General features: G+C 44.0%; 1 protein-coding gene across 3 annotated transcripts; it reads right to left on the bottom strand.

Moving 5' to 3' along the window:
- Positions 1-52,665: 52,665 nt before the first annotated feature.
- On the bottom strand, positions 52,666-115,173 carry GASK1A (golgi associated kinase 1A). Of its 3 annotated transcripts, XM_019497921.2 has the most exons (6): positions 114,626-115,173; positions 95,829-95,911; positions 77,807-79,273; positions 63,332-63,454; positions 59,229-59,332; positions 52,666-57,306 (listed from the first exon to the last, which is right to left on the bottom strand). In XM_019497921.2, the coding sequence occupies exons 3-6, from the start codon at positions 79,250-79,252 to the stop codon at positions 57,096-57,098; spliced, it is 1,884 nt and encodes a 627-aa protein (XP_019353466.1). In that variant the 5' UTR covers positions 79,253-79,273; positions 95,829-95,911; positions 114,626-115,173; the 3' UTR covers positions 52,666-57,095. The 3 variants fall into 3 exon arrangements, with proteins under 3 accessions (XP_019353466.1, XP_006278393.2, XP_019353467.1); XM_006278331.3 differs by lacking the exon at positions 95,829-95,911; XM_019497922.2 differs by lacking the exons at positions 63,332-63,454; positions 95,829-95,911 and having other exon boundaries at positions 114,626-115,172.
- Between the last annotated feature and the right edge of the window lie 7,626 nt (positions 115,174-122,799).

Here is a 122,799-nt window from a genome sequence, read left to right as displayed (position 1 = left end):
AAAGGAGGCCAAGATACCATATGAATTCATATCTTATGAATAACGTTTCCAATCTATTTTCTTATGACATAGAAATGTACATTGATTTCCCCACCATCCCATCTCATGAGGCTTTTTATTCCTTCTCTTTTTTTTTTATGGGTGCATGAAGCAATTTCTCTATTAAACATGTAAGATTACTTTATCCAAACAGAATGTTCTTCTGTGTATTTTCACAGTAGGTTACAGTGAAAGCTGATTGGATAATATTTTATCTTCCTTCCTCCCTGGGAAAATTTGGACTCTTCAGGGGGAGAAAAATTGAAAATTGAAATATTTAATCTGAAGGTATAAATAGTTCAGTGTGGAAATGCTGCCCTGGGATCTGTAGTTTGGATACCTCATACTCCTGTTCCTTTCCTTCTGCCCAACTGGACTACATGCGGGTAAGGGGAATCTGGAAGTCCCTGGTCGCAGTGTGCCATAGGAGATGCCAACTGGCAGAGGAGCCTGATCCATAGACAAGAATGGGGCTAGGGAGGCAACAACTACCATTCCCATGAAGCATTGCAGCAGCTTATCCAGATCAAAGTATTTTGATTTTGAGGCAAAATATTTCAGTTCTTGGATATTCCGGCTTTTTTTTTTCTTCCAACAAGAAATAAGCTGTTTTGAAATAAGCTATAATTTAGTTGAGGCCCAACTGTCCATTGAGAAACAGTTTGAATGGACAGTTTTGACCTGTCCTAGTTACTTGGCCTCATAAATACTAGTTGTTACTTACGTGATTTTTAAACTCCCTAAGCTTCTGCTTACCAAAAGCCTGTCCTTTAGGCCCTAGGCTGGCAAGGATCTGGTCACAAAGCTCCTTACTGGCTTTGTGGGGTTGCTATTTAAAATTGCATGACATAACACCCCACTGCTCCAAGCCTATACGGGGTGAGGCAGCCAGCGATGGGCTTAAGGAGATGTCCAAGGTGGTTCAGTGAATGGTTTAAAACAGACCAACTGACCAATGGATTGTGTGTGTTTGGTGGGCTGGGTGTTTGCATCCCAGCTGCATTGTGGGCCACTGCTCTCCTCCAATAGGAGAGTGAGAAGTAAAAGGCTTAGCTCCAGTAAACAGTGCCTGCCATAGGAGAGGATCAGTGGTGCCACACAGAGCAGGGAACAGGACACTGGGCTGAGCTGCTTGCTGCTGATCCTCTATACTATAGGCTGGATCTGGTCACTTGAGGGGCTGGATCCTTCTTGTGGGGGCTGTACATTAAGTACCATTGGTTTATATTATGGCCCATTCCCTAGATGTATCACTGCTTTACAAACTAATAAATTACTGCAGAGAAGCTCTAATTTAAACAGCTATTAATTCAGCAAAATCCTATGGCATATGTTATGCAAGAGGTCAGATTAAATGATGATCACAGTGGTCCCTTCTGGACTTCTGCTTTATGAATAATGGGGTTGTGCCATGATTCTCTAGGGGAATGTGCTACAAAATGTTATGATCGGCAATTGGCCATCCGCAAACATAGGCACCGAAGTAGGATTTTTGCCACTGGCCTCGCTCTGCTTCTACTGAAGTCAATGGGAGTTTCACCATTATCTTCCATGGGTACAGAGCTAGGGCAACACTGAGCGCTTCTGAAAATCCCACGTAAGAATTTACGGAAAAAAAGGAAAGTGACTGAGCAATCCATGGCATTTTCCTGAAGTGCCAGTGGGTCTTTAACTTCTACCCACATAGCAAGTTGAGTGAACATTGAGTTTGACACATCCATTGATATTCTGACCCTTTGCTAGAAGTCCTGCAAACTTTCAGATCTTGAGACTCACACAGCAATTCTAGCTGTGTCCTCAGACCAGTACCCAGACCAGTGCTAACTTGACTTTCCCCATATCATTAATTTGGGCCAGCCTGGACAACAACTGGGTAAAATAACAGTTGATTCTAGTTGTTGCACAGTTTGGTTTGGTTCCCAACTACCATTTAAGAGATCACGTTTGAGCACAAGTAAAAAAAGATACAAAAGGAGTAATGGACCACGTAAGTTCTTCAGACCAGATAAGCAGTGATCTGAAAAAACTCTGAGACCTCTAAGGGACAGAACTATCAAACAGTGATTTCATATAGCCTTTCTAAACTCCATGAGACATTCAACATCATGTGATCTATAGTTTCAAAACTAATTGATAGATTAAATGATTTCGCATGGCCATTGGGACTTGATTTTTCTATTCTGACCTGTTAGCATTTTTACGTTTGTTGGTGTAAATGCTTATCCAAGGTACTGTGACAACAGAGACTCAAGCCCAGAAAGAAACTATACCTGGTTGTAGAGCCACACTCACTGGGATTAATCAAACTGAAAAGTTTCAGGAACTTCCACCATTATGTCAACACAATGGTCTCCAAAACAGCAGACATTCAAGATGGGTGGTAATGAAGTATATTTTGTTACTCCAAAGCTGCATAATTTGCTATGGAACCCACCACTTGCTATAGAATCCTTTACCTTCTATTTAACTTGGTTGTCAATGGTTGTGAAAATCCTGAAAATGTCAACCAAGTATGACATCAATGCAAGATTACAAGGGATCTGGTTTTTCTGTTCACCATGGAAAAATACAGTAAAACACAGATTTTCTCCTTTAAAGGAGAAAAATGCAGGAAATGGTGGGTTTCCCTTTGCAGGCTGGCAAAGTTCCAGCCTGCAAAGGGGTGGGGGGAGTGGAAGGAGGGCGATCAGGCAGGGGGCACCGCATGTATGCAAACACACACGCATGCACGGACGAGGCTGTGAGGCTGCATGGAGAGCAGCTCCCACAGTTCCCTGCAGGTAAGTCTGTGTGAGGAGTGGGGGATTGAGGCCACATAGTGGGGGAGGGAGTTTGGGTAGGGTTGAGGCAGGGGGCTCTGCCCAACCAGATTGGGGCATGGGTCCTGGGACTTGGGGCCTGGGGCCAGAATGTGCAGATGCAGGGCCTGGGCAGGGAGCAGGGCAGAGCCGTGGGCAGCTTGTCCAGGGGGCGGTGGGAGGGGCTGGCTTCCTGAACAGTCCTGGGGGGAGTAATGGGAGGCATGTGCCCCCCCAGATTTGTGCATAGGGTGGGTACGGGCTGGCAACTCCAGGCTCCCCCCAGAGCCTCCCTGCTACCTTGTCCCCAGGGCCTCCATGGCCCAGGGGGCAGGACCTGTCACGGTAGCGCAGAGTGAGTGGGAAGGTTCGGTGCCACTGTTAGGAGCCCTGCACTGCCATGGCAAGGTACCCCCTGCCTGCCTGACAGCAGCAGGAGTTGTGATGCGGAGCTGTGTCTCTTGCTGCTGCCAGGCAGACAGGGGGCACCTTGACTTAATAGTATGGGGCTCCCTGACCTGACCTGCTCTGTCCTGCCACGCCGGGTCCCACTGGGCTGTGGAGGCCCTGGGGGGAGGGCAGCAGGATGGGGCGCCCTGAGCCCACAGCCACCAGTTCACATATGTCCCTGCCCCATGGGCTGCACTCCAGCCATGCCACCCATGGGGGAGGGGGAGCCAGGCTCTTTGCTCTGCTCTGGCTGCAGCAGCCACCACCTCCCATGGGTGGCAGTCAGGGCTTGGGTGCTGCTGGAGGGACAGGGGGCTGCAGATTCAGCAAGGCTGGGGGAGCGGAGGGGCAGGCAGCTGTGGGTCAGGAGTGAGGGGCATCAGCAGGGCTGGGAGGTTGTGGCTTAGGAGTGAGAGCCAGTGGCATGGGCAAGGCACCAGCATATCAGGGCTGCTCAGTGCCACGGAGCAGTTGTGGGAGGACAGCTGCAGCTGGACCCGCATCCTGGTGAGCAAAGGGAGCAGGGGGAGATCTGATTTTCCATGATAAAAAAACCCCAAATCAAATGCCAAAATGTATAGGTATTTAGAATTTACTTTGTGATCAAGGTACTGGCAGGCTTCCAACTTGCTTTAAAATTGTAAATATATCAATAAAACGTGTTCAACTGACACTTACATATATATATATTGTGATGTTTCATTTTTACCATGGAAAAACATGGATTTTGGGGGGGTTTAATCAGAAAATTTCTGGTGGGATTTTTTTATCATGGAATTTGCAGTTTTTAAACGGAGAAAACCAAGATCCCTGATGATTACCATTCTGTGCCCGCAGATATCTGAAACAATAGCTCTGAGAGGTACAAGTTGCCCTATTTATCTCAACTGGTTGTTACCATTTAAACTTATAGAAGAACATTTTAAATAGCTACGTTTAATGGTGCTGTGGTTATTCCACTCCTGGTAATTTTAGCAGAAACATTCAGCTCATGTACTTCTTCCACAGTCCAGTCTGACTTCCTAAATATACCAAAAACTTCCCATGGCTCCTAACAAGCTTTGAGCATAGCCAATGTTAACACATTTATGATGGGTTTTTTGATACTTTGTGTTTCCCTAAAAGCTTCTGCTGTTGGAAGCAAGAGATTAAACTGGAAGCAAGTGTTTAGCCCTCAGGATTGTAGAGAGAAGCTTGAAAACATTAAACAAGTGCGCCCTAAATTCTCACAAGCGGGAAGGCAAAGGTAAAGAATGCAAAATTTACTCCTGGGCTTAAAATCCTGAGGCACTAATGTAGTGTGGTTGAAGAGAATGGCAGAAATTGAGAGCCTGTAGAATTTAAGCCTCCAAGGAAAAAACGGAAAGAAAACTTTTAAAATTCTGAATACAGACTGAGGGTAAAATCATGGCTTCACTGAGGTTTGCCATTGGCTTCAGCAGAATTAGGATTTCAGTCAGAGACTATAGAAGGAACAAAAATCTCGCTATTTAGAGCCTGAAGGAGACACGATCACAATATTCCTTAGTCATCTTGGTGGAATTGGTATTGAAAATGGCAAGAAGAAATGTACAGTACCTCCCAGAGCCCCAAGTATGTACAGGCCTAGAAGGCCACATATCCTATGTACCTTTAATTCCTTTGTTGTGCATTGTTTTTACAAGAATTAAGAATGGGTCCTGCGACTTTGATTAGAATTGTTCAGATTGTCCAATATACCCGTATCTGTCAACCAGAGGAGTTTAAATGTGGTGAATTCCAGGTTACATTATCCTGGTGGTGAACTTTGGAACTTTACCTTGCTCATTTTAGTTTCATCTCTTTATTAACACTGCAGTTTAAATTTTAGATTTCCTTGGAGATTGTTTATCTTCCAAGACTGTGTGCTTATCATCAACTCTAAAACCTAATAAAAGTAGGTTTTGACACAATAGCATTTTTCTAGACCTGCTCCATTTATTCAGCTTGAAGCACTCCGTTATGTTACCCTGGGTATGTTCTCATGGAGCATCGAAAAACTGGGTGATATATTCAGCTGCTCTGCTAGAAATAAACTGCTCTCATTGTAGCCAGTCAAAGATTAGGAGATGAGTAGATAGGGATTTACATGTAATTTGAGGTTATTACTCTTGAAAGCTATTTTATAACACAGTTTGAAATAAGCTAGTTAGGGTTGCCATATATAAAGTTAAAATTTCAAAGGACAAAAGATTCATCCACTATACTATACTATACTATACTATACTATACTATACTATACTATACTATACTATACTATACCTATCTCAGTACAGATTAATGTTGTCTAAGGCTGGAACTGGGAAGGGGAACAAACATTGATTATTTTCATCAGGTGTCTCTTATGTGGGACACTTTCTATTGTGTGTCCCTAGGCTCCTTAATCCTTGAACCATGAGCTATTTTCTACTTGGTTAACTCTGAAAATAAGATCCATGTGACAGCTCCAGCTGGTCCCAAGCCATAGTAATTAATGCCACGTCTTTCCTATTTCTCTCTAGGTTTCAGACTTGTGCTTAGGCATTTGCCAACACTCATTAGCTTGCTCACTGGAATCATCAAGCCAAGAGAACAAGAGCAGGTCGCAAGCAGTCTTACCTCCTACATAAAAAGGGCTGAGGGAAGGCTAAGTAATTAGAGAAATAAAGGCCAGGAAAGGTAGGATGGGAAAGGGATTTTGAAGAGTGAAGTTTTTAGGAAGCCTTTAGGAAAAGGCTGGCATCCTTTTCAAAAACTGGACTCTCTAGTGGTGTTCACCATTTTCTATATTTTAGATCGGCAGCATCCAACTTTCTGAACCACGTGGGTCTGATGAGTGGCATGGGGTTAGTCTGTGGGCCAGATCCCACACAGGGTTGGTCCATGGAGTCGGCCTGTGGATGTGATCCAGTGTGCTGGCCCAACCTTATGTGCTCACATCCAGCCACATGCCACCCCAACCCTGCTTGCCGGCCCGACTCCATTCACCTGGACCCAGCCATGTGCCAGCCCAACTGTGTGCATCAACCCAACCACGTACCAATGCAGTCTGGCCCACAGGGCCACGTCATCTGGCACACAGGGCCTGTGTGACTCCCCATGGATCCAGAAATTTGGCAGCAGAGTGACAACTGTCACCTCCACTGCCAATGTCTCCAGTACGTTTCTGGCCTTATGGAGAGGCCTGTAGGCTGAATGACATGATTGAACAGGCTGGATCTGGCCCGAGGACCAGCAGTTAAGCACCCCTGTTTTAGATGCCTCTAGAAACAGGCAAGAAGTTTGAAAATTAATGGTGCCAGTGTGGTTTCTTAATTTCTGATTGCATAAGGAGTAAAAGATACGAACAAAGCTAAAAGGGCAATGCGTACAGCTTGAGCATGGAGGTGACTTAACTCTAAGTATACGGCTCAAAAAAAATCTAATAATTGTGAATTCACAGGGTACTGTCTAGCCACAGCATTCTCACTGCTAGGCAAAATGACGTATAGCACATGTGTAGATGAAATGGGGGCCTTAAATTGAAGTGGTGGGATTTAAAAAACACCACTTCAATTTAGGGCTGATTAAACCCCTGTGTCATGCACACACCCTTCTGACTTACCTGCTTCTCCAGCTGGTGGGTGGAGCAGTCCTTGGGCTGTGAGAGGGGGCTGGTGCTTCCCTCCATGGCAGCTACGGCCCCCCCCAGGCGGCACCTGCCCACAGGCACCTGGCTCACTCGGTCCCAGCAGACACCACAGCCGCAGAGAGAAGCACCGGGCCCCTGGGCAGCTCAGGCAGGCAGGCAGGCTTCAAGGTGGGGGGGGGTGGAAAGATCAGGCTCGCCGCTCTTCTTGAGTGGAGCTGCTTTCCTGGGCTGCTGCCAGGCTTCCTGCAGAGCCGTGGAGCTGCACAGAGCCCTGTGCTTCGCTCTGTGGCTGTAGGGGCAGCAAACTAAAAATCCTTCAAGGCATTTTAGTTTGCTGAGCCCCATGTCATTTAAGGTACATTATGCTGCCGAATTTCCTACAGCAGTTGGAATTAATGTGCAATGCACTGCCAACGCGTGCAAACACCAACACCATTAAAGTGGTACAAAAGTATTTAGCTTACTTTAAAGTGTTGTGCACACATGCCTCTCATTTTGTCTACACAAGGCTATAAATTCTGTGCTAAGTGAGTAAAAAAAATGCTTCCAACTTTGTTTTGCTTCCACTTTATTTGACACTTGCTATAAGCACTGAACATCATATAAACCCCTTTTGAGGAAAGGAGACCAAAGCTTGTCTAGAAGGGCTATGACAGGGTTTGGATAGGGTGATTTGGTGCACTGAAGGAAATACTGTTTGCCAGATATGCAAGCGGCTATATTCAGTGGGATTAAGAGGCAGAGTGCAGTGCAACAAATTCCAATGTCTGTGATGGCAGCTTCACAGCCTTTTCTAAATGCCTGGTCAGAAAAAACAGAACAGCTTGGGCTGTGGGCTGTGAATAATAACCAAGGTGTCTTTCAGGGGTAATTCATTCTTTCTTAGGCTTCACTGTCCATCATTTATCAGTTAGTCTTCCACTTGAAGAAATGGTACTGTGCCCTCTTCCCATATATAGAAACTGTAGAATCTTCTGTCATCTCTGTTGCTTTTGTACAGGAACTATATATTCTTCTAATCCACTATCAGTAATTCTCAGTTCCTTTCTCTTTTCACTTGGGAGAACAGGTTTACTGGTACTAAATCACCAACTCAATCTTTAATCATGCCAAAAAGGAAAATGGCTGATAAGAGTGGGACTTATTATAGACTGTACACAGCATCTGACATTTATTGGCAACAAGACTAGGCTGCTATAAAATGTAGAGGAAATGAGACAAATTACTTCAGCATTTAGTCTGTCCCCCATTGAATTGGGAAGATCTAACATGCTTGTCACTAACACTTACATAAAGCAGGGTGTTGTCAGGGGAAGTCAGACATGCAAAGCCAAATTCTAGGGAATTACCTAAACCCCACCCCATTTTGCAGCCTAGATAGGAAATGTTTACTGTAGTTGGAAAACTCAAGTCTTCTCTCATGCCAACTAACTTGTAGAGGCAGAAGCATGTCACACCAGTTTCAGCTGACTTCAGATGGGGGATTTTTTTATTGTTTCCACTCATTATTTTGAAAATGTACTCCAAGTTTTGAAAGGGGAAAAAAGTATCCATCTGCTACAAGAATGCTGGTGGATTAATTCCCCTGACTCTTGAGAGATGTTTTAATTTTATATACCATGTTACTATGGTCAAAGAGGAGGCACTTGGAGACATTGCTCACTCCCATCTCAAGGGGCCCTATGGTAAGTAGCAAAGGGTATTTGCCAAAGGATTACCATTTGTGCACATTTTTATATGCAGTGTATAAAGGAGTATGGAATAGAGATCCAGGTTTTACATCTGCATCACTAGAACATAAATGAAATTTCTCTAGACAATTTCTCTAGGCATCTGTAGTTGACAACAGCTTTATTATGCTGCTACTACAGATAAAAGGTTTGATCTTCAACTATATATTATTTTCTAACACATTCAAATTCCTCATTTGCTACCAAATACTAGAAATTCACACATTTTATTGACAATGGGAGCATCAAAATGTGGGATATAGAAGTAGTATTATAATGCTTCCTCTTATTCATAAGGTCAATATGTGAATTTAAACTATAAGACTATATTGCAAAGTTTCAAAATGATGATGAGACATGTATTGAGAATTGTATTAGCTGAACTTTTACATTTATATATTATTGACATACATTCTATTTTCAGTAAGGTATATTAGAGTTGTATTCATTACTATCTTCCAGTATAAGATCACAGTGAAGCGTTTAATCACAAGCTACAAGCTGTCACTACATCTGGTGAATACTGCCAAAAAAATATGTAAATAATAAAAACTATGAGCTCTTGAGATGATATTCCCAAACCCTTTTGTCTCTGCAAATATTCATATCAGCAAAAAATTTCTTTCAAGAACATTTATAGAAAGTCCTTTGAAAAATGTTGGTTGTGCTTCCACCTCAGAGGTGTTTGTATGGCCATCTTGGAGGTTGTACATAGATTTGGGAGTTATAACCAAACAGCAGACACATTTCTTTGCAAATTAAGCAACCAGTCAACACGCGTGAGTAGCAAATTACAAGTAGTAGAAACGACTGTCAACCTGAATAGCTCCCATGCTAAAATATGTTCAGATAACTTGTCAAATAATTTTGAATAACAACCCAATTTATATTAAAAAATCTGGGTTTTCTCATGGATTATTCACAAATAAAAATAAGTTTTATACTGGAAAGAGTTTACCATGCTCTGATTATCACATTAATCTAGTACTTTTTACCACTGTGAAAGCAATATACAAACTGTTTTGTATATATTCCGTATATAAAAAGATGGGCTGAATCCAAAGAGAAAAGTATGAAGGAAGTGGAACTGTTTTAAAGATGAAAGGTGTTAGATAGGTAAATAATTAAGCATTAAGAAAAGATACAATACAGACTTTAAAAAAATTACAGTAGGGATTTTCTCCAAGCAATTAATCCCAATTGGAGGCATAATGTGCAGCTCAGAACTGTTTTCCTACCTATCTCCCGTTTCATGTGTTGAAATGTTGTTTCCATGCTTCTGCTGTGGGATTGTATATTTAATATGTCTTTCCAGGGATATCTAACTTTTGTCCATCAGCAGGATTTAATTAATACATTCTTATTCTTTGCAGATGGAATCTGTAAGGCATGTTAATAAGGCTGCAAAAACTGTAAAATGTAAAGGATTTCATTTAAACGTTACTGAAGAAATTCATCCTTGGTATAATTCAGTTGGCTTCAGTAAAGTTATACCAAGGATGACTTTGGCTCACTCTTTCTTATTCTTGGTGATGTCCATTTCTGTTGACTTCAGTAAAGTTATACCATAGATGAATTTAGCCTATTATCCTCACCTAAAAACCATCAATGCTTTTAAAAAAAGACAAGGAATATACCTCTAATGCGGAAGCTCTCACCATTTCCATCTTAAGAAATCCAGGCAATTCAAGAGGGAGAGCTCTCATAATTTTTTAAGAAGGCAGCTAATTTTAGTCTCTTGGGCCACAGCAGGATGAACGCCAACACAAGGGGCGCATCCAGACGTGCCCGCACCTGCTTCTTGCTGCATCTCAAAGCAGTTTGAGATGCAGCAAGAGGCATGTTGGGAACAAAATAACATTCCCCGCACTGCATATTTGCATTGCAGGTTCAAAATTTGATACCTGGATATCCAGGTATCAACCCTACCCCTCACCCTAGAAAAAAGCAGGGCAGGGCACAGTCCAGGACTATACCCTGAGGCAACCAGAGGCTTGGGTCCTCTAAAGAGATGCTCTGGTAGCCAGCCAGAGCATCTCTATGCCTGCCCCTTACCCCAGTGCTGCAGCATGCTGCCTGCCTGTGCAGGGCAAACAGTGATGCAGGCTGCAGTGATCTGGACCTGGGCCCTGTTCCAGGTATATGGCGGGGGGGGGACAGACACTGGAGGTGGGGGTGGGCTTGAGGATGCAGGGGACAGTGGTGGGGGCAGCTTGGGAGGAATTGGTCCCCTGCCTGCTCACCCCTTGCACAGCCCCTTCCCCCCCCCGCCCCAATGACCCACAGCCTGGCATCCAGTGCTGGATGTGCCAAATCGTGCAGGCCCAGCCCAGCTTGGTGCAGCACCGTGCACCTTTGGGCAGCTCTGGGCTGCTCGGGCTGTGACTCTGTGCCCCACTCCATTCACTGGGACCACCTGGCATAACGGGCCGAGTCCTGCATGCACAGAACTTTCCTAGCTCAATGGCACATGGGACCCATGCATGCAGGGTGGGGTAGCAAAGGCTGGGGCCAGCAACTCTGCTGGCCCCAGCAGCCTTACCTGGGGTCCTGGGGACCTTGGAGAGCTGTGGCCTCAGTGCATCTGCAGCTGGGAGCTAGGCTCCAGTTTTGCATGGTGTGCATTACTGCCACATGCATTGTTCTGCTTTTCTTGGTGTGGTTTTTGACCCTACCAGATGGGTTTGCGGTACCACATACCACATGTCCGCACTTGTCTGGATGCGGCCTTGGGGTTACCAATGCCCTCTAAAACATTTGGTCTCCTTATATGTAACTTTAACCAAGGAAGTAGAGGCCCAGTATGGGGAGTACAGATGTAGTTCCTTCTCTCCAAATTTAAATGTTAGATTTGGGCTAGAAGCAGCTGGTGCATTTATCCCTGGACAAGTTATGCCTGTTTTTGTCCCAGAATAGAAATGTCTCGTGATTAGCATGTACATACAACACCCTTCTAATCAGGGTATAGTGCAGTGGTGGGCAAAATGCGGCTCGGGGGCCGGATGCAGCCCGCCAAGCCATTCTATCCAGCCCACGGGGCCCCTAAAAAATTTAGAAAATTAATATTTATCTGCCCTGGGCTGCCTGTCATGCAGGCCTCGATGGCTTGCCAAAACTCAGTAAGCGGCCCTCTGCCCAAAATAATTCCCCGCCCCTGGTATAGTGAGTGACTGAATGAACAATGGCTTTTTGCTATTGATTCAAAGATGCAGTGCTGGGATAAGCACTCAGACACACTTAGTAATGTCCCAGGATAAACTTTTAACACTTCTTATCTCAGGACCCTTTTTAGGATTTATCCCAGGACAACACACATGGACTTCTGAATGATTGCACTTTATCCTGGGATAAAATAGTTTATCCTGAGCACGGTTTGTAGTGTATCTGGTACAAGGCTTAGCATTATTTCAACTACATTTACCTGGATTAAGATCAGAGTCTCATGGCCATAATACTGAATGCTTCATAATTAAAACTGGACAGGAAACAATTCTCCTGTTCTGCAGAACTTGCTGAGATTCCAAAACTTCTCATCTCTGGAAACAATGGAGACCTACCCCAAGCTAGCCAACAGCCTGGTGTTTAGACCCCTTGCTTCAAATGTAGGGGCTGAGTTTTAAGTTAAGTTCCTGCTCTGAATGTAGCCACTTAGCTACACTGTTAGCTATTGGCTGTTCTAGGATCTCTTTGTTTTGATTTTGAATTCCATCCTGGGTAAGAGAAACTGCTCCTCAAGAAAATTTTGTCAAAACTAGTGTGAATTAGTAATAAAAAAACTGTTTAATCAGAAAACTCCTAACCAGGTCTAGTATAATCATGGAATGACTGTCAAATGCTGCTAAAATCACATATATAGTAGGGCTCTGCAAAGCAAAGTGCAGGGCCTGGGGCAATTGCCCCAATTTGCACCTCCTAGAGACGGCTCTGGGCAGGGGAGAGCCAGGGCTGCACTCTGAGCGGCTCCTCAGCCCCATGTGGCTCAGCCTGATGGGGAGCACAGCCCTGGCTCTCCCCATCTCCTGCCGCTGGGCTGTGCTCCGTGGGGCTGGCAAAGCCGGTCGGAGCAGAGCACCAGCTCTGCCTGTCTCCCACCGCCGGGCTGTGCTGCAGTTGGCTCCACCAGTCCCATGGAGCTCGGCCTGGCGGCGGAAGGCTGGTAGAGCTGGCGTTGCACCACACCTCCTGCCACTGGGTTGAGTTCCCCGGGGCTTTGAGCCACTGGGAGCTGGGCCCGCTGGCAGGAGGCACTTCCCCCCACTGGGCTCAGATCCCAAGCGCTGTGTCCCAGGTGGCAGGAGCAGTGTCCTGTCATCTGGCTGGCAGATCAGGAGCCTGCCTGCAAATTTCATCAGAATCAGGCAAGAAATGATAAAGTTATAGACTGTTTCGTGCTTCCCCATTATAGCCTCTGGACGAAACATTGAAACAGCTTCAAAAGAGCGAAACTGTTTTGACGAAACAGAACGGAACAGTGCTTTCGAAACAAAATGAAACTCGAAATGAAACACTGTTCCATCAAAACGTCGAAGCAGAACGCTGCTGTTTTGCACAGCCCTAATACATAGGACCAACAAAAGCCTGTGATATTAAATGGAGTTGACAGTTACCAGAGGTGCACACCCAGTCACACTTGCTCATGTTCTGATCCTTTCATGAACAGTGGTGCCAGGGCTTTAAATTTGGAAGGGCTAGAATTTATACCCTGATTCTTTATACCCTGAGCATTTTTGTGAGTTTACATAATGTCCAAGCATGACATTTATTTAACAACTAACATAAGAAATTGTAAAAACTATAAAAATGACTCTACATTAAAAAGTATGCACAAAATAACTGGAGGGAGGAGAAGATATCACAGCACAAAAAAATGAACATTATCTGGTAAGAAAACATCCGCTCTGCACAAGTTAATGAGTTAAATCACATTCATGACACTAGTATTCTAGGCAGACTGCACTCAGACTCTGATAGTACCTGTAAATCTCAGGCACTGGCCAAGCCTATCTTACAATTATGGAAAAATATAATTTTCCTGTATTGTGTGTCTTTACATATATTTCTTCAACAAAGCAAATCACTTTGACACTAATTGTCTGCTAGCTGCTTCAGCCTTGGAGCATCATTTGATAATGGTGGCATTAAGTGGAGATCATTTAAGTTGGTGACCTCAAGGGCAGAATTCTGTTTCACTTCACACCTACAAATAGCAGTTTTTCAGCCACAAAAAAAAGATGTTTTTACACTTAAGTGCAGTTTGTTAGTCTATTATCCATGCAGTATGGATGCATGAGTATCCAAACAGCTACTGTGTGGATACCCTAGCTGAGCAGGTGTGTGTCTATGTATGTGCATCCCTTAAGTGTAAGTTCCTAAAGAAATCAGGAGGAAGAGGGAGGATCTTCCCACATTTTAACTCCAGTAGCTGAGTGGTTGCAGCACTTGCCCAGGAAGCAACAGACCCAGGTCCTGGGCCCCTCCTTCAAAAACAGTTTCTCTATGTTTCTCTGACTTCTGAGCATAGTGTTCAGGTTAGACATTATCCAGTTCTATTTCTACTTTTTGGGGGAAAAGACATATCTGATTGAGCCTCTTTTGACTAGAGGAACAGCAGCTGAGAGAGATAAACGTGTAGTATTCTCTTCATAAAGTTTTGCTTAGCATTGGCTCACTAGATTTCAGACATGTTTAGGGAGTGTGGTTGGTATCATCACGGAATTGGACCCTGTCCCTCATGACTGATAACATTTTGAAAATACCATTGGGTCTGTGGCAGGCCAATAGGGGGCGCTCCTGCATTGAGACACCCACCTTATTGTGCCCAACCACCTTCCAGGCTCCGAGTGCCTCCCTGGGGGCACCTCAGGTCTGGCCGACCCCCTTCCTGGAGCACACCCGCTAGCCTGGGGGTTCCACTGCCACCACCCAGGGCTCTGGACTAATTCTGGCTCTGCGCACCCTGGGAAACACAGGCCTAGTAGCCCTCGAGGGTACTTGATTCACTTCAAGAAGTTGGGATGCTTCCCTCAATCAGAAGCACAAGCAGTAGTCTCCCTTAGTCAGCCGAACCAAGGGGACCCCCAAGGCATAATCTAGACTTACTCCCAATAAGTCTTCCACGCTAGGTACAAAGGAGAACTTTATTGGTTACGGAGGGTAGGATTAGAATAGGCTCCAGGGTAGAGCAATATCAGAGAAATCCCATAGAGCAAACTCCTGTGGCTGGGTAGCCTTTGATCATGCATCTGAGTTACTGCAAGCTAAATATCTAGTTAGATCTCTGGTAGCTTACTCACAAGTATCCAGAGGCAGTTGGAGATGCCCTCTGGAGGCAGGCAGTTCCTCGATCATGAGTTTTGAAAGACAGAGCAAGTTTCAGATGGTACAGCTCTTCTCTGTCTCTGAGTCTCCCTCATGGCTGCTGCCCCCTCCTCCCGGGCAGTCCTTAACTTATCCCTTGTGACCTCATTTACCTGGTCCAATGGAGGCCAGCACCTGTTGGCTCTCAGCCAACCAATTTGAAATACACCACTAGTTGCCGGGCAGACTGGCAGTCTCTAGCCCACCAGGGAGGAAGCCCCTCACCCAGGTATGTGATACTAGTCACATAGGCAGAGGGAGCAGGTTTCCCCACTCCCTCAGGAATGTATCCAGCTCAGGTTACCTAAAGAGATAGGGTAAAGGTGTGTCTCCTCTGCTGGGCCCATCCTAATCAAATTGTCACAGAGCAGAGTTTTTGGGAAGAAACAAAGGTGGCCTTCTGCCACAGGATCTACTGTGGGAAGAGAGCATCATCCCTCAGGTAGCCACTGACAAAGTGCCAGCATTAGTCACATGAGCATTTGTTAGATCTTGGCTAACAATTGTCCCTGGATTGTCCCTTGATGCTGCCAATCTTGCCAATAACTGTAAGTGTCTCCACTCTTCTTTTTATTAAGAAAAGCTATTAGGAAGATTCTGACAAAGCTGCTCTGGAATCCTCAGATTTCCCTGAATTTGGTTCTACATGAAATGCACTTTAGTCTTATGGACCTTATAGTGATGGATGAAGGCAGGAGTCTATGGTATTTCCTGGCAGAAGCCTTTGATACCAATGACCCATAAGGTAACATTGGTACCTGGACATGGGCAGGGACAGCTGGATATGTGCTTTGTTCTTTTTTTTTATCGATAGGTAATCTATCTCAAGGATTCCATATATGGGGTAATAGAAATATCTATTCTAGGATATCCCTTACTCAGTGTTTTTGTGTATCTGCCCCAAGAGATAAATGAGGTGATTTGGGCTGTGTGGCAAGACACTGAGCTGTTAATAATGCATGCCCTATTGTGCTTCAGCATTGAATCTGAATGATGTGGTGGTTTGACTTTCCTAGTGCCTAGTAGAGGCCATAAACTGCAGAATGAAATACAAAGATCAGTCACTAAGGCCTTTATGGAGGCCTATTGAGCAGGGATAATGGAGGCATTTTGTTGTGGGAAGGGTTAATGACTGTTGAAAGAGCCAGTTATTGTCACTGAGAAGACTTCAGCTTCATTTATATACCTAGAGAGTTGTGACAGACACATGAAAAATCCAATCAATAATTAGTTTAATCATATAGGTAATAACTCTTTACAGTGATCTAATTCACTTCTCAGTGAATGCAGTGTCCACCTTTCCTTAATGCTAGGTCTTTTCTTCCTTTATCTCTGATCTCCCCATTTGGATGGAAACATTTTTAGTTATATTATCTTTTGCTTTCAAAGGCTAAATCTGCACTTCAGCCAAGCCAAAGGTGCCCATTACAACACCATTACATTCTGCTAAACAGACAGGGTCTCACTGTATCACTGTTGCTATGTTAGAAGACCGAGTAGTATTGTAGCTGTTTCCCTGTTACTGGGATATGGTTAATGAGTTAGATCTTAGCCCAGTAACAATTGTTAATCATATTATAGCAGGAATATGGTTATGTAAATAGGGCCCATGAGAAACCTTGGAGGTCCTGAATTTGTAACTGCTTTTCAGGCACTATTATGTCCATTATTCAAATGTAGCTGGTGACTGTAATCAGCAACCACAGTTTCAAAGTGAGTTTGATACAAATTCAACCTGAGTTAACGTTAATATTTTCTGACAACCATAACTGTAAATGTCCAGCTTTTTTGCATATGGCCATTACATGCTGTCACAGTGACTTCGTTTTTTAGAACCTAAGCTAAATTAAGTCTTTAACTTGTGAATATACATGGAGACAGATAAAGATGTCTGTCAAGTATATCCAGAGGATAACTTGTCAAAAATCTGATGGGAAGAAGGAATTTTGCTTCTATTTTCAGATACCTAATTGTTGCTTTTAAATTTGCCACAGCATCTTAAAAAATGTGGATAAATTAAAACCATACTTTTAGTGAAGCCCCATAGATGAAAGCATGTATAGTGTTCTTTGTGCTGGCTGGAGAGCATGTAATTGTTTTCTAAATGCATCCCTCAATACATACAGCCTCAAAGGCTCACATCACAAATTTTAGATTAGTCACTGAGCTATTTTAAAACTTGGACAGGGCCATAGTCACTAACACATTTTAAGGAACACCTCCCTGCCTTCTACAAGTTTGTGCTTTTGAAACAATTCTTGTGAAGTGGAAGGGGAGGGAGGACTTTTTCTTTAAGTGATTCTGTGTAAAATGAGTTCTGTTACAAACCATATTCCCTTTGTGCCCTCTACCCCATCTAGTTAATTAAAGCCTGGCCCAGCTACAATTGTTACTGCACTGCAGAGGTGTGGGAATAGAGATTTCATGCAAAATTAATGATAACTTTTCTCCTCTCTTAAGCAGACGAGAGTAGACAGTTTCTCCAGCAGAACAAAAGATGCTAATATGATGCACCTTTGCTTAATATACCAGTTATGGCATGTAAAAACTCCTGTGTCACCATATTAAAAAATTTAATGGATTGAATTAAAAAAAAATCACTAGCATTGAAATCTTATCCCCAATGCAAATGCTCTGTCTGCTGTTTTCTTGTTCTCTGGAGTTTGGGATATGATGAGGTGGGAGGACTTTTAAATGGGAAACTCTTGTGTTAAGAGCTGCTTTTGCAATTTTATGATAATCAATGTATAAAAATGAATTTCTTTTGACTTTCATGGAAATGAATCAGTTGACTGCAGCCTAGCTACTGAGAATAATTCTGTATGACAAATCATTCTACATACCAAGTGACAGAAGAAAAAGACTGTTGGAAAGAAACACAGCTTCCAGGAGGTAACTTGTCCATCAGCTGCATTTTACATGATTCAAAAGTTGAGCATGCAAAATTGCAACCACAGGTTTTATAGGTGTGGTTAAAAACCAGAAGAAGGCCACAGGATGCATCTATATGAGATGCTTATTACTCAGGCAAGCTTCTGAATGCCAGCCAACATGGCTTTGTGACTGGCAGGTCTTGCCTGACCAACCTCATCTCCTTCTACGACTAGGTAACATAGGCTCTGGACAAGGGAGATGATGTGGACGTCATTTATCTGGACTTCAAGAAGGCCTTTAACCTAGTTCCCCATGATGTCCTCATGGTTAAGCTGGGGAACTGTGGCGTTGATCATCATATGGTCCAATGGCTAGGCAACTGGCTACAGGGTCAGACTCAAAGAGTATTAGTTGAAGAGAGCAAATCAATGTGATGCAGGGTACCAGTGGAGTCCCTCAAGGGCTCAGTACTTGGGCCAGTACTCTTTAACATTTTAATCAATGATCTAGATTCAGGAGTCAGATGTGAGCTGGCCAAGTTCATGGATGATACCAGATTATGGGGGAGGGCTGTCACACTGCAGGCTGGGAATACAGACTGAGTTAGATGCACTCTCAAGGTGGGCTGACCAAAACCAGATGGCCTTCAATGCAGAGAAGTGCAAGGTGCCGCACCTCGGTAGGAAGAACCTCCAGCATACTTACAGGCTCAGCAGTGCTATGCTCGCTAGCACCATGACCGAAAGGGACTTGGGGGTCTTGACCACAAGATGAATATGAGCCACCAATATGACATGGTGGTGGGCAAAGCTAACCAAACTCTGGTGTGCATCCACCAGTGCATCTCAAGCAAAACCAGGGAAGTCATCCTCCTGCTTTGCTCGCCCCTGGTGAGACCGCAGCTGGAGTACTGTGTCCAGTATTGGGGCCCCCCACTTCAGGAAAGATGTGGAGAATCTTGAGAGAGTCCAGAAGAGAGCCACTCCTATGATCCAAGGGCTGGAGGGAAGGCCATACAAGGAGACGCTGAGGGACTTGGGACTCTACAGTCTGGAGAAGAGAAGGCTCAGGAGGGACTTGATGGCAGCCTACAACTTCATAAGAGGGGTACATCAGGACCTGGGAGAACATCTGTTCACCAGAGCGCCGCAAGGGATAACAAGGTCTAATGGCCATAAACTTCAGGAAGGCCAATTTAGACTGGATATAAGAAAAAAGTTCTTTATGGTGTGTGTGTCCAGGGGTCTGTGTGTCTGGGGTCTGGAACAAACAGGTGGTGCAAGCACCTACTCTGGACTTCTCCAAAAAACAGCTGGATTTTTTTCTTGCTGGGGTCACTTAATCCCAGCTGATTTCCCGCCTATGGCGAGGGGGCTGGACCCAATGATCTCATGAGGTCCCTTCCATCCCCTAATGTCTATGAAATCTATGAAATCAGACTATTACAGTGTCATGGCAAAACCATCCTATTAGACTAATGCACAGTAGTATTAGTCTACTGCTCATCAACCATCATGAAAAAAGCATGTGATTGCACTAATTCACAGTAGGGCAGCCTACTGTGCATTTATTTAGCACTTCCTTTTGCAAGTACTAAATTTAATGTGCAGTAAGCACTGCACATTAATGAACATGTGGACACGCTCACAGAGTCATGAGTTAAGAAAGCTGTGTATCTCTCTGAAGGCAAATATTATCCTCAGTCTAGATGAGCTCCATCTTTTTAATGCAACAATGTGATTTAACTGTATTTTTTCCACAGAAGCAAGCAGCCAAGGAGCAACAAGGGGATGATTTTATCTTAATCATTGATCCTTTATGCAGAAAGACAGTAACACTAGTGACAGTTTTTCTAGGGATTGTAAATGTGGGATAAAACTCTTTCACCATGCCTTAAACCACTATGGACAAGTTAATATTACAGGAACACATTGCTGCTTTTGCCTGCCCTAAGGACTGTGGAGTGCTTCTTGGTAATGAGTGAGACGAGATCATTTGCTGTACTCCATGTCTGGCCACTGATGTGCTAGCCATATCATTGAACACAACTTAGTAGAACATATAACAATCAGTGAACAAATATATTGAGGGCCCTAATACTCAGCTGTTGTAAATCAGCATATCCCACAGGAGTTTTGCTGATTTATATCAGCTGAGGAGGTGGCCTGTTGTCTCTTAGTAACTTGAATAATTCAAATGAATGTCATTTTGGAAGCACTTGCCAAGCATTCAGGTTTTTTGGCTCAGACCTGAGAAGTGAATATTGAAAACTTCAGAGAGCCCAGTGTTTGTCCAGATTTTGGAGACCTTCTTCTCAGGTTAGCACCATCCTCACTCTCAGGACCCTATTACTGTAGTATCTTGAGCACCTGATAGCACTCATCTACATCATGAATATGTTAAAGGCTATCTCCTCTACATGTTTTGGATTAGAGGAGTGGGATACAGAGAGACTGCAAACCAGATTTTAAGTTTTATACGCTTGAACTTGCAGACAAACTCATAGTAGGATTGTCCAAAGCACCCAGGTGCTGTTGATATTAATGAGAGGCAAAAAGGCAATTTGGAAAATCCTACTCAGCCCCTATCTGTATCTTTAAACACCTAAACACTTTAAATAATCTGCTGCTAAGTGACTTGCTCATACAAAAAACAGTGTCAGAAGAAGAAATTGAATCTTGGTTTCTTGATTACCAGGCAGGAATCCTAACTGCTAGACCTTCTCTCTTCCCATTATAGAATAAATAAGTCTAACTCTTGTAGACAGGCTCCTGATGATTAAAATCTGACTTATAATAACTGATGGAAAGGTAACCATATACATTGAGCATTTTGTTCTGAATGCAGTGGCCCCCATGGAATGAGAGCAGCAAAACTGAGGATTATAGCTGAGGAAGGACATGGAAATTAGCCATATCACTCAGCCAGCATGTGTCATCATCATATAGATTTCTAGCATTGGAATTACTCACCCCTATAATTACCAGTGATCCTTTTGACTGATTAATAGCTGTGTTGACAGCTCAGAAGGGAGCTCCGTTCAACTAGACAGTTAACCAGAGCAACAATCTAAGGAGCTAGTCACATAAGAATTATGGCAGGGTAGCCTGTAGTTCAAAGTAGCATCTGTGAAGTAGCAGCCAGCTCCACAGCTCCCAGGCTCAGTCTCTGCTTACAAGAGGAAGTTGAAGACATACTGGAAGCAGGAGGAGGAAGACACTTCTATTTGACAGTCGCAGGAAAAGTGCCTTGCACACATCACCTACTAGGTTTTGGAGCACAGCAGGGGTTATCACTGAGTTTCAGTGAGGCTGGACAAACTTGCTGAGCGGAGTTATTGTTTTGTATAGGCCTATGACAGTTTTTTGATATAATCAGGTATTTCATAGCAGCACTCACATGACTCCTAGGAGAATATTGCTCACATTGGGTAGATAGCATTGGTTGCCCTTTAAACTCCTGGTAATGCCTAGATATCCTGGTTTTTTTGAGGATTTTCCCAATTTGGAAGGAATTCCAGGTCTCGTCACTCACTCTTACTGCCCAGAAGAGGCAAATCAGCACATCTGGGCACTGCACCTGGCAGATGTCCTCTGGCTGGCAGTGACACAATCTTCTCTCTGAACAGCTGAGGCACAGAGGTGAAGGCAGGGCCAGATTTCAGTAGAAACCATTCTTTCTGCAGTGCTCAGGGCAGAGAGTGCTGGCAGGGAGATCTTTGCACCTTTCCTATCCCAACATGTTGATCTTCAAGAGAAGCAAAGGAAAGGAGGTATGGAAGGAACAGAGGACCTGAAAAAGGGGAAAGATGAGGAAAGAGCTTAAGGGCAGAGAGATGAGACAGATGGAAGAAAAGAGGAAAGAGAGCTGAAGAGGTAGACATTATAGAAATTGCCATAGAAGAGCAGGGTAGTAGTTCATCTAGTCCAGAGATATAACAAGTGGTTTTGCATCCCAGGTAGTGGCAGCAGCTGAGGGTATGCAGCTGGGGCACTGCCAGCAGTGGCTAGGCCAGCGGCAATGGTGGCTGCTAATCTTGTATTCCCTCTAATTCAGCACCTGTCCTGGGGCTGTTGCCTATTCGCCCACCCCTAGTTAGGCTACTGTTCTCTCATTCTTCTGATGACTACCTTCAAAGGAAGGCGCAAGACACCTCTTCCCCTTTGTGCAGGCTTGTGTACTGAGCTGCTGCACTCTGTGCTAAACTATGAACTGTTATTTGTGTCAGCCTTCCTCACCTTGCGTGGAGCTTCAACACTTGCTGGAGAACAGCCTCTGAGTTCTAACATCAATATGCTAACAGAGTCCAAAGATAGCACTAGGGGTGGGAGGTATAGGAAAATGAAGACTGGAACTGCCTAGTTGCTTTAAAAGAAGAGGATATGACAGAAAAACAAATACATTTAGGTCACATTGTAGGCATAAAAAAAGACAATCAATGCCAACAGCATAAAAAATATCTTGTAAAGCATATGAGACTTTAAAGGAAAAGCTGTGAAAGCTGCAACTGGTCTTGGAGCAGAAAATCGCTGACCTCTCCCTTCCCAACAACACTGAGGCTGAAAGGCAAGGGAAATAAAAAAAGCAAAGCAGAATTTCTTGCTTTCCTTCTGTGTAATCAGCAGTGTAGATGTTTCCTTGACAGAAAAATACATGTTGTTTGTGCTTTGCATATCTTGATGCACTCATCGAGCTGTGATCCCTCATAAAATGTCTATGATCAGACAGAGCAGAGGCTATCTGAATTCATGTTATTTGTCACACTGGGTTTCCTTTGCTACTTTAAGAAAACACGCAGCGTGACTGACTCTAGAGGAATATTGTTTCATCTAATGAATTTGAAGTGCTGATCTATTTTCTTACTATGAATCTTTTGTAAACTTATCAGCCATTTCTTCCCAGCTGCCCTTTCTTTCTCTTCTCTTCACCTTCAGAATGCCACTAAAAATGTAAAGATATGCATGGAAGTCCCTGCTGTCTCTGTTGTATGACTGCAGCACATTACACAATGTAATGAATGCATACAGATATCCTGGTCATCAGCACCAGTCAAAGTTACATTTTTCAGCATGAACGCCCTGATAGGGCAAAGTACTGAGGTCCATGCCTAACCGTTTGGGCAGCTGGGACTAGCCTCCCAAAGATACAATTCATATGCTTAAAGTTAGATCTGTGCATAAGTGCTGATTTGGCCACATAGCACTGGTGTCTATAAATGGCTGCCTCTGTCATCAGAAGTTCAGGCAGCAGATAGCAGTCGCCAATGCCAAGCTGCCAGACTGTGTTCATACGTGTACACTTGGCAGCTCCAATAAAGCAGCCATAAACAGGTTCCAGCAGCTGGCCAAAGGCATGAAAGCATCTTCACGTGCTTTCAGTTCACTGCTGGGTGGTGGCAAATGCCTTATTCCACTTGGCAGAGGAGGAACAACCCTGCCAACAGAGTGGAGGGTAAGGTTTAGGTTAGGTTAGGTTAGAGCTTGTGATGTGCCACTGCTTCTGCTGAGAATGAATCTTCATTCTGGTAGATAGTGGGCTCTTCTACACATATGCTTTAATGCCCATTAGCCTATTTTAGTGCGCATTAAAGTGTCACAAAAAACATGCACTTTCGCTAATGTGCATTAAAATAGGCTAATGCACCTTTTTCTAGTACCTCACAATGGAGGTACTAAATTTAATGCTCATTAGTAAAAGCACATTAATGACACACCCAACAGACACACCCAGTCACTGGCTGCTGTAATAACGGGAATCTGACCCCCACAAACATGGACATAAAGCCAACAGAGCAGACAGTGGTGAGTTGTCTGTACATGGCTCTTAGTGAATCCATAGAATGTCTCAGTTGCAGCATGTGACCTTGATTTATCTCTGGTCCCTGTTCTTGCTCCTCATTGCTTTGCCTCTGCTCTCTGCAGCTGAATTTTGGCTTGCTCCTATAACTATGACACTCAGCTCTGGACTGACTCTGAGGTCCTGACCGTGGTTCGACTCATAGCTTCCTGATTCTGGATTCTTGATCTTGGTTTATCCCTGACCACAACTTTGACATCCAGATCCTGGATTGACCACTGTCTCTAGACCTTGTATGTGACCCTGTCCTGACTCCTGACTCTGGACTCAGGTTCCTGATTCCAGACATAATTACTGGACCTGACAACCCACAGCCTGGTTATGACAAGGAAATCCTTGGCTAGGAGAAACTAGGGGTCTGCTAGAGGCTATCTCTTCACAGTCAAGAAAGGTCACGTTAACCTTCTCCATAGAATCACAGTGGAAACAAGGGATGGGTTGTTTTACCTCAGTGTAGCTAACTGAGATCAGTGTTATACTCCCAACCTGTAGTTTATCTGGATTAGCTACATGGAAGTAAAAACTACAGAGCTTCATTTTCACAAGGATTTTGCACTCTTAGCATATCTACACTGCAGTCATTGAGTCCAGTCACTGAGTGGCTGCAGCATAGTGATCAGTGATTCTCAACCAGGATGCTGTGGTGCCCTGGGGTACCTTGTAATCCTTTCAAGGGTGCCATGAGGTGCCACACAACGTTAGCACTGTTGGGTGTGCAAACATGATTCAAAAGATGAACCCAGAGATTTGAAATAGGAATCCATAGTGTTAAAAACACTCTGACCTGTTGTAGTCTTTCTGAGCTCTTTGCAATAGGAGAATTGCCCTGGGTAGGAGGAACGGTGCCCAGACCAGCCCACCTCCACCTCCAGCTGCTGGCCATGTGCAGGTGGAGTGGCACCTGCTCCAGTCTACCTGCCTTGCTCCTGTACAGCAGCAGAGGTGCCTGCCCACCCGCCTGCCTGGCACACCATGCTGGCCCTCCTCCCTTCCAGACTGCACCCCGCACTCCTGGCTACCTGCCTCTGCCTCTGCCTGCAGCAAACAACTGATGGTGGGGAGGGGATGAGGGATGCCAAAATACAAGTTCACCCACAGCGCCATTTTCCCTAAGGCCAGCAGCTTTCTGATATTTTAATCCTGCCTTTATTGAAACAGAAAATGGAACAAAAGACTTATTCAAGTTCAGTTCAGTCAGAAAAATAGAGCTCCCGGGTGGTAATGGTTTATTTTTGGAGCTTAGGTGAGATTTAAGTGATGCATATACCTATTTCTATTTCGCTGTACAAAGACAAATTCCATTCACCATCCTGTGTTCACTGTAAAATGATGTCAATTTAAAATGTGGCCTGGAGGAATTGTTAACTAGCACCATGTTAAATGACTTAGCAGCCCTGTAGATATCATATCTACAGGGCTGTATGCCAAAATACAAGTTCACCCACAGCGCCATTTTCCCTAAGGCCAGCAGCTCTGCAGTGAAAACACAGCCTTCTTACTGTCTAAGGACAGTTAGAGCAAAACCCAATTCCAAGTGATAAGTATGGCTTTATTATTGTAATATGTTCTTTTTAACATATCTGTTCATGTGTTAAACAGTAGGGCTGCTTTTGGTACTATGTTCTTTCTCCCTGTGTGGGGGGGTTTTCAAGTCCTTTCAAATAAAAGTAAAGCAGCAAAACTTTCTGATATTTTAATCCTGCCTTTATTGAAACAGAAAATGGAACAAAAGACTTATTCAAGTTCAGTTCAGTCAGAAAAATAGAGCTCCCAGGTGGTAATGGTTTATTTTTGGAGCTTAGGTGAGATTTAAGTGATGCATATGCCTATTTCTATTTCGCTGTACAAAGACAAATTCCATTCACCATCCTGTGTTCACTGTAAAATGATGTCAATTTAAAATGTGGCCTGGAGGAATTGTTAACTAGCACCATGTTAAATGACTTAGCAGCCCTGTAGATATCATATCAAACGGCAAATACTACAAGAATGATAGACTTATAACAAGGTGATCTAATGTTAAAAATAACTCAATCCATCTGTGCATAAAGTAACATGTAACATCATACTGGCTGACATGGTCTAACATGACCTAGTTGGCTAGGAAAGATAAGCCTCATGGGAGGAAGCTCCACCTTACCCTTTGTAGCTGGAGAAAACAAGGTGTATCTATGGCGGGGAATGGGGAAGGGAATGGATCTGTTGCCTCTAGAGAGAGCAGTGGGTCACCAGTGGCCTTCTGCCAAGCATCTCTGCTGTAACCAAGCCTGGAGCTACGTACCACATACAGCAACTTCTTATTTGCAATTTCTTATTGTGTAACTGTTGGTTTAGTAGAGTCAATTTTAAGCCCAGCTGGAGGTAATGACTAATGTTTCTCTTTAAGACCTAACAATGCAGTATGTTGTCTCTTTCAGCTGCTGGGAACCATATTCCCTGAAGCCTTTACATTTGTTTGCTCAGGAACGTTTGCTTTTTATTAGATTTTGACATAAATAATAGAGCCAGTGATTCACAGCAAGAGATTTTCTTAAAGCTGCCTACCAAGAATTAAAACAAAAGCAAAGCTGTTAAGCAGAGAGGAAGGAGCTATACCTTTAAGAAGGTGTGTTGTGGGTGACATATTCCCATCCAAACACGTTTCTTTTTCAGCAAGTGATGACTCACAACTGCCCGTCTCAGATCTATAGATGGGAAAAGCAGATGTCGGTATGACTTATCCTCTGAGTCTGCAATAGAGACAAGACCCCAACATCTTGCCTAAAAATGTTTTCAGCAGCAGCGTTAAAAAATAGTAGCTCTCACCTTTGATGGTGCTAATATATTTCTCCTGCCTTTCAACTCCATATTGACACTTTCTTATGTTGTATTAGTAATGACTTTGTAATGATTTCTGTCTATTAGAACTATGCAACACACTATATACATATGTCTGAGCTATTTCTTCTACACATCAACCCAGACAGATATGGTTAGATCATTTGCCAGCATTTTTACATGCTAAGCTTTCCTGAATGGCTAGTGTGGATTCTTTCCTTTCAGTCCCACAGCTCAGGCATCAGCGCTGCTATGAAATTAACTGTGAGTTGGAAAAAGCCTGCTGAGTATTGGCATCAAAAAGGTCCATAAAGCTTTCCATTTGGGGTTTATATTTCCTTGAATCAGTACAGCCAAAGCACCATTTTTCTAGAGTTCTCTATAGAAATAAATCTCTTTTTTGCTTTCTGTCATTCCTCCAAACCACTTTTTGTGCTTTTCTCTTAGCAGCATCAATGAAGAATTAGTATCTCTTAGGGCATTTATACATGTCCTCTGGGGGGGCACTTTAATTAGAGCGGCTCAGAGAGCTCTAATTCAAGTGCCTGGAGCATCTCATGTATGAGTGTCCCCACGCTGAAAAATGGCAGGAGGACACTTTAACTAAAGTTCGTTGAGCAAGCTTTAGTTAAACCACCCCTGCCACCATTTTTCAGCGCTGATACATTAGATGTTGGAATCTGTTTGAGCATGGTAATTACTGTGCTCCAGCAGATTTGATTACCTGAGTCTGCTCTGACGCATTGTAATTACAGCATGGTGGAGCAGCCTTGCTGCACGTGTAGGTGCCCTCTGAGAACACGGCTGACCATGAGGGTACAAATTTGGAATTCCTGGTGTGTGATTTCCCAACTGTATAATTCATCTGTCTTTTGCAAGGAACCAGCTTTCCAGATCTATGTCTGCAGAGAGAATCCCTTTTTTTGATCTTCACAGTTAGTCAGAACTCTGTCCCCACTTCTAAAGCAACTTTGTCTTAATCTGCAAATAGCATCCAAACTTTAAGATTCTGACCTGTTCCTAAGGGTGAATAGCCCATTGATATTTGTGAGTTACATGCATCTAGAGAAGAACAGGCAACTGGGTCAGTTTCTGGTAGGAAAGTGTCACCCTTAGCTTTTATATCGTGTGTTCTTTTTGCATCTTAAGAGTAAATTTAGGGCTTGTAAAAGGTGCTGCCTTGACAGGAGACTGAAGGTCTTTTCATCACAGAAGAGAAAAGGCTTCACATAAGAATAAGGACTCTGCAAGCTTCCGCTCCATCTCCCACCAACTTGCTACAGCCTGGAAAGAACGGGTCAAAGGCTGTAGTGCAGGCCAAATATCATGACCATTTATTCCTTAGCCTCTCAGATGGGACTGTGAGGAGGATGAAGAGCAAAGCTAACTATGATGGCTTCTTGTGAACTGGAAACCTGTCCACTAAGAACTAGACTGGGGTCACCAAACCCTGCAATATATTGACCTCTAAGTATTGTCCTGGTTTGGTTTGGTCTGGTCTGGACTAGCAGTGTAGAAGTAACTGGTTCTATAAATCACCGAAGACTTCTAGTCTCTCGACTATTTGTGTCTAAAAGCATACAGTCCCACTTGAGTAATGGCCCTAATGCATCTACTGATACGTGGCCAGGATGAATGGTGTGGGGGGAGAGAGAAGAGAGTTGATGCTACAAAGACATTTTGGAGCTTATCTTGCCCCCACACCCCTTCCATGGGGCACTGAGCCCCAAAAGCAGAGGAGCTGGTTTGTTTCCTTTTCTTGGTAGTATAGCCAGAACTCTCTTCTCTCAACCTAGTCACTTGAACATTGGGGAAAAAAAAACAGAACTGTAAACTTAATGAATTAAAAATAAATGTTTGAAGTAGATTTGTCTAAATTTGTTGCACATCTCATTTTACAGCCTGTTGGTAGCTAACTAGCTAGCTAGAGCTCTGATCACAAAGAAGTTCAGCTTTATAGAAGAATAGTCTTTTCAGATATTTTTCCCAACTGTCACCTTTATATTTAAAACAGTGGAGACAGTAACTAGTTTCAGGAAAGGTTGAGGAGAGAAAATCATGATCCGATTTTGTACATAAACTGCACTGTGGCTTAGTCTGCTTCCTTTAATCTGAGATATTTATGATGCAGCCTGAGCTGTCAATTAAAATTGAACACCTGCATAAATACAGTGACATTTTCAGTGAAGGTGGTGCCATTGCATTCATTATATTAATTTTCTAGTGCATCCATAAAAAAAACTCACTTTCTACTAAAATTTGGCCAAAAATATAAAAAGAAAAAGAACTTCTCCAAAAAGCTGGACTGGAATTTGTGATTTTATTGGTTTATAATTCAGCTGTCAACATTTTCCCAGACAACACTGCAGACGGGAAAGAATGTAACAGTGATGTAATGTTTACATGTCATCAAGGAAATCAGTTTCTGCAAAGTAAATGAGAAGCCTCAAAGTGCTCTCAAACAAATGATCAGTGAGATGAATGCACAGATTGCCCCTAATTCAACCTCCCAGCATCACCAGGGTCAGATTATGGCATGGACAAATAGATTGAGACTCAGAGACCTGGTTCTCTGAAGCTTATTTTTCTGAGAATTTCGTGACTCTTCCTGAGGCAGGAGCAGTTCAGGGTGCCCTGTGATACTGGAAAATCCAGGCTGAATGAATTATCCCTGTTGCTGCTCTGGGCTCGCTATGATAGAGTAATATCTAACTCTATAAATTGTCCAACCAAAGCTACTGGGACAACTCAGGATGAGTTAGAGCACTGGTTCTAAACCATTTTGGGGCCAGGACCCACTTGTAAACATTGATGGCCAGTCCTGACCCACCGCCCCTCACATCTGACCCACTTCCCCCAGTGTGTGGGGTAGGGGGTGGGTGTGTGGGTTGGGGGAGAAGTGTGTGTGGGGCATGGGGCCCCAAGAAACCCCTTGCAGGCTGGAACTGTGCCAGCCTGCAAGGGAAAAGTTGCTGTTTCCCACATTTTTCTCCTTTAAAGGAGAATCCGTTTTTAAAGTTTGTTTGCGACCTTTTCATATATTCATGCAACCCACTTTTGGGTCATGACCTACAGGTTGAGAAACACTGAATTAAAGAATCACAAGCTGGCTTTAAACTGTTGTAGTGCTGGAATATGTGTCATTGAGTTGATGTAACTGCACTGAACATATAAGTCTGCATGGTTTGGATCCTTACAATTTGACCTGGGACTATTGGAATCAACATGAACAGCTTTCTATAGACATTCTATATTTATATTTTTAAATGCCCATTTCCTCTCCTATTTTGACTCATGGTTCTTAGAATTGTCAGTAGCTATCATTTTGGTTATATATGTAGTATTGACTTGTTCCTCTCATATTAATCAGTACCAATACATTATTGCTTTTTTACATCTGCTTCTCACATGACCCTTAGGATCCTGCTGAACCTGGAAGTGCATGCAGAGTTATGTTGCTTTCCACCCCTAGTGGATTCAGCTGCTCTGCCCATCTCTTGCAGTGAGGAGTGGCAGAGGCCCATGTGGAGGGCAGACTGGAATCAGCTTCTGCAGTTGCTGTGAGTATGCCCTTCTGATTGTTATCACGTTAGTCGTTGCTCTATTACATGGCAAATCCCTGTCAAAGAAATCTGGTCCAGGAATTCCAGTGTCTGTGGCCTAGAAATGCCCTGCTGCATCATGCGCAGAAGTGCCCAGTATATTGCAGATAAGATGGATGATAATGACCATATGTCATGTGGGTTCACTCCTTTGAATGTTTGCTTTTTCCTGCTCAGCGTTTAGCAAATGGCTGAAATGGGAAGACCTTGCCACAAAGGCCTGCTCTTCTCTTGTATTCGCAATTTGTAACTATACTTCTTTTATTCTGAGCATATTCTTTTTTACTTGATTGTTCTGTTTTCTGACTTCAGTTTATGGTTTCTTATCTCTTGTCTCATTTTCCTTGAACATAGTTCTGTGAGACATGACCTGGCTGCTTTTAGTTGCAAGGCACTGTTCACACAGCTTTACTGTGTCATCTTTGTGTAACCATACCACCAAGATCATCTGATAGGAGCACACTCCAAATCCCCCACTCTCTGATCCCCTGACAAAACTGGCCTTACTTTTTAAAACATAATTTAGTATTTTTGGCATGCTTGCCACACTGCTTGATATAAAAGGCTATGAAGGGCAGACAGTGTCAACTGGAGGAGCAAGAGGTGAAGAAGAATGAAGGTGTCCATGGGGGTACAGAGGGAGATTTCAAATGCCAAGGAGCAGAGAGGTGCTGGTGTTTTTATTAGATAAAGGGTATCTTGGAAACAGAGAGAGAAAAGGAAACTAGAGTGACATTTCAAGATCTGGTATCATCTATCAGGGGATTAGTAATGACTCCCCTATGAAACCACAGCTATGCTAAAAGCAGATCTTTTACAGGTTGTCAAAACAGATGCCATTCCAGATGCTGTACCCAGATGTTCAGAGAAAGGTCAGAGAATCTTTTTTAAGCCACTGAATTAATACTCCTGTGTCTGAAGCATTAGCTCTTTGGAAAAATTCTAGGGACTCTAAGGTGTCTATACAAGCGCCTTGCTGAGCCCACAACTCACCACCGGCAATCAAGTTCCATCCCCTCACTCCTGCTTTCAGTGCACAACCAAACCCAGCAGTTAGGCAGAGTAGACACATGATGCTTAGCACACACACCAGTGCTGTTCATTAGCTTTCCTGAGACAGAGTCAGAGAACATCAGCATGCATATGGAGGATACCAACTCTTCCTAGCTATTGGGCTTTATTGGAGAACCAGGGAGTGAGAAGATACAGAAGGATACAAAGGATACAAATATAGTAGGATACTGTAGTATAGCATGTGCACAATTCATAGCTAATCAATAGCAGTAATCTCAGATCTTTGCCATCTGTCTGGCTGTTATGCAGTTTTTTTGTATGCGTTGCATAGGAGGTGAGCTCCAAGGAGATAGTACAAGGGAGCAGCCTTATGGAAATATTTCCAATTCCAGTTTGTGCCACACATTAAAAGACCTAATGTTTCTCTCTCCTGTTTCTCTTGTATGGGCTGATGATCCTGTTTTTAATTTTTTTTATCACTTCTGATATGCATCACAAAATGACTAAGTACATTTACTTAACCCAACATACAGTCTAATGGTGCACAGAAAAGATAGGATTCTTGCAAATTAGTCTTTAGGCCCACTTACAAAACTGCAGACAGAGGAGAGCTTTGATTAGGACATAGTCATATATAGTTAATGAGGTGTCCAGTAGGTAAATAGAATTTTTGCAATGTTGCAGCCCTTGATTTGGCAACAGATTTTTTTTTTCCATGATCACATACAGATTATGCAGGGTGACATTACATAGCATAGTGAAAGGGAAAGAGGGACAGTGTCCAGATGCGTTGTGAATAGTGTCCTTTTCAGCACAGTGCCTATGTGTTACAGCCAGTGCCAAGAATTCATTGGTTTCACGGGTCTAAAATATGTAAATCTGACAAAGTCTTATTTCGTAAAGTCTCTTTGTATCTTAAAGGTGTGCATGTGTGTGGTAATGTCAACCCAGTAAAATATATTTGAAACCCAGATTTCTACCAGGAACTTAGAATGAGCCAGTCACTCATTCCCTTCTTTATGGGAAATGGCTGTCTCCATACTGGAGCAATTATTAGCAAAAGGTGTTGCAAAAGAAAGTGGCAGCCCCCAGGATCCAAAATAAAATGGATGCCCCCTGTGAGAGTAAATTTAAAAAAAGGGGGGACACTGGGCAGAGGCAAACCAAAAGCTCATGTCCCATAACATATGTGATGTTATGTCACAGGGGCATCTCCAGAAGGATTCCAAAGTGCTTCACAAGCTTTGGGCCAAATGAGTCCTTATTGTGGCAAAAATCTCAAACACTTCCGTTACCGCAGGGGCAGCCACCCCTGGGGATAGGAGGAGGGAACTGTTTAGCAGCTCATAGGAACACAACATAAGAGTTAAGGTCAGGCAGTGAAGAAAAGCACAGTTTTCAAGTGAAATTGCAGAAGGATTTTTAGCTAAGAAGAAGTACAATTACCCAGACTGGAATTTGGCCAGGATATGAGGCGGCAAAAGCAATCCACCAGAAGCAGCAAATGGGTATCAAAAGAAGTAACCCTTTAGAAACTTCACTTCTCCTTCTAAGCATTCATCTAGTCAATCAAGTGACATGGAAAATAACAGCGTGCCAGTTAATAGAAGTGTCTTTGCACCAGGGTAATAATTCAGAAGGGAGAAGGGAGGTGCTGAACATGGCCTGGATCACAACACAGCGTTGCTCACTGCGATGGGTGACATGAATGTTCTGAAATCATGAGAAAGGCAGAGAAGCCTTGGTCAGTGGCTAAAACAAGTAGAGGGGGATATAATCCTTGTTTCATAGCCCTGAGAGACTGGGTGGTCAGTATGGCTCTTTTAGAAAGGCTTGCCAGATTCTTGTCTGATGACTCTTCATAAACATCTCTGCACTGTGAAAAGTGCCATCATAATAGCACTCTGCCAGCTGGGCTGTGAAGGCTTGCTGTCTCCGAGGGAGGGACTGTGCATGGAATACAGATTGTACACCGCGACAGCAGCAGCACTCTAGTAGCGCATACACAAACAGGGAGAAGAGACGAGCACTGAGAAATACCAATATCTACTCTTTGTCCTATTCCCACTGTTCCCTCTTGTTGACCTGAGCTCCCCGCCCTGGCTTGCCTCTGATAAAATAAACCTGCTGAAATGGCAGCCAGACCAGCCTCCTCCCAGCTGTTGCTTGTCAACCTGCCCTGTGATATTAGCACTGGGCTATCACGGCACTACATTTCCCTTTTTCCCAGGGCAACCAGTAGGCTAATAACTTCTGGGAGCCTCACTGCCCTTCTTATGCTGACACACCGAGGGTCTGAGATTACCTGTGCTGTCAGAGAGCCGTTATTAACACCCCAGCTGGCTGAAGGAGACAGTATGTTAGTGCAACCCACATGCTGAGCAGCCCCTGCTGAGTCTTGTAAGCAGTAAGGTGCCTTGGGCAATTACTGTGTACAAAAAGACATAGAGCTTGCTGTATACATTTGTTTATCAGATGGCTATTAGTCCTGTGCTGTGTGCACACAGGTACTTAGGACTCAGGCGAGGTAGGTGGTAGAAAAGGTGAAAGCCTCAGCTCTTCCTGGGATGCTGCTGGAATGGATGTTAATGATAATTAATTTTATAATTATTGTGAATTAAGTGATGTTATGTCGGGGTCTGTGGCATTGGCAGGGTGGAGTTTCTTGTCAGTGCACTCCAGATTTGGGCCTGGTTTGGACAGTCTAAGAGCTGTGGTTACGCCCCAGGGCAAATTTGAAGGGTGATTTTCATGACTGCAGTAGGATTGAGCACAATGAGAAAAAGGAAGCTTCCACATCCTTGTCTCCCTGCTCTATCATCTTCAATATACAGAAGTGGGGAGTAGAGACTGACTTTTGGATGTGTTTGAGGAAACATGCTTAAATTTGATCCTCTTCATGCTAAATAGGCTCTTAGCTAGACTCTTCCTCTCTGGCCTTGTTTACAATACTAGGCAGGAATAACCTGGTGGCCAGACAAAAGTGTATGGTCACCAATGCAACATGAGAAGCAAACGTCCTATGACCCAAACCACACCAAATGGATCCAGACCATGCCAGGGCAAGAAATGTAAAACCTGCCAACATCTCTCCACCACTCCCACAATAACTACTCAACAGAACCATCACTACTTCTGGATTTTACACCTGCACCTCCAGAAATATATTATCTCTCATCCAGTGCACAAAATGGAAAATCCATCAAAGACAAAAATATCCATTTACCTGTGGGTGCCCACTTCTCACAAGACAATCACTCCCTCTCCAATCTCTCAGTTCTAATCCTCAAAGGGAATTTACAATGCACCTACTGGATCCAAAAAATCATGGACTTAATATAGACATTAGATTTATAACACATTAAAACCTGCCTGACATCTGATACCACAGGTAACCTGCTTCCAGCTGATCACTTGCATTCCTCCACACATTTCCCTCCCTCCCCAATCCCATCTCTACCCATTGTCCTCCAAACTTCAACTCATTTGCATTTTCACAGACCTGCTTGTTGTAAATTAGCTTCTTTTCTACCTTGGAGAGCAGATAACACCAACAGTCTCCCTATGCCTGATGAAGGGTATTTGTGCCCAAAAGCTTGCAAATAACTTTTTTCCAATTATTTAGTTGGTCTAATAAAAGATATCACATCTACCCAAAGAACCTTGCCTGCCTTAGATCAACACAGATATAACCAACAACCCTGCACCAGGATTGATTAACCCTTTGAGTGTGTCTGCCTCCTGGTCTTAGCATGTCCTGGCTCCCGAATATGTCCTGTCCAGCCACCTGTTATTTAGCATGTGACAAACCTGGAATTGAGGAGGTGAGGCCAAGTTGCGGATGTCCCAGAGAATAAGGTACTGAGAGCAGTTATGGAAGGAGGTGGGCAGGGAGAGAAAAGCAGGGAGGGCCTTCCAGCATGACTTCACCACTGCACTTCAGGTTTTGGTGTGAGTGGGCAGGACCCAGCCAAGCTGTAAAGACATGCCTGAGGTTTCACCCATCCCATTGCCTGCACAATTGTAGTGTTCTATCCATGCACCAGGAAGGTCAAGCCTTTTTTGTTTGTCACCCTAAGGACAGTCAGGAAAGACAATATAGGGTGCCTCTGAAAATGGACACTTCATCAAGTAGGTACAATAGAGTTGAGGTCTCCTTCTGTTTAGGTGTTAGATTCTGGTATACAATTATTTATAATTCTTTTTTCACTTAAAAAATAAACCTAAGTGAATGTACAATACTACCACCTGCATTAATGAAGTATCTCATTTGCAGACTGGCTCACTGGCAGTTAAAAGATTCAGACTCCTAACACCTTAAAAATAAAAATAGAAAAGGTCTGGAACACTTTGTCAGTGCCATTCAAAGCAATCAGAGAACTTTGTAAATATATATGTACCTAGTACAGTACTTGGAAAATCAATCATGTTCTGTTGGAGCAGCAGGAGGAGAGACCTAGAGAGCTGAGGAAGTTTTACTGGAAAATGTCCTGCTACTAGTCCCCTTCTACTTAGGCTAGGAACAGACATTGCATTTGTCCCTGTACAAGTCGTGCCTGTGTTTGTTGTGAACTAGAAATATTCCAGGATTGATATGTACACACATCATCCTTCCAATCAGCGTCCACTGAGCAGCTGAATGCACCGCCACTTTTCTGCAACTGATTCAGATTCATAGATGCTAGGGTCAGAAGGGACCTCAATAGATCATCGAGTCCGACCCCCTGCCCTGGGCAGGAAAGAGTGCTGGGGTCAGATGACCCCAGCCAGATGCCTATCCAGCCTTCTCTTAAACACCCCCAAGGTAAGGGAGAACACTAACTCCCTTGGAAGCCCATTCCGAATTCTGGCCACCCTTACCATGAAGTTCTTCCTGATATCTAACCTAAATCTGCTCTCTGTCAGTTTGTGACCATTGTTCCTTGTTACTCCAAGAGGTGCCCTGGTGAACAAAGCATCTCCAATCCCTTGCTGCGTCCCCCTAATGAATTTGTAGGTGGCCACAAGATCACCTCTCAGCCTTCTCTTGCAGAGGCTGAAGAGTTCCAGGTCCCTTAGTCTCTTCTTATAGGGCTTGGCCTGCAAACCCTTAACCATATGAGTGGCCGTCCTCTGAACCCTCTCAAGGTTATCCACATCCTTCTTAAAGTATGGTGCCCAAAACTGGACTCAGTACTCCAACTGCGCTCTGACCAATGACTCATAGAGGGGAAGTATCACCTCCTTGGTTCTATTAGTCATGCATCTGCTGATGCATGATAAAGTGCAGTTAGCTGTGCTGATTATTTTGTCACACTGCTGACTCATGTTCATTCAATGATGTGATCCTGGGATAATCGTTCAGACACACTTTGATATGTTCTGGGATCAATTGCTAGTACTTCTTGTCTCATGAACCCTTTCAGGATTTATCCTGGAACAATAGATATAGATGTCTGAATGATTGCGTTTTGTCCTGGGACAAAGTGCAAATGCCTTATTCCAGGACGAATGTGATGTCTATTTGTAGCTTTAGGACACATCAGCCTGAGGCACCTCTTGGGGCCTCAGATGTCCTCAGAAGAAGGTAAGGCTAGAAGCAACCTCTAAAGCAATGTGGTCAACTGTCATGATTTTCATAAGTCACAGGGCTGGAACTAGTTTGGATGGGATTTTCAGCAGAACCTGAGCTAAATCCTCTTCTGACTGGCTGCCTTCCCCAGCTGCCCACCATCTGTGGGATGAGCAGCCAACTGGGGAAGAGGACAGATTGAACAGAAAGAACCCAGAAACTCAGGGAGTCCTCCTCCTTCCTTCCCTTCCTTCACACAAGCAACAAGGTGCCACCTCCTTACATCACCTGGCCTGGGAAGGGGATAAAAATTTCCTGCAGCATATGAAGCTTGGATATCAAATGCTCCCTACATTGCCCCTCTTAGGAAAGAAGAGACCAGTGTCAATCAGTGAGTGTAGATTCTGAGGGGCTGTCAGCTGTAACCTGTTTAAAATGTGTTGTAGCAGTTCAGTTTTCAGTTGACCAGTCTTTTTTTGACCATGGACCTCTTTTGATTCTTAGACACATCATTTGGAGGCTTGTGTTTTCAAAAGAGCCCACTGATTCTGGATGCCCCATTTGGGATCCGAGTCAGCTGACAGAAGTGTTCTTCTCTGGCAATCCCTCGCAGTCAAGAATACTTGTCTTTCATTTTGTCTTATCTGTGTGTCCAAAGATGGCTGAAGAGATCTACCCAGGATCGATAGACTCTTCTTTTACTGGAAAAGCTGTTTTCATGCAAGACACCTGTCATGACTTCTTTTATCATGGAGAAGCTGCTGCTCATCAGCTTCCACACAGATCTTGACAGAACAGGACCTTGATCCAATGGCAAGTAGACCAAGACAACGGGATCACATTCCACTGTAGCCTTCATCTGCTTTTGCAGCTGTTGAGATTCTGACATCTTCCACCTGTCCCACCATTGAGGACTTGTAGAGCTATGGTTGGGGGCTGGTTGGCTTATTACAGTGGCAACCTGTACTTGGAGTCGTCCCTTGGGGGCGGGGGGGGAGTGAATTGGGGTGCCTGCCCTGAGCCCCATGCTCTCAGGGGCCCTGTGGACCTGAGCAGAGCAGCTGCAGCAACTCTGTGCTGCCACCGGCTTCACAGCCAGCCGGCCACTCAGCACCCCCACCCCCACCGAATCCAGCACCGAATCCAGCACGTCCAGCCACTTACCACCCCCACCCCCCAATCCACCATTGGCTTCTTTGCATCCAGGGGCAGGGCCCCACACAGGCTGATTTGACCTGGGCCCCGCACCCTGCTCATGGCATCTCTGCCGGTACTCATCATATCACAGCACCATCAAAGGATATATGTGACTTTTCAGGGGTGAAAGCATTGCCATATGCTGTCCTTGCCACATCCTGGTGGTGCTGCTGCTGCTGCTTGGTCTGCGACTGCTTATTTGTCAGTTACCCCTGCTTATTTCGCATCTAAACTTTCCTGACAGTCATTCCACTATCCGCCCCCTGTGGATATGCTGGGTAGCAGTACTGCTCTGCCCCACAATGACAAAAGTAAGACTTTCTAACTAGGGAATATACTGATGGAAAGGCAGGAAGACCTTCAACTATTTATAATCACGGTCTGTAATGTTGTTTTAAAAAGACTCATCTCTTTTGCTAACCTCATTTACAAAATACTGCATTTCACAGATTGATTTTGAGGCTTGGTGTGCTTTGCCTTCACAACAGCTTTGTAGCTGCAAAAAACACGTTATCTAAAGTCTTTTCTTAAAGAGCTGAGAAAATTATTAAGAGATTCTTAAGGTTGAAAGGTTAGTGTTAACAATGCTGCCATGATAACAGTCATGGTTTTTCAAACTTGTTGTTCACATCACTGACTTCTGCCCTTACCCAGAGTTACCCAGAGAACCTTTTGCTCTCTTCAAGAGTTATAAACAGGAAGTCATTCCTCAGTGCCCCCTACTTTGAGTGGAAGGTGTGAGCCAGCAAGAGAAAGGGCCAATCATTACTTAAAAGATGAACACCTAAGTAATAAATGAGAAAAAGTTTGTTAATATGAGATTACTGTTTGCTTCACAAAGGAAGGTCTCAGAGTTGTAGTGTTGTATTAAATTCAGTTAATCTGAATATATTTGAAGTGGATCACTAGAGGTTCCCTTCAAAGAAGCAGAGGATCATAGTTTCTGCCGGGGGAACCGTGTACAGTTCTTCTGCTTATTTTGTTTAAAAGGTACTGTCATCTTAAAAGTGCTTTTTTGATTTTAGGCCTTATGTGCTAAGTGTCACTATGATTATGCCAGCGGTAGAGGAGCACCTCTTACATTTTGGCTTTGTTGTATAGCTGCAAATGAACAAAATCTTTGCGGTATCTTTAAACAAGGTTATTCCATGGCTGCTATGATGGCTGTTATTCCATGATGGTGACAGTCATTTCCAGTTTATCCACTGAACAGGTAGAGCACCCACAGGAAGAAGTACAAAATCCTTCTCATTGCCCTACCAATCCATCTCCATCTTGTTTTGAAGGGATCATCTAAGATGATATGATTCAGTCTCTGAATCACATGCTGAGTCAGATAAAACCCCTGACAGCCTCAATGGGAGTTTTATCTCAAGACGGATTGTGGAATTAATTGTTCCCCCTGTTCTTATCTCACCCACATCTGCCTGCATGAATGCCTTGTGCCTCCTGAGGCTGGAGAGGCACAGCAACTGTCCGCAGGCAGTGGAGGTGGTGGCTGCAGCAAGCAGGGACTGCCCGCAGGCGGCTACAGTGGTGTCGGGGGGCGAGCACCAACTGGTGATCGGTGACTGCCTGCTGATGCCACCAGCAGTGTCAGCAGTGACCAGCAGCAATCGATGACCGCCCACAGATGCTGCCGGAAGTGTTGGCTCTGAGAGGTGGGGTGGCAAGCAGCGACTGCCTGCAGATGCCGCTGGCAGCATCGGCAGTGACCAATCTCAGGCAGTGCACGTGCACCTGCATGCACCCCCTATACGTCGTCAATGTCTGCCTGTGTATTTGGGAAATTTAGGACTGTGTAACAGAAACAAATGTGTAATTTTATCTGATACATATAGCAGTCAGCAGGGCAAGTAACTAAGGGTGCAGACAGAAGAGCAGCTCTTTGTTGCACCTTATAGCGCTTAGCAGGAGTTGCAATCATCCCCTGGACCCAACAGAAGTTCACTGTTGGGTCCAGAAGTTGGGGATTTCAGTTACTTGCTACAAGCATGCAGCCTGTAGCAATGCTAATCCTTCTTCCCAGCCTGGACACTGTTTTCAGAATGGGGGGGGGGGGGGGGAAGGGAGCTGATGGAGCTTGTTCTTGAGGTTCCCCAACCAATGCTGGAGAGTGGGGTGGGTGGATTGGAGACCCCCACCAGAGGGGGGCTCCAATTCACCCAACCTACCCTCCAGCATGAGCTGAAAAATCTCCAGACCAAGCTCCTTCTGCTCCCTTTGCCCCTCCCATTCTGAAAACAGTGACAGAGTGGGAGCTCTGCAGACATAAGTTACAGAATGTGCTCTGTTTTGGATCATGTTCATCTGAACCCTCATGAAATGAAATGAGGGTTCAAGATTTTTACAGGATCGGGCCCTTTTAAAGTGGTCTGCAGCTGTGCACTTCTGTTTGGTCATGGCTGTAGACCACTTTCTGGTGCCAAATCATGCAAAAATTGTCACATCCGTCTATATCCTAAGAGTTTTACTTACAGTCTTTAACCTTGTGTGTGTCTGTTAGAGAGACATCCAGTTCAGCTTTGTAGATTTGTATTTAATTAAATAAAAAAGCATGGCTTTGTGATGACGCGTGGCTAGCAGTGAAGCTTCTTCAGGAGAATCTACTGTCTTGGTGTTAAGTTGGAGGTTACTGCACTACTATCTCAACAGTGATAGTCCTAATCTTTCAACATAAAGGATATACTAACCAGGAAGCATGGTTAAGTTCACCCACGCTTGAGCGCCATGCTAGGGCCTTGTTACATCTTACACTGTGAACCATACAAATGTTGATGGGATTAGTGATAGCTTGGAGCTTGGAGCTTGGAGCAGTCACACGTTCAGTTTGAGCAGCGCATCTTTGGGGAGTGGCTGCACCTTAACAGAACAGGAGCTGAGCTGTGCAGATCAAGAGATAATCCTGCCCTGGAGTGGCATAACTTTGAGCTGCATAATGAGTGCTTTAAGTCAATGTAAAGTGTTAATATGCAGACAATCCAGGGTAGGGACCTACCCAATTCACAGCAGAAGTGGGCTGCACAGCCCACCTCCTCGTCCTCCCTGCATAGTCTTCCCCCACATTGCTGATTGGCTGAGGGGCCCCGGTGGCCCTGCTGCTTGTTGTTGACCAGCCGGGAGGCAAAAATGGCACCACATTTAAAACTAGTTTTCACCTCCCTGCTGATCAGGAGCAAGTGGTGAGACCCCTCCATCTATCAGTAGAGTTGTGGGGCATGCAGAGGACCCTGCAAGATTGAAGGAGCTGCTGTGCCGCCCACTTCCACCATGAATTTTGTAGGTCCCTAATCCAGGTGTTAAAAGCTCCAGGAAGCACCCAAAATTACTGTGTAACAGCATTCCCCCTAAGCTTCGCAGAGTGCGCAGCCTCACAGGCATGCTCATGCTGCACTGCCAGGCGCGCCTGCGCGGCCACACATGCCACACAGCTTAGAGGGAACGCGGCAATGTAACAAGGCTCCTAGAGTCCTACTGGTACCCAAGCTAGCTAGTTTACAGTATACTACCCCTCAGAAGTGACCACAATATAGACGAACCAAAGTGAGGAAGCATTCTGCAGGCAGTATAGCTTTCCACACAGCAGGGGTACAGGGCATGATTCAAAATCTGCTGAATTGAATCAGTATTTTTCCACTGACTTCAGTGAACTTCAGAGCAGAGTTTCATGCATTATATAGAATATGTTAATGTCTTATGCTCCAACTTTGTCTGCATTCATCGCTTTCTGATTGCACTGAGTCACATCGGTATTAGCCATGTAGGCAGCAGGAATTAACTGCATTCTGGTAAGGCAATTAACAAGGTGCTATTGTCACATTCTTTCTATTTGTGTTGGAATTAATGGTTCCTGGCACAACCCCAACACAAAGTTTCCTAAAGGGCTGAAAACCTGGTGGGCATTTATATAGTCAGCTATGAAGAAAGAACTAAATAATAAATAGGGAGAGCTGTTAGAAAAAAAGAATCCTTAAGAATTCCCTATTCTCCTGCCCTTTAGGAAGCAGTGATTCAAGGAAATGAGATACTGTATTTTTCTATCTACCTACTGGAATGTGTGCTCTGGAAGATACCATGAAAGTCCCAGCTCCAGGCCAATTTAACAGAGCCCTTCATTTCAACTAAATGAAGTCAGAAAGCCATTACAGGCAAAAGTACCTTTCATAAGGGCTCATAGGAAACCTTACATTTGAGGGTCTACTGCCATTTTGATAGCTTGAAAAAATGAAAATCAGATATACAGAACCAGCGTGGAAGCTAAAACTGCCTTTCTCACTTTGGCTTGAAACCCAGCCCAGCAATGGTGACTGAGACAGAGTAGAGGAGGCCTGGCTCACAAACCAGGACTATTAAGGGCGGGCCCCACCAACCAGCTGAAACTGTGTGGGCAAGTTCACTGAAGACAACAGGGCAAGAATCACAAAAAGGACTTATGGGGCAGTTAGGAGCCTACGTACAGCATTTAGGTGGCACAACACCCTCTTCACAGTCAGCTTCTGCCTTAAGTGCTTAGGACCAAGATCTACCAAAAGCCAGAGGTACCTAAAGATGGACTTGGATGGAATTTAGGCACCTTACCAGAATTCCTCTTGGCTGAACAGAGGTAGGCAAGGTCACCTCCTGTGAGTTAAGCACCTCCAGAAGTTACAAAAAAATAATCTTTTTCCCTAACCCACACTTTCCCCTCATCCCTTTTTACACCAGGCCAACTGTAATAAACTAGGGAAAAATGTATTTTTTATCCAGAAAACTAAAATAGCCCTGTTTTCTTATACAGGTGTGTTCTTGAAGGGCTATGGGAACACTGAACCTCAATTAATAGCCAGTGCAGCCACAACAGCTATTTTAAATATTCAGATTCCACTAATAGGGGCACTGCAGTGAGGAAGCTGATGACAAAAGGACTATACAAAACCACAATGGAAACCAAATTAATAATACATCATTTGTAATGAGCAGTCTTCAGAATTCCCACTGCAGTCCTGCTAGTTAAACAGTGTACCAGGAAATGCACTTGATTTCCTGACTGAGGATCTGATCTGTTTTTTGTCAGTAGTCTGAGAAGGCTAAGCCTTACCTCCAGTTCCTGCCATGCATCCTGTCTGCCTGGATGCACCCTCTCACTTCCTCCCAACTGTCAAACTATAGTGTAAATCAGTGGTCCTGGACTTCAGCTTATTCTTCAGACTTCAGTTCTGGCTCAGACTCTGACTTTCAGTCTTGCTGTAACAATTGCCTGGATCCCAAGCTCTGAAGAGTGGGGAGTGGTCTTCTTAAAGGTGATATATTTTGATTATGTAAGTACCCGCTCCATCCATGTGCTATACAGTAACTCCTGATGCCCTGAAGTCAATGGCAGCTACTCCTAACCTTTGAGCAGAAGGCTACCCATGGCAGGGCTACCCATGATGTGAAATCAGTTGAGTCAGTGGCATTTTAATGCCCCAGTGTGAAGAAGAAAAATTTAGGATGTTCCTACATGCTGCCCTCCAAAAAGCAGGGCTCTAAGCAGAGATGGACAGTTTGTCTAAGAGGAAAACCTCAGTCTTTCTTTTTCACACTGTAGGCAGGTCTGCCTTTCAAAGATGACAGTGCAAGAGTAGTTATACCATTTGTTCAATATGTGTTTAATATCTGATGTGGTTTTAGTAACAGAGCTCCTTTGAACTTCACTCCTTCCCTTGCTTGTCACACAGAACTCCCAACAGACTTCTAAGCAGCAACCTATTGCCCATTTTAGACCGAAGTTTACCTTCACACCAAACAAACCCAGTGTGGTCTGACTTCTAGCTGTACATTCATGTAAGTTGTTGATATGTGATATACTTAATCTTGAATTTGAGTTTATAGAAGAGATTTTTCCAAACCTGCCTCATGGGTTGGAATTGTTCTGTAGGGGATTTGGGCAGAGGAGTGTTTAGTTTGTGGATCCCAGCTGGGTTTAGGTATGAGCAAGACGCCCAGTTTCTCCCCTCAGCCCAAGACAGCAACAATTCTGGTTGTGTACACTATCAGAGTGCTTAGGATGAGGGTTACCATATGTCCAGGTTTTCCCAGACATACCCTTTTTTGGGTTTTTTTTTTAAATATGATTGAATGTCCGGGATTTTGCTTTGCTCCAGTGGTGGGACCAGGGGGAGGGCAATTGGAGGTAGGGTCGCCATGTATGTCTGTGGCTGGCATGCAGCCAGGCAGGGGGGTGGGAGCAGCCTCAGCAGCTAATTGCGGGTAGGTCTATATGGGCAGGGATGGAGGGCTGGGGTGGAAGGCCAGGGCTTGTCCAGGGGGGTTGGAGGGGATGGGTGTGTGGGGAGGGTGGGTGCCTGCCAGCACTGGGGGGCAGTGTCTAGGCACGAGGACTACAGCAGGGCACAGGGGCATGGGGGAGGCACTTGCCCCCCCAGCAAGGCCAGAGGGCTGGGGGGCGGGACTTCAGGGGCAGCAGGGAGCTGTGCAGCCAGGCTAGTGGCACTGGGGCTGTTGCCCACGCTTGTGGTGGGGGCATAGTGCAGGAGCCCCAGCCTGGGTCAGGGGGTGCTACAGGTGTCCCGCCCTCTTCCCTCCAGCCTGCGCTGGGTCCGGACTCACTCCACCACCACCTGCACAAGCCAGAGCCACTACAGTTGCCATGTTCTGGCCTGGTCAGGACGGGGGCAGCTGGAGGCCCTCTCCGCCAGGGCTGGGGGAAGCAGGGGGTCTGTGGTTTGGGAGTCAGGGGCACTGGCAGGGCTGGGGAGGGTGGGCTGTGGATGGGGAGTGAGGGGTACTGGGAGGTGGGGGGCTGTGGTCCCAGAGCATGGGGCATTGGCACTGCCAGGTGGATGTGGATCAGGAGTGAGGGGCACCAGCTTGTCCTAGGGGGTGGGGAACTGTGAGTAGGAAGTGAGGGACACTGGCAGCTCCAGGCATTTGTGGGTCAGGAGCGGGGGTAGCAGCAGGGACAGGGGGCTGAGGGGTGGGACTGAGAGACACCTGCGTGGCCGGGGGGGGTCGGGGGGTGAGGGACTGTGGGTTGGGCGTGAGGGGTACCAGCAGGGCCAGGGTCCTGGGGGTTGGGAGTAAGGGGCAGCATCAGGGACAGAGGATTGTAGGTTGGGAGTGAGGGGCACTGGCAGGACCAGGGGGCTATGGGTTGGGAGTGAGGTGTCTCCCTGGCCGGTGTTCTCTGTTTTGGAACTGCAAATATGGTAACCTTACTCAGGACCTAGAGACCTTTAACGGGAAAAATGTGTGTGTGTAAGAAAAATCACACTGCATCTTTGTTTTCTTCTGTCCCTCTGCTTCTTCATTCATTTGGGGTTTCCCTCTTGCAAATTTTAAAAATTAGTGCCCAAACCTCTGGGAAGTGACAGGCTGAGGTGCATGTTCCCAAGTCCTTTGAAAAGATACCCTTGGTTTCCAAATATCAGTTTAAGTTCAGAGGCTTCTGCTGCTCAGTGGAAGTGAGTGGCTTCCTTTGAACACAGGGGAGATTACCTTCAGGCACACAAGGATAACTGCTTAATCCTATACTGGTGTGATGAAGTCTAAGCCATGTTAAGGCTGGCTGCATAGCTGTGGGCGTAAGATTTTAAGCTCTCAGCAAGTGCACTGTAAGATACAGAATGAAATATTAAAGACAGAAGCATACTGTATGTTTTGAATGTGTATCTTCCTTAATATCTTTCTCAGCATTTGTACCTGATGGGAAATTGTTTTGAAACCTCAGTAACCCTGCGTAAATTATGTTGCACATTTTAAAGACCCTTGCTGGACATGGGCAAAATTCTGTTTTCTGATATTATGGCTTAGTGTCAGGCTGGTTCCTAATTCTTCTGCCTGTATAAGTATCACTTCCTTTCCTTCTTGAAATGATGTGGCGCTAACAGTGTGTGCATGAAATACTTTTTTTAGGAGGCTGTCTTTAATTAAGAAAACAGACTGGTGCCTCAGTGACTCTCCTTGGGAATAAAAGGAATTCCCTACACAGATGAGACACTCCCTTTCTTAAGTCAGAAAGCTGCTATTTATTTATTTTAGAAGGAGAACAAAAAAAATTGGCTACTGCTCTGCTTGTCACTTTCTGGCAAACGATACTGACAGGCTCAAAGTTCAGATCTGAATTTTGAATGTCCTAAATTTTGTATCTGAGAGGGAACAGCTCTGGATTTGGATTCTGAATCCAGCCAAAGCTCAGGAATGTTTGGATCTGCTTTTGATTTAGTCATATACTTTAGCCACTGAAGTGTTGTATTCCCAAAAGGATCCATCCTCCTTCTCTGTGACACTTAGGATTTTGCTGTTTGCTTGAGTGACCCCTATAAATCTGCATTTTAACTAGGAAACGAATATAACTGAGGGTAAAGGATATGCAATGTTCAGCTCTGTGGATTAATCTGCTAGGGAATTAATGATGCACTAACAGCTTGAAATTCGCCAGCATGATGATATCACTTTTAAGATGCTCCTGGCAAGTATAGGAAAAAGTCACCCTATTAAACTGATGCCACCTGGTACAGACAGAAACTGGAAACTTTGATATATAGCAGCAGCAAAGCCAATGTTTCTCAAACACTCTAGCCAAGAACTCTTCCTTTCTGCATTGAAAACTCAAGCCCAGATCTGCGGGGTGTTGAATTTTCTTCCTGTCTCCCTAGATGCTTTATCACCTCATGCCTTGAATCATGAAGACAGTTATGTGTAAATGTACAGATTCTATTCTTGTTCAATGAAAGGTCTCATCTCCTCCTTTAAGATGTACTGATATACCTCAACAAATGTTTTGCAACAGTGGATTTGGCATCCTGGGCAGGGGAAGGCAAGTCTGGTGAGGGAAATCTCAAGCTCTTAGTTTCCCAAGGACACTGAAGAAAGGTCCTCTGGAAAACAGTCTCTCAATTTCTTCTAACATCTTCCCTGTAAGGAGTGCTGCCTGTACTAAAATTATTCAGGGACCTAGTTATGTGTGATGCAGGGAGTTGGTAGCTGGGGTGAAAAGTGAGAACCCAAAGCCAAATATCTGGAAAGGATCGTGAGCATTTTGTTTCCCTTTATGCAGTAGCATCATTTTTTCATTGCTCATATTTATAGATTCATAGATTCATAGATGTATGGTTGGAAGACACCTAAGGAGATCATCAAGTCCGACCCCCTGCCCTGGGCAGGAGAGAATACGGGGCTCATGATCCCAGCTAGGTAATTACCAAGCCTCCTCTTAAAGACCCCCAAGGTAAGGGCCAGCACCACTTCCCTTGGAAGTTGGTTCCAGATTCTAGCTGCCCTGACTGTGTCTTCTAATGTCCAGCCTGAACCTACTGTCAAACAACTTATGGCCATTATTCCTTGTTACTCCAGGAGGTGCTCGGGTGAACAGGGTCTCTCCCATTCCCCACTGGTCCCCCCTAGTAAGTTTGTAGATGGCCACCAGGTCCCCTTTCAGCCTTCTCTCATACTTTTGTTCCTTCTAAAGAAGAAGGTGGAGGAAATTCTAGAGTGTAAAAGAGTGATTCTCTCCTGATTTTGAGGTGACATTATTATTTTTATCAGGTAGGCCCTACCTACTCTTCCCAGACTGAGTCCCCATAGTGCTAAGCATCATATAAATGCATAGAAGAAAAGGTTCTTACTTTGGGAAGGTCTGTGACCCAATCTATAGGAATCTCTTAGAGCCCATAGTGCAACACAAGCAAAATCCCAGCTTGATGCTCATTCTTGTTTTCATCAGCTGCTTGTGAAAATATTAGTGACGGAGATGATTCAGTTGAGGAGCCCATGGCAGCAGGGGGCCCTCTGGAGGCCCTCAGAAAGCAGAACATACTTGGTATAAGCTGAGCAGACAGCTGCATGCAAGCGACAATGACCACTAAGACTGCAAGGAAGGCAGGTTCGAGGTTCTTTCCCTGCGTTTGTTTTATTTGATAGATAATTATCATTCCAGAGTAATTGCTGAAAGAGCCATAGGGGAGCCATGAAACTCAAACGCTAGAGGATTTTCAGAAAGACTAAAGACCAGCTAAGTTATTCCATATTATTATTGCTATGATGCAGGTTCATGCCTTGTGCCAGTGCACGTGCAGAACATGGAAGCTAGGAATAGCCAAGCCCACCCACCTGTTCAAAAACAGATTGTATTGGGTAATCCTTGCTATCTGTCAGGGTGAAGGCTTTAGCCAGATTCTTGAGACCTTTAAGGTACTTGGTTTTTAGAAGCTGTTGAAAACACTGGGCGCGTCTACACGTTCATTAATGCGCCCTAGTTACTGCACATTAAGTTTAGTATTTGGTTAACCAAGTACTGATTCAGTGCACAGTAACTTGCGCTATTGCGCAGTAGCTTAAAATAACACTGCACAGTAGTGTATTTCCACGGTTTTTGCCTGGCACGCTACTGCACAGTGTTATTAGGCTACTGCACAGTAAGTGTCTCATATAGACACACCCTCTGAGAATCAGGCTCTGTGAAGGTCCAAGGTGAACATTCAAAAATGGAGGCATTAAAATCACTGATCATTTTTTAATACTGTAGTCCCTGTGGTCCAGAGATTATAGTGCCTTTTAGATTGGTGTAATCCTGGCCATATGTTAGGTACAGTATTTTATGGTACTTTGTGGGAAGATGAACACAGAGTGATTCCAGTTCATCGCCGTTTCTAGTTAAACAGACTGTAATATCTTTTTTAAAGCATTTTTTACACAAACTGTCAATCTGCTCTGCATCTTGGAAGCCTTCAGGTTTTGTGTTCATGTGTGTATGCATGTGTGGGTTATCTAATAAACTGCTTCTTAAGCTCCAATGATGCTGCTACTTATACAATAAATTCAATGATCTCCCCTTTACTGATCATTAATCTGCTTCATTTCCTGACAATTTTATTCCCTTTTGATAAACTGTTTGTCTAACTATTTGAAAGAAACAATGTCAAAAGCAATACCTAAGGCAATCTCTGAACTAATGAAGAAAATCCATCACAGGGAGAGTGCATCTGTTTCTTTGTTTGGATGTAAATAAAATGTCAGACTAATTTACTTCTATTAATCTTAAAGACAACAAACACAGTCATATTCTTGTACTGGTATGGGGTTTTTTCTTTCTTTCTCAGTATAAATATTTAAACATGAACCAAGGACATAAATAAATTACCTTCTAAAACCAGATTATTTTTATATCCTATGATTTTAACAATACACATAGATTTATTTATTTGATACCTGTTGCAAATCAGACAGTACTGTATATAGTCAAGCTTGCCCAGTCAAGGCATAAGAATGGGGTTTTTTTGTGGGGGGTGGTTTTGTTGGCCAGATTGCTGGCCTACGGTGATATTTCAAGTGACATAGGGCTGAATTTCAGGAGCAATACAAAGGGAATTTACAAAACACCTTTCGTAGATGAGCCTACAAACTTCAAGTCAGAAATCTACTCGATACAAAAAATCATGGACTAAATGTAGACATTGGATGGCACATTATAACCTGCCTGCCATCCAGTAACCCCAGGTAACCCTCTACATTTTACCAGCTATTTTCTAAACATGTCCCCGCTTTCCCCCCACCTACCTGTCCCACACCTATTGTCCCCCATTCCCTCTGATCCTCCCTACCACACATTTGCATTTTCATAGACCTGCATTTTGCATATTGGCTTCTACTCCATCCAGGAGAACACAAAACAACAGCAGATTTCCCTGTGCCTGAAGAAGGGTGTTTGTTTATGAAAGCTTGCAAAGAACAATTTTTCCAACTATTTAGTTGGTCTAATAAAAGATACCACATTTACCCAAAGAATCTTGTCTGCCAGGAGCAATACAAAGCATTTATTAAATGAAACTGTCCACCCTTTTGAGGTTCACAAGCCGTTAGTAATTTGGGGTTCTAAACAGAATTCACCATTTGTAACTTTTCTCCCTGGCATCTCTATAATTACTGGGCTGCTGCCATCCATGTGGTTTAACTTACTAAGTGTCATATCATAACCTTTATTTTAAACAGATCTCTCATAGATTTCATAGATTTCATAGACATTAGGGCTGGAAGGGACCTTGGAAGATCATTGAATCCAGGCCCCTGCCCCAGGGGCAGGAAGTCAGCTGGGTTCAAAGGATCCCAGCAAGATAAATGTCCAAATGTTTCTCCATAGGTTTCAGTGAAGAGATCTGCTCTTTCATGGCGATGCATGGCTAAAAAGCCCTTTAAAGTCAAGACAGTTTCATTAAAAGGGGAAGGCAATATCTTGCCCATCGGAAGGAGTCACAAGGGTGTTTTGCAAAAGCTGGGATTTATCTGTGCTTGCAAATGTTATTTCCTGCATGCCGATTGGTGAGAAGTGACTTTCTCTTGTACCCAAGGCAAGAACGAGAGTCAGAAGTGATTTTACTGAGAAAGATATAAGCTTACAATGAGCTGTCTTTGCAACAGGAATGAAGCTTCAGGGAGGCAGGAGTCTGCCCATGTACAATACATTGCAAAATTGGTCCTAAAATATCCAAGAACCTTCTGGACTTAAAAGTCCTTTTCTGACACTCTGAAAGTGACAAATAGAGAGAGAACTCATATTCCCTTGCATGTTTCACAGGTTAGATTATGGCTGAATGAAGAAAAAAAAAAACAGACTCTAAAGGAAATTATAGTTAATTTATTGTTCTTTTTACCTTAGTTCATTTGAGGTAATGGAGATTTGCTGATTAGCTAAGTGCTGTAGACTGCTTGATTTCCATCTAGAGAAAGTAAAGCTGACAGTAGAATTTACACCCCGCCCCTCCCAAAATGATTTATCAGGTTTTTTATTGCTTTGCTGACATGTGGAATATTTTTAAATTACTGAAGCTATGACAGAGACTGCTCTTGTACCCAGTGAAGTTGATGGCACAACTCTCATTGACTGGAGCAGCACAGGATTGGATTGGCTTCTTAGCTGACATCTAATAGATAACTTTGGAAAGCCTTCACTTTAACAACAATTCTGTCTCTTGTTTCTCTCCTCTCATTCTCTATTACTAGGAACATTTGCATGAAAATAGGATCTTTTTTTCCCTGAGGGTTCATCTGCTCCTGATGGCTGTTCCCCATCCTAAGTTGTCATATAATCATTTCCATGGCAACCGTGTGTGGCTGAAGAAAGGCAGAATCACGTGTTATGAGAGGATTTTTTTACACTGTCTGGAGTGTGTCAGCTGCTCTTTAACTCTTAAGAGGACAAACAATGAGATGTTGCGGTGCCCAGCAGGGTTAACAAAGGAATGAAGATTTTCAGATGTTCGTGTCTGTTACGCATCAAGGACTTTGCATAATATGATTTCAAAATGGAGTATCCTGAGTAGAAAGGTAGCTGCCAACACCTGATGAACCTGAGCTCTTTGACCTATATCTGCCGACCTGACTTTTCAAAGGTTGCAGGAAACAGTATTTCCAACCTGAGATTCTGGTTGCTGTACCATAAGCCTCCATGTCTGTGGATGATGCATCAATCTGCAAGTGCAATACCTTTGAGATTTTACCCATTGCTGCAAATAAACATTTTTTTCAAATACAAGCATCATAGGTCTAGTGAGCCAGGAGTGAATCTGTCAATTAAGCACATATGAACATCCTATCTTGGGAAGGTAAAATTTCAACCAACATCCCTTAGATACTGAACATTTAGTTTACTATGTCCTTAATAAAGGTCTAACTAAATGTGCAGTACCTAAAGTTACTCTGCAGTAGCACCAGCACATGGTTATTTAGTGACATTTACTGTGCATTAGCCTAATAATACTGCGCAGTAGGCTATTAGCACGGTTTGTGCTGTATTGCTGTACTGCACAGTATTAGGCCAATGCACAGTAAACATCTCATGTACAGTATGGAGAGTGAGACCTCCAGCTCAGAGCCTCACTGGCAGAGGTGGTATGAAGGCACCTTGAACCCCCTCTCCTGCCCATCCAGCCTGCACACCCACACAGGCTTAAACACAGCCTGGCCCTACATCTCAGCCTCTTTACTTGCCTGTCTAATCATACCCAAAGGGATTTCATGGGTCTGTTATTGGCTGCTTGCCAAGCTGAAGTGGTGCTTGAGTTATATAAGCAAGGAAAAGTCCCCCAAAGAGTCAGCTTGTATTTTGTCTCCTTGCATACAGAGAATCTATAAATGTCCGGTGAAATTTGGTTGAGAGAGGGATCCCTCATTGAATGCAATAGTGTTTGTCAAGTCCCAACCTAGTGTGAATTTTTATATCCACTTCATAAAACCCTAAAAATAGGTTTATAACAGGAAATTATTCTTAACCAAAGCAGATTGAATGCACTGCTCAACTATATACAGTATCAGCTGACATTTTCAAAGCAGAGATTTAGCGACACATCCTTCGTTAATTGTAATGACTAGGGGTATATCTACACAGCTGCTGTGATGAACACAGATGTGCCACTGAGAAGCACACCCTGCCCACTCACTCCTGCGCTGTGGAAGCCCAGAAATTAAGCAGTGTAGCAAGTTAGCACAACACTGAACACTTGCCTAGAGCTACTGTAAGGGTGCCTGTGTCAGGTGTGCCTCATGGTACATGATCAGGGCCACACCAAACTGTCTGTGTTACCTAAACTGTGGGCTTTAGTGTGCCTAGGGTAAGAGCCACTGCAGTGCATGGTTCTCAGCAGTACCTGTGGGATTGTAATGGAGACAGCATAGACATGTTCTAAATCTTCTAGACTGCTTTGACCTTCTTAACCTATATATATTTTATATCTAAATATAGACAGGAAAAAGACACAGATGATCAGAGTCAGTCCATTCATTAGTGTTGTTTTCATTTATTACCACATACACAAAAGTGACTGTTTTCCAAGTGCAAAAGGGCTTACAGATGTTTGCACACTTGTGTGTTTAACCAGCCAACACACACATTACACACAAGAAAACGCAAAAACAGTACATTATGCAATGTTAAGTTTGAACCAATACAACCACAGTAATCAGGACAGTCAGGATTTTGTGCTCATAAGAGTTTACAATCTAAGGACCCCGTTTGCAAATCTGCTGAGGGTGGAAATTATTGCTGTCATGTAATGATGTAACTATTGTCATTGTTTTCAGCAGGGCTCCACATGGTCACAGAAAACCAGCTCTAAAGATCAGGGTCCAGGGTAACAGCAAACAGTGACAGTACATAATGAGGGTGGGAAAGGACCAAGAGGAAGGTGAGGAAATCCTACCCCCATTGAGGTCAACTTTAGTGGGACTAGGATTTCACTCAGTAAGGTGATGTGACTAGCATGGGCCAAATCCTATTTCACCTTTATTTTTTAAGTGGCTTTTACATAGCCATGTAACTTGTATTTTGGTCACTGGCTGAAAGTTTAAATTCTTATATCCAGCTGCTGAAGAATAGGATCATCCAAGTATGTGTATAATGGTTGAAAGGAACACGAAGGAGAACAATCCTTCCCTCTCTGAGCCAAAAAGCCATGTGGTGAGAGCACTTGCCCAGGAAATAGAAAAGCCAACTTCTAGACTCCCCGAGCACCTATACATACCAGATGTCTGCTCCAACATAATTAGGGCACTTTATAGTTAGAGTGGCTCTGAGTTCTGCTTTAATTAAAGTGCCTGTAGCATCACATGTATTCAGCATCCCTGCACTTGCAGATGGTGGTGGGGGCACTTTAACTAAAACTCATTGAACAAGTATTAGTTAAAGTGCCCCTGCTGCCATACGACACTGAATACATATGGTGCTGTAGGTGCTTTAATTAAAGCAGTACTCTGAACCACTCTAATTAAAGCGCCTCTCTCCCCTACCCAGGAGCATGTGTAAAGATGCTCTGTGCTTCTCAGAGCAGGTTTTAACCTGCAACTCCTACTTAGCAAAATGCTACAACTACCAAGCCTTGGGCTAAATATTGCCCAGGTCATTTTCCAGCCCTCTTCTTGAACATAACACACTTTGGTAGCCAATCGAGGAAGAGGAGCACAAGCTAGAGAGAAAGTGGCTCACCAAGAGGACCCCATCCTCACAGGGAGGGTGCTTTGGGTTGAGATTTTTACTCTGCCCCAACTGGGCAGAAATTTCTACAATTAATCCAATGAATATTAGGGCTAGGGACCAGAGCTAGGGACAGACATTCAAAAAGCCTGAGCCTGAATTGATTCAATCTTTGTAGGTTAGTTTAACCTGGCTAGGCTAAACTGTTTTTTGAACTGCACGAACATCCCCTCTGCACTAAGGAAATTAAGGCACATGCCTGCAGTGGCTCAAGCTAGAAGCTGGGGGAGAGGGAGGAGGCACTACAGCAGCAGTCCCTGCCCTTCCACAGTGCTGAGCTGAGGGGGGGTGGGCAGGCCCCAGCAGGATGCTCTGATTAGGGAGGGTTCCCCCACAACTTGATAACAGAGCATTTATCATCTCTGGTTTCAGCATTTAGCACCTCATCATAAAACAAAGCCTCTCTCATTAGTTCAAGCTCTTCTTTAACAGCTTTTTCCAAGAAAGAAATGGAGGGACATTACCAGCTACCTGTTAATTAGCTCCAAAAAGCCCTAAGCAGACACTGTCCTGTCTGATTTTGTCCTGTCTGCCTTACACAGACACCTCTCAGCATTAGCTAGCATAGCGCATGCTGGTTATGGTCCATGGTGTGGGAGAGAAGAGGGAGTGGTGAGGGGGGAATGGAGCAGTGAGTGGGGGGGGGATGGGGCAGGGGGAAGCTAGGCAGACGCTGCTGTGCCTATAAGTGTCTGCTGGAGCTCCAGCGAGGGAGCAGAGGGGAGGGAACAGCTCAGCTCTCTGGAGCAGAGAGCCCAACCTAGCCCAGAGAGCATGCCAGGATGCTGGGAGACTTTGGTTTATCTTAAACCAGGAAGGGGTCTGGGACAGACATTGCATAAACCAGTTTGACCCAAATCAGTTAAGTCTGATACTACATTCAACCAGGTTTATCTCAAACCAGTTTCAGCCATTTTCAAACTGGTTTATGTGTACTGAACATCTTCTCTGTTACAGGTTTAAACCAGTTTCTGATCACTTAAACCAGTTTATGCACCATGTCTGTCCCTAGCCCAGATGTCAAGCTTTCTCCTTTCCAGAGCAGTATCCACCTTACAGAGCCAAACCAACTCAAGCTTACTTACTCTTTTCTTCCAGGCCACACATATCTTTCTCTTTTACTGCTCATAGATGTCCATGAAGAGAGCACTCTAGCTAATCTTTAGCCTATGGCCTGGTTATCACAGTATGCTGCTGGGAAGTGGGAGATGCAGGTTCACACCCCCTTTGGATAAAGTGGGTCAAGAACTGGAATCTCCCACTGTCCAGGCAAGTGCCCAACCAGTAGGTTAAGAAGTGGAAAGGCTGTCCTTCTTTGGTGTCAAAGAGTCTCTAGCTGTGGTTCTTCCCTGGCATATATAGCTAATTCTATTCCTCCCAGAGCTTATGCAGCGAGGTAACCATAATGAAGCCTTCCAAGCATTGCCGTACAGTTTCAAACAAAATCTAAACTCAACTTAAGCATCAAGAATTGCAAGTATGCAGCTAGACAAGTGCCACTCAGGCTTGTAAAGGTGAAAGAGGATGTGGCCTATGTGACAAACATGCATGTTTTAATGGTCACTGGCTTTTTACAGCAATTGCAATTGTTTTGCTTTGATTAAAATTGCATTAATTTTGTTTTCAACCACTTAATCATCTCTTTAAAAAACGAAAGAACAAGTAATTAATTGATCCTATCAACATGTTTTTTAAAATACGCCAGTTAGGCTTTGAAGCTTACACCTCAAGTTGTTGACTGTAGTAGGAGTGTCCCTACCTTTCTATTCCAATTATTTGACTAGTGATGATTTTTGATACATCTAGATTAATGGGGTAGCAACATATTTGTTTACACTGTGGTGGAACTCTGCAATATGTCAATCAAGACGTTCAAATGTGATTAGTGATTTCTAGTGTCTCAGCTGTCTGGTGCTCAAAGGAGCCCAATTCTCAGAGATTGGTTGGTTAGTGCTTTATGAAAATCCACCCTCGTTAAAGTGTCTCAAGTTTGGCATCCAAATATACTTGTCTTGACTGAAAACCTTGACCTTAAGTTATATAGTAAATGCTAAATGTGCACATAGAATGTAGAAGGTAACCGAAACGTCCTAAAACAGCAGAACCCCAATTTTAACTTTTATTAGTTTTGCACTTGTAATTCTTTCTTGGCCCAGATATTTAAGCATGTATTTGTGGAGGATTTTTCTGTGTGCGTTTCAAAGAGAAACATTTACAGTTCTCATCATTTATGTTGCCCTCACACTAGGCTACAAGGCACAGTCACTGTCATTGTCTGAGCTGCCAGGTGGAGTGTACAGTGGTGATAAAAATAGGACAGGACAGGATGCCAGCAGGCTTTGCCAAACTCCTGTGCAGATAACATGCCCAGAAGTTATGTTGCACGTGATTGTAGATTTTTTAAAGTATTTTTCTGTAAACCAAGAAAAGGTTTTGCATTTCAAACTGCTGCTCTTGCTGCTGCTGTGTCCAAAACCCCATCTATCTAGAAGCGTCTTAGCAAGGAGCTTGGTTTGGGGTTTTTTCCCCCTCTAAATCCTCTCAGAGCTCAAAAAATAACAGAAGTGACTGAGCTCAAGCTTTTTAAAAATAAATTAACAATTCACTCTGGACAGACCCCAGCTGGGAAAATTTCAGCTCAAAGGGTGAATGTTTCAGGAAACTATGAGTGTGTGAAGACAAAGATTTGGACTAGAACATGTTTTGCAATTTTTGCTACGGCAATTGCTGCCAGGTGTTTCTGGTAAGTCCCTGGGACAAATTCTCAGCTGGTATTAACTAGTTTACATTCAGTAGCCGTTCACACATCATTTATTAGACAGAGGGAGATGGCACTTTGCACATATAATATGTCATCATTTGTACCATTCACTTTGGAGGTGCCACCTCTTTTCCCCTTGGGTCAAACCAACAATTCATGTGGAGTTCAGTTCACAAGAAATATTTGGTGCACACTTTTTACAAGCATTTCTGTAAAACGTCAGAAATGTGCTTTCCTGCTGTTCCCCACTCGCTGGGATCTATCCTCGTTCTCCAGATCTGCTGCTGATAAGAATTCAGTTCTGAAGAATCAAGCATTCCAGAAAGGGTTCTGATCACAAAAGCTGGAGGACTGAGGTATATCCATCATTGAATCCTTTCATTTCCTAGCAGGCAAGTGTGTTGCCATTGCTGAGGAAGGTTTAAAGTAACAAGTCCTTAATGACTGTCAAATTGTGGTCTTGAATGTACTGCAGTAAAATCTGTCCTCGTCTGTCAATGGTTTCAAGCAGGTGTCTAAGTCCCTCAAAGCCACCCTGACTTTCCCAGAACTCTTGATCCATGTACAGTGACTTAAGAAGCATGTTCTGTAAACATCCTGACTGGAGCACGGTCACAGCTGTCTGTGGAAAGCTGATAAAGAAAATTAAGACAGGGAAAGAAAAGTGTTTACAAAGGCAAAATCCTATGGCTCAGGTTTCAGAGGGCGCATCTACATGTTCATTAATGCACAGTGGTTACTGTGCATTTATTTAGTATTTGTATAATCAAGTATTAAATCGGAGTTACTGTACAGTAGTGCTGGCAAACACCTTTTTAGTGATGCTGCTGTGCAGTAGCCTAATAATACAGTTGCAGTAGCATATTAGCATTGTCAGTGCTGTGATACACTACTGTGCAGCATTATTAGGCTACTTTGCAGTTAGTGTCATGTAGATATACCCAGAGCATAGCAGAATGGCATTTGATCCCTATCTACCTTTGTCTCTGGAAGTCTTCTGTCTCATACTTTTCTTATGTCATACAAAGCAGAAATTGTTTCAATACTAAGTATTTTGCAATGCATGAATATAGGAAGCAATAATAATTTAGCAAGTGTGTTGACAGGGAAACTGTTTGGAGCTGGATGTTAACCTCTGTGATGCTGAGAAATGGTCAGAGCCTCAGTTTAGTGTCCATCTCTAGTTAGGGTACAAGAGAACATTATATGGGATATCTCAGTGTGAGACATTTGCCTGGATATCAGAGGCTTAATCCCAAGCTGAACCAATAAGAACATGCTTGGCCCATAACCTGGAAATGAAGCAATGAAACAGCTCAGAGGGCATCCCACACCACTCTCAAACATGTTTGGAGCAGAGGCCTTGAGATTGGTAGCAGGGTGGAAGTACCCTCAGGTGGCCTCACCACCTCATTTACTGGATTGGCACAAGAGGAGCAGGAGCAGAGGGTAGATTTTGCTTCTTGGCTTTTTCAAGAGCATCCTGGAAGCAATAGACGCATGGCCTAAGTACCGGCGGGGGTGGGGCAGAAGTGGCCAAGTGTGCAGTGATGGAACATTTCCTACCAGCGGACTCAAGCACCATAATTTGGCTCTGACCCCAGACTCAGATTTTAAACCCCAAGGTTGAGAACTGTTCTGGTCCAGGGTTTTTGTGTTGTGCCCATGTCTACTAACAAGCGGGAATGAATGGCTCATGTAGAACTCTACTTATAATATATGAGGGTCTCAAGACTGCACAGTGAGAAATGAATCCAAAAGAGGCTCCAAATGAAAAAGGCTAGTAACATGTGAAAGCCTGAGATGCAACAATAGTCCAAAAGCCGAAGTACCTGTTTGTTGGATATCTTGTGCAGCTGCCAATTAGAAGAAAAATAATATCTACAGCTGCTGAGCTAGCCATCAACCACCCCCAGAGTGAGATATAAATATTGACTTCAGTACGAGATATACAGCTTGACTATGATCTTGTTCTAGCCTTAGGCTGCTGACATGCCACTGATTTCACTGGAACCACTCTTGAATTACAAAGGTACACATAAGCCTAGATTTGGATTCTGTATCTGCGCTTCAAATATACCTGCAGGTAGGACCTTATTCAAAGCTTGCTGGGAGGCTTTCTTTGTCTGGAATAGGAGCTGCCTCATTCCCTTATGAAAGCCTGAGTGAAAATGCTATACATGAAGCTAATATATAGAAATATAGCCATCCTGTGTGTGAGGACTGTACTGCATGGTACAAATAGACTGGTCAAAAAAGGTTTAAGTATCAGCAAGGTAGGAACAGATATAACACACTCAGCCTTTGTACCTGGAATGAGAAGAAAGCAGAGCACAGGCCAGGGGAAGCCCCATCTCATTTTTTATATTCTTGCCAGAAGCTCGGTTCTACTGAAGAATCCTGACTGTTCTGGCCACGGTGAGTGAGGCGTTGCTGACTGTCTCTTTAATATTCCTGAAAGGAAGGAAGCTTTCTAATGGTGTGAGGGCTATGTTGTATGACCCTATGAATCTCCTGTGTTTGAAGCCAGAATTGAGCCTGGTGCCCTTCTTACCTGTCTATGCCTTCTAACAGCCTGAAGTTGAGCTTGGCTTCAGGATGGAGGAGTCTGCCCGCATTGTCGATGAACACTAGCTGGGAAGGCTCAGTCCTCCGGATCTGGTGGGGGGAAAAAAGCCAAAAGGAGAAGTTCAATGTGTGTACACGCTTTCTCTTGAGATGGTGGGAGGGAAGGGTAGCTTTTATGGAGACTTGTTATTGGAACATTTATATAGCTAGGATAACCTGAGGTCAGAAATGAAAGTCCAAGAGTTTCAGGGTCTAGAGGGCTGTTCTGCTAGCTCATGGCAGAACTGTGACAAGTGGTACTTGTCTCACTTGCCTTTCTTCATGAATTGCAGGAGGGGACAGCAGGATTTGCAAAGCTAGTACTCCCTCTCTTACTCAGGTGGGTAGGCAGAGACAGCAAGTGGGAGGTGCCTTCATTCTTTTTGTGTCCCCTTCCTGTCCTTGCGAACCAACACCCTGAGCTGGCACAGAGGAAGAGGTGTAACCTGTACCAGGTAAAGGGCTGACAAAAGCTACTTTCATCCCTACAGCAAGGGAGAGATATAAGGGACCCAACTGTGACTCAGGCTGTTTTCTTGTCTGCTTTTCAGCCAGTGCAGCTCTGAACTGCCCTGTATGTAGTGCTGGTGGTAAAAGCGCAGTACAATGTTTTAGCTGCACTGAACAAAATATAGAGGGGCCTGTATGGCCAGGTTGCTCAAGTGAAACCCATCTATTCCCCAAGTTCCCTGTACTAAAATGATCTGCTGTAGGTCTCCAAATTGAAAGTCAAATGTGGCTATCTAACAGCACTGAGCAACCTCAAACGTCACCTTTCATTTTGAACTTCCCTATTTTATTGCATTTGTTATCATCCAGGGATATATTTTATTAGCAGCACGCTGTTCAATCACAAAGTAGGAAGGAATGTAGAATTAATTTCATTTGTTTAAGATTACATTTATTCTGGCAGAATGTAATGTGAGTAGCATAAAAGGAACACTGGCGCTGTATGGCTACTAGGCTGTACTGATTTTTTACTCTAGAGGTGTTGCGTAGGCACAGGATGTAACTGTGTTTCTTACAAACTAACTCGTTCAAAGAGGCATGAGCTTTTTTACTGTACAGCCTACTTCATCATGTGCTACTTCATCATTTCATAGCCTCTAACGAAGTAGGCTGTAGCTTACAACAGCCTTGCTGAATGAGTTAGTCTATAAGGTGATGCACTACCCTGCCTTCTGCCTAACTTCAGACTAACATAGCTAACTATCTGTTTTCTGTCAGCTGTAGCTTTATATGTAGAAAGGTTTCCCTGTCTTCTGATATCACACTAGGCTTCTTTGGATGTGACGTATCAGAGAATCACATAAAGCACAGAAAAAAGTGACATGGTTCAAGCGATCTGAATATGCTCTACAGTCAAGTCATAACACACATGCACAGGTGCAGAGTGGTTTTTAAATGGCCCATTGCAGGAAAATTAACCCGGGTTAAATCAGATATTACATGAAGGTGCTCAAAAAAGAGAGCCTTAGGGAACTTGTGTTCCCTCCAGGGTTAATTTTTCACCCAGTTGGCCAGCAGGGAATGGGGAGAGCAGAGGTTAGGCAGTAGGGCTGTGCGAAGCTTCAGGTGGTGATTCGATTCAGATGAGATTTGGCCCAATTTGGTAGCCAAATCTCTGAATCTGAATCAAATCAGGGACCAATTCAAAGGTCCGAATCATTTCAAAGCTCTCCGAATCTTTGGAAAAGATTCCAGCCAGCTCTGGCCCTTTAAGAAAAAAAAAAAACAGACAAAAGCCCCAGGACTCTCGGCTCCTGCAGCAGCCTTGGGGCTTCAGGGGGCGTGTGCAGAACCCCATCCCCCATGGTGCAGGGCAGCAGGGGGAAGCAAGGATCACCCCCCACAGGAGCAGGAGCGCAGGAGCGGTGAGTGCAGGGCTTTTCTGGGGGGGGGTTCTTAAAGGGCCGGAGCTGGGCCAGGCTGGGGATCCGTGGGGGGTCTGGGGGAGCGAGGGGATTTGGGGGGCTTGTGTGGAGCCCCCACATGCAGCGTGGGGCAGTGAGGAGCAACAGGGATTGCCCCCCCCCACCCCCATGGCAGCACCCGGTGAGCTGGGGCTTTTTTTTCCCAAAGAGCCAGGAGCTGGGGCAGGCAGGGCAGCCATTGCCGGGCTGGTGGGGATAGGCCTGGCTGATCCGGAGATTCGGACGACTCAATTCAGGACAGTGATTTGAATCACTGAATTGAATCACTGTACCCTGAATCAGCTGAATCTGAAGCAAATACTAGCTGCTTTGCATAGGTCTATTAGGCAGCCTCCTTGGAGGCTGCTGGAGCACCTCTGCCTGCTGGCCGGAACCATTGCAAGCTGACTCTAACTTATGCCTGTTGGGTTGGGGAGGGGGCTCTAACTCATGGCACTTCATGCAAAGTACCATGAGTTAGATTGGGTCCCTAATGTCTGCACCCATAGTGTTCCTTCAGTCTTTTGCAGGACTAGGTTCTGACACATAACACAGAGTAAATTGATCTGACCTCATAGTAAATGTGGAGCAGGTGCACAATGCACAGTTTTATACTGGTGTAAGTCATTCCACTCCAGGTAAAGTTAATCATCAGAAAGTGAGGAGTAACTATATAGTGGTGTAAGTTACACTGGTATAAGAAGGGCAAGTGGTAAGAAGGGCAAGCAGGACACACTGGTACCCACTGTCCTTATCAATTTCATCCTAGGGTAGCCATTTGATCAATGCAAAGACGCTTCCCTGTACCTAGTGGCCATGCACTGTCTTAGTGCATAGAGCAGGTCATGCAAATTTGCTATAGAGTAAAGCCTGGAATAGATTCCTCTGCAGTAGTTGTTCTGGGTATTTGCATTCTAAGAGTAGTGACAATTCATGTCCTTACACTGGGCACGTCTATACTTGAAATTAGCACGGTGCAATAATCTCTAGCACAGTTCATGCAGCACTTTGTTTCTCCCAGGCACAGCATTTGGACGTGTACCTGGGACCAGAGCATATTGAACCAGGGCAGCCTCAGTTGGTCGGGAGCCCAAGGGGTCAGCCTGCAAGTCCAGAGCTGCTCCCCACTGTCTCAATGTGCTGCAGAGGGGCTGACTGAGACATGAGGATGCTACTGTGTGGGGCTAACCCCACACGGTAGCACCCTCATGCCCCAGCCAGCATCTACACATGCATTGTGGCAGAGTAAATAACTCCACTGTAGTATCTGGTAAATAACTTATTCACTTGTATCTGACAGTACTATCCTACAGTGGAGTTAATTAGTTTACTCCTGCCTAATAGGGACGCATGTGTAGACAGTGATGCTTTACTGTGGAGCTAATTAGTCAACTCTGCAGTAAGTGTCTTATGTAGCTGCAACCATAGGGCACATCTACATGTCCATATTAATGTGATGCAGTTAACTCTGGCGCTTGTCACGTTGGATCTTACTGCACCTGGGCACTCTGTTTACATGTGTGCCTGGGACCACAGCACGTTGAGCTGGTTCACAGCAGCTCCAGCTCTCAGGGCACTTGTGGAGGGGAAGGGAGACGGGCATCTCGCAAGCCTGCAAGCCCGAGGCAGTTCTTCCCATCTCAGTGTGCTTTGGAGGAGCTGGCTGGGTCACAAGGTGCTTCAGTGTGGGGCTAGCTGAAGCAATCTTGTGCTCCAGTCAACCAAGGTAGGGTAGCATTTACATTCACATGGCTGTGGGGTAGAAAGTACCATCCTGCTGCAGAGTTAATTAGTTTACTCCAGCATAATGGGGGCACACGGGTAGATGTGTGACACTTACTCTGGAGCTAATTAGTCTACTCCACAGTAAAGGTCTTGGATAGATGTGTCCACTGACTGGCAGATTGCACTACAAATAGGCCTAATGAAAACCTTATTCATAGAAGATCCATAGAAACATAATACTCTCCTTATTTTTCCTTACCCTGAAATCAGCTTCCCTTTGATATATTTTGCCCTTTCTTTTTGGGTTAAGAACATAACACAAATTAGTAAGAGGGAACCAAACTATTAAGAAATATTTGGCAGTTAGTAGCTGAAACAAGGCAGGTGAACACAATGTTTGGTGATGCTATACCAGGATATGGACCAAGACAAGTTCTCTAGGGTTTCTACATTTGTCATGGAGCATTTCCTCCACACAAGGCTCGGAAGGGTCTGGTTGGAATCCACAGCAGTAACGATCCAGGCGGTCATGAACCTGTGGGAGACACGAGTCTTTAGAAGTCTCAGGTCAGTGATGTCAAGTTGTATTTGAACAGGGAACATTTTTTGCTTGGAAGAAAAGGAAGGACTGGCAAATATTCAGAGAGAAAGCAAGATAATTCATTAATGGAAAAATTTTATATAGAGGAATTAAAGATGTTTTGAGAAGCATACAGAAGTTCAACAGCTTTTCTGAGCCCCAACTTCAACCACATTGGCCTGGAAAGTAAACTAGCAAACACACAACAATAGGCTTTCCTGCAAGATTTTAGGAACTTTCTCCCTACAGGGCTTAATGTTTGCATGGATTGAATAGACTGTGCTGAACCCAATAGGAGATGCGTATGAAAATGAATGCAAAACAAAATAAGTGAATCTAATTTTGTTAATCTCATAAAGAGAGTTTGCTCAGGGTAATGCTCAGTTCAAATACTAGATGAAGGTTTAGATTGTTTCCTGTTTGATATAAACCATTTCATCTATCCCCAGTACAATACAAACAACTCTTGACAGAAATGAGTTGAGCAAGGAGGGTAGAATAGGGGGATGCTTTGGTGTATTCTTTATTGCATAGCAGGGGATTTGTACTGCAGTTTGCTGAGCAAGGTCAACACTTCATAACTCCCTCTACTTGTACTTGGGCTTAGTAATTCATGGGCACTTTTAAACCTGTCCCTCCTCATTTCCACGGCTGTCAGCCTACTCAGTGAATTGTTGATGCCTCCCCAATGTCCTAGTGCTCCTTCAGAGGCCCCTGCTGTAAATGTACGTTGTAAAGTCTGAAGCACTGCCCCTGAAAGAGCTGCACTTCACAGATTCTTCCCAAGAATGAACTGTTCCTGTTGATTTTATGCTGAGGTGCTAATTTAGCATAGTTGAAATAAGCTTGACACAGGAATGAAATGATCTGAGCTTATTCCTTTGTTTTCGATAGGGCCATGCCACTGTGCTAGAGCCAGAAGCACTCCACATGTTCTCTGTCAGAATGCATGTCAAGTGAGTCACATTCAGCAGCAACTGCTATGTCATCCAAACCCAGAGAGTCAAACTGTCCCATGACTAGACAGTCATATCCTTGGAAGAATGAACAGGATTTGACTCTACCTGAATGTTAATAATTTCTATCTTGCTATAAGTAAAACCTGGAATCCCTAATCCCTTTTTAATTTGTTCATGTGCCTTCTTTCTTATGTTACAAGAAGCCATTAGATTTTTCCACAAGGCAACTGCAGGTTCTGCCAGCAATATGATAACTAGCATGTTTGGATACAGAAGGCCTGTAGTTGCATATAGGTAGCTGACTTGCTGCCTTGGCCTCTTCAAAGTATCACAGCATAAATTAACTTCTGCAAACATATCATGCTTTCCTGAAACAGGACCTGTACTGCTGAGGAAAGCAGAATTCCTGATGAGGCTGAGAAACAGAGAGATTTCACATGGGGCTGCCAACGGTCTGGTTCGGACCAGAGATGCGTGACTCTATTGCCTGATTTGAGACTATGAACTTAAGAGTTGGGACAGGTTCAAGAGGAAGATGTATTATTTTTGGGTAGACACCATGCTGTTGCTGGTAATTTCCTATGGTTTCAAACCTGACAGTTAGCAGAACTCCACAATTTTAACCAAGTTCTTATTAGAGATTTGAGCTTTCTTTGAACCTCTCATTCAGAGCACAAGGAAAGAAGATATTGTTACGAAACATACAGTTTGAGTCTTGTGACTGTTATAGGTTGCTTATTCCAAAACAGGAATTAGAATGGAATTACTTATTTCAAACACAGGCTAGTGTTTCTTAACAAGACCCCATGATTTCTAATGTTTAATGAAGTACTCAAGTTAATATTTCTTCTTCAGGAAACCAAACACAGAAAGTGTTTCATATGTCAACTTCTCTGACATGAAATACATTTGAACAAAAGAAAATGCTGCATTTATTCCATGTACTTTCTATGCATAGGTCTTGCAAAGCACAACACATTGTTTTCTCTCACTTGCTATGTTGTTTTTTCATCATAGTAGAACTAATAGCCTGTGCAGAACATACAAAATATCTTAGATGATTTATAGAGACATTAAATGTACTTGTGCACTAGAAAGACATACTGCATACACATTGGGAGACTATGAAAAAACATAACTTGCCAATCCCATGCACAGAAAGAGACATTGGCCAAATTTTGAATGCTGTCACCTACCTTGGGCCTGCAAAATGTGAACACCTACTTATATTGCATGTTCTGCATTGCAAACTGAAAAATGCACGTGAGAATGGGTAGTAATAACATATTGTGATGTCCAACCCATCCCCCCTGGGCAGGAACAGCAACCTACAGCATGCACAGCAGATGGGGAGAAGATGCATTTTGATGAAGAGCCACATGAAAATGCTCTGATAAAAAGTGTCACAGGATACTTAATAGAGAAGACCTATGTTTTTAGCTGTAATGTACTCCTTTTCCATTTATCACATGAGATACCAAGGTCCTGCCTCAGAAGGATGAAAGGAACAATACTTTTGTTATCTCCATCTCTTTTTTGACATCTAATCCCTCGAACATTGTCTGTGCAGGAACAGCCAAGACCCCATTCCAACTTGGCTTTGTCTACCCAGTATATCATGCCCATTTCTGCAATAAAAACAAGCACTTCTACATGTCCTCCCAACTAACGATCTCAAAGTGTTTCTGAAAAATACTGATTTGAGCCCTTCGCTGTTGTGAAATTAATTATCGTTATACAATTTGTGCATAAAGGAAATTTTAATGACCTGGCTACAGCTGCATTAGCTGTCTGGAGCACAGCCAGGCATAGAACCCAGGTCTCTGAACACTGAGATCTATGACTCTAGGATGAGACAATTTGTCCCAAATGATCTGTTGAACAGGAGGTATTCACAATGGATTTCAATACCATTGGATGATACAATTAAATAGCCCATATGTAGGAGCCTACCTTACATCAAAGTGTAGTGGGAGAAAATATGACCACCTGGTCACAAATTAGGAGAATGGATTGTTTAGTCTATTTGAGGATTAATGTTTTTAATGAAATTCTAAGCCTTTTTTCTGGCAGGTGCAATAGACTCAATTTATTGTTATCTGAGTTTCCATAAATGCTTAGTTGAATTGTAAAACATTATTTAAAAAAAAAGATGCACTGCAAACAAATATTTTTTTCCAATACTTTCCACTTCATATTTTTACAAGAATGTGAGCAGTGTAGAAAAGCATTAGTATCCTGAAATGCTGGAGATTTTACATACAGAACTACAAGTGGTTGATCCTGGGTGAAAGCTGGGTTTTGGTGTACACTGGTTTTAAAGAACTTTTCCACTATTTTGGTTTAATTTTGTTTCTTGCTTCTCATGTCTTTCAGAATACTTTACAATTTGAGTATATTCCAAAATAATATGATGAAGGTTATAGTTAAAATTAGTGAAATTAGTTAAAAGTTTTGTCAATATATTAGAAGCTTTCAAGGATTCACTCAGGAAGATTTACTGGATTCTAACAAACTCTGTATTTCATAAAACAGCATAATCTAAAACCAGCATGCCTATTTTAAGACACCAACAAGAAATGAGAATTTCATTCCAAGTTATTCTTTACTTTAGGTTAGTTTTGGACAAGTACTAAGCTTTGCTTAGGTGGGATTATAAGGGCAATTAATTACGGGGCTGATTCTCATTTGCACTGAGGTCCCTTCAGAGTGTTCTGGCCATGTAAAGGGAGCTTTAAGTCAGTGAAAATTACGGGTGCATGCATTTTCAATCTCCCTCACATGGCCAGACTGTTGTTAAAGGGTCCTAGGGTAAATGAGAATCAGATGCCATATATATTTGTACAAGATATGACTAATTACTATCCTCTGAACTCTACAGTTTTAACTGGACTGGGGTTATGTTATGAAGGGTTTGAACGTCTCTACGCACCATGGTTCTCATACTTCCCAAAGAGACTGTATTTTGGGATTTGGCTATTTTTGCCTACATGTGCTTCCAATAATTTTAATGTGAGTTCTATGGGCATCAGTGGGAATAGGACTGGGATTATTTTAACCTCTTTCATTTTGATTGGACCTCTATCATATTAATCACAAGGTCTCATTGCTGACTGACACAGGAAGGTGGAGGTGAAACCAGCCCAAGACAGTGATGGTATGCGAAGTGACCTGCCAACCTAAAGCTAAAATCACTACCTAAGAGATGCACCTTGGCTACATTGCCAGACTGGATACTGACTGCAACAGGGGCATTCTGACCCTGCTTTGCAGTACTCCCCAGAGAGTAAACAGCAATGTTCATGACATAAGATGCACTCTCTTCAGAAGATTTTTCTTGGCAACAAACTCTTCTGCCTGTGGAGAGAGATCCACAGAGTGCTTTTGAGTCGCGTTACTGAGCCAAGGGATAAGAAACAAGGCGTAGTCTTTGTGAGGTGTTTGTAATGGATTTCAATCAATGCAGCTGGCCTTTGTAAAATAACCTCACATTAGGGAATGATGAAAATAATAGTGCAGTGCCTTGTGGGAATATGAAATAACAACCCTTGTAAGATCATCCTGAATGACCAGTCTGTAGAATGCACTGGAGATTTCAACTCCTGCTCTGGAATTGTCCCGGGTGATTCCGCATTCGAAGGATTGCATTCTCCATTCAATTCCCTAGAACGGTAGAGTACTTTCTGAAGAACCTTCTCATATGCCTGTAATGATCTGCTGGCCTCATCCCTATCCATTTTTATAGGACTTTTCCATTGGGGTTATCCCTTTGGACCTATTCAGAAAACCTTTAAAAAAAAATCTCTGATTTTTTTTGTCATTTGATCCATTTAACCCCTTTAGTCAGGGCTGTCCAATTTTGCCATGGGTACATGCTTAGGGGGCAACCCCTTGGAATCTTCTCCACTGCATGGGCTGGGCCAGCTGCCCTTGGCCCCCTCTATCTCCACTGAATGGGCTGTGATGGCAGCAATGGCCAGCCTACCCCCTGCTGGCAGTATGCAGACCCCCTGTCCCTCACCATGTAGCAGTGGGATAGGTAGCCACTGGGTCCATGGGATACATGTTAACTGCTTGTGGGCCTCATGAGGCCCACAGGCCACCTGTTGGACAGCCCTGCCTTAGGTAAAAATCTCCCCTCAAACCATCATCATTTTTACTTGGGGTTCAGTCTTCCCATTGAATGTAATGGGACTTTGGCCTTACATTCCAGTTTCCCTGTTTTTGCTAAGGGGAACATAAACAGGCATGAAGTCTCCTGAATGGTGGGATGGAAGAAAGAAAAGGAGGTAGAAAAGAGTAATCCTGTCCAAAAGATTTTCCTTCCTGGTTTATTTTTTCTTGGAAAGCTAGTTTGCCTTTTGTCTGGCATGCACGTGCCCAGAGCCCACTACAGAGGCTCAAATTGAGATCAGCCATTCCTCTCCATGGGAGAAGACAGCTGCTGGTCCCTTGGTGACCAGCATAATCAATCTGTGAAGCAGCACTAGTGTACCCTTAGAGAGGACCTGCTTTATCTTCCTGATCCAGAGATAAATTGATAATCTGTGTGACAGGATTCTGAATCAAAGAACAAAGGAAGAATTCATGCCAGAAAACTTTTCCAGGGAGAAGAACTCACCAACCTGCTGAATGCCTGCTTCTCACTGAGGCCTTGGGCAATGATGCCCATGTATCTTCTTATGACTAGGAGATGGAAGCTGGTGCTGGAATAAGGGGGGGAAAGGAGAACAGCAAATTCATCTTGGGAAAAAAAGAGGCAAAAATTGCCTAAGTAGAAAGGTCCAAATGCTCAGATGGTATAAAGCTGGCCATAGAGTACCTAAGTGAAAACACCCTGAGTAACATCCTCACCCTAGTGAAGTCAATGTGAGTTTTGCCATTAGTTTCAATAGGGCCAGGGGTTCAGCCTATAACTCCATTAAATCAAACTCAGATCTTTTCATTACTGAGTTCTAAGGTAACCAGTGCAAAACATAAAAGAGCTGACCAAAGAGATGTTTCCGTTTCGGCCCTCTAAGCATTTATTTTACTTCACTTTAGTTTAGTTTCATATATTAAAGTTCATATTTTCAACGTAAAATATTTTGATACCCTGAGATTATAAAGATTAATGGTCAAACTTTGCCAAAAAAGTAATGACAACACACATTTAATATAGTTTTTTTTAACCTTTCAGGTATTTTTCCCTAATACTTGTTCTTAATATGCTAAGTAAAAGCCTTAAACTGCATGAACAAAGTCCATCTCCAACACAAAACATATGTCCCTCATTTTGGTTGCCCTTAATAAATCATAATTCTCTGTTCATGACACTGTGCTAATCCATTAGAGCAGCTGGTTGTGATTTTTCTAGACAGAAGATTAAGCACCATGAATTCAAGCAAGGAAGAGCAAAAAAAATTCCATAAAGGGGAAAGAATTCTCTTTGGAGCAAAGATGATTTTCAGCAACAGATAGGTAAGACTGGCATAGGGGTTTTAAAAATGGAATATGCCCAATTCTGCCATCTTGTTGTCATAAGCAATAAGTAACTTCACTGAAGCCAGGTCAGTGAGGAGATGGGACTAGAATTCAAGTCAGAAAGATCAGGCTCAGGTCTGACGTGTTGCAAGCCTGCGTGTGTGTATATCCGCATTCCTCTTCAAGTCCCATGAGCTTCACAGGCACTAGTCACATTCAGACAAAACTTTTACACTTTGCTTCCAAACTGCATGCTACACTCAGAAGTGAGAAAACATCTGTGTCTCTATTAGAAACAGAGCAATGATTAAACACATATTTCCTGGAGATTAATTACTGTGTAACTGATTAGATGGATGGGAGTCCATGGGCATAAAAAGGAAGACATTTCTGTTTAAAGGTAACCTATGAAAAAATTGGATGTATGTGTGTGTGTGGGCGTGTGTGCGTGCGTGCGTGCGTGTGCGTATAATGTCTGATATATAGATATATTCAGGTCCTTCATGAAGACATAATGACTGGGAATTAGGGAGATGGAGCCATCACAAAGGCCAAGAGAATATAACCTAAGCAGTAAATAAAACATGTTATTCATAAAAATTAAATCCCTCCTGCTTCTGATACAGCACAATTTTTATACAATTCCTTTGTAGATCCCCTTCAAGCCATATGGCCAACCTAATGACGCTGCTGAAGCAAAGGCAGCCTTGGCTCTCATTTCCTATTGTTCTGCCCCTTGAGTTACTATCCAACTTTCCAACTTTAGTAATAACTTACTAAGTATAGGAGTAGTAGGGAAATGGTACAAGGTATCTGGGGAAGTTGTGGAATCGCCTTACTTGGAAGTTGTTAAGAAGAAGCTGCATAAACCTCTATGTGAGATGGTTTAGGAGCAGCAAATCCTACATCCATGTGAAGACAGTGGTGATGGGCTAAATTATCCATCAAGTCAGCCTCACCTCAGTCCCTGAGGAAAAATCATGGAACAGATCCTCAAGGAATCCATTTCTAAACACTTGGAGGAGAAAAAGGTGATTAGGAATAGTTATCATGCATTCACCAAGGGCACATCATGCCTGACCAACCTGATTGCCTTCTATGATGAGATGACTGGCTTTGTGGATGTGGGGAGCCCAGTGAATGTGGTGTACCTTGGTTTTAGCAAGGTTTTTGAGATGGTTTCCCACAACGTTCTCGCAGGCAAGCTAAGGAAGTATGGACTGGATGAATGGACTGTAAGGTGGATAGAAAACTGGCTGGATCATCAGGCTCAGAGAGTAGCAATCCATAGCTCAATGTCTAATTGGCAGCCAGTATCAAGTGGAGTGCCCCAGGGGTCAGTCCTGGGGCTGGTTTTGTTCAATGTTGCATCAATGACATGGAAGGTGGCATAGAGTGCACCCTCAGCAAGTTTGCAGATGACACCAAGCTGTGGGGAGTAGTAGATATGCTGGAGGGTAGGGCTAGGATTCAGATTGACCTAGACAAATTGGGGGATTGAGCCAAAGGAAATCTCATGAGGTTCAGCAAGGACAAGTGTAAATTCCTGCACTTAGGACAGAACAATCCCATGCACCAGTACCAAGGCTGGGGGCCAGAGGCAATGCATGGGTGGTGGGGGCATGTGCCCCCCCGACACCAAGTGCTCTAGTAGGGGGGCACAGAGAGCGCTGGTGTCCCCCCTGAAATTCGCTCTGCCAGCAGCACTTTAGTGGTGGAAGTGACTGTGGTGGAAGTGCTGGCACTTCTGGTGCCATTGGTGCACTCGGCGCCTGGGCACTGGGGGATCCCCACCCCTTGTCATGCCCTGCTGCTGCCCCCCCAGACTTGGGAGGCACCAGTCACCCATGTTGGGGGCTGACTAGCTGGGCAGCAGCTCTGCAGAAAAGGACCTGGTGGTTACAGTGGACAATAAACTGAATATGAGCCAGCAGTGTGTCCTTGTTGCCAAGAAGGCTAACGGCATACTTGGCTGCATTGGTAGCTGTATTGCGAGTACATTAAGGGAAATGATTATTCCCCTCTATTCAGCACTGGTGAGGCCACATCTGGAGTAAGTACTGTGTTTAGTTTTGAGCCCCCCACTACAGGAAGAATGTGAACAAATTGGAAACAGTCCAACAGAGGGTGACAGAAATGGTTTGGGGGCTGGAGCACATGACTTCTGAGGAGAGGCTGAGGGAACTGGACTTATTTAGTCTAGAGAAGAGGAGACTGAGAGGGGATTTAATAGCAGCCTTCAACTACCTTAAGTGTGGTTCAAAAGAGGATGGAGCTAGACTGTTCTCAGTGGTGGCAGATGACAGAACAAGAAGCAACAGTCTCAAGTTGCAGCAAGTGAAGTTTAGGTTTGATATTAAGAAGAATGTTCTCACTAGGAGGGTAGTAAAACACTGGAACAGGTTACCCAGAGAGGTGGTGGAACCTCCATCCTTGGAGGTTTTCAGAACCCAGCTTGACAAAGCTTTGGCTGCGATGATCTAGTTGGGGATAGTCCTGCTTTAAGCAGGGGGTTGGACTAAGTGACTTCCTGAGGTCCTTTCCAACTCTAACTTTCTATGATTCAAAGTCCCTTCCAACCCTATAAAATATGATATACAAATATGTAAAGTGAATATAAAACATTTCCATATCCAAAGAGACCTGAATGCTTTAGCATAAATGATTATTTGGCATACAGGAGATTAAAAATCTATCCCCCCCCCCGATCTTTTATACAAATTAAAACAGATTTTTAAAGGAATCTCTTACTCCATAGCTTCTTTCTTGTTCTATTCCCTGTCTAAAGAGGGAAGCATAGGCTGGAGAAATGTGTCTCCCTGTGGGGGAATATCTAAATTGTCACTAATAGCAGTGCTGCAGCAATAGTCTTTGGAATAATTCATATTTATTCTTCTTGTACTGCTTATGAAAGGTCCCAGACTGACAGTTCTGGAGCCCAAAGTCTTTTATTTATTGACACAAGAAAATTATACACAACACAGTATCTCTAGGCCCTATTCTACATATGAGCAGTCTCTCGATCAAAGGGATAATTCAATCAAATACACATTTAGCCTAATGGGACTATTAACAAGGTTGCCCATTATTTGTGGCAACATTCTTTGCAATGAGAATAGTTGCCCACCAGGAACTGGACAGAGACCTCCAACTCATTGCCCACGGAGTAACTCGCTAAACAGCCACAGGGTGGTAATGACAATGTATGATCAATGCAACTAACTTAAACTCTTTTATAGGGGTGGATTACTTACAAAAATTCTTGGGTGTCATTAATTACCTGCACTACACACACTCACTGAATATCAAATAGATTTTAATGAACAATCTCTTTTGCCAGTAACTAATGAATGCCTTACAAAAGTGTCATTTAAGGACCAAGTTACTCAAGCTTCACTAGCACATAGTTTTGAGAGATGCTGAGTACCCATGACTCCAACTGACATTAGCCACTCTCTGATTCAGGGCCACACTGAAAACAAAAAGTTCTCAGTGCTGGACACTGCTGTAACAGAGCTTCAGAGTCAAGATCAGCTTTACCATGAGAAAGCAGAGAGAGCAGACCAATAGGAGATTTGTAGTTAGGAGCTGAAGTTTACTATGAGATCCTTCCACTGAATCCAGGCTGCATTTGCTGAATAGCAAGCAAAAGAGTTCTTTACCCCTCCTTTTCTAGAAAAGCTAAGCGCTGTCCAGAATCCCATGCCAACATTTTTTGAGGAAGCATGGAGTACTTCAGGTATCAATATTTGGCTTGGTTGGCATAAGGCTAACTAGGAAATGTGTGGCAAGGACCCAGCAAAACCAGATGAAGTTCCTTGCTTCTCTGTACAATTCTCTGCTTGAAAGGTATTTCATTCTGCAAACAGACTGAGTTTGGTCGTTTAGGAAATTTGCCACAGTGGATACAGTAAATAGGACACTGAAAGTTTGTTCGGAATGGAAAGCTGCTGTGTATAACTCAGTATTTTCCAGTGTCAAGTCCCAGAAACTGTGAAACGCGAAATATTCAACAAATGATAGTGATATTTCCCCTGGAAAAAAGACAGCAATCCAGCATCTCTTTTCTAAAAACAGAATACCCCTGATGTGGTATCAGTGCTAGGCTTATGAATCAATCAGTCATCTGTAGGAGAGAGCCCTTAAGCAGGGTTCAGATGGATGAGTCAGGCTTTCCATTTTCATTTTCCATTCTCAAGCTGTGGCTTGAGAATTCAAATAGAATTAGATGACCATGATGGACTGAAAAGATGATAAAACCGGGGATATGCCTGACTGTAGGCCCTGTAAGTTTCCACTAGAAATTAGTCCTGAGGCTGGGTAGCCTTTATGGTAAGATCTGAATCAGTACTGTTCAACTGAAGGAACTAGCAGGGGTCATTGCGGGATCTCTGGCACAGCTCTGCGAGCACTCATGGCACTCAGGCGATGTGCCAGAGGACTGGAAAAGGGCCAATGTGGTCCCCATCTTTAAAAAAGGGAGGAAGGAGGACCCAGGAACTATAGGTCCGTGAGTCTTACTTCAGTCCTGGGGAAGCTTTTCGAAAGAATTATCCTGGCACATGTCCAGGAAGGGCCAGCAGGGGAGGTTATGCTCAGGGGCAACCAGCATGGGTTCATTAGGGGCAGGTCTTGTCAAACCAGCCTGGTGGCTTTCTACGACCAGGTCATCAAGTCCTTGGATGCAGGTGTCAGAGTGCATATAGTCTTTCTGGACTTCAGGAAGGCCTTCGACATCGTCTCTCACCCCATTCTCAGTAAAAAACTAGGAGACAGTGGTGTTGATGCCTACACGGTCAGATGGGTCACTAACTGGCTGGAGGGCCGCACCCAGAGGGTGGTGGTGTATGGGTCTTATTCGACCTGGAGGGATGTGGACAGTGGGGTTCCCCAGGGCTCGGTCCTCGGGCCTGCACTATTCAACATCTTCATCAGTGACTTGGGCGAGGGGGTAGAAAGCACCCTGTTCAAGTTCGCAGATGACACTAAGATGTGGGGAGAAGTGGGCATGCTAGTAGGAAGGAACAGGCTGCAAGCGGATCTAGACAGGTTACAGGGGTGGGCCGAAGAGAACAGGATGGGGTTTAACACTGACAAGTACAGGGTAATGCACCTGGGGAGGAAGAACCAGCGGCACACCTACAGGCTGGGGAACTCCCTTCTCGCCAGTGTTGAGACAGAAAAGGATCTTGGAGTCATCACTCATGCCACAATGAACATGGGCCAACAGTGTGGGGATGCAGTCAGGAAGGCCAACCATACCTTGTCGTGCATCCACAGATGCATCTCGAGCAGGTCCAAGGAGGTGATCCGCCCCCTCTACGCAACACTGGTCAGGCCGCAGCTGGAGTACTGCATCCAGTTCTGGGCGCCACACTTCAGGAGGGATGTGGCCAATATGGAGAGGGTCCAAAGGAGGGCCACCCACATGATCAGGGGTCAGTAGGGCAGGCCCTATGAGGAGAGGCTAAGGGACCTGAACCTGTTCAGCCTCCAAAAGAGAAGGCTGAGGGGGGATCTAGTGGCAGTCTACAAACTAGTCAAGGGAGACCAGCAGGCATTGGGAAAGTCCCTGTTCCCCCGAGCAATCCCAGGAGTTACAAGAAACAACGGGCACAAGCTAGCGGAAGGTAGCTTCAGGCTAGACATTAGGAAGCACTATTTCACTGTCAGGGCGGCTAGGACCTGGAACCAACTTCCAAAATAAGTGGTGCTGGCTCCTACCCTGGGGGTCTTTAAAAAGGAGGCTGGACGAACATCTGGCCGGGGTTGTTTGACCCCAGTATTCTTTCCTGCCATGGCAGGGGGTCGAACTAGATGATCTCCTCAAGTCCCTTCTGACCTTACCAACTATGAAACTATGAAACTCCTATGTGCCAGCCTAACCCATGCACTGGTGGGATCCAGCCTTCAGGGCCCTGTCACCTGGCCTGCAGGGCTCCTAGGGCTCCAGAACTGTGGTGACTGGGGAGTGGTGGCAGTGCTAATTGCCACAACTTAATCCAGAGTGAAATTTCTGAACCTGTGGGGAGCCTGTGGGCCAGATAACACTGCCCCATGTGCTGGATCCACTGGTTCATGGAGCTGGGCAGGTGAGTAGGGTCACTCCACCACACAAGGTCACACCATGGCTAGGTTTGGTGGGCAGGGCCAAGCTAGTATATGTCATCACTCCGTGGTTGGACCTGGTGTGCCAGACCACATCTACAGACCAACTTTACACACTGACATCATGGTATATGAGGCCCACAGATCAATCCCACTCATGGGATCAGTTCAAGAACCAGCCCTACAACATCCATCTGGCTTATGGGGCCCAAAGTTTGAGCCACTTACCTACATTCTAGTCACTGTAGCTCCTTTGTCACAGTGGATCCACAGTGATTTATGACAGCAGTCAATGGGATGATTTGGCTGAGTAAAGCTTGTAAAACTGAATTCCATGTTACAGGTTTATTATCAAACGGTACTGAGAACTCTACTAATCTAAGTAAAGATTACCACCCACAGGGTGATGATGTGGTGAGCAGGACAAAATGATAGCATTGTAAACCTATTTTAGTACAGGAGTGGGGAGTCATTAGATAAATTATTAGATGCTGAGCGAATGCCACTCAGAGAAAAAAACACCTCTGTTTTAAACTTTAATTTTTTTGTATTCAGCAGTGAGCCAGTTAAATGACAATCTATATGGGAAAAATGCACCTGCCCCAGTCCTACTTAGAAAACAAATGAAATCAGTGGGTTTAATTTCTAACTTGAATTTTGATTTCTATAGTCTGCTTTCTCCATCATTTTTTTTCTCTCCTCCACAGCATGATTTGGTCTCTGCTGTGTCTGAGATAAGGCTGCACAGTTGTGGATGGAGACCCTTGTATGGTTTTCTTTGACAATTCAGGAAACCAGACATCCTTGACAGGTAATCCAAGGTCTCTCACTGATATACTACATAGCCTTGCTTCTGGTCTTAGATTTCCTATAGGGAGAACTGGGATAACAACACTAGCTCAGCTCCCCCTTGGTGGAATTATTAAGGCTAATTTATATTTATAGAGCACTTTAAACAAGGAAAGTCTTTTAGATGTGCTACATATCATTATCACAGTAAAAGTGTTCTTATGCTGGGTTGCTTTGACTCACATTTCTTTGGTGCTTCAGAGTTGAAGGTCTTCATAAGTTCCCAGGGCACAGACAGAAGTGACAAGTTTTGCTGATCTTGCCCCTGAAAGTGCTCTACAGCCATGAGCAAACAGAACTGCACAGCTGCAAAGCACTTTAAAAGGGCCTGATCCCACAAAAATCTGAACCTTCATTGCACAAGGAGATGGAGACATTTCAAAACAGAGCATCTTCAGTAACTTCTGTCTGCATTGCCTCCCAGCCTGTCACTGTTTTCAGAATGGGAGGGGAGAAAGGGAACTCTCCATTCCACCCACCTCACCCTCCAGCACCAACTGGGGAACCACTAGAATGAGTTCCCTTTCCCCCACTCCCATTCTGAAAACAGTGTGGGCTGGGAGGGAGGAGGAGCCATTGCTAGGGGAAACCAGCTGCAGGCTTGAAGCCAGCCGCTACATTCCCCTCCCCCCTGGAACCAACAGTGAACTTCTGTTTGGTCCAGGAAAGTATTGTAACTCAGAACACTTCCTGCAAAGCATTCTGAGTTACACCAGGGAGAGACACTTATGTCTGTGCCCCCAGTAATGTAAAATCCTCTGCTTTGCAAAGGTAAGTGATTACTTCACTGAAACAAGACTTGAAGCTATGTGCATTTATCTCCTTACAAATACATAACCACACAAACATACACAGAGTCCTATTTAATACCTTGGGAATGCAGAGAAGAAAGGAGAAAGAAAATAATTATTCCCAACACCCAGCATACCTGTAGAAGAAAATCAAAGAGTGCCAATTTGGTCCATTCTGTGTGCTGGATGCTCAAGCAAGGAGCTCTTCCAAGAGGTGCAGTGGAATCTACCATGCCGCACCGCAGCTGCAGTAGATCCTGGTACTGAAGCCACCCTAGTGCAAAGGAGTTCTGGTCATTGTTGACATCAACAAGGTGCTGGATATCTGGTGCCCACCATATAATGGGTCTCGCTTCACCGTTGGTGTATTTGTAGGGAAGCAGATGGCTTTTGAATTTACGGGCCACTGCAGGCAGACTCCTGTTCAACCCCAATACTCTGTCCAAATGGAAGGCTAGAACCTCATAGAGATCACTGGGCCGTTTTATTAATCCACAGAACCCGTCCAAGCAAGGTCTTTTCAGGTCAGAGGAGACTGTGTCCTGGCCAGCTGAAAGGCTAACTCTGAGTATTTGCCCATGGGCAGGAATTCTGGTTTTGGACACCACCTCACTGTTTGCCAAAAGTTTCATCTTCCGCACATCGTCCTCTGTAAGCCACGGCGGTTTCTTCCCACCAAACCTCAGGCCACCTTTTCTTTGAGCAGGAAAGGCAGCCTCTGGCATCTTCATACACCACTCAGAGGTTTGTAACCTCTCTGCCATGTCCATCCAAAAGTGACCTCCCTGTTCTCCAGGATGTTGTGAGAGACTGTCTGCCCATCTCTTAGCACCAGTTGTGTTTTTGAAGGGCAGCCTGTTACCTGCTTTTGAGAGAAAAGTTTTCACCAATTCTGAATGCTGCTGCCCAGCCCCAGGTGAATGTGCTCCTGCTTTGCTCTGGTCCTGTGGCCCCACTTGGCCTACAGTAGAGTACTTTAGAAGTGTAACAAACCCAGGACTTCCAGACCATACACGTCTTTTATTGCTGACTGAAAAAGAAGAGAAGGGGGCCCCCTTCCTTGATGGTCCCATAACAACTTTCTCCCTTTCAAGTGCATGGAAATGATCATTAAGCTCCCTTTTCTTTTCAGTGTTGGTCCTGAGGGGACTGCTTTCATACTGTAGCTTACTGCTTTCTTCAGAGCTTTTCTTCATAACGTTACGTTTTCTCATCTGCCTATTGTGCTTTCTCTTCTCTTTCAGCTGCTTGTGGTTTTGTGTGAGCTGGTCACCTAGCTTGTTCTTTTGCTTGTAAGCCAGGCTGGGTTTATGTGAGGCTTGCCTTCTCTGATTGGTGCCTTGGGGAGTTTGGTCCCCTTTTCTATGGCCAAAACCCCTTGGCTGCCAAACGACGGAGTCAGTGGTATTCATCCACAGACGCCTGAGCTGAATAACTTTTCTGTGTGGTTCAGCTAGTGCCAAGTATTGGAAACCAGGCTCTACATAGCTGCTTGGACACCATGGAGGAAAACTAGTAAATGCCACCACAGACAAGGCAAGCAAGAAGCAGAATCCAGCCAGCGGTGGCTTTTTCAACTTCATCCTTCGCCATGATCTCCAAGCCTGCGAATTCAGAAAGGAAAAGCCTTATTGACTTTGCACTGTAGGGGCTGGCAAGTGCTACAGGAGAAGCAGTCGTCATGACAGATATTAGCCTGCTGGGACTTGGGCTGATCTGTGCAAATAATTACTGCTCTTAAAGGGGCTCATTTGTCTCCCACTGAAGCCAAAAGGAAAACCCCGCAAAGACCTCAGTGGGAACAGGATTAAGCCATGGTATGACAAGACTGACTTCACCAGGACTGAGTTCGGTCTGAAGAGCGGAAAAAAGTGGGAGAGAAAAAATTAAAAGGCAAATTTCCTTAATCCCAAACTGTACAGCCTCCCAGCCTCTAGAAAAAAAAGTCTCTCTGACTTGCTAACGGACTAGTAACATCTTATTATAAGCGACAGCGGGAACAGAAGGAGAGTTTAAAAGAACATCTGTCTGGGCATAGATTAACACTCTATAACATAATGTTCCTCAGTGGTGGACTTTATAATTTTGCAGGTCATTGATCTGTATTTACTAGCTATCTCTATGTCTCTGCCCTGAACTCTGTTTCATTCTAGTTGCTGCTGTGTCCCGGTGCACACCCTGTGTTCTGTTGGATGACACATTTCATCCCCTTTATCTTTTTTTCTCACCAGAAGCTCTATATCCATTTTTTTCTCATGACATCTTTTATTCTTAGAACATCTTTTATGGCCCTGCGCATCTTGCAGCCTTATACTCTTCCACCTAATATTACCTTCCAATTCCCTTCCTGAGTTGACGCTCCCTAGATTTCATAGATTTTTGGGGTCGGAAGGGACCTCAGTAGTTCATCGAGTCCGACAACCTGCCCTGTGCAGGAAAGAGCACTGGGGTCAGATGACCCCAGCCCCAGGTGTTTGTCCAGTCTTCTCTTAAAGACCCCCAAGGTAAGGGAGAGCACCACCTCCCTTGGAAGCCCATTTCAGATTCTGATAACCCTTACCATGAAGAAGTTCTTCCTGATGTCTAGTTTAATCTGCTGTCTGTCAGTTTGTGGCCATTGTTTCTAGTTACTCCAAGAGGTGCCTTGGTAAACAGAGTATCTCTTATCTCTTGCTGCCCTCTCCCCCTTCCTGCAATGAGTTTGTAGACGGCCACTATATTACCTCTCAGCCTTCTCTTATGGAGGCTGAAGAGATCCTGGTCCCTTCCTCTGCTGATCTCCACCCCATCCCTATCCGTGTTTGCACAGACAATCTGTTTGTACAGATAAAGATGTACTGTTACGTGCACACTGGTAGTGCCTGAGTACTCCAGTCATGGAACATGAGACACCTTAAAAAAAAAGAAGAAAAAGATGGACCCTGCCCCAAAACACTTACAATCTAAAACAAGGATAGGAAGATAAAAACATTTGGAGGGGAGATTTGGAAAAGTAAACCATGAAAGCAGGTGTAATCCTATTTAAAGAGTTCAGCAGAAATCAAATTCAATTACGATACAGTCTCCACCTCAACATTGCTCCACGGGAGTAGTCAGCTATGCCAGCCCTTTTCCTTGAGCAGCTTATTTCCCCCTCATGCTGGCTCAATTATGTTGATCACCTCCAAATGGTGGCGGACCCTCTATGCACGTAATCAATACAAAGGAATAATAACACATCACAAAACCCTCTATTCCTCTGCAGGCTGAACAGTAGGGCCCAGAAGTGAACAGTAGGGCCCAGAAGTGACCCACTACATGCTATCAAACCAGCTTCCTCTTTTATTATCCAAAGAAATTGATTTCCCTGCCAGATGAATATTGAGTGAGGTACTTTAATGGCTTTTCAAGCCCATCAGTCAGTCTTGTGAGGTAGCAGAAGAGTGTGGGTGAGTGTAGCCTCATCTTCCTAAGACACAAAGTCAAGAGCTGATTCAGAGCTGATGTAGTACCAGGGGTACGTACATGGGTCAGGAGAGCTCTCCAACTAAAGCACTTCCTCCAGCTTGACAGAACCAAGCATATTCCTCTAAGAGGTATTCATCTACCCAGCTTTCATTGTACTTCTGAACGTGCTTGGTTTGATGACCAAATCGGCCAGCTCCCACCTCTCTGTTTTCTCTTGGAAAGCCTAATCTCTAAGAACTGACTGATCTGCAACCCTTGGGGCATCTTTGGCAAAAGAAGAATTCTTAAGATTAAAAAATACTTGCAAGATGATTTACATTAAGTGTCTACTGACAGGCATCCTATGTAAGAAGCCAGTCAAAGTAGGAGCTAACCTTTTACAGATTTTCAGGAGTTTAATTGTAAAATAAGAAATATAGGAGGAAAGTATTGCTACTGATATCCTCTTCATGTTGGATATTTAGTTTTAAAAACTTAAACAAAAAAAAAATCAGTAACATTTCATTTCATTTCCATGATCTTTTTCATTTAGTAGGTAACTGATGAGATATGAATGCTTTCATCACTTCCAGTTTGTTTAAATCTCACCCAGATTACTAATGACTTTCCCATCTGAAATGCGATGTTAGTTCATTTGCCAATAGGCAGGTATCACTATCACAGTTGACACTAATAGTATTATGGGTCCCCTCATTGATACTCTTACCAGGCAGACTTTGGTTCAATTTCCAATAAATTGAATGAGCTGGAAGAATGAACTACTTCATCACTCTTAGAGCACCAGTTCCAATGTTTTTGAGCTGCAGTGTCACTCCCAGGCTCACGACCCAACTTATCACTGGTTTGTAACCTTGAAGTTGAAGCCTTTTCAGTGCCCACAACTCCATTGGTGAGTACTGCAACCCCAAACAGGGTTGACTCCTACTTTTAAAACTGTTGCCCTAAAGGTGGTTTCTCCAGGTCAGATTTGAAGCATGTAGCAGGGCAACATGGGGAGCTGCATTGCACCTATTGTCTGTTGTGCACCTACTATATAAGCAAAGAATCTCATGCTCCAGGGCTTTTGATCTGGCTTAAAAACCACTTTAAAAATGTTACATTAAAATAGAAAAATAGATTTTTTAAAAAGTCTCTGCCATTTATCACTATTCACAAACTTGAAACAGATACAAGTTGTTGTAAACTAGAGAGGCAAAACAGATGACATCTAGGTCAAGATGATGGTCATCCTCTTGTCAGTGACATGGAACATAAACTCAAACTGCAGAATGGGTGGGGGGAGCAGTCCTTGAAAGTGCCAGATCAGAAATGGATATATTATCATTATTTTGCCATCATGAGAAACTCAGTGCAATTATCTATTTGACTGTCATTTTGCAACAAAGTCCAATTTGTTATATTCCAGTCAATGCTTCCCTCCCCTACTTTCCCCCACGGGTGAAATCCTGACCCTCTTCAAGTCTATGGTAAATTTGTTAGCGACTAGAGTGAAACCATGTTTCTCAGAGTAAATTTCACACTTCCAGCTTCAATATCGCTTTCTCATCTATTAGAATGACAGCCTCGATTCATTTCAATTCCATCAGTGTACCTTTGGCTCCAATCTTGAGAATGTTTAGGCACATGCCTTGCCCTATCACTGTGAACAGCCCTGATTAATCGAAGTGGGACTGCTCACAGTAGTAAAGTGAAGAATGTATATAAGTGTTTGAAGGATTGGGGTGATTTAGATGAGTTGACTGGGCACCTAAACAGGACTTAGATGTAGAGATGGCCAATATAGCAGTATAGGTGTGGTAGCATGGGGCTCCACCCAGGTTCACATATCAAGCTTCTGAGGGGATCTCTACACAGAGCTGCATTAGGCCACGTAGATATAACCTGAATTGTTTCATTTCTTCTTGTCATTGTGAAAAAAATTACTCCTGTGCATCAAAAGAAATTATTCTATAGTTGTGGATGGTCCTGCTTTGAGTAGGGGCTCAGACTAGATGATGTCCTGAGGTCCCTTCCAACCCTAATTATGTATGATTCTATGATCCCATGTTTCGTACTGCCTGTCACCTGTCTGTTCCCCCTCTCTCCCCCCTGCACACAAATAGCAGTCTGGAAATAAATATCTTCACAGCTATCCCTTTCCTACCTGTGCCCCAGTGTCACTGCACTCCCACAGCGAAAAGCCATTACCTCCTTTTCCTGAAAACCCAAGCAGAATCATATGAATTGCTGCAGTTTCCAGCAAGTAACTTTATACTACTGCTACTCAGGTTACATGAACATGTCTTAGGTCAAGGGATAGTACTGTCTTTCCATTCTCATGCAACTGGATCCTATTTATGTTTATGACTATTTAGGCTGAAAAACCACTAAGGGAAAGCACTAGAGGAACAGAACAAGTAAGCAAATTTCTACATGCGTCAGTTCAGTAAGGGCTACATTTACAGCTAGTGGCTTTACTGTACACACTGGGCACGCCTACATGAAACACTATGGTGACCTAGCTCATTGCTATGGTGATGTAGCATCAGCAGGCATGAACCAGGATGCCAAAGCTACTGTGCAGCAGCAACAAGCTACTACACAGTAGTTCATTGCTACTGCACAGTAGGGTCAGAAATGACCCATGCACTGCCAGGACTGTGCACTACCAACTGAGCAGTTAGGGGCTCATGTAGACGTGCCCACTGAGTAGAGAAAGGTTTGAACAGATGCCTGGATAGGAACGCTTGCTATCAAGCTCCAAGGTAGTTTGCATCTGGGTCTGAACTTTGCCTATGGTTCCTTTCACTTCTGTAGACTCAGCTAACAACCCAGATCCAAACACGTGCAGGCTCAAAGACAGTTTGGGGCTGTACCTTGATGCTGCCTGTTGAGATCTGCCCATTGCCAGTGTGAGTACAAATACAATAAAAGCTCTGTTATCCGGCATCCATGGGGAATGGGGGTTGCTGGTTAATTAAATATGCCGGTTATCTGAGAGTTATAAGTCACAATACAGCACAAGCACAATGCGATCACAATGGCGGATGTGTACAATTGAGACTGCCGCTAGCAACACCGCTTGGCAGCGTCTTGAAGCATCTGTAAACAGCAGATCTATGAGAAGCGCACGGCAAGGTGCCGGATGGCTTTCAGAATTCTTCCGGATACGTGAAGGACAACTTGTATTGCCATCTATGACAGAGGCCAGTTAATAGAGCATTCGGGGTGGTTAAGTGCTGGATAACACAGCTTTTACTGTATTATCGTTTATATATTTGCTCAACTCATGCTGCGGATGCTAGAAAATAGGGCTGTGCAAAACAGCACCATTTCATTTCGACTTCCATTTCACCATTTTGAAGGGACTGTGTTTCATTTTGAAGCACTGTTCCATTTCATTTCATTGAAACTGTTTCGCTGTGTCAACGCATTTCAGCTCATCGTCCATAAGCTATAATGGGGAATCCTGAAAATGCCTAAAACTTGGTCATTTCATACCTAATTTAGAAGAAAATTGCAGAGATGGTAGCCCCTTCTCAGGGCACAAAGCGTGCCAAGTTTCAAGGAGATCAGTACAGAGGTTTCTGGGAAACTGCTCCTTAAACTATTCAAAGCAAAACTCATGACACTTGCTGGCAGTGGCAGCCTCCTTTCATCTGGCACACAGATCTGGGGGCCCGCACCCCCAGGAGGGCTGTGGGGCTGTGCCAGACTCCTCCTGAGGTTGCGGGCACCTGGATCTGTTCACCGGATGACAGGAGGCATGCCAGATGAGAGGAGGCTGCCGCTGCTGCTGCCTGGGACCAGCACTGAAGGCAAGTAAGCCCAGCTTTGAAATTCGAAACATTTTGAACCTTTTAAAACATTTTGAGTGCCCTAGTTTTGTTTTGAAGGTGTTTCGAAGCCTTTTGTTTAATTTCAATTTCACTTTTTTGAGCTCAAAACGCGTTGAAACAGCTTAGAAATGAAATGCCCAGTGAAATTTTGCACAGCCCTACGAAAAAATAGGAATATTGCCCAAAAGAATTTCTCTGTAAATTCAGTTTGGAGACAAGACACATTTCCTCCCCCCACAAGGCATGATATTCAAGCTGGAATACATAGCCCTTGGGAGGATTTCCCCTTCCCATTTTAACTAGTGGACAGGAGACTTCTCCATCAGAGGAGAAGCTGTAGGCAGCCCTCCACAGGCTTCCTAAGGAGCCCCAGCATAGGGTTGTGTTAGGTGCAAGGATAAGAGGTGGCAAAGGGGGGTTCTACAAGCAGGACAGCCTACATTGCTACAGGGATTCTCAGCAGCCACAGAGCAGTCTATAGCAGTGTTTCCCAACCAGTGTGCTGTGGCACAAAAGCGTGCCGTCAGGAATGAACAGGTGAATTTTACCATGGCAATGAGCTACAATAGGGATGAGGATGTGGAATGCCTTCACAGGTGTGCCGCAGAGAATTTGTTTTAATGTAAGTGTGCCTTGGGCTGGAAAAAGTTGGGAAACACTGGTCTATAGACACTGAGTTAGGCCAATAGCGTGAAGCTTCTGGATGCCCCAATACAGGATTTGAGTCTTGGTGCTTCTTCCATGAGAGTTAAGTGGTTCATGTGCTACTGACATTATCTGAAGCATTTCCATTAGACTTCTAAGATAACATGAGCTTTTGCTACAGGCTGTTTTACAGCCATTACAGGGCAGTTGTTAAATAACAGAAGATCTTTAGGGGACATCTTGGAGCACCAACCATTTCACATTCCTTTATTGTAACCCCTGAGTATTTAAAAACATAATTGTAGATACAATGAGAGATGCCCCTTTCTCACAACTGCCAGGCATGTCCAGGATTGAGCACATTTTTGCTGAGCAAAGCCAAGCCTCTCTGCTTTCATTCCTACAATTCATGGTTTCTTTTAGCCTCCTGACCTCACGGCCGTGGAGCTGGCAGGGCCCCCTGCCAACAGCTACACCACAAGCTGCTTAGGATGAGAGAAGTCCTCACATGAAATGCCAGAATTTGCTGTATGGTCTTTGTTCAGTAGCTACACATTGGTTATCACAAAGCTTAATCCCATGTTGCATGGATGAAAAGTGTTTTGCTGGGTTTTTTTATTTCCTGGCATGGTCTCCACCATAGTGCAAGTCATAAAACCACTAACACATACCTGATCCTCTGCCTTAAATCCTGCTTTCCAGATTCCCATGGTGTTTCCCATTTTTTTCCTTTCTCCTGTGCCTGACTCCCCAAATAACCCCTCTGCTGAATGAGGGTGTGGCTGTACTATAGAGTTGCAGCTTCAAATACAAGCCCAACAGCATCCACCCCCTCTAGTGGGGACAAGGGAGTTCTCCTGCCACAAAAGTTACCTCTGCATCCTTGAACAGAAAAACTTTACCAACAGAAGTCTTCTTCTGATAGTTGTGCTGTGTCCATCACCAGTGTTCATACCCATTTCTTTGTCCTCTTCTCATGCGCCCTAGCCAATGGAGCAATGATGGCCAAACTTTGTAATGTGGGCCGGGCCCGAGACTATACCGTGAAGGCTGGTCTACACCCAACTTACAGAAATACACTCTACCATTAGAAGCACCTTTATGTCCTTATAACTATGTTCACACTAAGGATTCCCTTCATTTAACTATAACAGTTTCAAACCAATATAGTCAAACACTGTGTATGGACAAGACCCAAAAGGAGATGAGCAGTTTGGGTACCATGATGTGCTGACTGAATCACTGCTGTTTCAACATCTGGAGTAGATTTCACAGTTCAGCGTGCCTTGGTGTGTTTTTGATTAGTGGTTTTAAGGTGATATATAATGCAGTTCATGGAAAAACACCAGAAGTTGTTCTATCCCATATTTAGGAGGGATTCAAGTCTGAGTTACTGGGTCTGGAGTCAAAATTTTCTGCTTGCCAAATGCAAGGAACTGTGTGAGGAATGATATTACCAACTTTTGCTTTATATGCCTTTTTGTACAATAATTTATATCTTTTATTCTTTCTACTTTTACAAGAGATCAGTAGAAACTGTAGGCTGGAAATGGGAGCATTAGAAGCAAATGCAGAGGTTATTCTGCATTGCTTAGGCAATATGTCTGAGAGCTGACCTCAAATAATCCCTTGTATTATAGCACGCCTCCTTGATGTATAGAATGCTAGCTGTGCATTTATTTTCTTCTACAACATAGAATAATGTTTCCTAGGAAGTAAATTCAGACTACAGTCTCATTGGTATCGGGCTTGAATTTTCCTGCTGTTAAAGGTGGTTACATTTTATAACTCTCTGTCCCCAGTTATCCTACCATTTCTACTTTCTGCAGAAAGAAAGATTTTCACTCACAGCACTTAGATTATAGCAGGAATTTCCGAAGGAGAAGAAGAGAGTTAGGTACCCAAATTCCACTTAAAAACTCAATTTATAAATCCTGAGAATGATTCAGAAGCTGCTTCCAACACATAATAATAGCCTAAAACTCCCCTGGAAAGAGAAAGCATGAACTCATTTGAACTGCAGAAAATCAGATGGGTTATGCAAAGCCTCTTTGTAGTTTTATGGCTTTCATGCAAAATAAAACCATACGACTTTGCATGAAAGAAACCCCAGCTGTCAGCAACACCACATACATGTGGCCTGCGGAACAGAACTCTCAACTCCAAACACAGGCCTCCAACACATGTTTTCGCTTGCTGTCCCAAGGAGCAATACTAATAAACAGCTGGGTGAAAATTTTAATGAAACCTAAAACCAGAAGCAACTCCTCTGGTCGATGCGTTTCACTGCATGCCTGCAACCCTGGCCCAGACTTAACAAGCTTTTTTGGTGAACCAAGGTCTGAGTTTCAAATGAATCTGAGTCCACATGTGGTTTAAAAGGAGGCAATGTAAAATTCAAGGGATGTGCATGGAGACCAGCCAAAACAGCAGTAGTGACTGCAACTAGAAGCTCAGTGTGAACCTCTGGGTGATAGTGGTGCATATGTGGGAAATATACATGAAACAGCTCAATTTATTTAAATATTTGCCTGGATCCTTTTGACTACAGGTCACTGTGAGTAAAGAGCCTTTCTATACTCCAACCACTGGGGGTCCAAGCACAGGGAGCCTTTCTATACTCCAGCCACTTAAATGTCCCTAAACACCTGGATTCCAGCCAGGAGAGGGTGACAATATACATAAAAGCTTGTAAATGGCATGGCTGGGATTCTAGCACTTTTGAAGTTGGTGCTGCTACATATATAATATAAAACAGTACCACACATTATTGCTAGAACAGCCATTATAATTCTAAAGGTTTAGAGAGTCTAATAAATATATATGTTGCTATGGGAAAAAGAGACCCTGACAAGTTGTCTTTGAAAAGTGAGACTTTTTCAAACAATTGCCCTGGATACTGGAAATTAAATGTATGTTAAAATAAATCTAATTTTGCATCCCCTGACAAATTTGCAATGTAAATCAAATACTGAAGTCATAATTCAGCACTCCCAGCAAAGAAATGATACAAGGTCCAATTACAAAGTCTAAAGACAAAGGATATTATACTGTGAGGAGACAAATGTAATGCTTAGAACATGGGGTTGAGTTCCAGTCTGCCTTTGTAACTGTTTATTTTGGAAACACAATTATAACTATGGTAGACATAGCAAAACGTTATAGAGTCAGAGGAAGGATAAGCAATTGTGGGAAGAGAAGCTTGAAATCAGAACTAAGAAGCTAATGGAGCTGGACCTAACAGAGCTGGACCTGCTTCCAGGAGTTCACAACAATTACATTGAGCAGCTTTAAAAAGAACAGTGTTCTACATTCAGGACAGTATACACAGGAACCAGGACAAACAGGATTACTCTTGAGTAATCAAGTCCAGTCCCTTAATACCACAGGCAACCATTTCATAATCCCTTTTATATCAAGCTCCATTAAAAAAATCAGGTAGAGGTTTCCTGCCTTCACTGGAAAGCTACACCAGAACCTCATTTGTCTGGTGGTTAGAAGCCTTCTTCTAATTTTCATCTGAAATGGAATCCTGGCCAATATACCACCAATTTACAAGTTGTTTTGTGCCAACACTGTTGTTCCTTCTTTTCCCACTCTGGTGTTCACCTCCTGGTGACAGCAATTGTAATTCCTCTCACCCTTGTTCTAATAGGCTCTTCCACTGAGACACAACCCTTTCTGGGATGAATAAAGAGTCCAGTCTGTGCTAGGAACCAACCAAGCTGGAATCTACCGGGGATATGATGGAGACTAAGACAATCCAACTCTTGTGCTCTTCAGTGGCCACAAGGCTTTGGCCTTTGCACATAAAGGACAGCATAATAAGATAATGTAAAAAAAGTGCAATTCTGGGTCAAACCAAAACATTCATCCAGCCCAGGGTCTTCTCTCCAACAGTGGAAAGTAGCAGATGTTTTAGAGGAAGAATAAAAGAAACAGGGCACATGTGGAGTGATCTATCCCTGCTAAACCCTTATAGTTGAATGCAGTCATACATTTAGGGGTGTCCTGAGTCTGAAGTTACATCCCTGATGGTTGTGTTTAATAGCCTCAAAATCTAATCCTTTTTTGAACTATTAGCGTCCACAGTATCTTGTGGCAATGGGTTCTACAAGCTAATTGTGTATCAAGTAAAAGAGCACTTCCTTCTGTTTGTTTTACCAGCTGCCTGGTAATTTAATTGGGTGCACTCTAGTTCTTTTAACCCTTCAGTGCTGTCCTTGAGCATCACAGCAAACAAGCTACAGAATCACCAATAGCAACAGGATTAGGATGGTAATGCTTCCTGAAAGAGCCAGTGAGGGCACAGTTGAAGTGATTGAGCTTTACATCTCTCATGTAAATGTTTCTCTTATGAGAATATTCATCGGGCCTGATTCTTCTCTCATGCTAGTCTTGTATCAAAGCAGCTCTGATTGACTTCCATCCGATTTACACTACTACAAGTGAGCAGAGGATCAGCTACATGGTTAAGAAAGTATTGTATAAATATCAGTAGATGAATAGTTCTATGTCAGGACCACACACAGAATAGGGCACAGAGACCTTCAAGACTGGAGAGGATGTTATGCTTTTAGACATCTAATGATAATCCTTCTGGGTTCCATCTGTTAGTCATTTACTCAGGGGATGAAACAGGAAAGGATTGTTCTTCTGTAGGAAAGAATGGAAAAGGCTTAAATGCTGGCTATCTTAATTCTATGCAGAAACTGTCCATCTGCACTCACACATGGTAAAGATTTGGAATCACATGAAAATAAATAGCGCCTTTTGGAGGTAAGGTGCCTCTGGCTTTTTAATTTTATGGCATTTATACATGTGCTCCGAGAGCTGCTCTAATTAACGTGCCTGGAGCATCTCATGTATCAGCGTCTCTGCGCTGAAAAATGGTGGCACTTTAATGAGCTTTAGTTAAAGTGTTCCCACAGCCATTTTTCAATGCAAGGACACTGATACACAAGATGCTGGAGTCTGCTGGAGCGTGGTAATTACCATACTCCAGCAGACTTGGTTAATTGAGTCTGCTTCAACATGTTGTAATTACAGCATGTCAGAGCAGCCTCACTGCACGTGTATATGCACCCTTAGTGCTCAAGTTCTAGCTCAATTATCTCCCTCTTACAGCTCATATAAAGATATACAACAATGTGCAGTGGGAGCAATCTTGCACGGTGTTGAGTATTCTCAGCTCTTTGGCCAGTCGTTCTCAACTGGAGTGCTGTAGCACCCTAGGGTATGGTAAGATCCTTTTAAGGGTGCTGCACAATGTTAGCTCTGCTAGGTGTGCAAACATCTACATGATTCACAAGATAAATCCAGAGATTTCAAATAGGATCCATAGTATCAAAAACATTCTGGCCCATGGTGGTCTTTCTGAGTTCTTTACTGGAGAAGAATTGCTGTATAATTTTTCTGTAGTCAAAAAAATAAATTAAGGCTGAGGGGGGGCATTTCCCACTTCAGTGAGTGAAGGCAGTAGCACAGCATGTTGCTTGTATATCTTCAGCTGACCCAGTCAGGACTGGCTGGCCAAGCTCAGCTCTTTTCACGCTATGACAACATACCACCATTTGATATTAGTACATTTTATATTAGAGCATCCACTCAGGTGAGTTGTGTTGTTTGTTGTGATGATCAATTATTCACTTTTTAATTAATATAATACAGCTGACATAATGGACAAGTCTGTTATAAAAAAGCACATAGTTGACGAGCCACATAGTGAAATTATAATGAATGTGTTCAGAGAGAGATGAACCTGAAGCATGCACAGGTTCAAGTAGTGGGTTTAAAACATAACTGAAAGTAGGTAAGCTAAGATGTACAATGTCCACCCCCGCCCCCCAACACTGCACTTCTGTTACATTTAAGAGTGCTGTAACTTAATAGCACTACAGAAAGTGCTGTAAATTATAGTGCTGTAAATGTGTAGGTAGCACTTCAGTACACTTTGTGAAAAAGGTACAGTTAGCTGACATAGTACAAGAAGCTAGTTAAGAGCTGCATAAGTGATTGCTAAACAAATGAAAGCTCCCACAGTAGGTGAGACATTGATATTTTTAGCATGCAATGCAATAATAAGGATTATGTTTGGTCATGAAGCTGAAAAGAGAATATTCTGGCATTTCAACAACAGCTAAAAATCTTGCTGAGATTTTCTCTCTTGCATTTAGTGACTTGGGGTTCTCTGCTTTAACCAACATAAAAAACAAGAAGAGAGAAATACTTTGTTCAGTGAAAAAGTGTCTTTCTTCAGTTTGGCCATAAATTCAAGAAATTTGCAAGAACTGCCAGGCTGAAGTGTCTCATTAATTATAATACTATTACTCATGTATTCTTTTTCCATTTAAAAAAATGTGTTTGCAGTCATATTCTATTTATGCACTGTAATAAATAAATTAGTTTCTAAAATGGGTTGTCAATAATTCAGAAATGTTATGGGCGGGTGACTAGAGCCTAAAAACTTTAAGAACTACTGTCCTCAGGGGAATTCAAAAGCAGCCAGGAGAACCTCAGTGCTTTGCAAGACTGGCTCCTGTATAGGCATTCCTGAAATTCCTGTTCTCCCTAAGCCAGAGCAAGCTCGTCCTCAGCATGAGGAGGGCAAGGAGACAGTTTTAGTTTCAGGAGACTCTTTTCTCTTGAGAAAACTAGACAGGCTTTTTAGAAAAACTGAAACCATCTACATTTCTCAGCTGTTTTGGAGCTCCAAAATCAGAGTTTAGAAGCTGCCAATAACTATATTGCTACTATATTTGAAAAGCAGTGCATTTATCTTGGTGGGGTTTTGGTTGTAGCCGCATTAGTCTAGGGCCATAGGCAGGCAAGGTTATTTGAGTAGATGTGATATCTTTTATTAGACCCATTGAGTACAGTATTTGGAAAAAAGTTCCTAGCAAGCTTTTGGGTGCAGTCACCCTTCTGCAGGCACCGGGAGTCTCAGACCAACAGAGACTCCCTGTGCCTGCAGAAGGGTTACTGTGCCCAAAATCTTGCTAGGAACTTTTTTCCAACTACTCAGTTAGTCTAATAAAAGATATCACATCTACTGAAAGAACTTTGCCTGCATTTATCTTGGGGGTGTATGAAGTGCACATCATTGCCAGGGTATCTGAATCTTGTTGGAAGTCAGCAACCCTCCCTCCCATCCTTGTTTCATGGAAGATACCTGTGCTATACCTCTTTTAAGTGTTGGGTGTTGCAAAAAAAGGAAAACAGAGGAAAGTATAGTTATATTATTGAGGTCTGGCCCCATACATCAGCATTGTTCTACTGATGTCAGTGGAGTGATTCCAGTTTACAGTCACATAATGAAGGGTTGGGGGGGGGGGTGCAAGGCAGGTGCAACAGGAGCACCCAGCCCGGGGTGCCAACCCTGAGAAAGGAAGTGCAGAACTAGCAGCAGGTGCTGCCCACAGTACTCAAGCACCCAGTTATGCCTCTGCCAGTTTACACCAGGCAGGGATCTACTTAATCCGGGACACTAAAAGGACAATGTTCATGACTCATTGCCAGGGAGAAATAGGTGCCCTATCTTTTCCTAAGTGGAATATGCTTGCAGAGAGGCTATTACAGAGCTAGGCCCTTTGGAGACTTGAAGAGAGTGTCCTAGCTTACAGTCAGGATTACCTAAGGCTTGGTATTAATTACCCAAAAGTTGGTATGAAATGGCTAAGTTACAAGCCATTATGCACAGTCAAAGCCAAGGGCACTGCAATACCCCAGAAACAGCCCGACAAGGCAGTATGATCCTAATATCACTCTCATCCTCCCCTGCTTCCCCCTGGCTCCACTGTAGCAGCATTTTGCAGCAGGCCTATACCAAAAGGCAACACAAAAAGTGCCCTGGGGCTCCACTGTCCTGGCTCCTGAGAGAGAAGGTCATAACCCCAGAGCAGGTGGCTGAGAAGAAAGTTATTACTGGACAAGTCACTTGTTAGCTCCTTGATAAACACAGGCTTGGTATTAAAGGATGAGATTCTGTTACCTCCTTCCTCCTCAAAAAGTTTTCCTGATTTCAGTGGGACCATCCATGGAGAAAAGTTCTCAGGAGAAGTAATCTCAACATGCAGCCAGGACATCTTACTCATTCAGTTGAGCAGTTACTCCCATAAGTTAGCCCAATGATATTGACACTGTAAATAGCCACTCACCAGCATAGGCAGTTCTCTTCTGGCCCTCCGCCCATGGTTATATCAGTGCAGTTTCCATGGAGCTAAACTTGATCTACCCAGAGTAAGTGGGATCAGAATCAGACCCTGGGCCTCAGCTTCTTTATCTGTTCTTACTCAGGTTCCTCCTTAAAATGCACATCTTCCATGACACTTTCTGTGAACTTTGCTTCACTACTTGAAAAGAATGTCACCTAGAAAAACCTGCAACTAACAAACTTGACATAAGCCCAAAACTAACACTAATTCTTTTCTTTTCTTTTGGTCAACTAAGTCATAGTTGACTCCAAGATGAACATGAGTTGTCAATGTGATAAAGTGATCAACAAGGCTAACCGCAGTTTATCATGCAATAGCAGATGCATGATGAACAGGTCCAGGGAAGTGATGCTTCCCCTCTATGTGGCACTGGTCAGACCACAGTTGGAGTACTGCATCCAGTTTTGGGTGCTGCACTTCAAGAGAGATGCGAAGAATCTTGAGAGGGTTCACAGGAGGACCACTCATACAGTCAGAGGCCTGCAGACAAGACCTTACAAGGACAGACTGAGGGACCTAGATCTCTTCAGCCTTCGCAAGAGAAGGCCGAGAGGTGATCTTGTGGCTGCCTATAAGTTTATCAGGGGAGGGCAGCAGGGAATAGGAGATGCTCTATTTACTAGGGCACCCCCTGGGGTAACTAGGAACAATGGCCGCAAATTGATGGAGAGCAGATTTAGGTTAGACATTAGGAAGAACTTCTTCACAGTAAGGGTTGCCAGAATCTGGAATGGGTTTCCAAGGGAGGTGGTGCTCCCCTACCTTGGGGGTCTTCAAGAGGAGACTGGACAAGCACCTGGCTGGGGTTGTCTGACCTCAGCGCTCTTTCCTGCCCAGGGCAGGGGGTCGGACTCAACCTACTAAGGTCCCTTCCAACTAACACATATGAATCTCCTTCCCCCTTTCTTGGTCTGCATTTTGTCTATTTACAGCAGAGTCTCTTTGTATCAGGTACAATGTCTTCTTATGTGCCACTAAGACACTCAGGATAGGTCTCAACCACTTCTCCAGCACCATGAGAACACAAATGAGAAGAACAGTCTGCTCAATCATCTCTCCACTCCACATGCCTAATCCAGAAATGAGGTGGGGAAGCCTTTTGGGGGATGCTGCTGGCCACCACTCTCACGTATGCTGAGATGGCTCAAAAATAGGAGCAGAATTCACCACCAAGATGGCTTCGCTATCTCTTTTCCTGGCTTGGCATGCAGAGAGAAGGACCTTTTGGGTAGATCATGCTTCTCAAGGGCATCAGGGAAATGGTATGGACTTCCCTTCCCTCATAGTCCTCTACCCCCACTGTGCTGCTGTTGGAGCTGGACTGAGAGTCTGGTTTGGCATATTTTTTATGCACACGAATTTCTTCATTTGCTTGCTGTTACCAGTCCACATCAAGTATGGACATGCTGCAGGCAAAAAAGCATATCCAGCAGAAAACAATGCATTATGTGTGTGATGTAAAAAGATCTAGTCAAGCCATATTTGGTGATTTTCAAAACACTATGTGGAAAATTTGCTTAGAAACTTTGTAGGACAGACAGAAACAGGAATCCAGTAGGAGCTGGATGATCAAAGATGGTAGCCACATTTTTAACTTGAGTCGCTTTACTGACTAAACAGTCAGAGTGTTGTTAACTTCCAAGATCACTTTGTCTTTTCCGTCAGGAAGCTCTGGTTTGGGCACTGCAAGCTGTGGCTTCATTTCACTCCCGCTCTGGGCTCAGAATCAGGCACTGTGAATCAAAGCAAGAGCTGTTCCAGATTCTCTCTCTCTCAGCTCTATGCAAGGAGTCAAGTTTTCCCTTCCACATCAGCAGCAGTGAAAAATGAAGTGCAAATTCACCCTTCATGGGGTTTTTTCTGGTAGTTAATAGTGCAAACTTAATGATAACAAAGATAATCCAAGATTGCAAGAACAGTATTGTGTTTACAAGCTCAGGATAAGTAGTTTCCCAAAGACACTTTTTCAGGTCCATGCTGTAAAACTACTCAATTTTATGCTATTGTTTCAATTTAGTCTGAAATGAAAAGCATACTTGGAACTCTGTCTTGCCAGTTTGACACACTGACAGTACTCCATGTCCTCCTTAGAAGTTAGGTACACGTCTCACCAGGCAAGCTAAGAAACAAAACCAATAAAGAGACTTGAGAAAGTATTGTCTTTTCAAAAATCCTAGTAAGTAAACAACCTGAATTCTCACTGATCAAATGACAATAACTTAGCTCTGGTCCCCTGGAGTATCTGGAAGAGCACTGTGTGCAGTCTGGCCAACTAGGGATATGTTATTTTTTTTTCCAAATGTGACTCAGGGTTTTGGTCTTTGAAATTTTACTCCCTGAAGGTTTGAACCTTGGCAGAATTCAAAATCAAAAAGTATGTTTTCAATTTCTTTTATAAAATTGGGTTGATCAAATTGGCTTTGTTGATCTCTAAAGGAAGAGAACTCCATGGTCCTGGAGTATAAGAGGCAAAATAACATCAAAAGATTTCAAGGGAAATAAGTGGACAGTTACTGTAGCAACCCCAGCTCAGAGGATCTTAGCCTTGGTAAAGAACCCTGGATAAGCAGATTAGAAGTGTATAAGTATGTATTTATTTAGATTCAAACAGCAATAAAAAAATTTTTTTTAAATATACACTAAGCTCCAGGCAACCTGAAAACTAATCTTACAACAACACAATAATGACTACCCAGCAGAATTTCTAATAAAATCTGTACGGGTAAGTCAAACAGCCTACCAGTCATATTAAATGATCAGAGCTGGTATCAAATTATCTCAGCCAGTAAATCAAGATGGCTGTAAAGCTTACTTCCAACCCCCTACCATCTCTATAGACGCACCCTTACATTTTCCCAAAGTCATGTCAAATTAATGGCATTTGCAAAAAAAAAATAATAATAAGGCAAAAAAATAAGGCACAACAGTTCTTCACTTCTCTGTGTAGTATAAAACTCTTTATTGTTTGTTTTTTTTAAAGATCCATGTTAAAGTTGCCCAGTTAAAATAAACCACAAGTTGGGTTTCTATAGCTGTTTTATACATCTTATTTTTTTAATGGTATAACATCATTTACAATGTAGACTGTATTTTCAGACTTTTGTGCACATGCTTATATGCACAGATGTGGCTGCAATGAGCCAGTACAGCTGCTCACGCAGCCACAGTATGAGAACTCTTCTCTGGTTAGCTCTCTGATTATTTATGCATGTGACTGTGTGCCTAATCACTGGGGATCCTGGTTTTCTGTGTTTAAAAATGGCAAATTATCTGATAAAAGTTTCACAAATTCTCTGATTAAAAACCCAAAATCTGTGATTAAAATGAAATGCCATTATATATAGGTACCAATTGAACGCAATGTTTTACTGATATATTTACAATTTTAAATCAATATGGAAGCCTACCAGTGCCTTAATCACTATAATAAAATAAAATAAATTCTAAGTACCTCTACATTTTGGTATTTGATTTTGGGTTTTTTAATCACAGAAAATCAGAGCTTCCCCTGCCTCTTTTGCTCACCAGGATGCAGGTCCAGGCCCCTCACTCCCCACCCACAGCCCCCCAACCCTGCTGATGCCCTTCAAAACAAGCTCCCAGCCCCCACTCTGGGATCATGGAGCTGGGGCTGGGAACAAGCTCCCAGGCCTCACTCTGGAATCGCAATCATGGAGTGGGGACTGGGAGCTCCCTGCTGCCAGGGCAGTGGGACATTATCCCTGCCTGGACTGTGGTGGCAGTGCCCGCCCCAGCAGCAGGCAGCTCCTGGGGGCAGGGAGCAATCTCCTGCACCCTGCTACCTGGCTGCCTGGGAACAAATTTTCTTCTGGTCAGCTGTCTATATGTGCTGTACTGCACAGAAATTACTCAGCAGTTAACTTGCTACTTGCATTTGCCAAGTGGAAAAGTTAACTGCCAAGTAGAGGAAGTTACTGCACAGTAGGAATCAACACATGTAGATGGTGATGCTTACTACGCAGTAATTAACTCTACTCATGTAGACATGCCCAGTATGAACCTTCACATTTAAGAAGATAGAAGTGGAAAATCCTATATACAGGCAGCACATAGCTCTTACAGTACTCATGCTGCAGGATTTAAATAATACGACAAAAGCAAAAAATAAATAAATATGAAATTAATGTGATGTTTATAGACAATGCATTATCCATTCTGCTTCTATGTCCTATCCCTTTCCCCTATCTGTTTTCTGCCTTTGTCTATTTAAATTATGAGCAGTTTGCCGCATTACCTTGTGTTTTGTCTTTGTACTGTGCCACAACGGTGGCCCCTTTTCCTTTTAGTTCCTAAGCTATATAATAAGCATCATAATGATGACCGACTACCTGGCTGAACTAACATTAGGCGTTAGGGTAGCGGGGAGGAAAACCATAACCTCGGATCAGATTCAAACCTGTTGCTGAAGAGAGCCTGGTACAGGAGCAGCCATGTTTCTGTTCCTGAGGTTGTTTGGTAGTTCAACCAAGTACCTGGAATATGCTAGAGAAGTTTAAGGGCTGCCCCAGAAAACCAATCCAGCAGGTAGGGATCTGTTGACACAAGGGAGCCAAGACCTTGGCTGATATCCTTGGTTATACCCAAGAGCCAGTGGGAGGGAGGGTGTGTGTGTTTGTATGTCTGTGTATGGGTGGGTATGAAAGAGAAAGAGAGAAGCTACTGCAGTACATTTACACTACCTATGGTTCCCAGATACTGAGGAAATCCTCCTGGGCCTTGATAACCCATATTTAGGAGAGCTTTGCACGAGCAGAGTGCCACATAGGCTACCCTCACATGAGACAGGATCTGAGCCCTCAACTTTTTCCCGTCCTGTATCTTTCCCATTTCTTCCCCTGCAGCCATAGTGTGGTCTCGGTGTTGAATTTCCCAGATTTTTCTAAAGAGAGGCCTATAAGAAAGAAAAGGGAATGCAGCAAAATGGTTAGCAATAGGTGGTAACAAGCGCCCATCCAATTTCTTAGCAGAGTGCCTAGTAGCCTAACTATGAAGCAATAATCAGTAGCTATTACCAGACACTGGAAAGTCCACACTGGGGGAAATGCATGTATGCTTGATGCCTCTTTTCAGAGATGTGTGTTCGCCGACTTACTGGTGAGTCTTTATGGCACAAGGCAGGACCATGCCAGGACACCAGGCTATTCTAGCTCCTGGACTGGTAGCACTGTAGTTGTATTAGTGAGTGCACAAGTGCTGTGCTGAGACACAGAGCTGGCTGACATTCATCAGTAGCCATGTAGAGGCTCAGCAGAGCAGCGGTATGTCTTATGCTGCTGATGTCTACTGACATCTCCTGTTAAGCCTATTCAATGTTGAGCTCCTTTAGGCCAAGACTTGTCTCTTTACTACATATCTATACAGTGCCTAGCACAATGCAACCTTCAGGCACCACCACATAAATAAGTAGTATGTCTAGCTCACAAAGGTGAGCAAAAGTTGTTGGAATTTATCACATGAAGTAAAATCCCCTTTCTTCTAACTTAACTTTCAAGCAAACATTTTGAACATACGAACAAGTAGAAATCCTCAGAAAGGCCAACTTCCGTGAATCAGGTACCTACCATCTTCCTATGACATTTTGCTCTGAAAAACTAGATGATTTGCATAGATGGAATTTAGTTCCGATGGCTGGTTATGGCTGCCAGAATCATACTTAGCCCTGGCTTGAAACACTACTGCTGGTTTCACAAAGTACTGAATAATACATGGTTGTGTGGAGCATGAGTCAGCTTTGCTTACACTATACAAAGATACAGAATTAGACAACATTGTCAATAACCAGCCAACCACACACACAATTTGTCATAGACTAGAAACGGTATTTAATGAAAAAAGAAGAACCTTATCGCTATTTAAAGATAATTTAAAATCTTCAGTTAGTAGGCAAAGCTGTAGTCAATGGTCCAAAAAGTCTTTAAAATGTATTTTAACTCTTTTTTTTTTTCCAGATGCCAGAACATCCTCCCTCCCCGCAAACTACTTGTCATCTGGTCACAGCCTGTCAACAGGTAAATTTTTTTAGTCATTATTCCTATAAGTAGGAAAACACAGGATGTGTGTAGATGAAATGGGGGCCCTAAATTGAAGTGGTGGGTTTTTAAACCCATGGCTTCAGTTTAGGGCGAAGTAAACCCCTGTGTCACACACACACCCTGCACTTACCTGCCTCTCTAATGGTGGGGAGGGGAGGGCGAGCTGCCGGCGGGTGGAGCGGTCCCTGGGGCGGGGGGCAGGCCTGGTGCTTCCTTCTGCGGTAGCACCCACCTGCAGGCACCCGGCTCGGGCAGTCCCGGGGGGCACTAGAGCCGCAGAGGGAAGCTACGGGCCCCCGTGCAGCTCAGGCAGGCAGGCAGGAAGCCTTGGGGAGGGGGTGGAAATCATGCTCACTGCTTTTCTTGGGTGGAGTCTGCCTTCCTGGGCTGCTGCCAGGCTGCCTGCAGGGCTTCCTGCAGAGCCACAGAGCTGCACAAAGCCCGGTGCTTCGCTCCGCGACTGTAGGGGCAGCAAACTAAAACTCCTCAGAGGAGTTTTAGTTTGCTGTGTCCCAAGTCATTTAAGGCGCATTATGCTGCCGAATTTCCTACAGTGACTGGAATTAATGCACAATACACCGCCAAGGTGTGTAAACACTGACATAATTAAAGTAGTGCAAAAGCATTTAGCCTGCTATAAAGTGTCATGCATACATGTCCCTCATTTCGTCTACACAACTCTGACCCCACACTACTTGTGCTGGAGCTTTATATGTGAGGAGTCCCACAGACCACAATAGGACTACTGAGATGTAAATGTTCTCAGGATTGAAGCCTCACTGAGATTTGTGTCTTGAGGCACCACTGGAAACATCTCCAGACATATTATTATGAGTAGTAATAGCAGTGTCATGGAACAGGACTCCTATTCTGTTGGGTGCTGTACAGATATTGAATATGGATACATGCTGAATAATTAGGGTGGCCACACATCTCATTTGCTCCAGGGCAGTCCCATTTTCAGCATCTGTGTCAGGTTCCATCAGTTTGGTCAGATGAATGCATCTGTCTTGTTTTAAGTGGGATGCCAGGGACAGGTGTTTAAATTGGGATGGTCTCAGCAAAAATGGGACTGCTTCACCCTTCGCCCCCCTGCCACCCAACCCTCCAGCACTCCACCCCTCCACCGCCTGCACAACCTCCACCCTACTTCACCTTGCTCTCCAGCTCACAGCTGAGAACAGAGCTCACACACAGCTGACCATGCCAGAGAGCTGCGGAGAGTAAAGCATCCCATTGTGAGACAGGGGAATATGTTCACCCTATGAATACAGGCCTGCTCCACCTCTATTACAACCCAAGTCCTATTCAGCAACTACAGGCAACCCCCGCTTAACGCTGTTTCACTTGGCGCTTATAACACTCACTTGAAATTGATACCAGATTTCACTTAGTGCTCTGCGTGTTTCATTATAATGCTCGCGGTCACCATTTTTGGTCATTAAAAACAATTGCAGTCGCCATCTTGGATCATAAAATAGTTTCAGTTTCGCTTAATGCTCGTTTCACATTTGGGATATAGCCGCAAATTTCCCCTCCACAAACAGAACCAAAAGATGGCTGAAAGTTAGATGTAGTGCTCTTTAATGAGTGCCATCTAAAACAAGAATGCAAGACAACAACATTAAATGACCTACTGTGCAGCTTTCACATCACCATCACTTTGTTTCAGTCAATTTGCAAGACTCCTGTTTCAAGGAGGTAGCTTATATAGTACTGGTTTTAACAACAAGATCGTAGATAAAAGAGTTTTACATTATTATTAAACAAAATTTCAGGTACAGCATAAGAACAAATGTTGAACTTGTCTGCAAGATGTTCTGACACTACAGCTCATGATGATGTTAGTGAGGTAGTAAGCATATATGCATATGCTCAAAGTTAACTGTACAGTATACTAAAATCCCTTTGGCTTCTATAGGCACTTAAGTTAAGCATGTACTTAAACACTTTTATTAACTGAATGAAAAGAATTTGATGGGGGAGGAGCTGATTTCAACACACAAAAAAATCCATAAATTTTATAAAATCATATAAGAAAGAAGAGATCAAAGAAGAGTCAAATTCTGACCCTATTTATCTAAACCAATGATGTACAACCAGGATACTGCAACACACCAGGGTGCCATATGATCCTTTTAAGGATGATGTAGTGTGCTGCACAATGCAAGGTGTGCAAACACTTATACACAATTCACAAGATAGACCCAGTGATTTGAAATAGAAATTCACAGTGTCAAAACCATTCTGACCTGTTGTGGTCTTTTTCAGTTTTTGCAACAGAAGAATTGCTCTATTCTTTTATTGTAGTTAAAGAACAAGTGAAAGCTAAGAGCTGGCATTTTCTGAGGTGGTGCCTGGAATCTAAAAGGTTAAGAACTGCTGCTGAACTAGATTAATTGACTGCTCTTGATTTCAGATCCTATTTCTGCTCAACCTGTTTCTCTAAATGATGAGTTACAATTCTCATGTTCATCTCCTCTCTTCCTCACAGTCAGGACCTAAAATACTTCTGTTTTCCAGGATGCTCCTCACATATGAGATACACCATTGCTCAGTTTTGAGCTGTATACTGCCTTTTACGTTCCTTTCTTTGTTTTTGAAGAAATTTTAAAACAGATCTTCTGCCAAGGTTATGAAAAATTGCTTTATGTAAGCATGCAAATTCCAGCAGTTGTACATAATAATCAGGCTGTCGTTACATTGATTGGTCCTGATTACATTATAAGCCAAACAAGTTAGCCGCAAGTGGTGTGTTTATGTCATCAGAATTGTATGGTGGGGTTTCATTATGGCCTGAATATGAACAAATAGTTTGTGAGCAATCCAGAGACTGAAATACATAAAATATAGTTTGAACAATGAAAAACTTGGAATTGAAGTCTGCTTGCTCATTTGCTAAAAATGGGTTAAGAAGGCTCCATGCTTGTCCCAGCAAACCATTTACACGCTTGCCTTGTGTGTGAAGAATTTCACAAACAACTCACTATCTGGGAAGAACAAGGGCTCAAGATGGTAGACATTCTACTATCATAATAGGCCCTAGAGTCAGTAGTCTCTCCAAGTTCAAAGGATTTAAGTAGTGGTTACATTTCATTGAAATCAAAGGGATTTAGGAATGTACCTTAAGTTAAGTATGGACATCTGGACCATACTGCAGAGAGATCAGTAGAAATCTGCGCAAAAGATACCTTTTTCTTGCAGATGGTAACAATTAGGTTATTTATAGATTCCATCTGAGTCAACAGAGTTGTCAGAGTAGCTCTGTTATTTCCATACTATTATGAAACATCATAGCCTGATCCCAAGTTTGTGGAAATCTATGGGGTTTGAAAATGGATTGAAAAACAGGGGATAAATACCTAATATGTTTCTTGGAAAATATTACTTCTGACATATTTTCATTGCAGTATCATGTAGGTAAACAGGCATCGACAGCAAAAACATTAGTCATACAGTATCCAGAGACGTTGCCTGAAAATTGTGTCTGTAACAGTATAAATGGTGTGACTTTGGCCTGGAAAAATAAAGGACTCATAATTCTCCTCGAACCTCCTCATCCCTGCTCTATAAATCTGTCAACCCACAGGGAGTTAATATTCAAGCTTGTGATTCATGGAAAGGGCACTTTTCATCCAGATGCTATGCACACTGTTGCTTTAAAAAAAACCACAAATTTCATCTCAGCAGTCAACACACATCACATACTAAAATAAATATTCTCTTGCACTACCTACCTCTTTGACATTTATACCCTTAAGATGCCCCCATCCCTCTCCTTCCCAAATGCAGGGTCTGGGTCTTTATATTGGCTCTGGAGTTTAGTTTTGCTTTCAGTTTCACAGTAAGATTCTTCGTTTCTCTTAAAATTAAGTAAAATATTGCAGCAAATTCTTAATGCCAAAAATCACTGGAAAGCATGAGCACTAGATGAGGGGCAGAGAGCAAGACATTCTGGGCGCTTGTACACACGACACCATTAAGATGTACACGTGATGAAAATGTCACTTTGTGTGGCTTAATGGCATTACAGTGTACACGTGCAAGATGTAGCGGGGGTTAAATGACTTTGCATCATTGCAAACTAAACTACATCTGGATGTAGTTTAATTTGCAACATGAACGGTGCATGCCTTTGGCGGCTGGAGGGGCACGGCTGCGCCGCCACCAGTGAGAGCCCAGTGACAGGGAGTGGGGAGCTCCCGCAGATGCCACCAGCACTGTTGGTGGCAAGGGGGAAGGGAGGCGAGCGCCGACCACAGGTCAGCAACCACCTGCAGGTGCCACCAGCAGCGGCAGTCAGGGGCAATCAGGGACCGCCTGCAGATGGTGCTGGCAGCGGGGTGGCGAGTGGTGACTGCCCACAGGCACCGCTGATATTGTATGCAGCGCTTTTTTGCAGGGGGTACACTGCCATGCATATGGGGGTGCACGTGCACCCACGTGCACCTCTTATGCATCACCCCTGATTTGCAATGTTGCAAATTGCAATGACGTAGCTGTCAGCTTGCCCCCTGGCCGCGAGACAGGTGGGCAGAATCTGCAAAAAAGGATCAGGCCCCTCACCACTTCTGCCTTCAGCAGGCTCCTGCAGCTGGCAGAATGCCTGGGACCACCTGGAAATGGGCTGGCTTGCCCCTGGGGCAGCATGGGAAGGCAGCAGGAAGACGACTGGGTTTACTGGCGGCAGGAGAAGGCGGCAGGGATGGTGCACAGGGTGCTGGAATCCTGGATGGGCTACTAGTTGGTCGGGTGCTGCTCCAGCCTGTGGGTGCCCAATCCAATGCTTCCCTGAGCCTGCCTCTAAAGAGAGATGGTGCAGTACCCTGTGCACCATCCCTGCAGCTGCTAGCAAACCCAGCCCCCCTTCTGCTGCCTTTCCACTCTGCCCCAGGGGCAAGCCAGCCCATTCCCAGGCAGCCCCAGGTATCCTGCTGGCCACAGGAGCCTGGTAAAGGCAAAAGCAGTGATGATCTTTTTTCTTTTTTTGGTGTGATTTTTTTGGTGGAGCCTGCCCACCTCTCCTATGGCTGGGGGGAGAGCTGCCAGTGGGCCAAGTAGCCCCTGAGCTGTGGGGGGCCCCAGTCCTTCCCTCTGCAGTGGCAGCACCCCCTGGGACCACCCAGGTAGGCTGCTAGCAGGCCGAGTACTGCCCCAGCTCGGGGTCAGGGAAACGTTGAATTGGGCTGGGTGCTACCTCTGAGCTGGGGGCACTAGCAGCCCACCTGGGTGGCCTGAGGGGGTGGTGCTACTGTGGAGGGAAGGACTGGAGCCCCCCACAGCTCAGGGGCTGCTTGGCCTACTGGCAGCTTGCTCCCAACTGTGGGAGAGGCAGGCAGGCTCCGCCAAAAAAAGGATTGGGGCCCTTGCTGCTTCTGCCTTCAGCAGATGGCTGCTGAAGGCAGAAGTGGCAAGGGGCCCGATTCTTTTTTTCTCTTTTTTTTTCTGTCAGAGCCAGCCTGCAGCCAGAGGGAAGGGGTGGGGGGCGGTGACCTACCGGTGGGCCAAGCAACACCTGAGCTGCAGGAGGCCCTGTCCTTCCCTCCATGGTGGCAGCACCCCCTAGGACTGCCCAAGTGGGCTGCTAGCAGGCCAGGTGCTGCCACAGCTTGGAGGCAACAGCTGGCCCAATCCAACTCTTCCCCAACCCCGAGCTGGGGCAGCACCCAGCCCGCTAGCAGCTCAACCAGCGGGGGGTGCTGCTGCCATGGAAGGAAAGACCAGGGCCCCCTGCAACTCAGGGGCCGCTTGGCCCACCTGCAGCTCACCTCCCGGTTGCAGGCAGGCTCCGGCTCTGACAGAAAAAAAAAAAAAAAAAAAAGATCAGTCCCCTTGCTGTAACAGGATGGAAAAATTTAAACAGTTTAGTCCTCAGGGTTTTGACCTATGCCCCACCGTTTCAATTTAGGGGACATAGACTAAAACCTTGGGGATTAAACCCCAGTCATGTGTAAAGCACCTTCTGAGACCTAGAAGTCTTTGCTCAAGTGTAGCAGCATTAGACTACGTCATCAGAAGGGAAACCAAAATTAAGAATCATCTCAGGAATCTTCTTCTTCCTGATCTAGTCCAGCCAGGCTTGTTATAAACTGGTGCTAAAAGGTACTGGTTTGTGATTATATGCAAAACAGTTGTCTGCTGGACATAATCGGACATGTCCATGTGGTTACATCACCCATTAGAGACAGGACTGCAAGGAAGCAATAAACCCCAACCTTATGGCCAGTGATAACTAATGGAACAGAGGGCACAGATTGGTCATTTTGGAAAAGAAAAAACAGAGTTCTCCTCTGCATGCATTTTCATTGATGGCCACAGTATCATACAGGTAAGACTCCTGTGAATTAGTGGGGTTGAGCGGGACACAGCCAGGAACCCATGCTGACCCATTTGCAAAGACTGAATCTCCTTGTGACAGAGGAGTTACAGATGGCAAGGTTGTGGCTGTTTACTTGTGGGCTAGTTGTGTTTTCTTCTTAGGGTGGGCACTGTTAGAAGCAAACACCCACTCTGCCAGAATGACATCTGTAATCAGAACCCTTGCAGGCAGTTCGCTTGTGCCCTTTCAGCAACCCAGCCTGGCTGGCACTTCCCTAGAAATACCATTAGCTGGTAATGAACAGAAACAAATGGAGTGTGTGATCCATGCTTGTGATGACAATTGTTTTGCCTGCTGAGGGATTTTCAAAATGGATATGCAAACTTTTAGATGTATTGGTTTCTTAACCAGTATAAAATACAGATCAGATTACATGCCAGGCAGAGACAGCTTATCTATTTATTCACATTGATAAAGTGCTCCACCAATGCTCTGGGTCCTGCACAAAGGTTAAAAGCACCTGAATAGGTCAAAGAAATCCTGGAAGGATGTTTTGCCTTTCTTGCTACCTTAAATCACTGCTGGAGGGCCTTCTTCTTGCAGGAAAAGCATGGAGAGAGAGATGTATCTTGTGGCAAAATGGCCTGAAAAGCAGCAAATCCTGACTGTGGCCTACCTGGTGGAGACTAGGAGAGGGGTAAATTTCAGCATAAATGGGACCTCACTGAGAGCATCTGTTCAAACTAGGGCTGTTAATGTGAGCAAGTGCCTCAGCTCATTTCAATTGCCATAAAACCTCAAAGACAGTAAAGAGTGAGCTAGTCTCTCCTATAACTAGGACCCAAACCATTTGGGGCTTTATTGACCACACAAGAACAAGGATGCAAAAATCCCTGAGTGGCAGGGAGCAGAAAGCAGAGCAGCAGATCAAGCAGGGGAACAGAATTGAAGTGGTACTCAGAGATGGCATAAAGCTTAATTTGTGAGTTTATGACCATTTCTTACACTGGTATCTTCTAAGGCTGCAGTGTGATACAGGATAGGAGCATGCCAAACTGATTTGTCACTCAAATCACATCCAAAATCATTCAGGTTCCGCTTCTTTGTTTCTGCTCTGCAAGTCTCTGAGTGGTCTCATTTTTTCCCTTTCCTGTGTTTTTGTCCTTATCTCAAGATGTTCTCAGATCAGCCTCTACATCTGTACAGATGAAGATACAACAACAGAGCCCTTCTTCAAAGAAACAGATGCTCCTTTCCTTTGTTCAGCATCCATCCCATGTATTTTCAACCATATTCTCTTTGTGAGGAATGAAGCTGAGGATGCCTCGGAGCAAGTGAATATCCTGTGTTTTGCTTTTGTGAAGAAGCATAAACTTTCCCGTTAGTCTGGGATCAGATGTCTGTTTCCCTGCTTGTTCATCTCAAACTGTTCTAGGGGGCATCCTTCCAATTCTTCCCACAAGACCAACCCCTTCAGAGGGGACAAAAGCAACATCTCCAAACCTGAGCTAGTAACTGGCTAAATGGAACTTGGACCCAAAGAAAGGTAGCCTTGCTCTCAGTTTTTCTCATTCTGAACAGACTCTCCCTCTTGTGCCTTTATCTTTGGCCCACAAACATTTATTCTGCATACTAAAGCTAAGTACAGACATTCAAAAAAGCCCAAATTAATCTAAGTTATGCGATTTTCTGTAACCAGCATAGTTTAGATAGGTAGCAAACAGAACACACAAGGTGCAGACAGAAGTGCAGCTCCCCACTACAACTGAGAATACTTTGCAGGAAGTCTTCCGAGTTACAATGATCCTCCAGACCAAACAGAAGTTCACTGTTGTTCTGGGGGGGAAAGGGGAATTTAGCTGCTGGCTGGGAGCCTGCAGCCAGTTTCCCCTAGCAATGGCCCCTCCTCAGCCCATGCTGTTTTCAGAATGGAAAGGGGAAAGGGAGCAAAGGGACCTTCTAGGGGTTCCCCAGCAAGTTCTGGAGGGTGGAGCAGGTGGATTGGAGCTCCCCCAATCCATCCATCCGACCCGCCAGCACAGGCTGGAAAAGTCCCAGAAAGAACACCCTCTGCTCCCTTTCCCCTTCCCATTCTGAAAACAGTGACAGGCTGGGAGGCAGCGCAGACAGAAGTTACTGAAGATGCTCTGTTTTGAAATGTCTCCATCTGAACCCTCATGCAATGCGGGGGAAGGGGACAGATTTTTGTGGGATCAGGCCCTTTTAAAGCACTTTGCAACTGTGCACTTCTGTTTCATCACAGCTGTGGAGTGCTTTCAGAGGCCAGATTAGGTGAAAATTGTCATTTCTGTCTGCGACCTGTACATTTGCCCTTGGTGGGGTGGGGAGCGGGGCGGGAGGGACAGCAAATCTTAGACTGGGTTCTGCCATTTTTAAACCAGTCTGTGTGTGTCAAACTTCTATTCTGTTATGGGTTTAAACCAGTTTTGTGCACTGAACTTCTGTTTTGTTATGAGTATAGATCAGGTTCCAGTCAGTTATACAGGTAAAAGTGTAATGTATGTACCTGGCCTAAGTGTGTTGCATTGCTGCTCACTACTCTGGCTCAAACAGCTCACAGGACTGAAAGTAGCAGAAACCCACTGCCTCTGCTTAGCAAAGCACTCAGGGATGCACAGAGTATGAAAGGCACTACATAAAACCAAATCCCGTTTTATTATTTTTTCCTCCTGATGGGATTACCAGTCCCAGTGATGAATGCCTGAATAAATGCTAAGAATCACTTAACATTTTGGCACCTGATCCAGGGAGGCAGTGGCTGAGGGGGACAGTATTTATTTAATTGTGATTATTCTTGTTTTGATCAGCTTATTTTCCATTTTAGCTTTCAACCAAAGGATTAACACAAGAAAATGAGAGCAATTATTCAATTTCCAAGAAGGTTTTGCAGTATGCTAATTTAACATACTTCTCACCCACTAGGGACAGCGTCAGATTCCCTTGAACACATTTCAGCAGAGATCACACAAGCTGGTTTCCAAAATTGTTTCAATCTTTTTTTTTTTTTTTTCCTGGAGAGCAGGAATGGAATTCCAAAGCGCACCAGATGAAAAAGGAGGGAATTCATATTGCAGGCCCTTCATCACAGGCAGCTGTACTGAAAGCAGACAGAATTGATTCCACATGATCTGCCTGGGATGTGGGAAAGGTATCTACTTCTTTAGCTTGCATCACCTAGTCTGAAGAAAAATATTCTGCCCTCTACTTGGACTTTCCTGCCTCTGGAGTCCCTGGTGCACTCAAACCCAATCACACAAAGCTCTGAGGAGGAAAGGAAAATAGCTGCAGACAAACTGGGATTATTTAATTTAGAAAGGAGACAAGCTAATACCAGGGTATTGATAACTTCTGATTAGTCCCTTCCATTCACACTGCCTCATAATGACAGACTATTAGTGTCACTTGAAATTAATGGCTGGTAAATCTGAAAGCAAAAGAAAGGAACTATTTCGGTAATGTGTATCAAAGTCAGCCTGTGGAATTCACTGCCCCAGGAGGTGAGAGTGCCACATACAGGAGCTAAATTTTAAAAGTAGCTGAATAAAATGTTATGATCAATAATAACTTTTATAATGTAATAAAATTGATTTGGGGATAACCATGCTTCATGAGCTCAGATGGGTGGGATCAGGATGGAGTCCAGCCCTCCTCTACTGTCTGCATACAAAATTACAGAATTAGCCATATACTGGTGAGCACCTCAAAGAGACAAACTGTCTGCTTACCCATTCTGCATCAGCAGTTCCTGGGGCTCTGTGAGAAAAAGGCAAACTCACAGTGTGCCGTCTCCCACAGAGGGCATCTGACCTCTCACCTGTGAAAACACCCCTCTGTCATGTGTAGACAAAATGAGAGGCATGTGTGCACGACACTTTAAAGCGGGCTAAATGCTTTTGCACCACTTTAATGGTGTTGCTATTTGCACACCTCGGTGGCGTATTGTGCATTAATTCCAGCCACTGTCGGAAATTCAGTGGCGTAATGCACCTTAAATGACTTGGGGTGCAACAAACTACAATTCCTTTGAGGAGTTTTAGTTTGCTGCCCTTACAGCCACGAAGCAAAGCACTGGGCTCTGTGCAGCTCCGCGGCTCTGCAGGAAGCCCTGCAGGCAGCCTGGGAAAGCAGCTCCGCCCAAGAAAAGTGGCAAGCCTGATCTTTCCCTCACTTGCCCCCTGGAGCCTGCCTGAGCTGCACGGGGGCCTGGTGCTTCCTTCCTGGGTGCCTGCGGATGGGTGTCTCCTGGAGGGGGGGCCACCCACCACTGCCATGGAGGGAAGCACCAGCTCCACCCCCCCCCTTGCAGCCCAGGGATGGCTCCACCCACTGGCAGCTCGTCCTCCCCACCCCTTCCTGCTGGAGAGACAAGTCAGTCAGCAGGGGGTGTACACGATACAGGGGTTTAATCAGCCCTAAATTGAAGTGGTGTTTTTTAAAGCCCACTGCTTCAATTTAGGGCCCCCGTTTCGAAGGAGTTAACGCTGTTTGAAGCAGCCTTTCATCTCAAGCAAATACTCCTTTGGGCTTCCAGGCAGTTCTGAGGGCAGTATGTCCCTACTTTCTCCCCTTTGAATTATAAAGCCCGGAACCCACAGCCTTGGGCAAAGGCATTTCTGCAGGTTTAGGAGAAGGGTAGAGCATGCTATAGGTCCATGCTTCAGCTGTTCCAGATCTTTTTATCTCCTTCCCAACCATTCACATGAGTAGAGAAAAACATCAGGCTCATTGCCTTTTGGATCCAGGTTTCTGTTGAACTCGTCTCAACCTAAATAAGAGCAAGTTCCACAGAGAGCTTTGCTCCCATGTCTACTCCTCTCCAGAAGGCCTGTGAATCAGCACACACAGGGCCTGTGAGTGCAGTTTCTACCTGCCTGTAGATTGCCAACTATGACTTTTTCCCCCACATCCAACACCAGCCTCACCCTTCCTGAAGACTACCTGGTCTCAGGAATAGAGCTAGTTGCTTGTCTTGGCGAAGCTGGGGTCCATAGTATTGTGACTATTGTTGCATTGATGTGGTTGTCAAGGGAAATGGTGGGAAGGACACCAAACTTTGCACCATAAAGATGGTTGTATGAATCAACTAATAGTTTAAACCCCTATCCTATACTACTGGACACACATAGTAGGGCTTTGAGAAATTTCACCAGCTGTTTCATTTTGATGCTGTTTTGACTCATTTCAAGCTCAAAACAGTGAAATCAAAACAAAACAAAGAGCTTCAAAACAGCCTCAAAACGAAATGAGGGCAGATGAAACGTTTTGAAAGTTTTGAAACATTTCGAGTTTCAAAGCTGAAGCTGGGCTTGCCTGCAGGAAAACAGAAAGTAAGGAGAAGGAGGGGGAAGAACTGCTCTGATATTGACTGTGACCGTTTGGCTGCCCGAGATGCTGCTGGTGCTACTGTGCTGCTTAACAAGTTATTACCTGTTGTCATTTAAAGTGGTGGACTGGGCTGAGGCTGTAGGAGAGGAGGAGGCCTCACTGGGGCACACTACTGTGTCATGTAGAGGCCCCAGTGCCAGTGAGGGCACACCTTAACTAACACACACAAACACAGCCACACATCATGAGTTTTGCTTGTCAGCAGCTTGAGGTGCAGTTTTCCAGAAACCCCTGCACCTATCTCCTTGAAACCTGGCAGGCATCATGCCCTCAGAAGGCTCTACCATCCTTGCTGCTTTCATCCAAATCTGCCAAAAAATTATAAAGTTATAGGCAGTTTTGTGCTTCCCCATTATAGCCTATGGGCGAAACGTCAAAACAGTGAAACAGTTTTGACAAAACAAAATGGAACAGTGCTTTCGAAAGGAAACAAAACTCAAAACACAACACTGTCCTGTTGAAACAGCAAAACAGAAGTCAAAACGAAATAGTGCTGTTTCACACAGCCCTAACACAGTAGTACTGTACAAGATCCTGGAAGAGTTTTGATTGGTACTGATCTAACCAGATGACATGGAAAATGCCCTCTCATTAAAAGTAAAACTAGAATTCTTTGTTTTCCAGGTAATCCTGGCCTACACCCTCTTAGCACTGCCCTTTACACAGATGCAAGTGTATGCAAAGATAAACAATTGGAGTCAGAGCAAAGAAACTCACGAGTGTCTCGTGGTTTTTCCTATGACCTTCTAAGAGTTGCAACTTTGATGTAAAAAATATAAATACCCTTCATTATGGGGTTTACTCTGCATTTATAAACAAGAAAATTAAAAATACCAGTAACTAAAATCCTAATGAGAATTAACTACTAAAATGTTAACTAACCTGACACACTCAACAATGCAATGGCCAAATTAAAGTTACAATCAAAACCAATTAAATCAACTGATGAACTCATGATTGCAAGTGAGTGCAAAATGAAGCCTTCACTATGAATGAGCCAGGTGGGAAATTACTGTATCCAAACTAAAATGAATAAGGTTCCAGGTGTGAGGTCACGCATAAAGGAACATGGGGTGTTTCTCCAAGGAAGCAGCACTAGTTTCATATTTACAGGGCAGGATACCACCAGCACTGTTGAATAGCTGCTGTTAGGAACCGAGGGGTTTTCAGGTGCTAACTTGTGCATGATTCACCCTTTAACTGTTCAGCAAAACAGCTGTGGGTGCACCTTGATAGCAAAAATATCTGGACAAAATGATATCCATTGCTCTATTACACATGAAGAACTTATTTTTGTCATCCAACATTTACAGAGCTGCCAATGCAGCACTTTCCATTGGTACTACATTTAATTAGCATTAATAATGATTACTGCAACATGTAAGCTATAAACTGGCACATCCAAACATGATCCCGCTCATGCTCCCAGGACTAAGACAAACTATTTTCTGGGGCTGAAAACAGGATTCTCCCTATGCAGGCGTGTGCGCCAAAACAGACTCTAAGGGCATCTCCTCTTCTTGGGTGCTTGGGATAACAGAACTACTTGGATTCACAACTGCACTGGCTACTAGCTAAAAACATTCAGTTATGTGAATGACACTACCATACTAGTTCCAGGCAGCAGCACCAGGAACTTCCTGGGTTTATTCAAAGTATGATTTTAGGTCAGTGCAAAAATGTTCAATGCTTCACATTTGCTAAGAGTCCTTCTTGTCTCATGCCTTAAGAATGCAAGGTTCAGTGGTCCTACACTCCAAGAAACTCTTGCAAATCTACTGATTATGCTTCTATTCTCATTGGCTAGGTAGTGCCAGATATCCCAAAAGCATTCTTAACATGAGTAGCACCCTGTGGTGCAGGGAGGACACACTGAAATACATGATGCTGTCAATGACAGGAGAAAGGGGACCAATTTGTAATAATTGAAATAATCCATGCCCTGGCTAGGGATAGTCTTAAAATTAATATGTGTTCTATGCTGTGTGCCAGGAATGTCCACTAGCCACAAATTTAACAGGGGCAGACACCCTGTCAGAAGAAGCATTGACTTCACTTTTAACATGAAACACATTACTGGAGGAGCAGTACAAATCTAGATTCACTTTAGCGCTAGCTCATGTAAGTCAGGCTCACATGCTTGAACTAGCAATGCATGACAAAATATTTGCCACAAAATACTCCAGATCTCAGCCTTTGTGTAGATTCAAAACTATTGCTAAAAGAAGTTTTTATTATGAAAATGTGACACACACAGTTTTGTCTTCATTCACAGCCAAATCCCTATTCTTTGGGAAATTGTGATGAAAACTATATTTTGTGAGTGCAAAAACATTCAGAAAGGTGTCACCAAAGAAACTCACTGTGTTTTGACATGTTTCTAAGGCTTGTACCTGCAGCTGCAAAGAGCTCCCTTTAATCACCATCCTTTTAAACAGCGTTTCAGGATGGGAGAAATAAAATGAGGATCATAGATAGACATAAAGAAATTCCTGGAAAGAAAACTGTCAGGAACTTTACTAACTTCTGTAATGGCATTCTATGTTTCCTTTCCTACCCTCTTCATCAGCTTGTATGAACTGATGTAGGTGGTAGCAGCATCCCACTATCCTCATTAACTAGCCTCACTTAGCAACCACAAGTAATCTATAGCAATGTTATAGGAATTGTACAGTTTATTTCTTTATTCACTTAAAAATGAATAAACTTCTCTACTTGAATGCTCGTGTCACTATGTAGCCCTGCTGACCAAACAAGCACATCTACTAACATCTGCAAAATTGTACTCCATATCCTTCTTGACTTTTCATCCATAATCTTATAAGGGAGTAGTCCAGTCTATATTTGCTTAATTGTAGGTAGATTAATATCCTTTTGGCCTAAATGTTTGCCAAGCCATCTCAACAGCTCTGATCACAATTGCCTCCGTATCATCCAGGACAAGTCATTTACCCTCTTGGTCTGATTCTAACACTACTGTACATGAACAGCACTTCCCAATATCCTAGTTATCTCCCTGTACTAAAAGCCCAGCCACAGAACAAGTAAATCATACCATAGCTTTGCAATGCAGGTTGAGGGGCTCCTCCTCTTCTCTCTCAGCTGTTTGCTGTGTTCATCTCCAGTAGAAGACCTTGCGCACACACTGTAGACCTTCTTTCCAGATACTAAACCCTGTAATTCTTCAGCATAATCAGTTTGCAGGGCTTTGGCACTAGTTTACAGAAAAAAAGACTCATAAAAAACTTCAGCTCCTAATCAACACGTCTCTTTACTCCATCTTTTTCTCCTTTTTTAATTATGACCAGATGTTGTCACTCCAGGGTGACTACCCCACCACTGTGCTGTGCTCAGCCTGGGCTTTTTGCAATCTGTACCTCCTGTTCCTTATTCCAGAGGGGTTTTAGTTTTCATAAATCCTTGCTGCTAATTTGTCGCCAAGCTCTACAGAAGGGTCCAGTGTGCATGTGCTACTTTTTCGCTCTCTGGAGCTGTTCTGAGCAGTGTGCTGGACAGTGTGAAGAGGACAGTCTGGCACTACGGACCTAAGGGCTCTCTAGCAGCTAGTGCATTTCCATGGTGTACGACTGACAAACTTCAGCTGCTAGTTTTCAAACTGTGCAGCAGCCCAGACCCACCTCCCTGTGGGGAGGGGAAAAGAGAAGGAGGGGGAGGCCAGTTCGTTTGAAGCAGCTCTTTTCACAATAAAAGCCCTGCTTGCTGCTGCTTAAACACAGAGGGCTGCATTCAGCCACAAGACACAGGTAAGGAAAAGTTAAAAGAAATGAATCCCCACCTTCTTCTTCTCCAAGAACCCAAGTTACAGCATATACTATAGAAAAATACACCACAGGATTGTATTAACCCTTGAGATCAGCCAGACGAGTAGAAGCAAAATTCAACTAAATGCAAAGATTCATAGATGTTACGGTCCGAAGGGACCTCAATAGATCATCGAGTCCAACCCCCTGCATAAGCAGGAAAGAGTGCTGGGTCTAGATGACCCCAGCTAGATACTCATCTAACCTCCTCTTGAAGACCCCCAGGGTAGGGGAGAGCACCACCTCCCTCGGGAGCCCGTTCCAGACCTTGGCCACTCGAACTGTGAAGAAGTTCTTCCTAATGTCCAATCTAAATCTGCTCTCTGCTAGCTTGTGGCCACTGTTTCTTGTAACCCCCGGGGGCGCCTTGGTGAATAAATACTCACCAATTCCCTTCTGTGCCCCCGTGATGAACATAAAGGCAGCCACAAGGTCGCCTCTCAACCTTCTCTTGCGGAGGCTGAAAAGGTCCAGTTTCTCTAGTCTCTCCTCGTAGGGCTTGGTCTGCAGGCCCTTAACCATACGAGTGGCCCTTCTCTGGACCCTCTCCAGGTTATCCGCATCCTTCTTGAAGTGTGGCGCCCAGAATTGCACGCAGTACTCCAACTGCGGTCTGACCAGCGCCCGATAGAGGGGAAGTATCACCTCCTTGGACCTATTCGTCATGCATCTGCTGATGCACGATAAAGTTGTCCAAGAGGAAATCCTTTCATTGTCTTTATAGTATTATTTTTCTTTTCCATCGGCACATAACAGAGGGTCATGTCTTGCTATTTCATAAGTATTCAAACATGTTAGGATATTTGAACCATGTTTCTTATATAGGCTTATAACAAAAAATAACATTGGACTAACAATTATCACAGCTTTTATCACCATCACAGGACCTCAAGGCCTTTTATAACCACTATTTCATCAAGCAGTAGTAATCACTGGCATTAACCTATTGACAGGCAGAGGTATTCCCATATGGTGATGTGATGCCTATATTACATTGGAGGCATGTAAGGGTGAAAAACCTAATGTACCACCCTGCTCTGCCCTTTCCCCCTCCCACCCCAGCACATTGAAATGAACTTAGCCTCCATATCACTCTCAGCAAACCAATTACTAGTGCAGATGACCTCTTTGTAGGGTAAATTCCATTCAGTGCAGGCTATATCAACTGAGCATCACTGTGGAGCCAATACACTGGCACAAACAACAGGCTGTCATCTGTAACAGTTTTGCCAGCTGCCTCATCCAATAAACCTCCTTCGTTCACCAGGTGAGAGTCCTCTCTAACCACCTCATTATGACCCTTGCCTGGTAACTCCCACAGTATCCTCCCACTCTCCAGAAGTGGGCTATTCTCCTTCCAGTCTAGCCCTTCCCCTCCTAGCCCCTGGGGGCATCTGCTATATTCCCACCACAATTCAGAAATGATTTTGCTGTTCTGGCTCAGAGTTCACCTGCTTCCACTGTATTGCAGGCTAAGCCACAACTCTCTCTGTGGCCTTCTACTTTCTAGCCATCCCACAGCCACATCCTGCATGCCCTCTAATTGCCTAGCAATCCTCCAGGCCCCCAGTGTCCAAGGGGAGTGTTCTAGCCACTAGGCTAGTCTATAGAAGAGGGGCAGTGGCTCCTCTTTCAATACTGCTTTGAAAGAAAGGAGCAATGGAAACTGCATTTTGTGCAGAGCCTGCTGAATGTATTAGGTGTGCTCTGAGAACACCTAACCAGGTCGAGCCCATCAGCAAACTTAAGCAGAGAAGCATCTCATTTTTGGATGCAAATTGAGCATAGGTGTAAGATAGATAAGCACCAGGGTTCTCAGCCCTGTCAGGACTGAGTCGCTGTTGTTTGTGGATTGAAGCAGAATTCTAGGGATGTTTGAAAACAAAAGTTAAGTTACTTGAGAAGTTTAGGTGCATTTCCACCTATGTCCCATTTTGGGCACCCAAAGTCCTCTTTAAAGTCTTAGTCCCAAATAACTGGGGGAACTGCAGCAAAAAGAATGGAGCTTGTGACCACAGTTTTCCCCCAGGTGTTCAGCTCCCAATTCCCTACTCTCACCTTCCTGCTTGTTAGGTTTAAAAAGGGAAGGGGAGAAGGGTACAGTAGCAGAAGGACCTAGTTTCCAGCTTCATACCTTCTGCTGTAGCCCCAGTCAGTGAGCCATGGATGTTTCAATTACTGATTGTCTCATATTAACAAACCACATATAAATCAAACAAGATGGACTTAGAAGAAGTGAACCATCAGGGGTCCCTCTGTCTTCAGATCTGAGCAGTGGAGAAGTAAAGGACCATAGCCAGAGGGAAAGGGATACTTGCTAAGTAGAAAATACTGTGGAGAGCAGAGCACAGTCCACAGTTACAGCCCAGCTCAGGATGGAAGGGTGTTTCCAAGAACCCCCTGAGAAGTACATATTCTTCTTGTGGACTACAGTATCGCCAGATGGCTTGGTAGGCCTCCCTTGTGTTTGGAACTGGAAGTAACCCATGGGCAAGGCACTCAGCACTACTTAAACTCTGAATCGTGGGGGAGGTGGGCCTACTGCCCACTGTCACACAAGGGTACACACACAGTTCCAGTAGGGATGCCAGGGAAAGAGTCCCCATGCCGGCTCTGCGTCTCAGTTTTGAAGGCTGCAGTGAGAGTGAGATAGAAAAAGTGGGGCACCATATCTCTGGCATGGATGGGCTTCTGCTTAGGGCCCAGTCTAAAAGGGCCATGGGAGAGCAGCTGCATAATAGTTTCATGCCCTCAGACCAAAGTGAGTGGTGTGGTAATGAAGTGAAATTCATTTCCACAACCTCTTGCCATAAAACCCAAATGTTACTAACTTCAGATGAGGCTGTCTTCTCTATAGCTGCACTGAGGGAACGAGATTCTATGGTCTGTCCCCTTCCCTCATGCATTCACAAACTGACAGCCATGCCTTTGTCCTTTATGCTACATCGTGCTAACTTTGTTGAATATTTACTAATTTGCCGCCATTTCTTGATGATGATAATGATGATAACGACAAATAGGACAATGATGATAGACGAGTCCCAAAAGAGGTTGTGTACTAAGCCTTATAAACAGAATAATCTAAAGAAAAAGGGTGGAAAGGGAAACAAGTCAAGTGTCTCGCCAAGGTCACAGAGCAAATCAGTACCAGAACCAGTTTCCCTGAGCTTCCTACTAGTGCCTGTACCGCTGGACCTCACTGCCTCACTTGCAAGACTGCATGAAGAATTAGAAGGTTAAATTATTATTATTATTATTATAACGAATATTGCTATAATACATTTCTCTGAGTCTGTAATTGTGCTTATTCCTTTCCATCATAGAGATTTTTAATTGCTTCATAGCCTCCTGCTTTGTAAGTCTATTTTTTCTTGTTGTTCCATCCTGTCTTGTAACATCCCTCATTGCTATTCCAACTCAAAATACTAGCTAGAAAAATAGGTGACTTAAAGGACATTTGAAAATGAAGTGAGTCCAGTTTGAGCTTTCTCAGCATGATTTACCTCCTGCATGTTAGCAAGATAAATCAACTAAACCCAGCACTAAGCACCATCAGCTAAGTCCTGATCACAGCACAGCTCTCCACTTGCCTTTACCTTTCATTACTGATAACAGGTTTTCATTTTTTTTAATTAGCACATCACAATGAATTTATCAACTAAATGTCGTATATGCTTTTGTGGCAGGAAGAGACCCATAGTGCTTGTAGTGATGTTTGCATGTGCTTCCACCTAGTGGTTAGGGTGTATGAGATGTAACTAAATAAAGATGGCTGGCTAATCGGATGTTCCATGCTCTTGATAAATATGAACTGCATGTTAGTTTTTCTAGACAGATACTTTCCATACCATTTTTCTTCTGTTTTTCATGAATCCAACTTTCCCATTTGGAACAGTATCTGTTCCTGCAATATGGCAAAAAAGCCACCAAACAAGTGCTACTAACTCACTAAATTAATTGTCCTTTGCTAAAAGTTTTGCAGGTTGACAACCAGGGAAAGAAGTTAACTTGATGAAAAACTTGTTGGAGCCATGTTTGGAAAAGTCCTCAGAATTCCAGAGATGTGTAGGTCCTATCTCCCCATATTCATTCATTCATTCATTCATTCATTCATTCTCCCTCTTTCTCTCTATCTATGAGATTAAAAACGTAGACCTGATTCTCCACTACCTTATAGCCTAGGTAGGCATTTACACTTGTGTAGCCCTTTTACAAAATGTAGCCAAATCAGGATGCATTTCACACCAGCATGACTTTCAGTGTCAAGAGAAGTCAATGGCTATGCAAGATGAGCAACTGTAGAAAATAAATCCCTTATTTGGAAAGTTTCTGGATAGTAACAGATGCTATGAAAAACTCCATAGAGACAAACACTATTAGGGGCTAGTCCTGATTGTGATCAGCATCTGTTATGAGAGCAGTTCAATGCACTTCTAATTGGGAATAGAGAGGCAAATGTATAAGTGTACTTGTCTAAGGTAGTTTTGTAGGTGAGCTGCATCTGCTTGCTTTGTGATTCTTGAGTGTCGTTTCATTTTGGAAGCATTTGCTTTCATTTCCCTTTTCATTTTGAAATGCTTCAATTTATATGCAATTTTCTGTCAAAATGATTCTCATTGGTGCAATGGTATGGTAAGCAGTGATTGACATGCCAAGTAATTCAGCTAGTCTCTTTGGATTCCCTCTCCATACAAATAACCACTTAAAATGCATACCCCATTTAAAGAATTTTGTCAGAAATAAGCATAGACCACTGCTGGAGGCATGATACCAGACTAGAGAGATCACTGGCCTGAACTTGCATGACGAATTCTGCATTCTGTGCTCCTGTAACAGTCAGATCCCAGCACCTTGAAAGTTTGATTTTTTTTCTGTGGAGGTTTGGCATGGAGTCCACAATAGGCAACCATCAATCCTCTGGATCAGTGTATGCGTAAGAGGTTTAGTCAGGTGCCTGATGAATCTGTTTGTACAGAGTGCTGCAATCATCACACCAAGACCTTCAATGCATATGGCTAGGCAAGAGTATGGAGGAGTGGAGGCTGCCCAAGACCTACCTTCCCTCCCTCCATCCGCTTTAGACAATTGAGACTGAATCCAAAGGCCAGACTGAGTCCAGACATTCAGTGCCTCAATGGTTGTAGCTTTTGCTAGAAAGCAACAGATAAGAACTGCTGCTGCCTGCCTACTGCCTCAGCAAGATCACATTTCTGTCAGAGTGATTTCCCTTTGCCTTTCTCTGACCAAGGAATACCCACAAGGCAGAGGGAGCTAGGGTTTTGAGGCACCCCATACTCACCCTACTCTGAAAAAAAAAAAGAATAATTCAAATATGTTCTCTAGAAAGGCTTACTTATTGATGTTTCTTCTGGCTATATGAGACCCCTTAGGCCAGCTGGGGTTGTGAGGTCTGTAGAAGCAATACAGTGAAGGATTTCCATGGAACTTCATTTGAGACTTGCTGATAGTATTGAACTTCTAATCTTTGCTATCTTGTTCTCTTTGGGAGAGGGGTATATGGCAGTTTTACATTGGGGCTAGGAGGCAACTTTTTAATTGTAGACTCTAATGGCAGGATACGAGCCTACAAATTTCTCTTATCAGTTTGTTCAGAGTATCTAGCCATATCCATATTAGAAAATTGCACTTTGAGAAAAGCCATCTCCATACCCATGTTAGTGGTACTTCATAGCCTGAATTGTTTCATTTTGCTTTACAACCACACTTCCACTATCTCGCAGTTTGTAGCAGCCATGGATTCTGAGACACTTCAACAGCCAATATGCTATGCAGTATTATCTTGTGTAGGGCAACTATCCTGAAGTCCTGAGCAAACCAGACACGTTCTTTAACCCACAAGGCACACAAAGAGTCTCTGGTAAGAAGAGAAATGGGGAATTGAATTGCTTAGGATTCCCTACCTAACGTGCGAACCTGTCATCCCCACCACACAGAAGAGTAATGCACTCGTGGAATGCAGTTTGCCCACAGTTAAGGCAATTAAACAAAGGCCTGATTCTCCAGTGCTCTTACTCTCGCTTTGTGTAGTCACACATGACAGTGCAACATGCAAGGGAGCAGGGCACTGCAAGTCAATGAGACCTGTCCTCCAAAAATCACTTAAGAGCTTTTGAAAATCTCTTCCCTAAGGCCCTAGGTCAGGGGTGGCCAACCTGCAGCTCGGGAGCCACATGTAGCTCTTCAGAAGTTAATATGCCTCTCTTTGAACCTTGCACAAGCACACGGTGACCAGCTTCCAAATGGTCAGGTGAGAGTCCAAATGGAAGCTGGTCACTGTGTGCTCGTGCAAAGATTCAAGGAGACACATATTAACTTCTGACAAGCCACATGTGGCTCTGGAGCTGCAGGCTGGCCACCCCTCCTTCTGCTGCAAACAATAGCAAAACTCCTATCAGCTTCTACAGGACAGGAACAGGCCTTAATCAAATCTAAACAGTTATGAAGGACTTTGCTTGCTAGTAAGTGAATGTAGACACTGGAAGAGCAGATATGCAAGCTGGGACTGGAGCCAGACATTCATTTTGCAAACTGAAGGTGTTCAGCAGTTGCTATACTAAACAGCAACTTTTTGTGTCTGTCACAAATCCGTCAGCAGCTCTCAGTGCATGCTGGATGGATGGAGGGCAAGCCATGTGTAAGACAGTTATATTTTCCTCCCTTCCTGTTCTTGATACAGTAGAGCAGGTTTGCTGACACCTGTAGACTGTCTATCACAGAAATAATTTCTACTTTCCCAGAGGCAGATTGACTCTGCTTGGATAGTCTCATCTCACAGCCCACTCTTGAGTAATCAGAAAAGGCCCAAGCTATTTCCATGTTCTGAGGCACTCAGAAATGGCACAGTGAGACTAACAGCTTTTAGCTGCTGGCAGCTGCTCCTGCTGGCTTGGCAGCTATTGTTGCATTATTCACTGTTGGCTAGGTTGTGCCCTTAGGCACAGCCCAGAGCAAGGAATGGTACATCAAGTACAGAATCTCAGGAGGCACCATGCCTCAGAGACACCCTGCTGAGGTGCTTCCATGCTGGCTGTCTCTTGCTGTGGTAAGAGAAGAAAGTAATAGCAATCCTTAGAAGCAAATGGCTAATTTCAGTCCCCTGCACCCATCCAGCAAAAACGGTCTCCACCCCTCTCTGCCCAGTTGCTTACAGAAGCATCATCAGCAAAGCAGGACCCATGCTCCACAATAGCCTCACACCCAAGTTCTGTGCTGCAGTCAGCATATGACCTACCCAACAGTGAACGCACAGCAACATGCAATTTGGTGTGGGCTTTTCAAGCCTGACAATGGTGCAGGATATGTACCTGGGCAGTGTCTTCACTGCTCCCGGTAACAGGTTAGCGAGACCTCTGAATGCAATGTAACCACAGGATAAGATCTAACCAGA

The sequence above is a fragment of the Alligator mississippiensis genome, chromosome 5 (assembly GCF_030867095.1).
Source record: "Alligator mississippiensis isolate rAllMis1 chromosome 5, rAllMis1, whole genome shotgun sequence".
Lineage (NCBI taxonomy): Eukaryota > Metazoa > Chordata > Crocodylia > Alligatoridae > Alligator > Alligator mississippiensis.
The sequence above is the reverse complement of the archived record's forward strand: the minus strand, read 5'-3'. Positions and strand labels throughout refer to the sequence as shown.

Coding starts and splice junctions, on each gene's coding strand:
- GASK1A (XM_006278331.3), bottom strand. Junction 63,455..77,806: donor TCTTTGATTTTCTTCTACAG/GTATGCTGGGTG, acceptor TGTCTCCCACAG/GTTCATGACCGCCTGGATCG. Junction 59,333..63,331: donor TTGTCTTGGTCCATATCCTG/GTATAGCATCAC, acceptor TCCCCCCACCAG/ATCCGGAGGACTGAGCCTTC.